Source organism: Plecotus auritus (assembly GCF_963455305.1).
Source record: "Plecotus auritus genome assembly, chromosome: 9".
Lineage (NCBI taxonomy): Eukaryota > Metazoa > Chordata > Mammalia > Chiroptera > Vespertilionidae > Plecotus > Plecotus auritus.
In genome coordinates, this window is record NC_137783.1 from 81,053,604 (window position 1) to 81,197,782 (window position 144,179).

At 40.3% G+C, this 144,179-nt stretch overlaps 2 protein-coding genes across 3 annotated transcripts; one reads left to right on the top strand and one right to left on the bottom strand.

Annotated features, from left to right (window-relative positions):
- The first annotated feature begins 6,350 nt into the window (after positions 1-6,350).
- Positions 6,351-82,212, top strand: ELMOD1 (ELMO domain containing 1). 2 transcript variants are annotated; one of them, XM_080641306.1, is made up of 12 exons: positions 6,371-6,671; positions 35,956-36,057; positions 50,318-50,463; positions 50,595-50,623; positions 51,861-51,958; positions 56,273-56,402; positions 61,911-62,044; positions 64,613-64,681; positions 65,422-65,445; positions 68,728-68,778; positions 70,103-70,236; positions 80,842-82,212. In XM_080641306.1, exons 2-12 carry the CDS (start codon positions 36,041-36,043, stop codon positions 81,012-81,014), a joined length of 1,005 nt encoding a protein of 334 aa, XP_080497432.1. In that variant the 5' UTR covers positions 6,371-6,671; positions 35,956-36,040; the 3' UTR covers positions 81,015-82,212. The 2 variants fall into 2 exon arrangements, with proteins under 2 accessions (XP_080497433.1, XP_080497432.1); XM_080641307.1 differs by lacking the exon at positions 65,422-65,445 and having other exon boundaries at positions 6,351-6,671.
- Positions 82,213-105,867: 23,655 nt separating this feature from the next.
- Positions 105,868-105,963, bottom strand: SLN (sarcolipin; the record flags this gene model as incomplete). Its single annotated transcript, XM_080641268.1, has 1 exon — positions 105,868-105,963. One exon carries the CDS (start codon positions 105,961-105,963, stop codon positions 105,868-105,870), a length of 96 nt encoding a protein of 31 aa, XP_080497394.1.
- Between the last annotated feature and the right edge of the window lie 38,216 nt (positions 105,964-144,179).

Here is a 144,179-nt window from a genome sequence, read left to right on the forward strand (position 1 = left end):
AGGACATTCCACCTAAAACAATGTTGAGGGTGGTTTCAACCTTAGGATCACCCACAATTTAAACATTGAATACACCTGAGCTTCCCATATACAATTACCAAGGTCAAAAATGTTGGGTGGGTTGAGGGAACTTGACATGGAGTCATGTCTAACCCGGCACCATTCACAAAGCAAGTGGCATTCCCATTTAGTTTATGTATTTGAAGTCATATATGGTGACTTCATTTTCAATAGAGGCATTTTTTTTATTTATTGTCCATGGCAGATATGTATTTTTATAGGCATCTTGAGTTGTCCTCAAATGTATCAAAACAGATAACTTGTCCTTCCAAAGTTTCACCAAAGTACTTCACTTCAACCTAAGTAACATAAATTTCCAGGAAGAAATGATATAGCCTCTTAGTTTGGTTCACAGCCTGATTTTTATAGATTCATAGAAGCCTGGATTTTCTCTCATCTACTAAACTTGACTGTTTTTCAAAACAGCCTTCAAAAATGTAAAATTTGCTTCTTAAAAATGTGTTTTCTGGTATAGTAGCTGGCACCCATTAAATGTCAATGCCCCCACCCGTGAAACTGCTCATCAGAAAAGGCCATTGCAGTATGGGCCTGTATACATTCATTCACTCATTCTCCAAGTAGGAGGATCATACACAGTGTCAGCCACAAAATATTTAACTCTTACCTTGTTGTCTGACACTATTTTCTTGCTCTGGGATTGTAGCAGAATCACACTTGTTTTAGAGATTACGATGACACCTCAGGCTTAGCTGGTGGGAGTGGGACCCTGAGCACCAGAACTCACAGATGATTTTGGCCTGCATTGTCATGGGGGAATGATCTTCAAAACCAGGCACAGAGAAATCAGACTGGGTGACTGACATGGGAGGAGGAGGAGGCGTAATACAGATTTACTTCTATGTTGGAAACAAACCTGAAGAAAAAGCCCACAATGTTTGTGACTGTGTGTATGTTTGCACCGCCACCTAGAGATGAGTTCCTCAGGATTATGGACAGTGTTTCACCTGTCTTTGTATCCCCAGTATCTAGCATAGTGCAGTATCTATACTAGTTGCTCAATAAATGATTATTAAAGGAATTGCGTTTTAGACCAGTCTAAGTTACTGCAAAGCCCTCTCTAGTTCACATTTTGAGATCCTGCCACAGCTGCATGTCTGAGTCTTAGTTTATTTGGTTTGGTTCTCTAGCATGATGATTAACTCTTGTGTAATCCAGTCATAATTATATCAACATAGGTATTAATAGGCATATTGGATCAACCACCACTTGTTTTGTACACAGAACTCGAAAAGCCATAAAATTCATTCTGTTGGAAACAGGGTGGCCTTGTGTATTACTTTTTAAGCTTTATGCAACAATTAAGCAAAATGAGACAAGGCCTAGTACTCTTTAGGCCTAGTTTCATTATCAAGTCAATTCCTATAATACATACATGTCCTACTACCAATTCTTCAAGCCACAACACCTAAGATCAGATTAAAAATAAATGAGTGGGCCATGACTTCTACCCCACCCACAGAATGACCTAGGCAGAAAATTCCTACCTGCTCATTGCTCAATTTAACCTTGCTAAAGAAAGAAACCTCTGGGCGGGGAAGTTTTTATTCAAATAAATTCCTAAGGATGACGTTCAGTGAGGGATGTCTTGAGCAAGGCAGCATACCCACCCATGTGTCTGGAAAAGACCCAAACCCTGTGTCACTTGTAATGGGCAATGAGGAGTCCAGGTAGATGATAGAGAACAGCATCTGCTAGGTCTGTCCTTCCTCCGCAGCTCCACTGCTGTAATTGGGGCAGGATTTGGAGGCACAACTTCCTCCTCTGCTCAGTACTTCTAAATGCTACATCAGGTGATCTCCGTTTCTTAACTACTCCATCTGTTAATCTCATGGTATTCTGTTCAATAGGCTTCTTATCCAGAAATATACAGCTGGATTCACGACTAACATGGCATAGTATGCAAACACTATGCCAAGTATTTTACAAATCATTATTAATTTAATCCTGCCAGCTACCCTATAAGGTAAATGTTCCTATTATCATCTTTGCTTTAGAGATAAAATGGAAAGAGGGTAAGCCCAGATCCCTTAATTTCCCTGTTGGTGCTTTAACATCATGTAACATTGCTCTAGCACATGTCACAAAACACTTTATTTCCCTCCTTCAAACAACTAATTGCTTCCAAACTATTAGTTTCAAACTAGATCCCTGCCAGTTTGGAAGCCTGTAAGCGACTTCTTGGATTAATCCAAAATTACACTAGTCTCCCACAAGTCTATTACCTGAAATTCTGAAAACCTTTCTATGTGTCATCCTACTAGATTGTCTATTAGTTGTATTGTTTCAACAGTGTTTATTAACTGATGAGAAATGCTTATTTGTTTGCTGGCGTCGAAGGTGCATATCAGAGTAGCTTTCTTGGACGGTACCTAGTACTCTAAAAGATAAAAGGTGTTTGATCATGGGTATATTTAGGAAGTGCACTTCAGGTTAGTACAGCATGAGGTCACACATCTGTGTGTACATATAAGATCAGCAGATGTAACTATAGCCATGATGAAGCACAAAAGAGATGCCTGGTGACAGGAGAGGGCCAAGAGTTTTCTTTAAGGGGACTCCTGAGAACTCTACACTAGGTAGTTTATTTTTAGACATCTTAAAACAGCATAAGGGTCAAGTCAGCTTTCCTAACAAACTCTGAATATGTTTATTAGAAAATGGAAGGTGGTTGAGAGAAATGAAAGAAAACTTGGTGATAGCCAAAAGACAGGGACTAAAGATAGGCAAGAATAGTCTATTGGTATAGATTAGCATTCAAGAATAAACACAATTATCTATTCTACTGAAATTAATAAAGAAGAAGAAAGAAAGGCTGTGGAGGACATATTGAACTAATTCCTTGGGTGGTAATACTTGATGGTCTCTCTTCTCTGGTGCAATGGTGAAAGGCAGATGTACATTGTTAAGAGCATGGTGGGTGGGAGAGGTGGAAAAGAAGGATAAAAATGAAGATAGCTGCTGTGGATTTGGGGGAAGATAATTGCTGTGGATTGGGACACTGGCTTGTAGATGATACAGTATGGCTTCAGCTGACACACACAAATTTGTAATGAATGATGGCTAAGATTTTCTTCCACAATGCTCTGTGGACCCTGATGTGTAGAAATCTGTGGATTTGTGGCTGGAGGGAAATTAGTAGAGTAGGAAGGGACAAAACTGAGCGAAAACCTAGAGTTATTAAGAAGATCAATTAGGAAATAACTATGGTCTGAGAAAGCAAGAAGGCGTGAGAACCTGTATACATTCATTCACTCATTTCACAATCTTTTATTGATAATCTATTGCTTACTGGTTGTCTGTTAAGTTATGTCATATAAGGATGAATGAGACTCTGCTCTGGAATTAAACATTAAATCATGGCAAGGTTGTCACTAATTGCTATGGAACACATGTGTACAAATATGCTTTGGAAAAGTAGGTTTTAAGTGGTGCCAAGTCTGTCTCACACTTGGGCAATAAGAGAAATGGAGAGAAAAGCTTAAGTTATTCAGACAGTAGGTGGATCCAAACAATCAAATGATATACACTGAGTGGCCAGATCATTATGATCTCTGAATGCATAATAATCAGTGTATATCCTATATAATAGAAGGTTAATGTGTAAATTGTCCCCTTGACCAGGAGTTTGACCAGCAGGCAGGCCAGCCAACCTCCCATGTCCCCTCCCCCTGCCCAGGCTGGCTGGACCCCACCCATGCACGAATTCATGCACCAGGCCTCTAATATATATCTATTCCGAGATCATAATAATCTGGCCACTCATTGTACAACAGAGAATAACTATTGACATAAATAGTGGCCAAAGGTGGTAAGTGGGTGAGGGTTTGGGAGTAGTACATGATTCTGGAAGAGATATTTGGGATGCAGGAGATCTGGGAGTCCAGGTTGAATCTGGCCATTGGAGAAATGCTATTCCTTGAGGTTAGAGAAAGGTTATAATTTGGTGTGGGGATTAAACTCCCCCAGCAGCTTCCATTCATTATATAGATTGCAGCTACCTATCTAGAGCAGTTAAATGAGAGAGTCAGGTAAAAGGATTAAAAATCATTAGTTCAGCAATAAACTGGAAGGGACCCAAGTCCATGCAGTTTGGTTGGCCTAGGACCAATATTAATATTTTATTGATGTGTTTGAAAGGCTAAATCATGACCATCTAGATTAACTTGGTGAATAACACAAAGACCTAAAAGAAATACCTGGCTTGTGTCCTTGGTGATTATTTATTGTTTAAGTGTTTATTGTCTATCTTCTTCAAACTAGATTCTAAGTTCCATAAGGGTAATGACCTTGTCTGTCTTGTTCCTTGTTTTTCCAACACCTAGAACAGCACTTGCACATAGTAGTTGCTCAGTAAATTGTTTTATATTGATTATAATAAGTAGGTTGTAATAAGTGCTGACAGCAGTGTGCACTAGTGCTATGGCAGCAGAGCATTAACTCAGTTTGGGGTTGGGGAGGCCTTCAGAAACAAGGTGGCATTTTAGTTTGGAGAGTGGGTAGGACTTTGTGAGGTAGCCTAGAAAGAGAAGAGTATTCCAGAAAGGGTATAATACCATAAATAAAGGCATTGTATTATGAAGAGCATGATATGTTTGGCAGATGGTGAAAAGTTTATTTTTTGAGCATCGATACTTTAAAACAGGGGTGGGGAATGTCCAGCCCACGGGCCGTATATAGCCTGAGAAATCATTTGCTCTGGTCTGCCAAGACCTTAGGGATGAATTAATTAAATGTTTGGCCAAACATAGCCAGCTAATTTTTAAGTTGATAATTTTGTATGGCCATGAATGATGTTATAAATATCCAAATGGCCCTTAGCAGAAAAAAGGTTCCCCACCCCTGTGGACAGTATTAGTGGAAAGTGTTTCCTTGCATATAAGCATGTCTTCTTTATGTAACAGTTGTGAAACAAGGACCACAGGGGAATACAACACATTAAAATGCTTTTAAAAGACTATGAAGTGAAATTCTTTTGTCATGTGAATAAAACAGCCCATAGAGACTCTCTCTTGAAAAGCTTTTTCCTCCAAAGAGGACCGATATATAGCCTTAGCCTAGCTTTTCCCAAGAGATTTATTCAAGGAAGTGTGAAGAAACTGGTCAGTTGAGAGAAAAGGTATTAGTGGCCAATGCTTTTAACAATGATAAAAAACTAGATCAAGGATTTAAGGTTGTTTAATGTGAGGAGGGAAAACGATAAATTTTCACCATTTAAGGATGGATTATCACTAACCCAATCTTTCATAAAAACAGAATAGTGGAGGTGGCACCTGCAGGGACTTTTATTTCGTGAACATGTGCTATGCAACAGGTGCTTTGCAGAGATTGCCCCAATCCTTACAACCTCCCAGAGAGACGGAGGGGAAACAGGTGCAGAATAGCGAGGAAGCCTACTGCGGTGGTAAATGACACTGAAATCAAGACTGACCTCTGAGCTCATCCTCTTTCCCTGACCCTATGCTGCCCTAACATAAGAAGCTTTTTTAGTAGATATAGAGAAAACGTTCTTCATCAATAGCAGAGAAAGGCAGAAGTCACCGTGTGTGTGTGTGTGTGTGTGTGTGTGTGTGTGTGTGTGTATTAGTAAATGAGTTTTGGCCCAGGCCTACTGCACTGTAAAACAATGTTTCCAAAATAGCCCACGTCACGCTGTCTATAATTCATGCATTATAATTAACCCCGGGGTCAAGGTATTGTTTCTGAAGCCCTAGTTGAAATGCAGATATGTGACCTGGGAAGACTGACAGGATCTCTCAATTACACCTAATTAAAGTGCTGGCTCTTTGAGAACTTGACCCGACTGGTCCAGGACTCCAGCAAGGCGAGGGCTCCTGGGCAGCCTGCGCGGGAGGCTCCGGGCACAGGAAAGCAGGTGGCGAGTGGGCATCTGGGTTGGGGGAATCACTCGGTGAGTCTGCAGAGGTTGGGACTAAGCTAAAAACAAACTTTGACTCTCGTACAAGTCTCTGGGGAGGGAGCGAGGAATACACCTTGCCCTTTCATTTCAGGTCTCTTCTGGAATCCCATTGACAAGTCTGAGATTCACCATCTTCTGTCCCCCTCGCCTCGCCTCTGGGGTCGACCCAGGAGCAAATAAACTGGGCCTCGGCGACCAACACCCCCCGCTCCCTGTCCACGGCAGCTCGAGCCGCAGATTTAACCCTTACCCCCCCCCCCCTTCCCAGCCCCCCCTCCCCAGACTCGGGCGCGGGGCATCACGACCCCTTCTGCTGCGCCGCGCCCGCCCGGCTCGGGGACTGGGCATGCTCAGTCGCCGCCCGTGGCGCGCTCCCACGGAAACCTCTGCGCGCCCTCCCGCGGCTGCCCGTTGTCGCCGCCTCACCGCCAGCAGCCCCGAGTGCATCCCGGCTTGCTTCGCTCCACGCGACCCAGATTCCTGCCCCGTCCCCGCCCTCCCGCACCCGCAGCCAGTGCGGCAGCCGCGGCCACCCCTGTCCAGCTCCGCGCCGGGGACGGACGGTGTCGACCGCCTCTGCGGAGCGCGCAGCCCGAGCCTGGGAGAGGCAGAGATGGAGAGCCGAGTGCCTCGTGCAAGGACCTGCTGAGCGCTCTGCCGCCGCCGCAGCCAGGTGAGCAGCGGAGCCTGGGGCCGAGGGGCCAGGGGCGAATGCCCTTGGGGAGGAGAGAGGTGGCAGCGAGGATGCGTGGCACCGCGCGAGCTGCGCTGCGTCTGGGGCGCAGCAGAAATGTAGGGTTGTGGACAGAGAGGGGACTTGAATGAAAGTGCACACTCTCAGAGCTGGACAGCAATGCCCCATCCTGTCCCTAAAATTAACACCCGCGGAGCTGCAGGTTGGCACGTGAGGATGTTTGCGCCTCGGTGCCGGGAGCGGGTCACCTAGCAACTGAACGCCCAGGGCTCTGGAGGAGGCATTCCCGGCACAGGCCAAAATGGGAAGCGAGGACGAAGGACGGCCTGGCCGGGTCCTCGGGCCCCCTGCCCCGCGGCCCTCGGCCCTCGGCCCTCGGCGTGAAGCGGGGGCTGCGGGTGGGCGAGCTGCGGGGCTGCGGTCGTCAGCGCTGCGGGCCCGGAGAAGCTGTGTGCCGGGCGGACCGCGGTTCCTCCTCCAACTGCTGGAAACTCCTCACTAATTCGAGCCCCTCTCTTTCCTGGGGCGGGGGGGGGGGGAGGGGGGGAATGGAATTGAACAGGCTGATGGGGAGCGACTGCCATGAGAGCTATTAAAAGGGGAATAGTGGAGTGAGGTGGTGGGTGTGCTGTTTTGAGTGCCTTTTTTTCCAAGTGTGGGTGCGGGCTGCTACGACTCACAGTGTTCCTGTTCAACCCCAAGTGGCGAGTCCGGTAACACGCCTTATGAATATTTCAGGAAAGACCTCGCAGGCTCGCTAGCTTCAGATCAAGTTTAATGAATATGTTTGTCAGCCTTTCTGCTCTACACGGACAGGTGGAAGCCCCGCGCTTAGAGCTTTCCAAATTTCATCCCTATTCCACACCAACTAGGCAAAGACGCTACTACCCCCCAGCGAGCTTTGGATTGGAAACATAAATTGAGTCTCTCATTTGGAGAGACCAGTTTTGGGCAGGCATCCAGGCATTGTTCTGCATCTCTGCAGTGTGTGTGTGTGTGTGTGTGTGCGCGGGAGCTTGACAACCGTCCTCACTGGAGCTGCCAATATGGTGGAAAGAAGGTGTGCTTGTGTTGGGACAAACATCTTAATTCCTTCTCATCTTAGGACACCGGGTAGTTAGAGCGGACTTCGTCATTGTCTCCCTAGAAGTCATCTCTGAGACTAGTCTAGTTGAAATTTGAGGAAGGCACACTCTTGTCTCCCTCTGCATTTGGGAGGTATCTATTTCTAATTAATTCTTTCGTGGAAATGAGAAATGAATGTCTTTGCTGTAATCACTGTCAAAATCACTGAAAGAATGTATTAATATAGGGAACTTTCAGGACTGGAGCAAGCTGCAGGGCATGTTTCCTTCCACTTTGGGTTATAACTTCTATTGCACCATCAGCATTAATCAGTAAACCAACCGGCAGGCACAGCAGTTTTTACTCTGAAATTGTACTCCTTTGCAGGAGAAACCTGCTTTTTCCTCCATTAATGAGACAGGTATGTCTCTGAACAACCTGTGAGGAATTCCTGAATGACCAAGATTTCAAGCCTCCAGAATGTACAAGATTCTAAAAGAGGCAACTGTTCCTCTTGCCCCCCCCACCCCCACCCCCCGCACAGTAACGCTGAAGCGCTCGGATTTACAGATGCTTCATATTCAGGAAGGCTTTGCCAACAAAGACCCATGGCGGTTACATCACAGGCTCCACCTTTGCCTGCCAGGCTGCCTCTCCCCAACCTGTTAGCGAGGACTGTATGCCTCCCTGTGCTCTTTTAATGAAGAAGGAAAGACTTGTTTATTTCCCTTATTGTGTTTTGCTGGTTTAATTAAAAATATGAACATGTCAAAAACGGTTTATTATTAGTACATGTAACCAGGACTTAACTGAGGCATGGTAATAGCTCTATAAATATCAGCTTTCCAAGAGATATTGAATGACATTACAGTATTCTTTTTGCTAAAATTATTGATAGATGGTATTGAAGGGAATTCTATGAGATAGCAAAATAAGTGAAAATTTTACATAATAAATAGCTTTTCCTAAAAGACGTGACTGGGATGCTCAGGAGATACTCAGCGGCATTCACAGACATAACATCTGGCCAGTTGTGCAGAGTTTTGATGTATACTACCAGGAGCTCTAAAGCAGTATTCCTTGAGCCCTCTGAGAATTTTTAGAGTCACTGGCAGAGTTGTGAAATTTAGCAAATGAAAATACAGGTTGCCAGTTAAATTTTATTTCTGATAAACAATAAGTAATTGTGTTTACTATAAGTATGTCCCATGCGCTATTCGGGGCTTGCTTATACTAAAAATAATTATTTGTTGTTTATCTAAAATTCAATTTTGAATGGATAGCCTGTATTTTACCTGGCAACTCTAGTCACCAGAAATGTCTTATTCCACTTTTATGGGGTCACTTAAGGGTTAAAAAATAAAGTGGAGCAGAAATCATATGCTGGTCTGTAATCTGGGACAAGCTCAATTCTGGTTCAAGCTATTGAAAATAGCTCATGCTTAAAAGTAAGTAGTTTCAGTGTAACATATTTCTTGAATATCTTTGCTTGCTAGGCTTAGTGGGAGGTGCCAAAGATACAAAGATGAGTAGGGAAGGGAGAGGGTTTGCATTATAAGACGTGCCAAGTATCTGTGGGGTCCTCAGGAGCTTGGGAGGGACACTGAATTCTGCTGGGCAGCTTTTGACAGGTCTGGCCTTGAAGAAGAAAGTGAGGTCTTATCCTGGGAGGAAAGGAGGGGGAAAACTCAGGGATTTATACTTCATGGAGTGGAACTGGAAGTTAAAGGATTTTACTGGATGGCCTCAGTCAGAGGACAGAGAATGAGAGAAGTGAGAAAAGGATTCTAAAGAAAGGTTTTAAATAGTTGCTGGTGGGAATAGAAGAGGGAGCTGAAAAGGGACAAGTGCAAGGATTGGTAAATGGTACTTGAGTGAATGCATCTCATTGCATTTTGAAAAGTAGCTGTTCTGCCCTTGGACTAATACCCAAAGTTTTCCTTTACCATTCTGTTGCCATCCTGGTTTCTTTAGGTAAATGGTCAAACAATACTGGAATACAGTATTTGAAAGTCTTAACTATCCTAATATATAAAAACCAGGATCCGTAATGACCAAAGGCTTGACCAAATACCGGTAGTCAGTCCTGCAGTCAGTGCTGGGTTGCCGTGGTGACTCAGCACTGACTGCCGCGGGGGCTGGGGATCAGGCCCGGAGAGAGGTCTGGAGAGAGAGACAGGGTCTGATCCGCAGCCTCCGTGGCAGCAGTTGATCATCCCTTGCCTCTCTCTCTTCAGGCCTCTGTGGGGGCTGCTGATCAGCCCCACCACTCTAATCAGGCCCAGAGATAGGCCCGGAGACACTGACTGGTATAGAAACTGACCAATCAGAACCAAATCTGGGTGAACTGTGAGGAGCCAATGGCTGCCTAGGAGGCGGAGCTTCTGATGCTGACTAGCATAGAAACCAACCAGTCAGAACCTAATCTGGGTGAACTGCGAAGGCAGAACCTAAGGTGGGGACTGAGGAGGGGTTTTAAGGGCAATAGCTATTTGGTGTAAGGTGTAAGAAAGCAGTTCAATTTTTTAATGACTGGTTTGGCAGTGTAGTGCATATGGCTATCAGTCCAGATATAGGGATTACGTATTTTTGTCTGCCAAGAGCATCTCCTCCTGCTGAAAAAGGTGTCCCCTCCCCCCATTTAAGCAATCCTATCCTATATAATCTATCTATACTTAATAAAAGAGTAACATGCTAATTAGACCGGGTCGACAGGCCATCTTCCAGACGTCTGACTTCCTTCCGGACAAAGCCATGGTGGTGGAGGCCAAGGCAGAGGCAGTTAGGGGTGATCAGGCAAGCAGGGGAGGGCAGTTGGGGGCAAGATCAGGCCAGCAGGGGAGGGCAGTTGGGGGCAATCAGGCAGGCAGGCAGAGAAGTTAGGGGCCATCAGGCAGGCAGGCAGAGGGGTTAGGGCAGCCGTGGGCAAACTACGGCCCGCGGGCCGGATCCGGCTGTTCTATCCGGTTCTCTTGCTCTCCCCTCCACTCCTTTACTTTGAATTTATATTAGTTCACACAAACACTCCCTCCATGCTTTTGTTCCGGCCCTCCGGTCCAGTTTAAGAACCCATTGTGGCCCTCGAGTCAAAAAGTTTGCCCACCCCTGGGTTAGGGGCAATCAGGCAGGCAGGCAGGTGAGTGGTTAGGAGCTAGTGGTCCCAGATTGCAAGAGGGCTGTCCAACTGCCAGTTTAGGCTCGATCCCTCAAGGAGTCCCCAATTGGAGAGGGTGCAGGCTGGGCTGAGGGAAATCACCCCTCCTCCATGCATGGATTTTGTGCACTGGGCCACTAGTTTTTATATAAAAGTAGATGGTTAAGTGTAATGTTTTAGGTGCTGATCAATATATAGTTGCTTCTGGCACAAATTTCTGAAATAAGATAAGCAGATGTTTTGGTTTTAGCAAACCTATTTCCTCAAGTAGAAAAAGATGCTAAATTGCAATCACCTTCTGAATTGGTCCAGCTATCCTTAAGGAAGCAGATTCTGAAGATGGAAAGAATGTAGATTTTACAGAAATAGCACTGTGTGAAAATGACCATAAGCTTGTAGTACCATAGAGTACTTACTCAGAATGCTCCAAATGCAATTAATTCCAAAAAATTGCACACCACTTACATTTGTGTCTTTGAAGACCCAGCAGATCCTTTCACTGCTGGTCAGCATAGGAAGTTTCCAGGGGAGTTGAGGATCAAACCAGTGCAGTCCTTGTAGAGAACGGTTCCTCGTTTCTTGAAGATTCCAGTGTCCCAATCTCAAGCAAATGAAAACAGAATGCCATTCTAGATTGCGCTTCTGTCCACAAACCTTGTTATCTTAGGGATCATCTTCAGAAGAACCTCATATAGTTGGGTGTCTATATGTACGGTTAAATTTCTGCTTCATATTTTATAATAAGTGCTTAAAACCATGAAAATTACTCTGCTAAAATGTATAATGAAGTAGTTAATTAGGGTTTCTCTTATCAAGTTATTATCCTTCAAAATAGAGAAGGAAACTGTTCTACTTCAGGTAGTTATACTGTCTTTATAGTGTCTGCCAAACATGTTCTGCCTTGTAATTCTGGTAGTATATATCATTCTGGTAGTATATGAGAGAAAAAAATGTACTAACATGTTGAAGTTACTAAAAATTCAAGGCAATTACACTGTAGGTTTTAGTTTTAGTGAGATTTCACCTGGATATGGCTTATTAAAGAAAGGCTTACTACAGTGATCTTTAACAACAGCTTATGGACTATCACCCAGAGAGAGCTTTAACTGAAATGGTGTGCTCAATTCACATTCTAAGTCCTCAGTAAATACCCTGAATTTAAAGAATCTAAACACAGCATGTTCTCCCATCCCATGAGCTTTTAACCCTTTAGCTCACATATGCTAACCATGAGCAAGTTTTATTAAACCTCAGTTTCTGTGTTATAAAAATGGAAGATAGGCACATTTGTGGAAAGAATATTGTGCCAACTCCAATCCTCTATGTCTATAAAATTAATTGGTACTACTGTTCTAAGGGATAAATAACTTCATTCTCAATGTAATTAGGCAATTTGTATATTGTCTGTGTACTCTCCATTATGTTTCAGATGCCATAGAAATAATTCACAAGTTACTATATTAGCTTTTTTTTTTTTTTGCCTTTTTAGTACAAAGCCAGATGATTGTTGTAAATGCTTAAGGAGAGCTCAGTAACTCTTTTAAATATCAGTCTCAAGCAAGCTAGTGCCTGCAGATTCAAAGGTCTTTACATAGCTTTTAAATATAGTTTCCATTGTAATTATTGGGATTAGGACTTGGTTAATTAGAATGTTGGTATAAGAGCTTATTTCAGCTGCTGTAACTCTCCTTCCTCTTTCCCTTGTACAAATACATGGTTAAAAGCTGCCGTATGCTTTGAAGTCATCATTCATGGTGAAACCAATAATTTATTCTCCCACAGCTGTTTTTTGGTTTAGCAAATATCATCAATGACATCATAAACTGTGTTCCCTAATTTTTATATCTCCAAATTGGCATGATGAATATTTTAAGTGTGAAACAATCTCTGGAATGTATTTACCGTGCAAGTACATTTCTTCCTTTCCACTTTAGAAGTAGAATAAGAACGTTCTACCCTGCAGAACATGGAACTCAGGTTTTCTGAAGATTCTATAATCCAATAGAACATTTAGATTTTAATTTCAGATTTCCTTTGGTCTTAGAATCCATTGAAATTAGGAAGAAACTTAAGGCAAATGTTTTTAATCAAAAAGTTTAATCATACATTTCACTTAAATGAATTAAAGGGATATCAAGTTTAATCAAAGCTGTTTTAATTAAAATATATATTATGTACATCATTAGTAATAATTTTAAAAGCCTATATTAAAATACCTAGCATAGAATTTTTATTTTCATATTATATCTCATGTATATTGTGTTTGTAGCCAATATGTGAAACCAGTATATGAAAGTCAAGACTTACAAAATGGAAGAATTGGGTTATGGTATTTACTTTACTAAAGAGTTCTGTATTGTAACAAAAATTTCTCTGTTAAAGTGTAATGACCTAGGGTATTTAAAATAGAGTCAGACTCATCAAATTTTTACATCTACAAAATCCTGGGGACACATCTATCAAGTTGGCTCCTGAGTAAGTTGCAAAAAGGAGGTCTGGGACATTCTGTAATACCTGGATTGATCAGCTGTACCTACAGAATGTTCAAAGGTGTGGGAGCCAACATGGAAGGTGGTTTCTGTTGGCCTGCTTTATAGCTCTTCCCTCCACCCTCACATTTCTACAATTTTATTAATGACACAGATACATTTAGATCATACATATATCAGATTTATTGATAATGCAAAGCTCAAAGCAGTAGTAAATTTGGATGACAATCAGGATTAAACTTGATATCCCTTAGCCCAAAGCAAGGGCCAAAACTAAGATTATATTAAAAAAGAATAGATGTTGACTTTGTTTAGAATCTAAAATCAGTTGCCCAATGACAGGGAGTGGCAGCCTAGCTTAACAACAGTTTAGACTGTAAATAATGATTTTAGTTTGCTTGAGTACTAACCAACTGTACAGAAGAAATCAATAATAGCTTAGATTGGATTCATAGATGAATACACTGAGTGGACAGATTATTATGATCTATGAATGCATAATAATCTGGCCACTCAGTGTATATCCTATATAATAAAAGGCTAATATGCAAATTGTTCCCTCGACCAGGAGTTCGACCAGCAGGCAGGCCAGCCAACCGCCCATGTCCCCTCCCCCTGGCCAGGCTGGCTGGACCCCACCCATGCACGAATTCATGCACTGGGCCTCTATACACACACACACACACACACACACACACACACACACACACACACACACAGAGTGGCCAGATTATTATGCATTCAGAGATCATAATAATCTGGCCACTCAGTGTAGAGTCCATATCAAAAGCTCAGAAACAAACCGCATAACACACTGCACTGACAGTAGTGCATTTTGGGCCACCTATCCTATATAATAAAAGTCTAATATGCAAATCGACCGAATGGCGGAACAACTGGTTGCTATGATGCGCACTGACCACCAGGGGGCAGATGCTCAATGCAGGAGCTGCCACCAGCCCTCAGGCCACCAGGCCGGCCAAGGCAGGTGCCAGCGGGGGCCCACCAGTCACTCCACATATTGGCCCTGATTGCCAGCCAGGCCTAAGGACCCGACCCATGCACAAATTTCGTGCACTGGGCCTCTAGTAAAGAGTATAATAAGAAGGAATACTGTTATTGGGTAGGAATTTGGTGCACATGATCTTAAAAATACTCCTAGCCCTAGCTGGTGTTGCTCAGTGGTTAGAGCACTGTCCCACGCACTGAAGGGTGGCGGGTTCAATTCCTGATCAACGACACATACCTGGGTTGTGGGTTCAATCACCGGCTTCAGGAGGCAACCAATCAATGTATCTCTCTCTCTTCCTCTCTCCCGCTCTCCCTTTTCTTCTTCCTCCCTTCCATTCTCTCTAAAAAATCAATGGGGAAAATGTCCTCTTGTGAGGACTTAAAAAAAAAAAAGCCTCCTAAATCTGATTATGCATTTTCAATTGAGCTCCTGGGCACTTATACACGTATCTGCCAATGTGCAATTCACCTTAGTAACATTTATGTAACAAATAACTATTTACATCCTTTCTTTTATTTATAATAAATATCCTTTTTTCTATTTAATACTTATTCCCTAGAAAATCAATCAATCATTAATTAAAATAAGTGCATCTAGCCCTAGCCAGTTTGGCTCAGTGGATAGAGCAGCAGCCTGTGGACCAAAGTGTCCTGGGTTCGATTCCGGTCAAGGACATGTACCTCAGTTGCAGGCTCCTCCCTGGTCTGGGCCCTGGTCAGGGCTGTGCAGGAGGCAACTAATTGATGTGTTTCTCTCACATCAATATTTCTCTCTGTTTTTCCCTCTCTCTTCCACTCTCTCTAAAAATCAATGGAAAAATATCCTCGGGTGAGGATTAAAATAATAATAATAATAATTAATAAAATAACTTCATCTACTCTGTGACCACCCTTGGGTTGAATTAAATAGCCTATTTCCAGGTATTTCTTTTTTTAAGTTTACCTTTATTGTTGAAAGTATTACAGATGTCCTCTTTTTCCCCAATTGACTCTCTCTAACCCACTCCCACTCCCTCCCCAGTCCTTCACTGCACTATTGTCTGTGTCCATGGGTTATGCATATCTATAATAATAAACACATAATATGCTAATTAGACCAGACGTCCTTCTGGATGACCTTCTGGATGAAGCTGGGGCTGCGACGGAAGCCCGGGTCCCGGGTGCCAGAGGGAAGCCGGTGCCGGCAGCTGCCGGGGGAAGGAAGGCCTACTCTTGTATGAATTTTGTGCATCAGGCCTCTAGTTTGCATATAAATTCTTTGGTTAATCTCTTGCTGGCTCCCCCGCCCCCCCACTTCCCTCTGAAATATGTCAGTCTGTTCCATGCTTCAATGTCTCTGGGTCTCTTTTGTTCATCAGTTTATTTTGTTCATTGGATTCCACATATGAGTGAGATCATGTAATACTTGTCTTTCTCTGACTGGCTTATATTCTTTAACTACCTAAGATTATGCTTGAAATTCTTAGTTCAAAACTATAAGTATTTTGAATAGCAATAAAATAGGCATGTGTCCAGGTTCTAAAATAAAATTGCATAGTACACCTAATCAAATTAGACAAAGCTGAAAGGCAAAAATGTTCACTCTGTGCACACTCTGTGTACTCTATTACTCTGAACTTTGCTTTCAAATGTATTTATTTATAGTATTAGAGGCCCGGTGCATGAAATTCATGCACAGGGGCAGGGGTGTCCCTCAGCCCAGCCTGTACCCTCTCCAATCTGGGACCCCTCAAAGGACGTCTGACTGCCCGTTTAGGCCCGATCTGGTGGGATCGGGCCTAAACGGGCAGTCGGACATCCCTTTCACAATCCAGGACTGCTGGCTCCCAACTGCTCGCCTGCTTGCCTGCCTGATTGCCCCTAACCGCTTCTGCCTGCCAGCCTGATCACCCCCTAACCACTCCCCTGCCAGCCTGGTCGCCTCTAACTATCCTCCCTTGCAGGCCTGGTCGTCCCCAACTGCCTTCCCCTACTGGCCCAGTAACCCCTAACTGCCCCTTGCTGGCCTGGTCACTCCTAACTTCCCTCCCTGCAGGCCTGGTTGCCCCTAACTGTCCTTCCCTGCAGGCCTGGTCACCACCAACTGCCCACCCCCGCCGGCCTGGTCGCCTCTAACTTCCCTCCCCTGCAGGCCTGGTCCTCCCCAAGTGCCCTCCCTGCAGGCCTGGTTGCCCCCAAGTGCCCTCCCCTGCAGGCCTGGTCCTTCCCAACTGCCCTCCCCTGCCAACCCGGTCACCCCTAACTGCCCTCCCCTGCAGACCTGGTTGCCCCTAACTGCTCTCCCTGCTGGCCTGGTTGCCCCCAACTGCCCTCCCCTGCAGGCCTGGGTCCCCCCCCCCCAACTGCCCTCCCCTGCAGGCCTAGTCCCCCACAACTGTCCTCCCCTGCAGGCCTGGTCCCCCCTAACTGTCCCTGTACTCCCAACTGCCCTCCCCTGCAGGCTTGGTCCCCCCCAACTGCCCTCCCCTGCTGGCCTTGTCCCCCCCCCCCAACTGCCCTCCCTTGAAGACCTGGTCCCTCCCAACTGCCCTCTCCTGCTGTCCTGATCACCCACAACTACCCTTCCCTGCTGGCCATCTTGTGGCGGCCATCTTGTGTCCACATGGGGGCGGCCATCTTGTGTGTTGGAGTGACGGTCAATTTGCATATTACTCTTTTATTAGATAGGATTAAGTGGACACCTGGCATTCCTTTTGAGCACTGCCATCTGAACCCCTTGCCCATGTTGGAGGGTCTCCCACATTATGAGGCAGAGCCCACTCCCCACTATAAAATTGCCAGGTGCTTTCATTCCCAGACATCCTTATATCATAGGCATGGGCCCATGCCCCAGACTCTGCCCCAGATATTCCAGTCAGCAACACCCCTTTGACCAGTGCTGGTCCAGCTCCAGAGTCTGGACCTGGTGGCGGCAGGAGAAGTGTCGATACTGGATCAGCTCTCTGTCATTCCAAGAGTTATTTTTTGGGCTACATAAGCTCTAAACCCCGTTTTCCAGCCCTCCTGGAGATTCTGTGGGTAACATTTACAACAAAGTTTGTTTCTGCTTAAATAGGCAGAGGTAGTTTCTGGGGGGTTTTGGTTTTTGTTTTTGTTTTCCAATAATAAACCCTGACTGGTACAGGGTGGAAATCCATGCTCCCATTGGCATGTTAGTCACTAGGAACCATCAAGAACAAAGCACTTAGAAAGGCACAAAAGGACATGTTTATCCATCCTCTGAGTGTTTCTGGAACAAGTCCCTCTGCGTGGCACTGGACAGGACAGGCACACAGAGCTGGTATTTTCAAATTAGTGCTTACGGGGACGAGGAGGAGGAGATGGGAATACCACTGGCCAACAGGCATAGGCAGATATCCTTATGTGGATTTCCTGATTCTAAAGATTGATTTTGTGTAGGGATGAAGAGTTGGAATAAGAAAGGATACTTTTGGAGAAAATGCTGTCTTTCATCAATTTCAAGAGACAAGTTTTTTTCACTTTAACATTTATGAAATTAGAACACACTGTTAGAATGTGTCATGTTTTAATTAACACCTTTTTCTCCTCAACCTATCTAACATCTTTCACCAAATCTAAGATTTCACTGATATACACCATTACATTTTTTTTTTTACCAGTTAGAAAAAATCTTGGCAAGTAATTACTAAAAAATGACAGTGCCTAATATTATACTGGAGGCTCTAGAGTAGAGACTTTAAAAAGATCCTAAGAGAACTAAGGCAATCATGGAAATAGTGTGGATTAAATGCCAAATACCTGTTCATTGTTGTTGTTAACAACAAAGCTGTTGAACAGCAATAGATTTACCTCTATCTTCTGTTATGAACAAATTCAAATGTTTATCATCATGGCCTTGCTTGTCTATAAAAATGCCTATTATGCTTACTGTGATTATCAAATTTGTGGATGGCACAATTTTTTTGGTAACTTTTTTATTTGAAAAATTTCAAATATATACAAAAGTAGATAGAGTGAGTATAATGGATCCCAATATTCAATAATTATCAACTCATGACCAGTGCTGTTTGATTACTAATCTGATTTCTATCCAACCCATTTTATTGTGGAGCAAATCCTAGACATATATCCTATCATTTGTAAATACTTCAGTATGTATCACTAAAATATAATGACTTTTCAAAGACACATAATCACAATATCATTATTACTTTCCTAAAAAATATGTCTTTAATTTGTGGCACTTTTTAAATAAGCAAATTTTGGCCCTAGCTGGTTTGGCTCAGTGGATAGAGCATCGACCTGTGGACTGAAGGGTCCTGGGATGATTCCAGTCAAGGGCATATGCCCAGGTTGCAGGTTTGATCTCCAGTGGGGGTGTGTGTAAGAAGTAGCCGATCATTGATTCTCTCTCATCATGGATGTTTCTATCTCTCTCTCCCTCTCCCTTCCTCTCTCTGAAATCAATAAAAATATACGTTAAAAAAATCAGTGGACACCAAAGTGGACATAAATTGCTTTTCTTTTTAAAAACCCCCAAAGACCTAATTAAATGAATACAACATTTGTGGTTTTTTTGTTTATATTATATATATATAATTTATCTCAGAGAGGGAGGGAGAGATAGAAACATCCATGATGAGAGAGAATCAACGGTCAACTACCTCTTACACACATCCTCACTGGGGATCGAGCCTGCAACCCGGGCATATGCCCTGACCAGGAATCGAACACTGACCTCCTGGTTTATGGGTCAATGCCCAACCACTGAGCAAAACCAGACAGACCACTGATTTTTTTTAAAAGAAATTTATATGATGATGGTAAGCCATATTGCAGCTCTTGATGTTCCATTCTACAGCTTTCTTTAGAATATGTTCTCTAGTTGAAGATTTGCATAAAGAATATACTGCTGTTCTTGCTATTTCCAAAGCAATCTTTAGAAAAGTCATATCTATCCCTTTATTACTTTTGTTCATAAAGGGAGGATTCATAATTGCTATATCAAATTATTTGGACATTGTTAGATAATGAGTACACATCACATTGAACCATGTCAACATTTGTTAACTCAAATTGTTCCACTTTCCTATTAATAATATTTCCAGTGCATCTTCATCTACGTCAAATTCACACACAACCTGCAATGCATGGCCTGGTTCCTCGCTATTCTTGAAGTAGTGTGGGCTCTTTGAATCCATTCACTTGTTGCAGGCATGACTCTCTGGTTCTTTGAGCCTTAGTTTTTCTTTTCCTTTTTATTTTTAAAATGTGGGTTCACAGTGTTTAAGGGCACTGGACCTCAGGCAGCTGGAAGTACCACCCTTTCCATGTCATCTTTTTTAAATTTAAGTTTTTGTTTTTAGCAGAGTTATACTTACACATCGTTTAAGACAACATACAGTTTAAAATATTACAATGAAAAATAGCAGCCCACTTGCTCTTATCCGTCCCCATTCCAGATTTGTTTCTAAGAAACATGCACTTTGATTCTTTTACCTGCTTCTTCTGGTGTGTCCTACCTTCCTTCTAAATATTCTGCTTACACTGCTGTTTTTCAATATATTTAAGTATCAGATCCATTGATTTTGCTACTATAGAAGTGAAAATTTAACTTTCATACTTATTCTCTCTCCCTTATACACATATACTTCTCTTTCCTTAATTCTCCCAATATAATTATATTTGGTTAAATAAATATTTGATGTTTAATTTGACAATATAAATTCCATTAATAGATATATTTTATTTTTGTACAATTTTTCTTCCCAATAATTAGTAATTGACATGTGTTTATTTGCTCATTTTTCTATTATCTATATCACAGAATTATCCCCAAATGAATAGAACTTTAAATATTTTCTCCATATAACAAATAATCTATCAGAACCAGTTTTTTTTATGGAGACATTTTTTTAACCCTCATTCACCATCATTCTGAGAATCCCTTTCACCTTTCTCCAACATGGAATCTTCTGGTTCCTGGGCCAAATGTCTTTCTCGCTTTCTACCTTCATTTTGGTAAAATGCTTCCTTCAGAGACACCTGGGAAGGTGTGCTTGGAAGGTATATGGAAGGCTTTGTATGTTGACATATTTTCTTTATTCTCCCCTTATACTTAATATTTTGGCTGGGTGAAGAAATCTAAGTTGGAAAGGTTTTTTTTCTCTCAGAGTTTTTATTCTTGCTTCCATGTTCCTATGGACACATTGGATGCTTCTGATTCTTAGCCTTCTGAATGTAATCTGTTTGTTTCCTTTCCTGCTCTGGAAACTTTTGTTGTAAAATTTCATCATGACATGCTTTGATGAGGATCTTTTGTTATTCAAGGAGCTGGTTATCTGTGGGCCCTTTAGATCTGGAGATTTGTGTTCTTTAGTTCTTGGAGTGTTTCTTGTATAACCTAATTATATGACCTTTTGAGCAAACTATTTCACTTGACACATACTACTATAAATAACATGTATCCCCAGTTGTAAAAAAAAGAGAGTTTCATACAACCAGTAATCAAAATGTTGTAACATATCTGTGAAGAGGCCATAAATCTGTGACATTTTAGGTAGGAAACCTTGCCTTTTACAGTATGGTTCAGTGTGACATGGCTGAAATGTGTTTTCATTTGAGACAGCTCAGATCGTCTACACTGGATTCAGAATGGCACTAGATTCCATGTATTAGATCTTCAAGATCCCCCATTCCTTGAGAGCAGAGACTATGTCTTACTTATTGTGTGTCTCCAGTGCCTAGAAACATAATAAGTGCACAGTGCATGTTTATTGACTAGCTGAGGTCTTTTCCTACCAACTGGATGTCTAACCATGGACAAGTCATTTGTTAGAAACGGTTGAGCTAGAGTGACCCAAGAGAGAAATTCACTTAAGAGAGGTGTAGAGAAAGAAAAGGATCGGCAGTGGAACATTGTGGCACAACTACACTTAAAAGGCAGGCATGGGAAGAGTGGGAGATAGATGGAAAAACAGAACATGAGATCATGGAAGCCAAAAATGGGCCTTTCCAAAAGCAGTATCACATGAAATCACATTAAATAAGGACAGGAAAATACAGCTTGGATTAGACCCTGTTCTGCCTTCAACCAAGCATTTTCATAGGCACTCTTGGGTAGATAAGGAGGACTTACCACGCCCGAGATGTTTATGGTTAGAGCTGTCTTTGTAGTATAAGGAAGTTGTCTTGAGTCCTGTGATGTGTTAGAATGTGCGTGTGTGTGAATTCTGTATGTTGTGTGTATAATGGAGACATTGTGACAAGGGAAGGGAACCAGAGTCCAGAGACTATGCAGTAAGCAGTTGGGAGGATCTCCAGTGAGGCTAAGAAGGACATGAATTGCTCATATTAAATCAACCTTTAACATATCATGGAATTACTTGATTAACTTGGCTTAACTTGAATGTTGAGTCGGAAAAAGAATCTCTTTGTCACCAACCACTGGATTCTTCTACAGAAACAGCATAGCCTAGAATTTGAAAATAAGTAGGCTTCATTCTTACTATATTTCACTGATTCTAAGATCCTTTTTTTACATTCCTGAAACAGGATGCATCATAGTTTAATTAGCAGCATTTTATTCTACTTTAAGGGCACATGACATATGGTGCATTTTAGCATTGATGGCACTGATGAAATACCATTGGAAAGAATAAAATAATATTCACTCAGGTTAAAAATATTTTTATTTGCTTAGCATGAGTTGTTGCAGAAGCCTGACCTAACAGGTCTACTGCTCATAAGTGAATGCTGTAATCTCATCTGTAAGGTCAGGGGCAGCAGTTACCTTAGGAACAGGGTCCCCTGTTTGCGTCCAGGCCCCTGGAAATGCACCAATTTTCTTGGACATTCCTGGCAAATGTGTTTAGATAGATGACCTCACGGTGTTCTGATTCCATGAAAGTGAAAATTTTGCAGAAAGTGTCAGTTTACATTGGCAAAACCATGTCCATTTAATGTTTATGCAAATATAAGTGTACCATTCTTTTAAACTAAATTTCATCATAGAGAATGTACAAAATCTAGATTGAGGATTTTTGTGGAAAATGTATTAATATTTAGATTTTGAAATTTCCTTATTCTTTTACAAAGACAAATTTCAACAGTCTTATTCTCCCCACCTTTGCTCCCTTCATGAAAACAGTACACATATGCAGGCAAACACAGTGGAAGGCAGAAAACCATGGTACCTTTAAAGCACATCATAAATAGATTTGCAGGCAGCCCTGAATTCTGTGGCTGGCATGGACCTCCATTGCTATAAATCACAAAAATAAACGCTGGATGAATGTTTTATTCCTGAAGAAGGGGGGGGGGGCTCCTTAGTTGTCATTATAGTGACTATCAACAGAGCATTGTTCAAACTAATCACCAGAGAAAGAAGAAAGGAAAGTTCTAGAATGTGGCCTCAGGGAGATGGTTATACATGAGCATTATACCTCTGCTATGACATGCTGGATAGCATGTGTGAAATGCAAATGCATAATTTGAAAGATTTTTCATTTCTCTGGAATGGTAAATTTATATATTGTTTGTTCTCTCCCCTCATGTGCATACTCGTATGACAGCAATTTTTAACCTGTTTCATCTTATGGCATGCCTAAACTATTACTAAAAATTCTGCAGTGCACTAAAAAAATAGGTGTAATTTTTATTCATTCACACTGGGTGGCTATTGTTGTGTTGGCTGTTGTCATTTTTTTATTTGACAATCTAAGATGAAAAAGGTCAATGCCCCTGACTAAATAATCACGTATTGCATGTTTTAAAAATTCTTGCGGCACACTGGTTGAAAATCACTGCTTTGTAAAGTCAAACATTACATTTTATACATGATTCAAATGTTCATAAAAAGTCTTAGATTAATCTCTCCCCCTTACCCTCACCCTCCCTTACCTTCCCTCTGAGGCTTGACAGTCTGATCAATGCTTCTCTGTCTCTGGATCTGTTTTTGTTCATCAGTTTATGTTGTTCCCTATATTCCACTGATGAGTGAGATCATGTGATATTTTTCTTTCTCTGACTGGCTTATTTTGCTTAGCATAATGCTCTCCAGTTCCATTCAGGCTGTTGCAAATGGTAAGAATTTCTTTTTTACCGCAGTGTAGTATTCCATTGTGTAGATGTACCACAGTTTTTTAATTCACTCATCTGCTGATGGGTGCTTAGGCTATTTCCAAATCTTATCTATGGTAAATTGTGCCACTATGAACATAGGGGTGCATATATCCTTTCTGATTGGTGCTTCTAGTTTCTTGGGATGGGGTAAGGGGGAGAGATCAACCAAAGGACTTGTATGCATGCATATACGCCTAACCAATGGACACAGACAACAGGGGGGTGAGGGCATGAGTGGGGGGGTGGGAAATGGGGCTATAAGGACACATATGTAATAACTTAATCAATAAAGAAAAATACAATGTTAAAAAAGGAAAAAAAAGGTATTTGCAGAGAGAAAAATAAAAATAAAAGTCTTAGAAATTTTTCATTCCTTTTATTTTCTCCCCTCCCATTCATCCCTGTCATGTCTTGTGGTGAGTTTTATTGTATATGTCCTTTGAAGACTGAGTCCCTAATCTGTTTAGGTTTCCCTTGCACTGACACTGTGGTCCCTAGGACCTGACAAAATATGAAGCACATGCATAGTTAACCATTATCTGAATTTGCTCTTTCAGATTTATTGATATGCCTATTTTGAATCTGCTACTTGGCCCAGCTGATATGAGAAGACTGACCTCCTTGTGTTATTTTGTGAGCCAACACAGCCAGCACTCAGTCCCTGGCAGGTGGTTACTAGCTACTCCTTATCCACAAGCCACCTGTGCCCTTGCTTGGTGTTCCCACAGAGACATGCATCCTGATGAGAGGTCAGGCTTCTTTTAGAGAACTTTCTCTAATTTCTTAAAACCATCCGCAGGCAGAGAATTAATGGGAGCTGTAAACTAAATTAATCTCATCTTAAATCACCTTGGCTTCAGTTAACTGTGAGTTTTGGTGTTTATCAGAATAGCTGCCTTTCTCCTCCATTTTACCTTCTCCACCTAATATAGCCACAGCTGAAAAAAAGAGACGTGTGTATCTGTTTCTCCAACAGTCCCAGATTTCTACCTGCCTGACTGAGGGATGTCACCATCATGATTTCATTGGACTCTAGCAGGCCACAAGGGCATACCGTGAGACCATTCAAAAGGCAAACTGAAATTTCCACATAGGTTGAGATAATTAATTTGGAGCTTATTGTCATCAGGAATTTTTCTCAATTGCCTTTAGAAAGTACTTAAAGTGATGTAGTATAATAAAGACACAGAATAAATGGAATTGAACCAATTTCTTCTGATACCCAAAGCAGCTTTGGATCAATCTGATTTTTAGGAGAAAACTATAAAAATTACTATTTATGGATCTTATGGTTCCACATATCATTGTTTTCTTTCTTCTTTCACCTGTAAGAAGAAAGAAAATAGCCCAACCTGAGGAAATGAAATCAATGGCAAATAATTTTGATATTGCTGATCATGAATTTATCATCTGCAGAGAATAGCTCTGTGTGTGCTCCCCTCTTGGAACTGCTAAATAAAACCTTTTATTTTTCATTACTGATAAAAAAAAATGTTGCCCAAACTTTTACTTCTTAATCTAGATTCAGGGGAAGGAGAGTGGGAAGTGTTTTCATCTTCTGATTATCATTAATTACATTAAGTTGTATTTTGAGGTTGACCCATTTGATTGCTTTTTTTTTTTCTCCTTGTGGTGTTATAGCATGAAAAGAAAACAATAACAACAAGAAGCAATTAGGATCTCTGTTCATAACTAGCAGGCTATATGATCCACTTTTCTTCCTATGTGTCTGACATATGAGAGCCATGAATGCACCAACAACAGTATTGGTCCAAAATACAAATAATGTCAGGCAAGTGGAAGAGATAACTTATATCCAGATCTATTTTCCCAAGATGAATGCTGTTTGTATCTTAGATAAGAAAAAGTCACAAGGAGAATTTCCTGGTATTGATTGTGCCATTAGAATAACAATTCATTTTGAGATTGATTACTACAACATTCACTTTTTACACCTATACTTGTGTTTGCTAAGATGTGACTATAATTTTGATGCTAAAATAAATGATATCTCTCTTCAAAAGAAAAGGGTAAAAAATAAACATTTAGGGAAATCTAAGAGAAAGTGGAGTTTATTTTGCTTTTCAATTAATTCAAGAAAACTCATTCAAGTTAGTATATGTCTTCTAGGTAGATTTGAAATATTCTACCAACCATTAGATATATTTTATGTTTCCTTAATAAAAGTAAGCGAATATTTTTATCTACAAAGGAAAGGTGTAATGTATTATGAAAGCTAAAATATGGAGGTAAAATGAAAAAAACAACAACAAAAAACACTAGGGAAACTGCTGATTCGAAGGCCCTGTCACACTGACTAATGCATTGGAGTAATGTGGGGAGAATGGCATCACCACACAAATAGCAGAGTGGACCAGGAGCTTGAGTGTCATTAGATTTTCTAAACCCAAGGGAGCACTACACTGAGTGGCCAGATTATTATGATCTCTGAACACATAATAATCTGGCCAATCGGTATAAATATATAGATTAGAGGCCCGGTGCATGAATTCATGCATGGGTGGGGTCCAGCCAGCCTGGCCAGGGGGAGGGTTCATGAGTGGTTGGCCGGCCTGCCTGCTGGTTGAACTCCTGGTCGAGGGGACAATTTGCATATTAGCCTTTTATTATATAGGATATACACTGAGTGGCCAGATTATTATGCGTTCAGAGATCATAATAATCTGGCCACTCAGTGTAGATTTACGTGTAATATTTTAACATTAATTATTTCAGACTTATATAGCCAAGGATTCTTATCTCCTTTGAAATGTGACCTCAATAAGAATATTTAAAACCCACACTTTTGGGCTCTGCTATATACATTCTTCCCATAACATTTTCTTGTTTAGAAAATTTCAGATTTCTAGTACATTTGCTTTGGGAAAGGAAAGAGGTTAATTTTCAGTGACATAGTAACCCTATTAGACAAGAGCCCTCCAGCTAGCTCCCAGAACACTCCTAAATTTGGAGGGGCAGGTGTACATCCAGGCCTCAGTTATTCCCAACTCTGTAATTTAGTTTGACTTGAATATGTTATTTATGCTCTTCAAGCTTAGGTCAACTCAGAATCTTACCTCTGTGTCTTCCAGAGGCAGCACAGCAGAGAAATAATGGCACTGCCTGGGAAGCCAGGCTTTGAGGGGTTGGGTCCCAGCTCTGCCGGTACTAGCTGTGTGACCTTGGAAGCGTGCTCAGTTTTCTCAGCTATAAAATGGAGATAAATTTTTATTCCCTTCATGGGATGCCTGTTAAGTGAGTTTTAAATAAAGGCCATAGAACACTGCCTGGCACAAAATAAGCATTGTGTAAATATTAGCTATTATTTGTAAGATCTTAAGCTGAGACTAAATTTTTAAATTAAATTTTATTTTAAAAATTATCTAGAAGACATTTTTATATAAAATATTTTTTTTTTATTTCATACAGGAAGGGGGAGGGAGAGAGAGATAGAAACATCAATGATGAGAGAGAGAATCATTGATCAGCTGCCTCCTGCATGCCCCCCACTGGGGATCAAGCCTGCAACCGGAGCCCGCAACCAAGGCATGTGCCCCTGATCGGAATTGAACCTGGGACCCTTCAGGCCACAGGCCGACGCTCTCTCCACTGAGCCAAACCTGCTAGGGCTAGAAGACATTTTTTAGAAAAAAATGGGATAATCCCAAATTAGACACATTTTAAGAGTAGACTAGAATTTACTTCATGGGTTGTCTTTTATTTATCATATTAACATTATGAGTGCACAAGCATTTTGCTTATTACAGTTAGAATTTGAAGGGGGCTACATAGAAAATAGCTTTTCTCATCTTGTGTAGGGATTAAGATTTTAAAGAAAGGAGTTCTATCCCCTCTAGTTAAGTCTCTATTTCATTCCAGGGGGTGCTCAATAGATAGGTCAGCTTCTAAGACTTAGGGTCATCATGTGGTACTTGACAAAAGAGCTGTAGGCGCCTCTTGCTCAAAGGAGGCAGTGCAAGTTCATTGGCTCCAGGCAGAAAGAGTTTTCACAAGTAGCAGCCCACTCCCCCTTGCCCCTTTCCTCCCAGCTGGAAAAAAAGTATAAGGGGCACACAACCCCACACACAGCACGGAAGTGTCCATTGATCTCGGGAGGTGTTTGATCCATCAAGCACAGCCATTTGATCCTTACCTTGGGAACAGGTCAGGGCAGTGTCCCATACACATGGAGATAAATTAGTGCAGATAGGCTGAAAGTGTCAGGAAACCCAGGATTACCATCATATTCTTTATTTTGCTTAAAAAGGAGAGCCACGTGGTGTTTTTTTTTTCTTCCAGTAGGGAGATTTTTAGTTGGTTTTATTAGTGTTGTTAAAAAGGTGCATTTCTCAAAAACTGTGCAGAGTTCATGTCAGCAAATCTGAAATGAGCCCTCAATTTGCCAGGCATTGTATCAGGCCCTGGGTTTCCCTGGTGCCCCGAGGAGCATGTGTGCAGAGGGGAAGCATGACACGGGTCATTTCAGAACAGCAGCAGAGATTTAAAATAGAGCAGGTAATTCTGATGTCCACACAGTACAGGCCCCTCTAGAGAAGCAGTTGCAGGGAAGGGACAGCACACAGTGTTCATGTTCTCCTTGCCTGCTGTGAAGCGGAGGCGGGGGGCACTGAAGTTATTGTCTGACCAAAAGTAAAAAGCTAAACTTTATGTAAAAATACCTCAATAAATCTGAATTTAACCCAAAATAAGTATCTGCATTTTTCAATTAGTGAGACATAAAAACAAGGCCTTTGATCCAGTTAGCGTCGACAGGCTGTGGGTAAAAACTTGAGCAGTCTATCAGGGCTACTCTTTTGTTAGAGCGTGGTGCAGACAAGAAGCAAACTCAAGTTTTCCCGACCTTAGGCCCTGCCCAGCTGCTTTGCCTACAAAGGAGGCCTAACACAGAGAGATTACCCCAGCACCACTCATTAAAAAACAAACTCATAGGGCATTTCTTATCAATAGTGAGTGGCTCACAGTATCACACGTTTCACACCAATTCTGATTTGTTTCAGGTTACTATCTTTCACACCAATTATCTAGTTTGCAGTAAGTAGGACATTAACAAGTATGCCTCTTTTAAAACAAAGCTAGATTTTAAAAATAAAGTGAGCAGTATTTAGTTTTATTTTTCTATAAAAAAACATTTAGAGAAGTTACTTAGTACCCAGTGAGCAATGATCGTATTAAATAGTATTTGCAAAGTCTTTCTTCTACCACCCAAAGTCAATTTTGGTGTGTGCTCTTTGGGGGACAGATAATTAGAACTAATTGTTGTCTTTGTTTCCTGTTTGGGAGACAGATAATTGAAACTAATTGTTATTTTCTTTCCCTTCACTTTTTCCACCCAATCAGTAAGTCCAAGTGATTCTACTTTCCACCTCTGTTCACTTCTCTCCATCACCACTATCATTGTTCCAGTTTAAGTCACAATTTGTCAGAATTTATTTTAATAGTCTCAAAACTGATTCTTCACTTACCCAAATAATCTTTTACTTTAGAGGAGTATATAATAAGAATGACAAAATAATACTAATAATGAGTACCATTCATTGACTGCATATTACATACTGTAATTCTTAGAACAATCCTACAAACTTCTCCATTTAACTGGGAGAAAACAGAACCCTAGAAAGGTTAAGCAGTTTGTCTAAAGCCACTAGGCTAGTGGTAGATCCCAGATATGAACTCTCTGTCTCCAAAGCTTGTGCTCTTAACCACCATGCATGCTTTCTGCCATATTTGCCAAATTTTTCCTTAAACTGTAATGCTCCCCTGCAGTATTAAACTAGGTTGTGTTACCCAGCATAATGCTGGGCACATAAGCATTCAAGAAGGTGTTTTTTAATGGGTAGACTCAGGAACCTCTATGTAGAGGGCAGGAAGCTGCAGTATTATATTACTTTATTTGTCCCACATCATTATGAAATGAGATTTTTTTTAAGGTAAACTGGTTTTCTATTTAATTAAAATGAAACCGCCAAAACCGGTTTGGCTCAGTGGATAGAGCATCGGCCTGTGGACTGAAAGGTCCCGGGTTCGATTCCGGTCAAGGGCATGTAACTTGGTTGCGGGCACATCCCCAGTAGGAGGTGTGCAGGAGGCAGCTGATCGATGTTTCTCTCTCATCGATGTTTCTGACTATCTATCCTTCTTCCTTCCTCTCTGTAAAAAAATCAATAAAATATATTAAAAAAATAATAATAATAATAATTAAAATGAAACCATTTAAAGATTCCTTTAAATATTGGTAAAATCTTTCTGAAATGCATTCCATTCTTTATTGCCTTCTAGTATGACAATTCTAATTTAATATTATCCCAATGACAAAGAACTAGTGTTATGTACAACAAATGTTGTATATGCTACTTCTTTAGTATTTCCTTCTGGGCTATGGTTTTAATTACCATCTATATGCCAATGAAGCTTAAATCTTTGTCTCCATTGGGAATTTCTCTCCTGACCTTCAGATCCAGGTATATCCATACTACCACTTGACCCAGCAAGCTCAAAATCCCCCTCAAAGACCTCCAAACACACCAAGACCCCCAAATCTCCTCCAGAATTCTGTTTCTTAATGAAAGAATCTACTGTCTCCCCCATCTATACCAGCCATAAACATGGGCATAATGTTTGACTCCTCCTTTTCCTTCACCAACCTATTCCCTAATCAATTAACAAAATTTCTATTCGTTTTACTTTCTGAATATCTCTCAAACCCATCATAGTTCTGTTTCTGTCAATTACCTTCTCCTGGCATTATTATTTTTGCCTGGACTATTGTAATAACCTTCTAAATGATGTCCCCTCCAACAATTTCACCACAATCCAATTTATTCTCCATACTACAAGCAGAGAGCGTTTTTAAAACTAGAAATTGAATCTCTCACATCTCAGTTGGAAGACTTTTTTTTTAATTTTTTTTAATATATTTTATTGATTTTTTACAGAGAGGAAGGGAGAGGGATAGAAAGTCAGAAACATCGATGAGAGAGAAACATCGATCAGCTGCCTCCTGCACACTCCTTACTGGGGATGTGCCCGCAACCAAGGTACATGCCCTTGACTGGAATCGAACCTGGGACCCTTCAGTCTGCAGGCCGATGCTCTATCCACTGAGCCAAACCGGTTAGGGCTCAGTTGGAAGACTTTTAATGGTTCCTCATTGTTCAAACGTCTTTAATGTTGCTTACAAAGTCTTAGACGATCTGACCATCTCTTGGTTTTCCAGATCTTACCATCCCTGTTTTCACCTGTCCGTCTTACCAAGCACCAGGTTACTAGGTCATGTTGAACATTTTTCCCTCTACACGTTGTGTATTCTCTTGCTCCTAGGACTTTGTATGTACTAAGGAACCCCCTGACCCCTACTTCATAAGATAAGCATCACTATCACAGCACCCATTTCCACTTGTAAAACTGTGTTTAAGTACCTATTTGTTTCTCTGTATCATCTCTACAATCCTCCCTCAAGACTTCAGGGTCTGGAGAATGGAACCCATGCCTCTCGTGTTCATCCTGTATTCCTAATGCCTAACTTTGTATCTAGAACATGTTAGGCATCAATATATTGGAATACATTTTAAATTTTAGAATAGTTTAGATTTACAGAAAAGTTACAAAGTTAATACAGAGTGTTCCTTTATTGGCATCCAGTTTCTTATGTTAATATGAACATTTGTCACAACCAATGGGCCAATATTGATGCCTCATAATTAACTAAAATCCACGCTTATTCAGATTTGCTTAGTTTTTACCTAACATTCTCTTTCTGTTCCAGGATACCATATTATAATTAACTATCATATCTCCTTAGCCACCTCTTGGCTGTGATAGCTTCTGAGACTTTTCCTGTTTTTGATGATTTGGAGATGTTAAGGAGCACTGGTTAGGTATTTTGTGCAATATCCATTAATAGGAGTTGGTCTGATTTTTTAAAATATATTTCTTTATTGATTTCAGAGAGGAAGGGAGAAGAAGAGAGAGAGAGAAACATCAATGATGAGAGGGAATCATTGATTGGCTGCCTCCTGCACACCCCCTACTGGGGATTGAGCCTGCAACCCAGGCATGTGCCCTTGGCCAGAATCGAGCCTGGGACCCTTCAGTCTGCATGCTGACGCTCTATCCACTGAGTCAAGCCGGCTAGGGCTGGTCTGATGTTTTTGTGTGTGTTTTTTTTTTAATAAATCTTTATTCAGATTATTACAATTGTTTCTCCTTTTTCCCCCCATGGCTCCCCTCTACCCAGTTCCCACCCCACCTTCTGCCCTTACCTCCCCCACCACTGTCCTCATCCATGGGCGTATGATTTTTGTCCAGTCTCTTCCTGAACCCCCCCCCATACCCCTTACCCCCTGAGAATTATCAGTCCACTTCCTTTCTATGCCCCTGATTCTATTATATTCACCAGATTATTCTGTTCCTCAGGTTTTTAATTCACTTGATTTTTAGGTTCACTTGTTGATAGATATGTATTTGTTGTTCATAATTTTTATCTTTACTTTTTTCTTCTTCCTCTTCTTTAAGAATACCTTTCAGCATTTCATATAATACTGGTTTGGTGGTGATGAACTCCTTCAGCTTTTTCTTATCTGTGAAGCTCTTTATCTGCCCTTCAATTCTGAATGATAGCTTTGCTGGGTAGAGTAATCTTGGTTATAGGTTCTTGCTATTCATCACTTTGAAAATTTCTTGCCACTCCCGTCTGGCCTGCATAGTTTCTGTTGAGAAATCAGCTGACAATCGTATGGGTGCTCCCTTGTAGGTAATTAACTGTTTTTCTCTTGCTGCTTTTAATATTCTCTCTTTGTCTTTTGCTCTTGGCATTTTAATTATGATGTGTCTTGGTGTGTTCCTCTTTGGATTCCTTTTGTTTGGGGTTCTGTGCGCTTCCTGGACTTGTAAGTCTATTTCTTTCGCCAGGTGGGGGAAGTTTTCGGTCATTATTTCTTCAAATAGGTTTTCAGTATCTTGCTCTCTCTCTTCTTCTGGCACCCCCATAATTCTGATGTTGGTACGCTTGAAGTTGTCCCAGAGTCTTCTTACACTATCTTCAACTTTTTGGATTTTTTTTTCTTTTTGCTTTTTCGGTTGAGTGTTTTTTGCTTCTTTGTATTTCAATTCTTTGTCTTGATTCTTGTGTTCCTCTAGTCTGTTGTTAGGTCTCTGTATAATATTTTTTATTTCAGTCAGTGTATGTTTAATTTCTAGTTGGTCCTTTTTCATATCTTTGAGGGTCTCGTTATATTTATCAGCCTTTTCTAGGATATTCTTGAAAAGCCTTATAACCGTGGTTTTGAATTCTATATCCAGTCATTTGTTTTCCTCCATTTCTTTCGTTTGTGATCTGTTTCTTTGACGCCGCATTCTCACTGCTTGCCTGAGTTGGTAGGGTAGATTTGTGTGCTAGGTTTCCTATATGGCCCAGTGGGTCGGCCTCCCCAGTTAACCTGAGGTGGACACTCTTGGTGCACCCCTTTGAGGACTGTGTGTACAGCCTTGTTGTAGTTAAGTCTTGATTGTTGTTGGTATCACTGGGAGGAATTGACCTCCAGGCCAGTTGGCTGTAAGGATCAGCTGTGTCTACGCTGGGAGAAGTTGGGTGCTTGAGACAGCCTTATAGGATTAGACTTGCCAAATTGCAATAGCCTCTGTGCTCAGCTTGGCTGGGGTGGAGTCTCAGGGCGGAGCAGACAGTCTTGGCTTCCAGTAAGCCTTGCCCTTGCACGTGCGTGCCTGCAGACCTCTGCCTTCCCCAGCTCCCGAGTCTCTGCCCGAGAGTCCAGATTCCCACCCCCGGAAGATCGTGGGTCCCCAGGGGCTCGCCTGGAACTGGAGTTCAGTGCAGTCAGAATTGGGGTTCAGTGCAGTCAGGAGCTTCGGACTCCCTTCTGCTAGGGAAAGCCTGTGGCAACCTCCGCAGCCTTTGTGCACACTGGCGCGCGCGGCTCCAGAACCCTGCCTGCCGGGGCTCCCCCGTGTCTCTCCCAGGTCTCTGAGTCTCCGGGTGCCTTTCTCTCTACCTGACAGTCCAGACTCCCCCTGTATGAGCCTGGGTCCACGGGGTTTCTCCCGGGACTGGGGTTCAGTGCAGTCAGAACTGGGGTTCAGTGTGGTCAGGGGCTTCCTTCCCCCTTCCGCCAGAGAAAGTCAGCCAGGCTCTCAGCCCCCCTTCCTCTCTGTGTGCACAAAGACCCTTTGCCATACCTCCAATTCTCTGTGAGCTTTTCTCTTTCCTTCTAGTTGTAGAATTTTCACTCAGCCAGCTTTCCTGTGGTTCTGGATGGTGTCCATTCTGTCTTTTAGTTGTAGTTTTGAGATTGTTGTGCGAGGCAGCAGTTTAGGTGCTTACCTATGCCGCCATCTTGGTTTCTCCTCCAAAGAACTCTGGTCTGATGTTTTTATCATGATAAGACAGGGGTAAAGGTTTGGAGGAGGAAGACCATGGAGGTAAAGTGCCATTTTCATCCCAGCATATCAAGAATGTACTCTGGCCGAAACCAGTTTGGCTCAGTGGATAGAGCGTCAGCCTGCGGACTGAAGGGTCCTGGGTTCAATTCCGGTCAAGGGCATGTACCTTGGTTGCGGGCACATCCCTAGTGGGGGGTGTGCAGGAGGCAGCTGATAGATGTTTCTCTCTCATCGATGTTTCTAACTCTCTATCCCTCTCCTTTCTTCTCTGTGAAATATCAATAAAATATATTTAAAAAAAAAAAAAGAATGTACTCTGTCAGCATGACTTATCACTATGATGTTAGTCTTGATCACCTAACTGAGATAGTATTTGTCAGGTTTCTCTACTGTAAAGTTACTTGTTCCCCTCTTCCACACTATACTCAGGAAGTCACTATGTCCAGACAACATTGAAGGGATTAAGAATTCTGCTCCAGCTCCTTGAGGGCAGAGTATCTACATAAATTATTTGGAAATCGTCTGTACAGGAGGTTGATATAGTATTCTCTGTTTATTTATTTATTCAGTCATTTATTTATATCAGTATGGAATCATAGATACTTTATATTTTATGGTATAATCCAATGCTACATTTATTACGTTACACACATCGTCCCAGTGTTGGCCATCAGGAGCCCTTGCAGTTGGCTCCTGTGTTTATTGGGCATCGCCTTCACTGTCTGTTCTTTGAGCACATTCTTACTTTTTGGCACAACAAGACATGTCAGGTTCACCTTGTGTGTTCCCTGCCCTATCCCTAGACTCAACCACACCTCCAAGGAGCCTTGGTTCCTTATCTTTGAGAATATTTTACAAACCATAATCTGGGCTTTGGGTCGACACTAATGCTTTTTAGTTAAAATTTGGATTCATTTTCAAATCCACAAAAGTACAAAGAATAACATATATTCCCACCATGTAAAAATAATATATATTCCCACCATATAAAAAGGACGCAAGTTGTTTTTCCCCCTTTATTTTGCTTGGGATATGTTTTAAGAAATAGAATGCTTATCAAGTTGAAGATCAGTTTTTCTTCCCCAATCCTAAACCTCTCCCTGTCCCGCCAGAAGCAACCACAATCTTAAATTGATGTATACACTTTTCCCCCCAAGCATTCATGGAGTATTTATAGGAAAAAAAAAATGTGTTAAAGAAAAGACTGGCTTTGGGGTTGAGTTGCCCACATTTCTGAGCTGTTCTAGTAGGTAGTTTTGTCTCTTCCCTCAGCCACTTGTCCATCCACTCAGTTCCTTGTGTTGCCATTGCAGCTGGTGTTCCATTTATCACTCCTCCTCTTCGGCAACGTCTCTCCACTATTGTCTCCAGCCTCTCCCTTCTCTAGGCTGTTTCATCCCCACTTTGTAGGCAGCTTCTGCTGTCCTCCTTATAAGAAGGAAGAAGACCAATAACCTGGTATTATAGACTTTGTTAAAGCAAATTGTAAGCTGAAAAGTGCTAGACAAATATAAAACCTCACTGTTCTAGTCAGAGTGCAAGAAAAAAAAAATGGGGGATATGGAGCATATTGTTCACTTGTTTGGAGTAATTGGCTCTTTAACACCTATATTTTAAAGGCATTACCAGCTGCTTCTAGTTATTTTTTAGTTGTACTTCTGAGAGGTTGGGGCTGCCAGATTTCAGACCATTGGCTATCTGGAAATCAGGATAATTTTATGGTTCTTAGTTTAAAAAAAATAAATACTCTTCTTCCAAATGTAGAAATGCCCAAAATAGAGAAAAAGCTTACTATTGCAAAGATTGCTGATGAAACTAATAATTTCTCCAGCAAGTGACTTAAAATGAAAGGCTAATTGTTAATGATAAAATGAAAGGTTTTAGCTATAATCTCCATCCATAGAATTGAGTTGTTTCGTGGGCAGTTGGGTTGACAATGCTCCGGGTGCCATATAATATTGTCTGCTTACTAAGGTAAGCAGAACTCTGGGGGTTGGGGTTTCTAGCACCCTTAATAGTAAATACATCTATTTTCTTCCCACAGCTGGCACTTATTTTGACAAAGGCCAACTGGAAAGCAGTTACTTGAGGACAGTTTGGATAACATCTGGATAAGCAGAACAGGCACGATGAAGCACTTCCTGAGGTAAGCATTTCTAGTTTCCCGGATGAGCCCTCTAAAATGAGAAACTTCCTCTCCAATTAGGATAATATTCTTTTTTCACCATTTGTGATACGGTAACCATGTCTCACATTGTACTTCAGCTAAGAATAATTTGGTCACAAGATTCCTCTGCCAGCTCTATGTGCACATTGATGCTAAAAGAGAACATTTACACGTGGTAGATTACAAGCAATGACAAGAAAGCACGGGTGCAAAAGCGCGGGGCAGGGAGAACTTTGGACAACCTTGATGCTTGTATCTGTAAAGAGTGGTATGTATGCTGCTGGCCTTCAAGTTGAGGTCTGGGGATTGGTAGTCAAAGAATCAATATAATTTGTGTACAATCATTTTCCTGAAATGAGTAATTTTAAATATCCCTTCATTTAGATTTTGGTTGGCTGGTCAATTCATACAGGTATTTTCAAATATTCCTTTTTGGTAAAAAATATATATCCCAAGCTTCTGCTCTTCCTGCCTCAGTGATGTCCCCGAAATCTGCATTAACTGTTGATTCCCTGAAGACTGCTGTATAGAGCACTGTGTATGTTGGTAGGTTTGGGGGTGATCTTGTTTTGTTTTGAAAGCCATTAGGCTTGACCTGTAATTATTTTCAAGAGTATTGACTGTCATTTACAATACAGTAATGGAATTCTTGAAGAAATTTTGCATCATATTAAAACATGACAAAAGTAATGTCAGTCTAGCTCTGAAAATTAGAAAATAAAGCACACTTTCCCTCGAGACGGTGGCTTACCTCTGTACACATGCTTGTCCCTTGCTCTGGCTTCTTGTCTCTGAAAAATTAGTGGGCTGCTTCCTTTAGGAAATTTAATTCTTTCAGTGGCTGCCATTTACGATTTTCCTTTCCCCGCTGGTGTTGTTCGCACCTTTGTTTCTGGAGCACGGAGGTCAATTTGTGCGGGAGTCACTATGTTCTGCTGCAGCTACTGATGTTTAGTGGATCTTACAACTGTGAAGACCTCCCTGGAGGTCACTATTTAACTGTTCACAGGCATTAGCATTTATAGGCATACTGCTCTCCCGTTTATCTCGGCCAAGTAAAAGGATAGTATTTGAAAAATGACTAGGAGATTTGCCAGCAAAGTATTTGATCTGATACATGTTTTGGGTTGCCATGGTAATAAACCCATCTGTTTCCACATTATGAGAAATTGGTACTTATGAATCCCTCCTGAATATCTCTTAGTGGTGGAATCATGTTAACAGAAAGCTGTAGTGTGAGATGAAGCTCAGACATCAGGAGCTCCTTTTGGGAAAGGGGAGGCAGAAGTGGTCAGGTTTGTGCCAAAATTGATGCCACTGGATTTCTTCTTCACTCTCTTGCTGGTTTTAGAAAAACTTGAGTCGCCTCAAAACCAGCCATTTTAGGAGAAATAGGAGCATTTGTGTTTGTCAGGTTTTTTGTTCAATTGAGTAGGTGTAACATTGTGTTTGGTGCAGATGATAACATTTTAAAACTAAGTTGTATGTGATGATTTAGAACTGGTATGGGTAAACTCTACCACTGTAATTTCACACAGACGAGCTCCGAGGATAATGGAACCAGCACATCCCTGTCAGTTTGTGTTCTGATGCAAATTTTTCTCTTTTAAGTTGGCATATATATTTTATAAATATTACTTGACATTGATTATTTATGTGAAACTGAGTCTAGGATAATAGATAACACACACCAAGAAAGATATTTGAGCATTTTTATTGACCATAGGTTTTGATAATGAAAGCAAATTCAATCATTGCTCCTCCTTAGTTGATTTTTGCTTTTGGCTTTAGTTTTTGTTTTGGATGCTTTTATTAAGTTATAATGAGTATGTATTCATTATATGTTAATGTTTATGGAATTTGAAAGGCTAAGAGGGCAGAGTAATAATCTTGCATTACAACTCTATCAGATCATTTAAACTGCCTTTTACTCCCTGTAGTCTGTGCCCACAGATGTTGGACAATTTGGAAATCTTTTGATTTGAACCAAAGAGAAGGTTATGTACACATTGCCTGAATAAATCAGGTGTTAATTCCTGAGCTCAACAAATATGTAGAATAAGGAGTTGATTTTCATTGAGAAAAATTCAGCATTATTTAAAAGCCCTCAGAGTGATTGATTTGTCAGCTTCTGAGTTGCTGTAGAATGAAATGTCTCCATGTACAGTCTCAGAAGAAATGAGGTTAACCATAAAGAATCCAGGTTGAGGGAAAGAATGGATTTTAATCCACATTTAAGATACATGGGACTCACACTCTGCTCTCTCCAGCTCACTGTTACCATCAACTATATTAATGGTGTAACTACTCAGAGTGTAAAGGAGTGAGGAAATATTTGATGTTTGTTTTTAAGAAATTACATGAGAAGTTAGATATAAATGCTATAGATTAGTACACTCAACTGAAGGATATGTTTCAAATTGAGATTAGATATGAGATATTATATAAGTACATCATTGTCACTAAATATGACTTTTTCCAAGGTCTGCATTAAAAGAAAACCAGGGATTAAATGGAGAAGAAAGTGTGTCTATGTTTTATCAGAGAAAGAGAGGGCACTTTCTGAGCCCCAAATAGAACTGAGGCTTAGGGTTTAGTTTATACAGTGAGTGGCCAGATTATTATGATCTCTGAACACATAATAATTTGGCCACTCAGTGTATATACATATATATGTGTGTGTGTGTGTGTGTGTGTGTGTGTGTCTGTGTGTGTGTGTGTGTGTATATATATATATATATATATTAGAGGCTTGGTGCATGAATTTGTGCATGGGTGGGGTCCAGCCAGCCTGGCCAGGGGGAGGGGACATGGGCAGTTGGCCAGCCTACCTGCTGGTCGAAGTCCTGGTTGAGGGGACTATTTGCATATTAGCCTTTTATTATATAGATCGGGATATACACTGAGTGGCTAGATTATTATACGTTCAGAGATCATAATAATCTGGCCACTCAGTGTATATTATACAAGTATTTCATTAACTTTAATTCAGTTGATGTGTATAATAAAGAAGGCCTAAGACTTGGACTGAACATCTGTTGCCTTGCTAGGATTTACTTGTTGAGATGATATTTTTAAAGTTATCAGGCATTATTAATTCTGAAATTTTCTAATACAGGGAATCTTTTAAGGCACCCCATGTAAATAATTGCTTCCAACATTCCCGGCCTCAGGATCTCAGTGTCTTGGCCATGGACATCATTCATATTTTTCTTCCTGAGACAGGAGAGAGGAAAGGAAAGTGTCTGCCAAACTCAAACCTCCACGGGAGACACTTTGAGCAGCACAGTAGAATTGCACCCAAGTTCTGGCTGTGAAGCAATTGAAAGGGAAAAAGTATTTAACACTATAATTAGGTAAATAAAGGCTTCCAATGAGCAAAAATATCTATAAATTGGGTTTTATATATAGGTCATTCACACCTGATTAACATGTTGGTCCACTAACTCATTTAGTAAACATCTACTGCTAACAATTGTAGTACTATGCCACATTTTAAATTACTTTCTATAAATAACAATTGCGATTAAACAGAATTAATATCCCATTTTACAGTGCAGAGCATGAAGGCTTGACAAAGTTAAGTTACTCACACAAGGGCACACTGATATTTGGGTATGTGTCGTCCTGACTGGGAATCGAACTCACCACCTTTGGGTGTACAGGATGTACAGGATGACACTCCAACCAACTGAGCCACACCAGCCAGGGACACACGAATATTTGAATGCAGGCCTGTGACTTTCAAGCTCTTTCTCATAGTTTCTGCATTGTGTTACTCCTTCGGTGTGTGTCTACTGTGAGCTATTGTGGGTGATACAAAAGTGAATATGAGGTGGTCTCCGCTCCAAAGTAATATACCATCTGGTGAGGAGCTGAGGCACACGTGGGCAAAACTAAGATAAAAAAAGGAATGTGGTCAGTGACATGCTACAGGCATTTTGGGACGAATGCTCAGGGATGGCTTCACTGGGGTGAGATTGAGGGGAAAGGAGGACGAGGATGATCCTATCCTATATAATAAAAGGGTAATATGCAAATTGACCCTAATGGCGGAATGGCCGGTCACTATGATGCGCACTGACCACCAGGGGGCAGACACTCAGCACAGGAGCTTCCCGCTGGTGGTCAGTGCGCTCCCACAAGGGGAGCTCTGCTCAGCCACAAGCCTGGCTGACGGCTGCAAATGCAGCAGAGGTGGCGGGAGCCTCTCCCACCTCCTCAGCAGCGCTAAGGATGTCCGACTGCGGCTTAGGCTTGATACCCTGGGAATGGGCCTAAGCTAGCAGGTGGACATCCCCTGAGGGGTCCCAGACTGCGAGAGGGTGCAGGCTGGGCTGAAGGACCCCCCGAGTGCACGAATTTTCGTGCACTGGGCCTCTAGTTTTTAAATAAGGATAGAGGTTCGGGGAGGTGGAGAAGATGCTGTGAACAAAGTCCAGAAAGTGTGACCAGCTGCCACAAGCAGCAGGTTGTCCAGATGGTTGACTGTTGACCCTGTGTAGGGTGGGCAGAAGATAAGCTGCCAAGGTAAAGTTAGGGACAGTTCTTGGGCACCTTTGCAAGCATGGTGTAAAGCAGCCCAGAAGCATAGTAACATTTTCACTCAAACCTAAAGTAGACCTCAAAGAGAAGGGAGAGTCAGACGAAAAATCTCCTTCCCTTGTGACACATATCTAGCCTTCCCTTAGAGCTAGAAAACTAGGCCATTCCCTTCACCTTACAGATGGGAAGGCAGAGGCCCAGAGGGGCAGAGTGGCTTGTCCAACGTCAAACAGCTCATGGTAGCAAATGGACACCAAACTTGAAGTCAGACTTCCAGACACGTCCCTTTAGAGCTAGGCAGTATTTCCATTCAGCACCCACCAATTTGCAGTGCTCTGGAGGGGCCAAAGGTGCAGGGTCATGTAGTTGTCCCAGAATTTTATTACCATTGCTTGAGGTATTGACTGAGCTTGTCAGAAGTAGAAGCTAAATCCTGAAAAGGGGTTTACAGCTTGAACATCCAAATACCACTGTCACTGTAGTCTGATGTGTTTAGCCATAGTTTTTTCCTTTTTTAAGATACACATGTATATATCATGTATATAAATGTATACATAAATATACATGTATATACACATATCTATATATATAAAAGCCTAAGTGACCATTGGACTGTTCGACTGGTAACTATGATGCGCACTGACCACCAGGGGGCAGACGCTCAGTGCACAGGCATGGAAACATGGAACAGATTGATGAATCTCAGAGGGAAGCGGGGAGGGAGGAGGTTGGGAAGAGATTAACCAAAGATCTTATATGCATACTAGAAGCCCAGTGCACAGATTCTTGCACTGGTGGGGTCCCTTGGCCTGGCCTGTGGGCTCCAGGCTGGAACTGGCAGTCCGACATCCCCCAATGGGTCCCAGACTGCGAGAGGGTGCAGGCCAGGCTGGGGGACCCCACTGGTGCACAAATCCGTGCACCAGGTCTCTAGTGTGTATATATATATATACATATATGTATATACAGTAGCTCCTTGGGTTACATCAGAGATCTGTTCCTACAGCGTGACGTAACGCGATTTTTGCCGTAAGTCGGAACCCACCTACATAAGCACCTACATCACTCACATGGAGCACATACACAGCAGTAATAAAGTGAAACAGTAAAAAAAATTTAAAAGAAAGATAACAATTTCTGACCTTTACTTGTGGTAAATAAATAATAAAAAACATAAAGCACATGTACATATGTTGAAATGATGGAACTTTTTTTTATATAAATAAATGGGAGATGGTGACATAACCACGAAATGACATACATTGAGTCTGACGTAACCATGTATATATATGCAGTATACACACAAATACACATATATTTAAACATACGTGTATTTTAACTTTGTTCCCTGCATTAAAAAACTACTTGCCACACCTTTGTTGAAATAGGTTAACCTTAATGCATAGTTTTCTAGGCAATATTCTGTGACACCACCTGGGCCTGCCCATTGCCATTAAGCTGCCATCGGAGATGCATTTAAGGCTTGATCATCAGCACCCAGCTCTTCTGCCCCTTGGTTTTCCCTCAGCTTTTCAGGGGCAACCTTCTGACACCTCACTGTTCATTCAGCTCCTCCTATAGAGCATGTGATAAATGAAAGCCCTGGACATTCAGTAAATGTTGGGTTTGCGTTTCATTCACTTAACTTTTGTATTTTTCACTTTTGCTCTGAAGTGAGTAAGGCATGCTGATTTCCCTGTTGTGCTTGCCTCCTTGTCAGGACAATCAAGAGTTGGCTTTACTGTCCCATCTCAGAGGAAGGTACTTTCTCTCTGCCTCTCTAACACTCTAAGCAATTTCTTTTATAGAATTATCACACTATTTTTTTTTTTTACTTTTTGTTTTTATTGTCATTTTCCTTACTAGATTATAAGTTCCTTGTGGACAGGGATGGCATGTGGTTGCAGTGAAATTAAGTTCTTGACCCATTTTTGCTTTTTCCCTTACATAATACCCACACGTTTTCCTACTGTACTATACACGAGTCTTCTCATTTTTATTTGTTCACTTTAGTGAAGGAATAAGTAAAGTACCTTTCAATGATCACTTTTAATTTTTCTACAGTGTATTTAAAAACTCTCTCTTTCAACTCTTCTAGGTTTTTAACTCAATAGAAATTAATTTTTTATTCATAATACTGAGAATATCCTCTAACCTGGTCCTGATATATATATATATATATATATATATATATATATATATATACACATATATATATATATATATAAAATTATGTAGTGTATCTATAATACTAAAATGCCTACTGCTCATCCTCTACAGAAGATCTGGGGCTTATGATGGATAATGACTTTCCCTGATTTTATTTATTTATTTATTTATTTATTTATTTATTTATTTATTTACTAGAGGCTCAGTGCACAAAATTCATGCACTCGGGGGGGGGGGGTGCCTCAGCTTGGCCTATGCCCTCTCGCAGTCTGGGAGCCCTTTGGGGAAGCCTTACTGACAGGGATGTCCCCCCGGGGAGAGGGCCTAAGCTGGCAGTGGGACATCCTGGAGGCGGGAGAGCCAGCTTCTGGCTAAGCGGCGTTGAGCGTCTGCCCCCTGGTGGTCAGTGCGTGTCATAGCGACCAGTCGTTCCACTGTTTGGTCAATTTGCATATTAGCCTTTTATTATATAGGATTTATTTGTTTATTTAAATCTTTATTGTTGAGAGTATTACAGTTGTTCCCCTCTATTTCCCTATTGCCCTCTCCACCTGGTTCTGGCCCCACCTCAGGCCTTCACCACCCTGTCATCTGTGTCCATAGGAATGCATATATGCATATAAAATCTTTGGTTAATCTCTTCCTGCCCTCCCCTCCCCCTTTCCCTCTGAGATTCATCAGTCTGTTCCATGTTTCCATGCCTCTGGTTCTATTTTATTTATCAGTTTATTTTGTTCATTATATTTCTTATTTGTTTATTTTGATTTTTAGATTCAATTTTTGATAGATATGTATTTATTGCTATTTTATTATTCATATTCTCCCTCTCCCTCTCCCTCTCCCTCTCCCTCTCCCTTTCCCTCTCCCTCTTCCTTTTCCTCTCCCTCTCCTTCTTTTTAAAGAATACCTTTAGCATTTCATGTAATACTGGTTTGGTGGTGATGGACGCTTTTAGCTTTTTCTTGTCTGTGAAACTCTTTATCTGACCTTCAATTCTAAATGATGGCTTTTCTGGGTAGAATAATCTTGGTTGTAGGTCCTTGCTATTCATCACTTTGAGTATTTCTTGCCACTTCCTTGGCCTTCAAAGTTTCTGTTGAGAAATCAACTGACAGTCGTATGTGTGCTCCCTTGTAGGTAACGAACTGCTTTTCTCTTGCTGCTTTTAAGATTCTCTCTTTGTATTTAATCCTTGGCATTTAAATTATGATGTGTCTTGGTGTAGTCTTCTTTGGGTTCCTCTTGTTTGGGACTCTCTGAGCTTCCTGGACTTATAAGTCTATTTCTTTCAGCAGGTAGGGGAAGTTTTCTGCCATTATTTCTTCAAGTAGGTTTTGAATATCTTGCTCTCTCTCTTCTCCTTCTGGCACCCCCATAATATGAACATTGGTATTTATATATTTATTTAATATTTTGGTTCTTTTAAAAATATTTTTATTTACAACAAAAGTTTATACTTTAGATTACAATTACATACTTTTTATTTTTTTAAAATATATTTTATTGATATTTTACAGAGAGGAAGGGAGAGGGATAGAGAGCTAGAAACATAAATGAGAGAGAAACATCAATCAGCTGCCTCCTGCACACCTCCCACTGGGGATGTGCCCGCAACCAAGGTACATGCCCTTGACCGGAATTGAACCCAGGACCCTTCAGTCCGCAGGCCGACGCTCTATCCACTGAGCCAAACTGGTTTTGGTGCAATTACATACTTTTTAATGTCAGTGTAATGTGTTTGCTGCTTCCTTTATAAATATTATCCAAGTACACCAAAATATCTGATTTTTTAAAAATAAATCTTGTAAAATGTATATATTTAAGCATCAAATTTTTAATTGAATTGTGATGTCATTAATAAATTAAGAAAAACCTGTGCCTCCTTTTCTTTGAAAGAAAAAAAAAATAAGCCAATAATTAGATTTTGTTGTCCCACAGTCAGCCAGTGCTCCCTAATTCCTCAGATAAAATTTGCCTGGAATGTAAAAATAGTGCCCTTTGCTATAGCAATAGAATTTGGAATAGTATCAACCCATGAGGGGTTTACCCCCACCACTTTCAAAGGCAGTGTGATCTCTTCAGATAAAGAATGACCACAGGCCCCACACTGCCTAGGCACTGGGCACTGGGCACTGCCTCTCAGCTGCGCATTAAAGAAAATATACTCTTGTTTTTCTAGAGGCACACAAATGGTTTCTTTGTGCGATTTCACAGTTCCAGTTCATGTATCAAGTCCTCTGCCGCCTCTCTTTCTAGTAGGAAGCTCATTATACAGAGAATCCCACTTACTAGGCCAATTGGCAAGTTAATTTCCAATTGATGGCCAGTACCCCTGATCAGAAACTTCAATAGAGCAACTGAAAATTTTCTAAAGTAAAATATTGATACAGTTGACTAAAAAACAAAATTAGGCTTTCATTAAAAGCAACTGAAAATTTTTTAATGTCATTTTAAAAAGTTGATGGAAAAAATAAAAATTTTAAAGTAAATAAATAAAATAGTAAATATTTTTAAAGTGCCTGAAATGCTAGAAATGTTGAGCAATTTGCTGTTTTTCTTTATGCCCATTTAGATGAAAAGTGTTTCGTTCAGGAAACTGTAGTTTGAACAAAGAACTGTGATTATTTTGTACCTTTCCTTCCTCACCAATAGTGTACTTCTTATTTATTACAGGATTTCTTCAAGCAAGAATTAACTTTCATTAACAAATTCATTGAAACTTTTCAAAATAAACCAGTTTTCTCTTATTATTCCAAAAGAAGACGTCAGAGTCACAAATTTAAGATGATGGAGTAGTGTTGCATTACAGGTACCCACACCCCTCACCCCACAGGCAGGAGGCCGCTTGGTGCTAGGTGCATCTCCTGTTTCAGAGGCCCCACTCCTGCTGAGTGGGTTCTTCTAACAAGGCACAAGACAGGGACTTGCTTTTACTTGATAGCAGGGATATGATCCATTTTGAATAATTTACATTGGGTGGCTATTCTAGTTCAAGCTAGAGAATGAATGTTCAGTAATAAACGTGATCATAATTGTCTTTAAGAAGCATACTGCTGTGAACTCAGCCATAAACCCCACTCGGTAGCATACTAATAAACGACAGTAAGATAAAATACTGGAAACAGGAAATGTTTAAATAAGTCTTATTATTAAATCAGATTCTCCCTGAGCTTAAGCAAGTCATTTAACTTGTTGTCATTTTCCTTATTAGACTATCAGTTCTTCCTGCCGTAACTCCTTTTGGAACACCAGTGAAAAGGTTGTGATAAAAAATAGAAACAAATACCAAAAAATGCTGTGCATAGAGTTCTTAAAAACAGGAGATGGTGATCAGGTTTTTCTCCTCATAGTCTTGAAAATTTGGCTGTTATTCCGATAAAATGTAGCATATCTTTTTAATAGTGAGTTGAGAATCCTCCCTTAGAACTGAGAAAACTAAGTCTAGTGTTATGAAGAAAAAGAGCAAAATATTCCCCTAATTAAAACTAAGTTGTTTAGTTTGATGATTCAGGACAGGAGTTAAAAACAAGCAGAGCTACGAATCCCTGAGCAAGGGTTTCAGATGGTAGAGAGGGTGTGGCTGTAATTCTTTTTTTAAAAAAAATACTTATTGTTGAAAGTATTACATATGTCCCCCTTCCTCCCCCCCATTGTAATTCTTATTCTAAGAGTAAGAACAGAAGGATAGGATTAAAGAAAGCAAATGGGATCTGCCTCATAGATACACTTGAGATGTCTCCACTCAAAGCATGCCAAAATAAGGAAATGAAGGAAATTAAGAGGAGGAAAGGTACTATGAATCCATCCTTAAACTCAGATGAGAATCAGACCCTTCCTTCTTTCCTTCCTTCCTTCCTTCCTTCCTTCCTTCCTTCCTTCCTTCCTTCCTTCTTTCCTGCCTTTCTTCTTTCCTGCCTTCCTTCATTCCTTTTTTTCCTAAACCAACCACTGATGAACTTAAGAGCATTTAAAGATCCATTTCTTTAATTTCTTCCTTTTGAGGGTAGACATGTGAAACCAGTTTAACATTCTCACAAAATATTTAATTATGTTTACTGTTCTCCTCTGGACCTTCAGCAGTTTTTCCATAAACTTTACAATGTAGGGACTTAAATACATCCAGGAATTTAAAAAGTGAGCTCCTTGTTGACCAGGAGGTCATGGTTCCATTACTGGTCAAGGCACATGCCTGGGTTGTGGGCTCGATCCCCAGTAGAGGGAGTGCAGGAGGCAGCCAATCAATGATTCTCATCACTGATGTTTCCATCTCTCTCTCTCCTTCTCCCTTCCTCTCTGAAATCAATAAAAGTATATTTTTCAAAAAGAAGTGAGCTCCTGGCAGCACTTGATGGTGAAGAACAGCCAATCTGAGATGCTCTTAAGGAGGTTTTGCTCCTCTGTTCCTTTCATGAGGAAGCAAGCTGTTACCAAAATAAGTCTTCCAAAGAAGGGGTAGCCTTGGCGTTTCCATCTCTGACCAGGCTTTAGGTTTATTATCTAAATGCAAAATAAATTATATTTGTCAAAACATTGTTTGATCGATTGTCTGGCTTGAAAAATATAGTTTTTAGCATACCAGGAAAATACAGTGCCTGGCATAGCAATCTGGCCTTTTAATGAAGTATTTGTGGGTATGTTGGCCCATTAGGAAAAAAACAAGGAAAAAAATAAAAACTATATCCTTGATAATAAATAGCATTATCAGAACTACTGGCCCAGGAATTATGAAAGGGTAAGGAAGCAGTGTATAAATCATTTCATCATTGAAATGGGCATTTCTCGTTCATGATTTGTGGTATTGTTTATGTGATTATGTGAGAGACACGCGATACACCTCACATAGTGCTGAGTCCTAACAAATGATGCAGCTTCTCTAACCCCTCCCTGAACTTTCCCACTCGGTTTTCCTGACTGACAGCTTCAGCATCCTCAGAGGAGTTGGAAAAAAAAAAAGATAAAAGTAAATAGAACACCATGTCTTTTCTCTTCTTTTATGTAAGGCTATCTTCATGCAGAACAGTTCCCCAGGCATATTCTTCTCATATACAAAGAGGCCAGGGGGTTATAAGTCACTCCATATCTGGATACTTTCTGCCACCTGGGATGACACTTCGAGGTCTTAAGCCACATCTTTGTATAGATCTGGTGGAGAAGTTGTACCGGGAAAGCTTTCTGCAGTTTAATGTGAGCCATAGTAGGGTCTGGTGGCTTGTACCCTAAGTAGAGTGAGTACAGGGATTCACCTTAAATAGTAATCAGAACTCTCTTCTCTAGGAAGACTTAGTACCCCAAGAACCTGATTATCATGGAGTCCTGACACGGACTTAAAAGGCTTCATTTGAGGAGTTGGCGCACATTCTAGGCAAACTGCACTGAAAACTGCATACGACACCATAAAGATAGATATCATGGGAAGCTTTTTGTCTTTGACTTAATAATAGAATGATGCCAATCAGCAATTAATATCACAGCCATTTGGCTGGTGACCAGTTCACAGAGATAGTGCTTAATCTTTTTCTCAGACATAGCTATCCAATAGGTGGAAAAAATGGAAAACTTTTCCAAGAGAGTAAATGGAGGTTTATTAAATTTCTAATTAAAATGTCCCACTAAATCTATTTTTAGGATTATTTTTTTTTGGAAGCCGATAACCTAAATCCTAATAGATCTTGGAACATATTTAGCTAAAACAGTTGAATTTCAGACTTCACAACATAGTAAATTTATTTTTTGTCTTTTAGCAGAATCTAACTGACTCTCCATATAAATTTTATATAAACTTTTATAATGGTTTTGGTGATAATTTTATACACTTTGTTTTTGTAACTTTATAAAAATTAAAATGACATATACTCCCTATAGAAAAAATGAAAATATACTTAACCAAAAAAGAAAATAAAAATTACTCACAATTTTATTATCCAGAAATACCACTGTTAACAATTTTGTTGTGTATCCTGCCATTCTTTTTCTTCTTATTTATACATTACCATTAAACATTTTTGTTTACTTTTTAAGTAAAATATAGATCATCCCATACCAATTCCTTTCTAACTTCTTTTTATTTGATAAGCATATTATGAACATTTTCTTATATTATTAGACATTCTAGAACATACTTTTATTGCCTACAAAGGATTCCATTTTGTTATTTTAGTGTAGCAGTTTGGTTTCTTCTACTGTTTCCTCCATCTCCTTTGCATTTATGTGAAACTAGAGGCCCAGTGCACGAAATTCATGCAAGGGGCTCGGCCCTCGCAGCCCTGGCTTCATCCGGAAGGTCATTCCACAGTTCAGCCATCCAGTCTAATTAGCATATTACGCTTTTATTATTATGGATAGATCTTATGCTTTTGTTCAAGTTAGCCTTTGGAAATTTTTATTTTTAACACAGGCTGTTCAAGATATTGGGGCCAGAGCAATTTGAACAAAGGGAAACTTGATCAAGATGTTGGTTCATATTCAGGGATGAATCACATCTTTGAGGCTATTGGTTAACAACTCTAATTTATCTGAATGATCCTAGATCACCTTATGTTAGAACTGGAGGGAATTAGTGAATATTGCAGAAGAAACATCTTTTAGACACTAATAGGAAGTAATAAAAATATTCCTGCCTACTAGGAGCACATAATATTAAGAGAAGATGATTGATTATCACTTTCTGGCTGTGAGTCCTCCTTATTTCTATAGCTTGAGTCATTTTGAGACTTTGAACAGTACCGTGAAGTAGTGGGCACTGACATATTAAAAATAAAAATCAGCATAAAACACAAATTCACCTGCCAGAGACATTGTAAGTTACTTCACAGTCTGTTGAGGTATTATTGGAGATAGGGTGTGCAATTAAAGAAACTTTATTTAGCAGGGGTCAAGAACAAACTTGTCCTAAGGTGGAGTTTGAGGATGTTGGAGAACCAAAAGTCAGCACGCTTGTTCAGTGAACTGATGAGGCACCTTCTGGCAAGTTCAAAAAGTGTTGGGATTGGTCAGCAGAGAGGACAGATAGCCACACAACCAGGTCCTCAAGGAGGACAGCAGTACCTAAAGGAAAGCTGAGGGAAGGAGAAAAGAATGTAAACAGGAAAAAAATAAAATAGTGGCCAAAAAGGGCACAGCTGTCTACAGACGCAGGAGAGGGGAGTTGCCAGGACGTGTCCCTCAGGGGGAGGGACCGTGGGAGAGACCATCTCTAGGTACTGGTTATTTTAAAATGTGCTGATTTATTTAAAAATGTTTTTAAGTGCCTTGTGCTCAGGTAGTTGGAATATCAAATTTGCTAGAATAGGGCTTTCTTGGAGTTGCTTTAAGTCATAGTGTGTCCTCACAGACTGGGCTTGCCTCCCAATGATGGGTTTGTAGCTACCTCAAAGACCATAATGTGGGATTAGAAAAATGAAGTAAACTTGTAAACCCAGACGTCTAATGGCTGATTTTCCTCTGGGCTTCTTTTCTTGCTGGTGGTGGCTGCTTCCTATTCTCTTCCAGAGTCCTAGCGGAAGGTGCTATCTTTTGTCTTTGACAGAATGTTGATCCAGGTGTGCCTGTATTTTTACTGCACGTTTTTGTGGCGCTGCCTGAAATTTGTCATGAGGAAGCTGACCGGAAGATGTGAACTGCAACGGATCTGTTACAATACCAAGCCTGGAGCTTCTAGAACCATGAAGATCGGTAAGCATGAGACAAAGAAGTAAGCAAAATGTAGGCTTGGTGTGACTGAGAATGTTATAGTTCAGAACAGTAATTTTAAACCACTTGTAAAGGATAATTTTTAATCACTTTTAAAATTATCTCTTTTATAGAAACATCATTGAGAAGTTCAAAAAGTAAGGTAAGTAAAATTGTTTCTATATTTTTCAGCAACTTTTCACTTGGAAGCTCAGATCCATCATCAAAAAGTAAAAATTTGAAGAAACAAAATATACCATTATAAAAACTAATGAAAACTGAGAAGAGAGAATTGCCTTTACTTTTAACATGAAAGTAGCCACTGTATGTGAATTTTTAGGTAGATGTAAGGTGCACTTTTTATTCACTGTCAAATTCATCTTTTTTTATATCTCTTCCAAATATCATAAAATAAAAATAACTTGAAAATAGGAGCAGCATTAACTCTCTGGTGTTAATATCCAAATTATTTAACTTTATGCTCAAGATTTTCCAAGAAAATCAGTCACTATTCCAGTGTTTATAGCACATAGTTAAGTATCCACATAAGAGAGAAAATTGGTTTGTTTTTTCAAGATTCTTGAATATTATTTAACTAGAGGCCCGGTGCACGAATTCGTGCATGGGGGGTGGGGGAGTCCCTTGGCCTGGATGGCTATCGGGGCTGCAGGAGTTTGGCCAGCAGGGGGTCGGGGAGAGGGGTCACAGGAGGTTGGCCGGCCAGCCAGCCCTATAGGGGCCAATCAGGGCTGGCTGGCTGGAAGGACCACGGGAGGTTGGCCAGCTGTGGGAGGTTGGCTGTGGGAGTGCACTGATCACCAGGGGGCAGCTCCTTCATTGAGCGTCTGCCCTCTGGTGGTCAGTGCGCATCATAGCGACTGGTTGTTTGGTCATTCGGTTGTTCAGTTGTTCGGTCGTTCTGTTGCTTAGGTATATATATATATATATATATATATATATATATATATATATATATATATATATATATATATATATATATTGGTATCCTTAAGACTATATCCCCCTTGTACTTCTCTCAGTTGTAGACATAGTGCCTAATAACAATAGAAACCAGGTATGTTGAGAGAGAAAATGAAAATATGATATTTTAATAAGTTATGTAAAACAGTTAAAAATGGCAAAAAAAACCCCACAGAACTTACTATTTCTGTTTCATGTTATTACCTTAATCAGGAAAAGTATACTACTCCCATTGTGAAAATGTCAAATTCACTAGAATTCAGGTACGAAATCAGTATTTTCTTTACGTTTAGTTTAGGTTAGTATCTTCATGGAGAAGCTTTAAACAAATACTTGAAGCCCCTAAGTAGACCCTAAATAAATCCTGCTTAAGCCACTGGTGTTCATGACAAGGGAAATGATTGAAACATGTTTTCTAGCTGTTGCAGACTTCAGTGAGTGTTCACCTTGATGCTATTGAAAAAACTATAGAAGACATCATGGAACTGAAAAAAATTAACCCTGATATAAATCCACAGTAAGAATTGTGTTTATTATTTTGTAAATATAGAACACAAGTCATGGCTACATATTCATTATTTCTATAGCATGCTTGCTCACTCTGTCTATCTACTTACCTATATATCTCTTCACCTCCCCAACCCCCAATCATTTCTAATGTTTTGAATTTCAGATGAAGAATAAAGAAAAAGGTGCCATTTCCATATTTTTAAATAATAGCAACCTTGTACTTTGTTGTGATTTATGCTTATGCTTTGAGATGCAATGAATGTAAGAAATATGATGGATGCCTTGGGTATCAGCTGAAATAAAGGGAGCCCATTCATCAAGTCACTCCATGCAATGCCCGTGTTTTACGGTACAGTCCAAGTTCGAATTGTAAATGTGCCTGAGCCGATTCTGCTCCATCAGTTCATGACAGGCTGAAAATCCAGGAGACAGTCCCTACCTGCTTGTCAATAGGACAGGCATGAATATCTTGATTTTAGTCCAGTGAGGCCTATAGAAGACTTCTGACCTTATTCAAAACCGAGAGAAAGAGAGAGAGAGGGAGAGGGAGGCGCATGTGTAGGAGGAAGAGATAGTTTTTATAAGAAGACTTTAGAACTTTTTAATTTATTCATCTCATCTTGGAAGTATTAAAATGCATTTGGCAATGTACATGACATTTAAAAATAGCTTTATATATTCCACTGGGAACAGAAATTTTTCAGTGAAAAAAATGAGCTAAGGATATTGGGTAGAATAAATTCTGCATGCAGATATATTTAGAGACAGTTTAGGCAGGTAACAATCAAGCTGTCTTTTAGATATGCATGAGAACTTCAGATGTTGTCCCTGAGAAAGGCCTTTCATTGCCAGCGACAGGGAGCTGTAGTCAAGGGAATTTCAGAGTTCACTTTGCATATGTCTGTCTCTTGGAGGGATTCTAAGTACCAGCTAATTGGGGCTCATCACAAAACTCCATTTCCACGTGGTCTCCATACCTTTCTTCTGCAGACACCAGCTAATTAGCTGCCTTTTTCTTATTCAGCCGTTAAAGGTGATTTAATTATGCAGTAAATGTCTTTTTGAAACCTTTTGACATATATTTTATATCTCTGGGAAGGTGATAATAAGACAATTTATTTTAAATTAAGTTGAACAAAAAATGTAAGACTACTATTAGGCATGAGAGATATATTAGACCTATAATCACATTTAGAGGTTGGATTAGATTTAATTAGCAAATCTTTTCTGTCTCTTCTATGAAAGATATATGTTTCACTCAGAAGCATCTTTTTGCCATCTATTCTTTTGATTTCCTCTAGGGAAAAAAAACCCTTATAGGTAGGAGATTGTGTTTTTACATCTCAATATGGATTTTGCTACTTTTTTCCATAGATAGACACTGACAAAATGCGATTTTTAAAATTTAAATAATTTTCTTGGAAAAAATCAAGAAATAGAGAAGGCTAGGGGAAATATTTTATAATTTATCAAGTCATTACTACTACTAATCTCACTTTGGTTTTTGTTTTATTTTGTTTTGTTTTTGTTAATCCTCACTTTTTTTCATTGATTTTTAGAAAGAGTGGAGGGGAGGGAGGGAAGAAGAGAGAGAAAGAGAGAAACACTGATGTGAGAGAGACACATAGATTGGTTGCCTCCTGCACACTGCATGACTAGGGCCAAGGATCAAACCTCCAACTCAGGTACCTACGCGAATCGAACCCATGACCTTTCAGCGCACAGGCCTATACTCTCACCATTTGGCCACTCTGGCCAGGACCACCTCACTTTAATTCCTTGTTTTAATTACATTTTTCAAGTGCTGCTAACGCTGCTGATAAGAATCACTGCAGTAAAAACTGAATTGGCTTCTCTGGTGGCCTCTTCTTTCATTTCTCCCACTCTCTTCTTTCCCTCAAAATTAACTCTTTCAGCCCCGTGTTGGTTTCCTGGGTGCCCAGTGCCACTGTTCACTTTCCCTATGTTAAAATATCTGATTTGGTTTTTTGGTGCTGTGGTAACAAGGGCATTTCACTGAACATTCAGTTTTATTTAAGTTTAGCATTCTGGGTTATCTTACATGGTCCTCTACATTTGGAGTAAGTATATAATCCTAAGACATAATTATCTATTGCCCCTAACTTTAGTCTTAACTTTCTATACATCTTATTCTCCTCCCCCCCAAGAAAGGTGATGGTAACTGTCATCATGATTATAATGACCACCACGAGAACAAAATTGTTCAAATTTAGTGAGTGAATTAGGAGTAGGAGTATACCAAAGAGTAACTCTTGGGTTAAATCATAGGAAGTTGCCAACGTTCAACTATTTTGACCCCAAAAGCTAATGACTGTAAAGAATTTAACAGGAATAAGTCAACGTGAAATACCACCTTTAGAATTAAAATGCCATCAAGTGATTGTAGGAGAATAATTTATGTGACAGTAGTTTATATGAATCAAGAATCTTGGTAATTAGTTAGCCATCTGTTTACTAAGCTTGCAGTGTTTTGTGACTGCTTAAAGAGACCCCATTTTACTTCTTATTGTAGGAGAGAAAAACAGCATCAGATCACAGGAAGTAATGATTGTGTATCACTCTTGCCAGACTGTTTTCTGTTCCGGTGATACGTTGTAATGGGCTGTTAAACAGTGTACATTCAGAGAAGAATGAGCAAGATAGTAACAATGGAAAACCGTGTCACATGACAAGGAATTGAAGGAACAGGGAATGTTTTTAAACACTGCAGATGCGACTAGAAGAAAGAATCACTATCTCAAAATAAATAGGCATGGTGAGGAAAAGGTGGAAATACATTTGCTCAGAGAACAGAATTTGAACCACTTAGTAACAAGGAAAACAGATTTTGTTTCAGCCTAAAGGAAAGTGTTTCGGCAACTAGAGAAGTCAGAATGAAATGGCAAATTTTGTAATATAGTGAGTTCTTACTCTTGGCATTGCCTGTCTGTTAAGAATGCTCCCAAGCAGAGATGTTTTGTTGTTGTTTTGAAATTTTTATTTTTTTTTACTCCTAAGCCCCTGAGGGCTATTTCTTCCTCTGAGTCTACACACACACACACACACACACACACACACACACACACACACACTCACCCTTCTGAAGTGTTCTTATATATCCACCTAGTGGAGACTAAAGGATACCTAGGAACCCATTATCACCTATATTTTCTGCATTTCACTTACAAATCACCTGCTTAAAGAACTCCCTTGCCCTAGTGACAGAGCATCAGGCAGACTGAAGGGTTGTGGTCAAGGGCATTGTAGGCTCAATCCGCAGTAGAGGCAAGTACAGGAGACAACCAATTCATGGGTCTCTCTCACATTGATGTTTCTCTCTCTCTGTCTCTCCACCTCCCTTCCACTCTCTCTAAAAATCAATGGTAAAATATTCTTGGGTGAGGATTAAGAACAAAAAAATCTCTTGTTTCTTAAGCTACATTGTTGCAACATCCTCCTATCTAATAAAAGAGTAATATGCAAATTGACCATCACTCCAACACACAAGATGGCCACCCCATGTGGTCAAAGATGGCCACCCCCATGTGGACACAAGATGGCTGGCAGGGGAGGGCAGTTGGGGGGGACCAGGTTGGCAGGGGAGGGCAGTTAGGGGTGACCAGGCTGGCAGGGGAGGGCAGTTAGGGGCAATCGGGCCAGCAGGAGAGGGCAGTTGGGGGCGACCAGGCTGTCAAGGGAGGGCAGTTAGGGGTGACTGGGCCAGCAGGGAAGGGCAGTTGGGGGCAACCAGGCTGGCAAGGGAGTGCAGTTAGGGGTGACCGGGCCAGCAGGGGAGGGCAGTTGGGGGCGACCAAGCCTGCAGGAGAGGGCAGTTAGGGGCAATCGGGCCTGCAGGGGAGGACAGTTAGGGGCAATCGGGCCAGCAGGGGAGTGGTTAGGGGGTGATCAGGCTGGTAGGCAGAAGCGGTTAGGGGCAATCAGGTAGGCAGGCAGGCAAGTGGTTGGGAGCCAGCAGTGCTGGATTGTGAGAGGGGCAGTCGGACATCCCTTGAAGGGTCCCAGATTGGAGAAGGTGCAGGCTAGGCTGAGGGACACCCCCGCCCCTGTGCACGAATTTCGTGCACCGGGCCTCTAGTAGCTTAAGAAAAGGCCAGAATGAGAGGTAAGTTTTCGCCAAGTTCTACAACTGTCCATGCAGATGCAGTGAGAAACTGTGCTTCTATTAGATAGATGCTATTTTGGCAATCCCCTAAATATTAGAGAAATAGGACAAGTCCTGCTGTGATTACATCAAGTGAACAACTGCCAAAGTATGTTATGCTTTTCTTCATGTGTGTTTCTTCCTTTCTGAACACCACAGGTTGGGAATCTCTCTCCAGGCTTGCCTTCTGCAGATCGTCGGATACAGAAACCTTATTGCAGATGTGGAAAAGCTGCGCAGAGAGCCCTATGATTCTGATAACCCCCAACATGAGGAAATGCTTCTGAAGGTCAGTCCTCAAACACATTGCAGACCCTCACTTAGGCCAGCTAATGTGTGCTAAGCACCTGCCGTATGATAGGCACTTTATCCTAAAAGGCATCTATATTCAGAAGTGAATTTAGAAAACATTTCAGATGAGTAGCTCTGAAGGTTGATTTACAAATTCTTATCTTGATTTCTTAAAATTCAGTGCTTTGGAGTAGCATCTTATTATGTTCCATAGTACACCATCAGATCATGTGAGATTCTTAAGGTTTTGGTTTGACAGCCAGAAGTAACATTTATAATTGCATATTAGTCTCCCAGCTATTTTAACACAGCAGATATAAACCTTCACCTCCTCTTCTAATAGTCTCCAAGTTACATGAATAAATAATCATCATGAAGGTCTTGGGTAATTTCCCAAGAGGGCTATTGCTGAAGCAGAAACCAACCTCATCTTCTTTGATGTCTACTAAAAGTCATAAATGGCAATCCCAGGACACTCTTTGATGATTGCTATTTCTCCTCTTGGCTTTCAGCAGTTAATCTAAACTTGAGCTCAATGTGAAAACCCACAGAAACCACATCTGATGCTTTCTCAGATTACAGGAGAAAATTGGCTTTATACCTAAATTCTCACATGAATTTTCCAATGAAAAATTTACCTCCAACATCTGAACCAGCAAGAAGAGTAGCTTTACCAACGAGTTCAGTGCCCAGGTCTTATTCATCTTTGCGCCCCTATGTCCAGAGCAGTGCCTTTTTTCAAAAGGGCAGTAACAAAATTGGAAAAAATATTTGTGTAGCTGTCCTAACTACTTTATTTTATTTAAAAATGTCAATAAAAGATGTAATTTTAAAAGTGTATCCTGTTGTGGTTTTGTGTGAAAGGAGTAAGTACTTAAACAGATGACTCATTGGTCTCTACTAATTAGTGCCAGATCTGATGTGAATCATTAAAAATTAAAGAAGCCTCATTCTTAGCAATAGTTTTTCTCCTTTCCTTTCTTTTCTGTCTAATTGTAGCTAAGCCACTGACTGAGCTTCATCTCCTTTTATTGCCTTCTTTTTTCCATTTCTGATAAAGGAAGTTGAGTTCAATAAAATGATTTCAAGGTGGGAAATAAGAGGTGAATATAAGAGAAATGAGGTGATATAATGAACATATTGGCCACAAGCACCTGAACAATTCATTCGCATGGCTGAGATGCCCACTGAATCAATGGCATTTGAGTACTTGCTATGTACCATCTTAGTTGATCTGTTGTCTGTGTGCTGGCACATAATAGTCAGTATGGGTGAATGTATGAATTATTGTAGTTCATTAGATACATGTCAAGAACTTTTGTGATATGACTTATCTGTGGTCAGGATTTCAGTATGAATGCGTTATTTTTTATTGCCACCATTATAAGATGTAAGGAAAGTGATGGTTGTTACCTTTGCTTTAGAGGTAAGCAAGCTACCATTGTTTTAGGGTTCACATAGGGAATCACACAGCCAGGACTGTCCACTATTGTGTTTGGCAATTTGAGGAGAGGCATCCTTTCTACTCTTAAGTGGCTTTCAATCTAATTAGAGAAATACTATGCATTTACAAAGATCACTAAATCTTACTGTAGAGCTCCCCGCAAATACCTCTGGAGTGTTTTCCATGCCCACTGCCTTATTTTAGCCATTATCTCCAATTGGGCCAGTAACACTTCCTCCCTCCTGCTCCTTAAATATTGTTGGAGGGATTACCTAGTCATGTCATTCTCTAGGTTAAAAACTTCAGGTTCCCTAGGTCTAACTGTGGAAAGCCCATGCACCTTAGCATGCATTTGGGACCCTTTCTGATTTATTTCTTTAAGCTCTCTTTCCTGTATCCTGTCATATACAGCACATTTCCACCATGCTCTGCCACTCACCCTGACCCAGATGGCTGTGCCATCCCCTGTGCCCACTCATGCTGTTACCTCTGTTACCCATTATTTTTACAGTAGAAGTTGCTTAATTTTTTAAGACCTTATTTATTGAATTTAGACATTTTTTCTGTCTTCCCCAAGCAAACTTAGGAGTGGAGTCTCTATTTCCCTCTTCAGTTCATTCAAATTGCAAGTATGATAGTAACAAAATCAGTAATAATAAAACATTCATTGAGTGCCAGTCATGTAGGGTAAGTGTCACAATAACCTTTTGGTGAGATATAGGTATTATCCCCATTTTTCAGGTGAGGACACTGAGGCTGGGCAGTTAGGTGACTGCCCAGCTCACACAGTTAGAAAAGGCTCTGCACTACTGTACTGCACTACCTCTCAAGGGGGACACCATGTCTTGCTCCCATTTGTATTTCCAGAGACTGGCCCATGGTTTGTGTTTAACTGACTGAGCGTAGGGTTCTTTGTCTTTAAAAATGGGTAATAATACCCTTCCTACCTACTTTATAAAATTGTTTGGAGCAAGGGTCAGTAAATCTGGCCAGCCACCCATTTTTGTAAATAAAGTTCTGTTGGAACACATCCATTCATTCACTTATGTATTGTCTGTGGCCACTTTTGTACTGCAGTGGCAAAATTAAGTAGTTGTAGCAGTGACCGTGTGGCCACCAAAGCCTACAGAATCTACTGTCTGGCCCTTTACAGACAAACTTTGCTGACTTCTGGTTTAGGAGTTTTAATATATTGCTATTTTGTGTAAGTGCTTTGATTTGTAAACATAGGAGACCATTATCACTGTTTCTACTTAAAGAATAAAAAGAAAAATCTGGATTTTATGATCATTTAAACATAGGCTGAAATGGAACTGAATAATATCACTTTATATTCATGTAGTACTGTCCACATGAATTATTCACATGGACATTTTTATTAAACATTTTAAACCAAATTAATAATAAAGGCAAAGTTTTAGGGGGACTCATGACTTAGTAGAAAAAATATAACCCAGAATGAAAAGATGCTGTCCTAACAGGAAGCGGGAGTCTCACGGTGGCCTCTGTGAAGCGCTGCTTTTGAATGAATGGCCTTGCCCTGCATCAGACCTGAGATGAGGCAGACGTCTTTAAATACGCTTGCAGTAAAGGCTCCGTGCAGAGAACAGACTTAAACGGAGCATGGACCTTGATGGATAATAGTCTGATGCAGCATGCAGTTTCCTCATTGTAGCTTGTCATCTGCCACTGGAATCACCCTTTTTAGCTCTGGTCTCCTTCACTTGGCAAGTGGCTTTTTAATAACTCCACTCCCTGGAGCACAGTCCTAGGTCCCGACCAGAGGCCCCGACCACGCCACCTCAGTTCAGATTTCCATTCGGCTTCCAATGTGAAAGAAATGACCTCATTCCCTCAGGGGCACCCTGCCTCATACCCTCACTTTTTTCGGGGACGAACCTATCTATCGGAGGAGAATGCAGTAATTCAAGCATTCTTACAGGAAATATACACATGGTGGCACTCATATAAGTATTTTAGCATAATCAACTTTCATTTAACAAAAAAGTGAGCCTGATTAAAACAGACAGGATTAAGGACTTAATTTAGAACACTTTTTAGCCATTAGTCTTATCTATCTTGATACATGAAATTATCAAAATGGAATTCCTTTTTAAAGCATTTTATTATTTAAACTTTTACTCCTCCAAACTAAGCATTCCGCCAATGAATGAAGTTTATGACTTAAAATGCTTGTTTTTGTTCTTTTATTTCACTCACTTGATGAAACCAGGTACATTTAAACAGTGTAGGGCCCCAAGATCACTTCAAATTATTGTCCACATGAATGTGATGAGCTTTACAGTCTGTTTCCTTTTGTTCGTATTTATGTTTCATTGTGGCATAATGGTTCCTAAAGGCATTTTTTAAAAGAGAACTTCTCTCTCATTTTTCGGTACTCTTCTGGTGAACACAGAAACATTTTCTGTTTTGATGAATGCAGAGCACTGGCAAGTTCTTATATGGATAAAATAAAAAGAGATTCTTATACCCGTGTTTCATATTTTGCTTTCAAGGATGACATATTTACTTTCTTTCCTCTGAAATTTTTCTCTCACTCTTTAGAGTAAAATTACCTGTGGTGCCACTAAGATAAAATATTGTATCATTTGAATTACACATAATTATTGATTAGTGCCTAAAATAACTTTGATGGATTACAACTCTTTTGTTGGTATTTCCTATGATTGAGCATTGTTTTATACTGTGTCAGATATGTGACAGGCCCTAGACGGTTTGGCTCAGTGGATACAGCGTTGGCCTGCGGACTTAAGCTCCCAGGTTCGATTCTGGCCAAGGGCGCATACCCATGTTGTGGGCTCGATCCCCAGTGTGGGGCCTGCAGGAGGCAGCCAATCAATGATTCTCTCTCATCATTGATGTTTCAATTTCTTTCTTCCTCTCCCTTCCTCTCTGAAATCAATATAAATATTTTTTTTAAAAAGATATGTGACAGTTTACTATAAAGCAAGGAGTTTGTGTATTTCTGTTGTGCTAAAACTTTAAAATCTATATAACATAGAATAAGCAATTTAGAAGTTGAATCATGTTGAAATAATAATAAGGAAATTTAATATTAGTATCTGTCTCTATAGTGAAAATATAAAATATTATTAATATTGTTACAAGTAAATTTGCTTACATGCCTCTGTCTGTTTATTAGAAAGAACTAATAAAGCATTATATATTTATATAGAGGCGGGTGTCTCATGTTCTCAAGTAATGATGTGTTAAAGGTATCTTTCTTCAGGAAGCTTAGAAAAATAGAACTGGCTTCTTAAACAGTGACAAGCATAGTGTTTAGAATCTATATTTGTCCATTAATACAAAATTGATTATTGTTGAAACATTTTTAGGTAACTCTTAAACATAATAATATGTTTTTAGGGTTATTCGTGAACATTATTGATCTTCCTTTACTTAGCTATATGTATTTACTGTCACATCATTATAAGTGAACTGTAAGAAATAAAACTCAAGTCCACCCATTTTTCTTTTTGTTAATAATGCTGCTAAAAGTTTTATGATAAAGTAGGTTAAGCATTTTCTGAGGGAATGCATGCCCTCAAAATTTTCCCAGTTCTCTCCTCCCCTTTATTATCTTGTATATTTTGGAGGACTCCAAACAACTTGTGTGAGAGATAATATCTGATTAGAAATTAAAACAGAAATACTTAAAGCATTAAAATATAAAAGTACACATTCCACTGCTTTCAGAGGGATGACATCATTACAGATCATGCAGCCTCTGGAAAATTCCACTGCATGCTCATGAGATAAGAGAGAAAAGGCAAATAACCTACAGTATTTGTATTTTTTATGAAATAGTTTTTACCTCCCAGACTCTCTGAAAAGGTCATGGGGACCCTCCAGAAGTGTTCAGACAATACTTTGAGAACTGCTGTCATAGGTAACTGAAAGATGATCAAATCTTTGTATATATTTGCATGTATTTGACTTTTGCAAAGCTCCTCCTAGTGTTGTAGTTTAAAAGATCTGAGCCAATCAGAAAGAATATTTATGTGCATATGTCAAAAGGCTATTTTTCTTTTTTGTCTTCAGTTATGGAAATTCTTGAAGCCCGATACTCCATTAGCATCTCGGATTTCTAAGCAATGGTGTGAAATTGGTTTCCAAGGTGATGATCCTAAAACCGATTTTCGAGGAATGGGACTTCTGGGACTGTACAATTTGCAGTAAGTAAATGAAGAATGGGTAAGTATTAGAGTGAGGCTCTGGTCTCCTCAGACTGAAATGACAAAATTGAGTTATTAGTTCCAAAAGCTACTTCCAAGAAGATTCCAAGAAAACATTCCAGTCTTCTGAGAGATAACTCAGGCTCATCAAATTTAAGAAGCTACCCTCTTGCCTTAGCCAGTTTGGCTCAGTGGATAGAGCATCAGCCTGCGGACTGAAGGTTCCCAGGTTCAATTCTGGTCAAGGGCACATGCCCCAGTTGCAGATTTGATTCCCCAGTAGGGGGTGTGCAGGAAGCAGCCAATCAATGATTCTCTCTCATCATTGATGTTTCTATCTCTCTCTCTCCCTCTCCCTTGCTCTCTGAAATCTATAAAAATGTATTTTTTAAAGAAAAGCTACCATCTTACTTTTATCTGGCAAACCAGATGGATTCTTTTAAGCAAATCTCAAATTTATTTATTTAAATTTTTTATTATGAAATATGTTAAGTATATATAACAACAGAGAGAAGATTATAAAGAACACCCCTTATACTAATCACCCAGATTTAGTAATTATCAAGGTTTTGAAATCTTGTCATATTTGTTTTGAAGATAGACACATGTTAATGAAAATCTTACACTGTTTTTAATTTCACTGTTAAGTTTTTAAAAAACATGAGTATTACCTTCCATTGACCCAAATGCTATTATCACATTTATCAAAATTAACAATAATTCCTTAGTGTCCTCTATATTCAGTCCATATTCAAATTTCCCAGTTCTCTCAAAAATCTCTTTTTATAGCTGGTTTGTTCTAATTAATTTTATACAAGATCTCTACATTGTACTTGGTTTTTATGTGTCTCTGGTCTTTTTCAGTTGGAGCAGTTTCTCTCCCACTGCCCTCTCTCTCCCTTTGACCCCTCTGCTCTGCTAGTTCCCCAGCTGATTGTCCTGTAAAATGTCCCATGGTCTAGATTTGTCTGTTTGCATTAATACCCATCCCCTGTATGTCCTGAAAGTCACAGGTATTCAGAAAGGCTTCAGGAGGTTCATGTTGATGTCATGGTGGGAGGCCTGCAGTGTCCCCACTCTGGTTCCCAGGCTGAGGTGGATCAGAGGCATCACAGTTTGACGGCTGCATCGTAAAGTCCCCCATCGGCCCTTTATCTAACCATTTCCTTCTTCACTGAACCAATTAATTAATTGTGCAAAAAATGGTTTTCTAATTCTGTTATTCTTCCCACAGTTGTTGGCTGGAATTCTGTAGAGATTCAGTTTCCTTTATCCACTATCATTATTTGGTTTCTCTAAAATATGGGCAGGACAGATGCTCACTAAATAAGTTGCCAATTTTTAGCATGATGGCTTGGTGCCCTAGTTCCCATGTTAGTGATCAAAAAACTTTTTTTGGGAGTATCTCTTTACATTTTAAATATTATTCTTAATCCTGGTTTTTATATGTTTAATGTGATTCAATTTTGCTCATTATTTTTTCAAGCTTAAATTGAGTCATTTGTGGTCATTCTTTTTCAAGCCAAAAGCAGTCTTTTTAGGCTAGTTCTTGTATCCTTTGACACACCCTAAAAGTGAGAATAGTGATATATATTTTTATTTTTTTTAATATATTTTATTGATTTTTTACAGAGAGGAAGGGAGAGGGACAGAGAGTCAGGAACATCAACGAGAGAGAAACATCGAGCAGCTGACTCCTGCACACCTCCCACTGGGAATGTGCCCGCAACCAAGGCACATGCCCTTGAACGGAATCAAACCCGGGACCCTTCAGTCCACAGGCCGACGCTCTATCCACTGAGCCAAACCGGTTAGGGCGTGATATATTTTTTTAAATCCTCATTGAAGATATGTTTTTATTGATTTGAGAGAAAAAGAGAGAGAAAGAACACCAATGTGAGAGAGAAACATCCATTGGCTGTCTCCCCTACATGAAATTTTCTGAAACAAAATTCAAGAGCATGTTTTATTCTTTAGAATTACGCAGGAAATATATTCACATCAAATTAAATAGCATGCTCTAGTTTCATTTTCTAGGAAACTTCATTTCCCCCTTTTCCCCAGAACTAAGTTTTGTTTTTAACATCTCTAAGCTCTATATTTTCCAATTATTCAGAATTCAAATACTCCATGAATATTCGCCAAGAAAAATGCATTTGAAATGCATCCTGTATCCTCTAGTTTCCTCCTTTCTGTGCCCTTTGTCGAAGTCCCTCATTATGTCCCTTCTTCCAGACTTTTCTGCCTTATGAGGAGCCTCTTTCTGCCCCCCTCACCTATAACCCCCTTAATGAGGGTATCTTGGGCTCTCTAGGGAATGGCAAAGTTTATAAATAAATTTGCAAACCTACTGTAATCATTCCCAAGTCTATATGAGTATTACAACTACCCTATTATACTGTCACTGTATTTGGAAAATTCTAATAGGGAAAGCTGTCATCTGGAGGAGCTGAAACAAGTGACAATCTTATGCTAGTGTACATCTCTGAATTCAAATGGCCTCAAATCGTGTTAAAGTGAATGTATTCAACAAGTATGGAGTTACGGTTTTCTTCCCTCCAACTGCAGGTATTTTGCGGAAAGGGACGCCACAGCAGCTCAGCAGGTCCTCTCTGACTCTCTTCATCCAAAATGCAGGTAATTTTTGAAAAGGTGGATTAGGCTTTATGGATGAGGCAGAGTTAACTTCATCTCCTACATGGGTCTGTTGATGAGCTTCTCAGGAGTCAAACCACTGAAAGTGAGGCTTGAAGCTCTTTCAAACAAACCTTTCTGACAAATTCTGACAGTTAACACTTCATGTATTGATTTGCATTGGCTCTACATGCAAACTATTATTAAATTAGCTGGCATGAGGTAGAGTCCTTAATTATTATAAAGTTCTGCCTTGCAAATACTATGGAATGACTTGTGTTTTAAAGTATATTTGCACATTTACATATTACTCTAAATGGTTGCCTTAGGGTTTTCTGTGCATATTGTTTTTGTTGATGTTAAATGGAAATCATAAGCCTGAAACATGCTGTTCTTTGTGAATTAAATGGATATAACCTACAAAAAATCTTCAGGCACTTATGGGATTGGGGATGTAAAGTGGAACCATTAGAGTGAGATATGTATTTAAAGGGACTGATGTAATCACTGGTGTCCAGGAAGATGGAAGAGGTAGGCATAGGAGAAAGTAGAGTCTGGAAGAAAAAGTTCAAAGACAAGGTGTATGATGGGGATTGGAGGGGAGGATGAAAGCCATGAAGTCAGGGACTAACTAAAATGTCTGGAATTGCTGAGGCTTTTTTTTTTAAATAAAATTCTAGGTTCTAAATTATTTGTACTTTTGTTTACCTTTCTAATTTTTTTCTTTACCTGATGACATGAAGGGATATCACTAAAGAGGAAATAAGGTATTTTTTCTTTGCTTTGTGTTTTGTTGCTTTTATTTTCTTTTAGGATAAATATAGGCAAAAAATTTTTAAAGAAATATAAGTTCATGAAAATCTTTCAAAAAGCTAGCATTTTCTATCTTTTAATTTAATATAGTGTATTATATTTTGGCTCTGTTTTAAGGAGAGAAAAACCAGGTTAAGCCAACCTGATAGGTAATGTCAAAAACCCTTTCTACCACCATGGCTCTCCCTGCATGGAGCAACATTTTGAATGCTTCACCTAAAGGCTGACCACCTCTCCACACATGCTCTGACCCATCCACTCCCAGAGGTGGACGTTTAATGTGGGAATTCTGTTGCACAGAGCAAATTTTCTCTTCTATTAATGCATTTCTCATTTCATTATTATATATAGTAGTTACGTATGCTTTAGTCATTCTTATAATAAGGAGTTCTGCTATTTTGCAATTATGGTTTTGTATCACTTTTTCTCCTCAGCATGGCAAGTTCCTTATTAGTGTTCATGTTTTCTAACTAAATCCTACGTTTTATCACATCATTCTCAAAATTCAGAAGCAGATTGACTTTGGGGTTCCCCTTCCCAAAGTACTATTATACTCATTCTAGCTTCTGTTATATAAGGCTCCTTTAATTATACTTATACTTCTCAAATTTATATTTGTAATCTTTCATAGGATTAAATTATTTTTTTCTTTTTATCTTTTCTTTACTTTGGGAAACCATTAAAGTCACTCAGATCCTTCTTGATATATTACATGGCTAACATCGAGCTATGTTGATTGTTTAACTACACTGTGTGAATTGCCTGTTTCTGAGATGCAGGGGCTCTGAACTCCCTCGAATTAAAATTGACTGCAGTCTGTGTGCAGTGTCAGGTGGCATTCCCAGAGGAGCATCTCCAGAGGACATGAACCCTCCAGGGTCCTTGGGAAGAGACAATAAGCTTAAAATACCTTTTGGTTAACCATTGCAGGGGGATTAATTTTGTCTGTCAGCCACTCTCAGAGAAAGGCTTTATAGTTTTACCTCCCAGGTCAGCATCAGAGAGGAAGTATTTGAGGGTTTGTGTGATTAAGAAGACATTAGCATGTGCCCGTGTGTGTGCGCACACAGGGCATGTAGATAAAACTACAATGCTTTGTCCCTCAAGCTACAATAAAATTGTTCAAATATGGATCACTTCAAATTGGTGGTAAATAGTCAGAATGTTTTGAAAATGTTACTGTCCTTCACTGATGTTTGAAAAAAAAAAGTATATAGGGTGTCTCCCAAAAATGTATACACATACTTTGAATAATTATAAAGGCAGTGTTTATTAAAATACATTTTATTTTCAAAATTGAGCTATCAACTGTTAAAGTGTGCATACATTTTTTGAGACACCCTGTATATTGACCAATGTGATAGCAACATGGGTTCTGTCAGGCCCTAAATATTTCAGGTGTTCAGCAGGGAGAAGCCTATAGATACTCAGAAAAACTCTCCTGTTTCTCCTTCAGCAAGCATTATACACCACTGCTTGTGGGAACATCCATCCATCAAATCCTGAAGTAACTTGAGGAATAAAAGTAGATTCAAGTTTAAAGGAGAATTTTGACTGTTAGGTTTTGTTTGTTTGTTTGTTTGTTTGTTTGTGGGGGAGGACGTGTGGGTGTGCCAGTGTTTGTGTGTGTGTGTGTGTGTGTGTGTGTGTGTGTGTGTTTCCTGAAGAGAAGGATTCATTCTTTAGGGGTCCTACAGGTAATCAAATGAGTGAAGGTTGTTTGGGCTTCTCTTTTATATTTTCAATGCAGATATAGATTTAACAAATATGGAAAGACTGTTTTTACAAAGATTTGTAGAAGAGAAAATAGGTGCTTATAAATTCACTTATATAAAGTTTCTTAAATTTCACCCATGCCCTAGCTGGTTTGGCTCAGTGAATAGAGCGTTGGCCTGCAGACTGAAAAGTCCCAGGTTTGATTCGGTCAAGGGCACATGTCTGGGTTGTGGGCTCAATCCCCAGTAGGGGGCGTGCAGGAGGCAGCCAATCAATGCTTCTCTTGCATCATTGAAGTATCTATCTCTCTCTCCCTTCCTCTCCGAACTCAATAAAAATATATTTTAAGAAAATTTCACACACGACTCATTTTAATTTGATTATGAGTCTTTTAAGGTAAAAGTATCCTTAATGCCTCTTTGGCTTATTGGTTGCTTTGTTGGTGGGCAGTTACACTTTAAAAAGAGGTGACATTTATTTTCACATGAATTAAAGATAGTTACTTTTGATTATAGGTAGTCATTTACAAGGTAGAAAGTACATATAGATAAATATAAACTTTGCATTGTGTTCTTGTGCTGTGTGTATTACATGTGTGTCTTTTAATGTAGTGTTTGCCGTGTACTATATAAAACTCTCTCCTACTTGGAAGCTAAATGTTTATAACTCTAGTTTTAAAATTGTATTTAGTTCCAATGCTAACCATGTTTTAGTGTAAAACACTGAATGAAGGTACCATTAAAAATGAAGAGTGGATGTGGTTCCTGCCTACAAGACGTTAGCAATACGAAGGGGGTGAGGATGGAGGATGCACAATTACACACAGTAATGGAATGCAAGGCGGTATTTTCAGAATGCTTCTATGATAGGACCCTTTCTTCAAACAGCCTTGCTCAGAAGCTCAAATTATAAAATGGATTAAAAGTGGAATTGTTATGGCTTAATTGTCCTCGCTTAACCAGAGGAAATGCCATAGCACTTGTTGAGACAGATTTTTTAAAACCTATGTAGTATTCCTCCCTCCTTCTCTTCCTTCCTTCCTTCCTTCCTTTTTTTTTCTCCTTCCTTCCTTCCTCCCTTCCTTCCTTCCTCCCTCTTCTTCACTAAATCTATTTATCAACAAATATTTATTCTGCATCTGCTGTGTGCCAGGCATCACAAACAAGGCTGAGCAGGGTAAATGCCATGAGATAAAACCAAACATGAGGAGTCATGAGAGTGGGTTCATGGAAGAAATGTTGTTTGCTGATTAATGATAGTACAAGAGTATCATAAAGTTTGGCCTTTAGGACTATCTCCTAAAGCTGAATGAAAGTGAACAGGGGAGAAGTAGCATGGCTTTAAATAATTCCATTTCTGAGCTCCATATCAATTGTATTGTGGCTTTTTAATTGACAACATTTTCCTGGGTTTGTGTTTGATAACTGAGTTACAGACATCTGTGTAACAGTTTAAACACGAATATAAAGGGAACAAGTACCGATTAGAGATTAATTCTTAATTATTATTCATTCATTCAGCAAATTCAGCAAAGCAGAATGGGAGCAGAAAAGGATGGACAAAGCAATCGGGTGAGTGTTGGATTTCTGAACCAGAACAGAAATGTCCGAGGAGCACTGTCAAAGATGACAAGGATGAAAAGCTACTTGTCCTGATGGAAATATATAATCCAGTTGAATTTTTAAAAGGACGGTTTATGTTTTTGGATATATTTGTATTTGTATGATTATATAATACTACCTTCCCTGTCACCAACTACAAGATTTAGAAACTATATGAAAATCATTTCAGAAATCATTCATAATCGTATTTGATAGTTTTCTTTTAAGGATTTCTATCAAGTATAGGTATTTAGATAAAAATTTACTTTAGAAGTTTTTTTTTATAATGCCCATTTATATAAAAATATTTTGAACAGCAACCTTCTTTTTTTAAATGTACTGGATATACACTGAGTGGCCAGATTATTATGATCTCTGAATGCAGTGTACTTCTCTTGAGTACCTCCTTTATTTGATTTCAAAGATACTATAAATCGTGCACCTGATCAGTTTTCCCCTTTGCACTGGCTGATAGAAAGCTCAGGGCAAATAGGTGGTTGATCTCCAGCAAAACTCTAGACTACTTTTGGTACCCATTTGAGATACAAATACACTGAGTGGCTAGATTATTATGCATTCAGAGATCATAATAATCTGGCCACTCAGTGTATATTGCCAGATAGGATTTAATAACTGTTTCATTTAATTTTTTATAGACAGGTAGAAAGGGGATTAGAAAATATACCCTGAGTATTAAAATATTTATATTTTTTCTTATTTTAAAAGTAATATAGATTTATTATAGATAATTTAGAAAATATAGGAAAGTAAACAAAAAAATCACCCCAATATTATTACTCTAACATACCCATATTAATATTTTGTGACATTTCACCCTAGCCTGCTTTCTGTACACATTTGTGCATGTATGTATAATAAAACTGGGCTTGTTCAATACATAATGTTTTATATTCTGCTTAGTCTTTTATTGTCTGAATATGTTATATGAGATTACCATAATTTACTTCACCAATTACCTTTTTAGGATATTTGCATAGTTTCTATGTCTTTGCCATTATACTAGTAAATAATACTATAATGAATATCCTTGCATATGAAGCTTTGTCAATTTCCGATTTTTTTCTCTTATATATTTGGAATTGGAGTTACCAGACAAAGTATTCTCTCAGTCTACATTATTGAAATTTTCTGATTAATCACAAAATTCAAGGTTTTGATAAGGTGAAGAGGGAAGGGAAGCCTGCCACTCTGATAATTTAATAATCAGATTATCATATTTTTAGATCTTATTCCCATATGTGACACACATTGCTTTGTGGTTTGCACTTTACAGCTACTCCTTTGCAATCGTGGGCATCAATATAACTGACCTGGCATATAATCTACTGGTGAGCGGAGCTCTAAAGACCCATTTCTATAACATCGCACCAGAAGCTCCAACATTGTCTCACTTCCAACAAACATTCTGTAAGTGTCTGTTGCTTCATTATCATTGTAGGTTTCTATACAACGCTCTAGACAAGGGTCAAAGCTGAGCTGTCTTTGTGATTTAGCTGCTTTGGGGACTTTGGATTTTTTTGTCCTTTTTCCCAAGCCCGTGCATAATACCCAATGTATCTGTTTTTGGTCAGACTTAAAGACATCATGGAGGTCTCTCTCTCTTCCTTTGGTCCAGCATGACATAGCACTTAAGAGCTCAGGCTCTGATGATAACCTGAGTTGACTCCCAAATCAATGTTTACTAACCTCTCTAAGCCTTAGTTATCTCATCTATAAAAATAAGTCGTTTCCTTACAGAGCTGCTATGAAGGTAAACTTATTAACTAGCTCCATAGTGCTCAGTGAACATTAGAAAGAGGAAGTGTTGGTTTACATGGGTTTACCTACTGATCTAGATCTCCCCAGTGAAATAGCCCAGCCATATCACTCTACAGTCATGCTCACAGTCACCAAGCCCTACCTATGTGCTCAGAGCTTCCAATCAGCTTTTAGTCCAACTAGCTTTTTATTTAGTCAAAAATATTCACAGACAGCCAAGGGTTGTCAAATGTCTGTGTGTGGTGGTTAAACACATATCCTCAAATTTTTGACACTCCTCCCACTAAGAAGTAAGGGGGGGAGGGGATTGTCCCTCTAGTCCCTTGAAACTGATCTGACTGATTGGATGAATTGAGTATAGCAGAATTCTACCGAGACTAGATCAGAAAAGGCTTTTGCCTGGTTCTCTGGGACTGAGCTGCCTTTGGAGAGATGACCCAAAGTAAGGGATCCGATTCCTCCTGTTGTGAGGAAATCCAGGACACCTGGAGCAGCTGTATATAGATGATCTGACTGACAGCTACATATGAGGTCCTAGCTGATATCCAGCATCTACCACCAAACATGTGAGTAAAGATGTCTCAAAATTATTCCTGCCACCAGTAGTTAAGTCACCCCAACCTTCAGGTCTTCCAGTTGAGACTTCAAGCATTGTAGAACCATCCCTCTTATGCCCTTTATGAATTCCTAACCCATTGAGTTTATGAGTATATTTAAATGGTTGTTTTAAGCCACTGGATTTTGAATTAGTTTCTTAAGCAGCACTTGATAACAAGAACAGTAAGTAAGCCTTAAGCATGAAAGAGAGTGAAAAACAAGCAGAAATAAAGCCACTAGAAGGAAATAGAAACTATACATGGGAAGAAAACTTCAAAAATCTGTATCATAAAATCCCCAAAGAGATAAGAGAAGAAATTGCAACTATGAAACAACAACAAGGTGGTATAGAGAGAACATTTTGAGAACAAAAGAATGCTCTTAGGAATTAAAAATAACATAGCAGAAATGAAATAGCCAGGGAAGATTAGAAAATAAAGCTGAAAACTCTCACAGAAAATAGAACAGTACAGGTGAAAAATAAACAAAATAGAGGTTGAGAAATAGAGGATCATTCTAGGAAGTCTTATAACTGAATAATAAGAGTGCCAGAAATAGAACAATGACACTAGAGGAAGGGAATCAAAGAAATAAATCAAGAAAAAATTTCAGAGCTAAAGGATGAGTTTTCATATTTAAACTAATAAACACTAGCATAATAGATTAATTAAAATAGATTCACACCAAGATCCCTGTCATTGTGAAATCATTTTACAAATGGAAAGAGATGATTCTAAATCTCCAAAGCTATTATATAAAAAATTAGGAATCAAGATGCAATTGGACTTCTCAACAGCAACATGTATTCTAGAAGACAGTGGAATAAATAATGTCTTTAAAATTTAAGAGACTATTTTTAAATTCTTCATTGATTAAAGTATTACATATGTCTCCCTTCCCCCCCCTTAACTTCTCCCCAGTCATTCCCACCTTCCCCAGCACATCCTCTCACCCCTTTAGTGTCTGTGTCCATGGGTTATGCTTATATGCATGAATATAAGTCCTTTGGTTGATGTCTCACACCACCCCCCACCACCTTCCTTCTGAGGTTGGATGGTCTGTTCAATGCTTCTATGTCTCTGGATCTATTTTAGTTCATCAGTTTATGTTGTTCATTATATTCCGCAAATGAGTGAGATCATGTGATATTTATCTTTCTCTGACTGGCTTATTTCCCTTAGCATAATGCTCTCCAGGTCTATCCATGCTGTTGCAAATGGTTCCTTCTTTTTTATAGCAGTGTAGTATTCCACTGGGTAGATGTACCATAGTTTTCTGATCCACTCATCTGCTGATGGGCACCGAGGCTGTTTCCAAATCTTAGTTATTGTAAATTGTGCTGCTATGAACATAGGGATACATATATTCTTTCTGATTGGTGTTTCTGGTTTCTTGAGATATATTCCTAGAAGTGGTATTACTGTGTCAAATGTCAGTTCCATTTTTTATTTTTTTGAAGAAACTCCATACTGTTTTCCACAGTTGCTACACCAGTCTGTATTCCCAACAGCAGTGCATGGGGGTTCCTTTTTCTCCATGTCCTTGCCAGCATTTATCATTTGTTGATTGGTTGATGATAGCCATTCTGACAGGTGTGAGATAGTATCTCATTGTCATTTTGATTTGCATCTCAGATGATTAGTGACTTTGAGCATGTTTTCATATGTCTCTTGGCCTTCTGTATGTCCTCTTTCGAAATGGGTCTATTTAGGTCCTTTGTCCATTTTTTGATTGGGTTGTTTATCTTCCTTTTGTGAAGTTGTATGTAGTGGGCTCTCTTGTTGTTTTGTTGATGGTTTCTTTTGCTGTGCAGAATCTTTTTATTTTGATGTAGTCCTATTTGTTTATTTTCTCCTTAGTTTCCATTGTCCTAGGAGCTGTATCAGTAAAGCTACGACATCCTATCTAATAAAGAGGGAATATGCTAATTGACCATCACACCCTCACAAAGATGGTGGCACCCACAGCCAATAAGGAGGGAATATGCTAATTGACTGCCATGTCCTCAAAGATGGCGGTGCCCAGTCCTCTCAGCCCCGCTGGGGCAGCAGCCACATGCCTGCCTCTGGAGTCCCCCAGTCCCCTCAGCCCCCCAGCCGCCCAGGGCCAGCCTGAGGTGCAACCAAGCCTCAGATGGTGGCTACCCAGCCACCCAGGGCTGCCCAAGGCTCAGGTAACCAGGGCCGGCTGAGGCTTGCGCTGCCGACAGTGGCAGCAGCAGAGGTGTGATGGGGGCATCATCTTCCCCTGATCACTGGGTCGCCTCCCACCCCTGAGGGCTCCCGGACTGTAAGAGGGGGCAGGCAGGGCTGAGGGACCCCTCCCTCCCCCCCTCCCCGCTCCAGTGCATGAATTTTCATGCACTGGGCCTCTAGTATGTCTGATATTTTGCTGCCTATGGATTCTAAGATTTTTTATGGTTCCCAACTTACATTTCAGTCCTTTATCCATTTTGAGTTTATTTTTGTGAATGGTGTAAGTTGGTGGTCTAGTTTCATTTTTTTGCATGTATCCGTCCAATTATTTTTAAAACCTAAGGGAATATGATTTCCAAGTTAGAATTCTATGTCCAGTCGAACTTACCAATTAAGTATGAGAGTATAATAAAGACATATTTTTAATGCAAGGTCTTAAACATTGTACCTCTTGTAACTTTATCAGGAAGCTCCTAAAAAGATATGCTTCCACAAAATAACAGTGTAATTAATGAATTCCACAAAATAACAGTGTAAAAATGAATTAGGTCCAGAAAGCATGAAGTCTAGCATAGAAGAAAAGTGAAGAGAATCTTTAGGATGAAGGTGAAGGGAAAGCCCAACATGATATCTATGCAATAGTCTGTGAATAATAAATCCAGATTTTAGCAGGTCAGAAGTCTCTGGGAGAAACTTTGAAGAATATGAAATTGATGGAATATCTACCAATTTTGAACACATTAAAAAAACACTGACATATTTAGGAAATAGGTTAGGGTTAAGTAAATTGAAACTAAGCAAATAAACAAAGAGGAAACTTATTAATACCAGGTAAGAAATGTGATAATGTGTGGTTGGAATGGGTGAAAAGGAGCTAATACTTCATCATATATATATATGGGGTCCTCAAACTTTTTAAACAGGGGGCCAGTTCACTGTCCCTCAGACCGTTGGAGGGCCGCACTATAGTTAAAAAAAAAAAAAAAAAAAACTATGAACAAATTCCTATGCGCACTGCGGGCCCGGGATGAGTCAGCTGCTAAGCAGGACAGGCAGCGGCACCCAGCGGGCCGGATAAATGTCCTCGGCGGGCCGCATGTGTCCCGCGGGCCGTAGTTTGAGGACCCCTGAAAGTCAAGCAACAAGTATGTTATTTAGAGCTATGGAGGTCAAAAATCAAAAGAATCAGCTGAAAGAGTTGAAATTTTTGCTTTAGGAATTAGCGCATGAAGTGTTGCAGGTTTTTTTTATAACAAGACTTATTAAACTGTGTTCAGTGTAATTTAGATAAAAAGTACACAACAAATTTGTAAATGCATACACTCTGTGACATTTTAATGGAAAATGGAAGTCTTCAAATATGTGATTACAGGTCCTATTTTGACAACTAGATGGTTATACACCTGTAACAGCTCTGACCATTTCCAACAAATATTATTGAGGTTTTACTACTGATCAGGTTCTGACAGAGGAATACAGATATCTAAATAAATAATTAAAGCATGGTTGGAAGAATTTTGTGATTGAAGAAGTAAATTTGCTGTTTGAAAAAATTTAAAGGCTGGCTGACAGCTCACTCAGTTTGGGAGTCAGGGAAAGCTTCCCAAAGCAAATGCCACTTTCCATGAGACTGAAGGATGAGTGGCAGGAGGTAAAGCAATGGTGGCTGAGTGGTCCAGCCAGAGGGAGTGGCACAGGCAAAGGCTATAAGGCAAGCGAGTATGTTAGATTCAAGGAATAGAGACCAGTGTTTGAGAGGGGTGTGACCCAACATGACATTGGTAAGAGCAGGGATGGAGGGCCCACATATTAAAGAGCTTTTAAGCCATTTAAAATAGCATAAAATGTCCGTAAGTAATGCCCCTTGCTAAGTTTCTTTACCCCTTGTATTTACCCTGTTCTATGTTTACCATGCTCTTTAGGGAAGCAGCTTTCAGAGGAAGTCAAATGAGTTTGGTTTTAGGCATGCCACGGATGAGTTCTTTTGGGAAATCCACATGGAGCTACATAGCGGGCATTCTAGTGCAAAGCTCTGGAGCTCTGAAGAATTACAAGGGTGGGTTTAAGATTCATCGGCACTGAGGAGAAAATCAGAGCCACACAGTGGGGGAACTCTTACAGGAGAGAATCAGAATTAGAATCAGAGCAATTGACATTGAAGGACAGAAGTGTTTGTTTTCATCACTGCCTGTTTCCTCAGCACAGAGCCTGCTGCAGAGTAGGTACTCAGTAAAATGTGTTGGATTGGTGGGTGGATGGACGGATGGATGGATGGATGGATGGATGGATGGATGGATGGATGGGAGGCTAAAATGTTGGATGATGCCCTTTGTGGGAGAAAGGGATTCTAATTTCCCTAGAAAAATTTATCCTTGGCCTGAATTGGTATGCTTCCAAGGGAACCCTAGCCCAGGTGAGTAAGCATGCACTAGGACTACTTTCCCAAGGCCATCACCAGGCTTTAGAAAGAGCAGCAGTGCCCCTGTAGATTGGGGTGTAAGCAGAGGGACTCAGGCCTTTCTAGAGGAAGAAAGCAGTGCTCTGAATTTGTTCCTCCATCAGACATGACCAGTTCTGCCCATTTCCTCTGTGATATTCTTGCAATTACCTGTGTCCTTGCATATGTCTCTGCTGTCTACTAACTACTTGCAGTAAAACAAAAACCAAGACACGTTCAAGCACCAACAGATAGGCTGCAGGCTTGGACTGGAAGGCCAAATTAGTATTCAAAATGGGTTTCATCTAGGTGAAAGAATGTGAGAATATGACAGCTCTATCGTTCTGCCTGTACCATATTATTCAGTGGGCACTGCACTGCCAATGTACATTCTACAAACACTGCATTCAGTCTAAAGCCCCACTGAACACACAGCTCCACTGAGATGAAGTAAGGTTCCTGTAATGAGCAGAAGGAAAGCATAATGACCAAAAGAGGAGAAAGAATTATATTTTCTTTGACCTTCAAAAGAAGTAAGTATTCAGTAGGAATAAGAACCAGAAGAAGAGAATACCCTGGAAAAGACAGCTGGCACAGCAATGGAAAGCCAGCTTACTTCAGGTCCTGGCTTCTGGCCTCCAGCTGTAATTGTGTAATTGTACCTCATCCAAGTATTTTTTCTAAGCCCAGCATCCTCATCTATAAAATGAAGATACATCAGCATGATCTACCCCACAAAACTGTTGGAAGAATTAAATAAGAGACTATAAACAATAGCTTGGCCTGTTTTCTCTCTCTGCTTTCCACACTATTTTGTTAGCTTCCTTTGGCTAATCAATCATCAGCTGAAATTGTCTACCTGGGTCCCTCTCTCCAAAAGACCGAGAATTGGGGAGCATAAGAATTCTGTCTTGTTCTTGTATCTTTAGATACTTGTTAATTGGAAGAAGGGCCAATGACCAGTGGGAAAAACAGATTAATGAATACTCTGTAATGTTATATAAATGGAGTGTTATAGAAGTGAATGGAAGCCACACCACCATTTCTGCATTCTGATTAAAATCTTGTTATAAGTCTCTAATTATTTTCCTGATGTGGTAGAGAGAGTCCCAGGAAATCAATCTATAAGCTTTATAGCTTGACTTTTGTAGCCTTAAGAGGAATGATCCTGAGAATGGTGTCAGATTATTAAACACCCTTATTTCGACTCTTATCCTAGCCAGTCTTTTAAACTTTTCAAAATGTTTTTTGTGTGTATGTTTTTGTATGTAAAGTAGAAAAATGGGGAAACCCAATGGATCTGCATCCTTCTAACACTGTGCTACCCTAAATCAACTTTGGACTGAGTTGCCAATTACCTGCACACTGTGCACAAAGGGAACATTTTTATGTGCATTGTGGGAAAGTGAATCCTTCCGTTAAAGCTAATTTTTCACAGTGCTTGTTTATTATTGTCAATTGGAGTAGAGAACTCATGAGATACCAATGAAATGTCTTTAATTCCTCATGGATTATCTTAATGCATAATGCTGGAAATCTGACTCTATATACAAAACAGCTCAGGTGTCTTTATTTGAGCTCAAAGGCCAAGTCAGGAAAATTAAGTGTGTACTTTATATAGCAAGGAATGGAGAAATTATATATTATCAGAGATTTCACTTAGTACCATAAAAATTTTAATATTTAGCAAGAAGCCAACGGAACTTAAGAAGAGGGTGTTTTCTATTCCAGTGGTTCTCAAACATTAGTGGCATGAATGAGACTCCTCTTACTGAACTGTGATGAGTGGTTGAATCTGGGAGGGTCTGCATTTTTAAGAGGGACCCCCCCTACTCTTCTTGGGATACTTTAGGAGTTTTCCCAGTCCCTGAGATGGATGAATTATTGAATTGTTTTGGTTAAATAAGATACTGAGATTAGAGGAAACAAGTGTCGGTGGGTGTGCACTGAAACAACCAGCATGACGAGTAGCCTCCACGTCGTGCATGTGAGAAATGGTGAGGAAAACTGGATGCTGAGCCTGGCAGAGAGGTAAGCTCCGGGCATAAAGGGCACTTCAAATACTTGAAATGGAAAAGTATTGAATTTGTTCCAAGAAACACAGGGCAACATAGTTTGGCTTGGTGAAAGGAAGAACCATTTAAGAATCAGGTTCTTAGAATACTACTTGGCCATAAAAAATAAGGAAATGTTACCTTTTGTGACATGATGGATGGACCTGGAGAGCTTTAGGCTAAGTGAAATAAGCCAGTCAGAGAAAGACAAGTACCATATGCTTTCATTCATATGTGGAACTAAATAAACTAACAAACAAAACAGAAACAGACTCATAGATACAGAGAACAGACTGACAGCTTTCAGGAGTGGAGGGTTAGGGAGCTGAATGGAAAAAGTAAAGGGATTAAGAAAAAAAAAAACCCTCATAGCCCTGACTGGTTTGGCTCAGTGGATAGAGCGTCGGCCTGTGGACTGAAGGGTCCCAGGTTCGATTCCGGTCAAGAGCATGTACCTTGGTTGCGGGCACATACCCAGTAGGGGGTGTGCAGGAGGCAGCTGATCGATGTTTCTCTCTCATTGATGTTTCTAACTCTCTATCCCTCTCCCTTCCTCTCTGTAAAAAATCAATAAAATATATTTTTTTAAAAAAAGAAAAAAACTCATAGATGCAGACAACAGTATGGTGATTACCAGAGGGAAAGCGGAGTGGAGGAAGTGGCGGCAGATATAGGGGGGATAAATGGTGGTGGAAGGAGACTTGACTTGGGGTGGTGAACACACAATAAAATATACAGATAATGTTTTATAGAATTGTACACCTGAAACCTATATAATTTTATTAACCAATAATAAAATGTCCTCCAATAAAATCAATAATAAATAAATAAATAAATAAGGAAAAATGGTTCTATCCTCGAGGTCTCTGGGACCCACAGAGAGGGATAATATACTTAAATGGAACTGGTAGCTTTCAAATCACTCCATTCTCATTTGAACTTTTTTTTCTGAAAATAAATTCCTTGTATCCATTGGGGGAGGGGTTTGGCGGCGGGAGGGAGAGAGAAACGAATCTGGCTCTTCATCCGTGGAACAGGCTCATGTCAGTGTGGCCACCAGAAGAGTTCAAGACCAGATGATGCCTCCAGGAATCCAGGCATCAAGGAGCAGAAATGGTTGGGATGGCTCCTAGGGTCACTGATACCTCTGATCTGGGGCTTCTTATTTGGATGAGGGTTGGTGTGTGTCCCCATCAGAGATGTTCATGTTAACTTGTGTTAACACAAGTTAACATAACATGTTAATGTGTGAGGACAGCCCAAAGACAGTCCAATTCCAAAAGTCAACCCCCCAAAAAGGCAATGTAAATTCTCTTTCTCCTTAGGATCTTTCCTCCTATAGTTGTAGAGAGACCGTCTACTTAAAGACATACAAGCACACCTAGCAATGTAGGGAATGAATAATGAGGTGAGTTTGTGGACATGGACCAACATCTGGCAGTGTATGTTGGGGGTGAGTGAGAGCAAAGGTCACTTGTAATTTTGTATTATAGTGAGATAGGAATTTTCAAAATTCTGTCTATGAAGCTATGTTAAAAGTTTTCTCTTAAGTAGCTAGTTGCCAGAAAAACAAAAGGTATTGTGTGGTTTTTTTACAACTAGCATTGAGTATGTTTATTCCAAAATTCTCTTCCCATGCTCCCTATCATCTCTGATGCTCACTCCTTTCCCAAGGAGGTGAAGAAGCTGGGATTCAAACTAGGTTTCTGCTCTAGAATCCTTGCTCCTAGTACCTACTGCCTTCTCATGAAAACACAAAGAAGAGCTTGTGTAATGATTGGTTACTGGGATTTTTAACTAGGATTATTTTCTCAACTGATTTTTTCTAATATATAGAGACACTTGTGCTTGCAGTAGGTTTACTACATGTAAATATCTACTATTATCTACTTTTTTCTTTATTGATTAAGGTGCTACATATGTGTCCTTATTCCCCCATTGCCCTCCAGCCCCCCACTCATGCCCTCACCCCCCTGGTGTCTGTGTCCATTGGTTAGGCTCATATGCATGCATACAAGTCCTTTGGTTCATCTCTCCCTCTTACCCCCACCCTCCCCTACCTTCCCTCTGAGGTTTGATGGTCTGATCGATGCTTCTCTGTCTCTGGATCTGTTTTTGTTCATCAGTTTATGCTGTTCATTACATTCCACAAATGAGTGAGATCATGTGATATTTATCTTTCTCTGACTGGCTTATTTTGCTTAGCATAATGCTCTCATCTTTTTAGAAAGCTGTCCATATATCCATTCTGAATGTGGTGGAGGGAGAGGGCACAGTGGGGAAACAGGACTCAATGAATAGATTGTCGTATCAAATACCTAATATTTTTTCCAAAAATGTTCCCAATCCAGGTCATTCATAGATAACATTTGTGAGACATAAAAGTATTTGAATATGAAATTATGCTTCGAGCAAGGAAGTTTTATTAATAGTTTCATGTAATTTAATGACCAATCTGTGTTGTTTAGAATTGATTTACAATTTTTATTGTCTCATAATAGTCAGGGTGCATTTGTTTGATTTGTCAGGGTGTTTAAAACTTTATTCTAATCAGATATCAAGAGAGAAAATGGTTGAGTGGAGTGATTTTAGAAAATTAGACCATTATGTTAATTTAAGCAGGAGGGGAAGGATGAAGCAGTTACTGTTGGCCTTTCAGAAGGTTCCTGATGTGATTCAGATTCAAGAGAAGGCAGGATTAATTTTTATTTCTTCTTGAGAGGAGTGAGGATCATTCCAGAACTAATTGCAAAAATCATGCAGATTAGTAGCTCCTATTGGATCTTTAAGAATAATTTTTAACAGTGGTATTTGTTGCGAAATACTTTTATTTAAATGCTCATCTCTTCTTCGAGCTCCACGTTGCTGTTATTTGGTCTGACATCTCTTTGAGCCATTCAGGGTGATTTTGAATGTGATTAAGGGTTTTTTTTCCCCTCCTGCGTTCGTATCACTGTCTTATCTCTAACAGGCTATTTGATGCACGAGTTTCATAAGTTTTGGATTGAAGAGGATCCCATGGACATAATGGAATTCAATCGCGTGAGGGAGAAATTCCGCAAGAGGATCATAAAACAGCTGCAGAACCCCAACATGGCGCTGTGCCCACACTTTGCTGCTTCGGAAGGTTTAATCAACATATAGGCGCCTACGCTGATTTTCACGGATTCCCCAGAACACTGCCTCATTGTTGTGTTAGATCTCTGCTTCGTCCTAGCTCATACGCTGAATACACACAGTGATTGTATGCATGCCTTTTATACAGTATTTTCATTTCTTGGTCATAATTACCAGATCCCCAGGTACCGCTGTCTCTGGAGCACTGGCTCATCTTGTGGCAGTAAGCAGTGTTGCATCCGCCTTGGCCCCACGTATGGAGAGATTTTTCTATTTTTTTTAGATTGTTTTCTTCCCTCTCATAATTCAGCATTGAAGAACTGTATTTCTCTAGCTGTATTTTGTATGTAAGAGAGTTAACTGAATCTTGTTCTGTGGAAACCTTTTAATTTATTGATGTTTCATGACTACTGCTGCTAGTTTTTCAAGCCAGGTTCATGCTTGGGACTCATTCCAATAAAGTATAACACTTTAAAATAATACAGACAGACACATGATAAGCCAAACTACTCCTGCAAACATAGCTGCGCTTCCCAAAAATGTAACGAGGCTTGCAAAGAAGCGAATTTAGATAGCTGTTGTTTTTGTTTTAAGTACTGCACAATTATATTGCAACTTACCCCCAAGTCTGTCATAGTCATTTGGATATTCAATTACTTTATTCCCATAATTTCATGAGCTTAGATGCCTATGTACGTTTATGATGCTTAGAGCCTCAGAAAAGAAGTCTGCATATATACTTGGAAAGCTGCAAAAGGTTTCTCACTGCCTGCCTCTTGCTGAATTCAGAGTTACACCTGGCACTGTTCTGATCCAAACATCTCTGCTTGGGGAACTGAGTGCTGCCTGGTTTCTCTGTCAAGAGGCAATATTAAAAAACAATTTGCAAGAAAATGTGTTGCAAGAGAGGAACCTAAGCTATGTCATCCTGCAATATGTCTTGAAAATAATGACCTTATAAGAATAGAAGTAAATTGCTTAGAAGCGGGAAGTGATCAAATCATTCCAAAACTGCTAAAAATCATTTAAAAAGCCATGATTTTGTTTGGAATTATGATTGTAGTCTGTTGAATAGTATTGACCATGGCATTTCATACCCATGGTATTTTATACCTTCTACCGATTTTAGTATTGTTAGACATTTGTGTAATCACTTGCTTATTTAAATGAATTTTGAGTACTGCCTGTCGGTTATCTGAATAAATGACATGTCATTCTACTGTAATGTGTAGTGGATTCCATTTTAATATCTTTGTGCTCACACAGCTTTTGAATATGCAAATATGTGGGTAGAATTTCAAAGACAGACAACCCAGGCTGAATACAAATCATGCCATCATTCCAAGTAACCAGGAATAAATTAGAATGTCATGTCTGAGAAACTTCTTTTATTTAACTGATCTTGAGGCCTGATAGTGCTTTAATGAAAGAATAAGGTCCACCTTTTTCTTTGTGGCTTCCTATTGAGCCTGGTTTGTCTGCTGATAAAGGAAATATTAAGCTGCCTGTTGGTTCTTTGTCCACTCTAGTTCCCCTGGCATGTTGCTCTCCCTTCCCTCTCAGCTGTGTACCAGGTGGCAGCATTTTGTATCGAGTCTATTGCAGCCCGGTGCCCTTTCTTAGCGTGGGGAAGGGAAGGTGTTGGTTAAGGCGTGATGTGCACCATGATTGATGACAAGACTAAGTATTCCCCTCTACCGTGGGTGAGGACTTGTGAACCAGGTAAGTGGCCTGCCTTGGGAGCCCCGATTCCTGCTGCAGCTGCAGCTGCTGTAGGTGAAAGCACTGGTCCTGCGTCACTGGCAGGGCTTGATGGTGTGTGGCATTTACAGCAGCTCACATCTCTTTCGTTCAGGTAGAGATAGTTGATGGTAACAAGGTTGGGAGTTTTCCCTTCTGGCTCCTCCAATGATTTCTCCCTGTTGAATCTGAGCATGGTTGCACACTTTTAGGGTGAAAAGACTCGGCCAGTCCCACCTCGTCCAGGGTATTATTAGATTCTTATTCACACCTCTTGGTGAAGATGCATTCTACCCAGTAAGAGGACGTGAGATGAGAAAACAAAAAGCAGGTTTAAAGCACATTACAGCCTTAGCTGGTTTGGCTCAGTGGATAGAGCATCAACCTGTGGACTGAAGGGTCCCAGGTTCAATTCTGGTCAAGGGCACATGCCCAGGTTGCAGGCTCGGCCCCCAGTACGGGGTGTGCAGGAGGCAGCCAATCAATGATTCTCTCTCATCATTGATGTTTCTATCTCTCCCTTCCTCTCTCTGAAATAAAAATATATTTTTTTAAAAAACCATTCCAGCTCACACTACTGAAAAACCCCTCTTTGAAGCACCATTTCTGAAAATTACAACTTCAATCTGACTTCCCTTCTCACAATTCTTGTTATTGTGCTGGAAAAAATATCATTTGCCTGGTAACCCACCATCTTTTTTATTTGAAAAGAAGCTTAAATACAGGGTGGGCAAAAGTAGATTGACGGTTGTAATACAAATAATACAATAATTAGTAAGTAATAATACAAGAATAAACTCTGTGTTTTGTGTATTCACAACCATAAACCTACTTTGCCCACCCCTCTCTATGGCAATCCCAAATAATAGGATGACCTTACAATGTATCCTCCAAACCAGGACATTTCTGAGAGAGAAAGAGGATGCTATTAAAATTCCTTTAGGACAATAGGGTAAACTAGGACAGTTGGCGGAAGCTGAGATATTAGATAATTAAGAGAGACCAAGAGATAGGCATTAGTAGGCATTATCTATCCACAACTCAATTAGACAAACACAACCCAACTTCTTCACTTTTTCTAACCTCTGCAGGAGAAGTACATCATGGGGACTTAGACATTGCGATATCCAGAATACTACCCAAAATCTTAAAGACCCATCAGACAATGGGCTTGGTCTGAGCTGGGAGGTCAGCTGAATTGCCTGGGCTTATAGCAAGTTGGCAATGGGGAAATAAAACCTAGTAATCATATTTCATGGCTGCAGATTATCTCTGTAAACATATGGGGCCATATCCAAATTAAATGGGAATGAGGAGAGGACCAGAGTTGGTGGAGTGTGAGACAGGGGAAGGGAGGTAGAAAGAAGAAAAAAGGAACAAAGAGGAAAGTATCATGCCATAGCCACATCCAGGAAACTTTGAGCCATGTGCTCATCAAAGCAATACCTGTAACTCTTCAGAGAGCTTATCAGAAGTAACTGTTCTAATCTAGAAACTAATGGCTGAAAAGCAGAGCAAGTATAACATCAAGTCCTAGGAGATGAGATTCTGCAATGGGTTGCATTTTAAGAGCTAACATTCAGCAAGTTTTGATGTATGTACCAGGGATGTGCTTAGTCCTTCATTTCTTCTCTTCAACAATATACAGAGTGAGATTGTTAGCTTACTTATAATTCTAATCTAGACAAACAGGATTAGAGAATTTAAACACCTTACTAAAGCTGTCAAGAGACAGAAAATCACTAACCACAATGAGATATCACCTTATACCTGTTAGGATGGCTATTACCAAAAAGACAAGAGATAACAAGTGCAGATGAGGGTGTGGAACAAAGGGAACCCTTGTGCACTCTTGGTGGGAATGTAAGTTGGTGCAGCCACTATGGAAAACAGTATGGAGGGTCCTCAAACAACAAAAAATAGAGCTGCTATATGATCCAACAATTCCACTTCTGGGTATTCAAAGAAAAGTGAAAACCCTAACTCAAAAAGGTATCTGCACCCCCATGTTCATTATGGCAATATTATTTACAACTAGAGGCCTGGTGCATGAAATTCATGCATGGGAGGGTCCCTCAGCCCGGCCTGCTCCCTCTCCAATCCGGGACCCCTTGAGGGGATCTCCGACTGCTGGTTTAAACCGGCAGTCGGACATCCCTCTCACAATCCAGGACCACTGGCTCCTAACCACTCACCTGCCTGCTGGCCTGATCCCCCTAACTGCTCTCCCCTGCCAGTCTAATTAGCATATTACCCTTTTATTAGTATAGATAGCCAAGACATGGAAGCAACCTACGTGCCCATCATTGGATGAATAAATATAATGTTATATATATAATGGAATATTTTTCATCCATAAAAAAAAAAGAAATCCTGCCATTTGCAACAACATGAATAGACCTTAGGGGCATTTAGATTTCATATTAAGAGCTCACTTGTACATGGAATCTTAAAAAAATAAAAATAAAAAATAAAAACACGAAAAAACCTAATCCATAGATACAGAGAACAGATTGGTAGTTGCCAGAGTTGGAGGAGGGGTGATATGGGTTAAGATGGTCAAAAGGTACCCCCTAAAAATGAATGGCATAGCTAGACCTTGAACCCAGGGCCTTATGCCCAGACTTTTAATCAGTATGCTGCCCTCCCTAATTGGAATTATTCTCTACCATCCAGGGAACTGGTGGGTTATAAACACACACACACACACACACACACACCCAAGCCCCAAGTGAGAATATGTGTGCAAGTAACATTTCTGCTCAGCTTTCTGTAGAGTGAAATGGTACCTGTGGATCACAAGCACCCACACGGTCCCTCAGGACTTCCCATATTGTTGGTCACATTTCTTCTTTGAAACAGAGAGAACAATTCTGACAGGATTGTGAGCTCTTTCTCCTGACCCTTGTCCCCCCAAGAGACTCAGCCTCCAGAATGCTCCTACTCACAGGACACTAACCGGTCTGATGTCGTCTGTTAACAACCCTGAAAGCTCCACAGAGACCCCAGATAGGTGATCAGGAGCAGGGTGAGGACAGGGATACAAAAAAAAATACTGACTCAGCACCTTCCTGTGAGTTTATCTCCTGCAACTTATCTCTTGTGTGGTCTGCTTTAGGAAAGAGGCTGCAGCAGAAAGGTTTATGGCAACTAGCAAAGTGTTACAGAAAGAGAACACTGAAATTCAACTAGAAAGCCACAGTTAAACACCACCCCTGCTCTGTCCTACATGGTGTGTTAAGGTGGATGTCTTCAGCATTGCCACCTGCCATCCAAGGCCCGGGGTGAATTCCACAGTATCACAAGGCATGGGTTTTGGAACAGACTTTATTAGGGAAATCTCTAAAGCCAGGATCAGCAAGAGAAAAGAAGGCATGCTGCTAGAGCCAGGGGTGGGCAAACGTTTTGACTCAAGGGCCACAATGGGTTCTTAAACTGGACCGGAGGGCCGGAACAAAAGCATGGATGGAGTGTTTGTGTGAACTAATATAAATTCAAAGTAAAGGAGCGGAGGGGAGAGCAAGAGAACCCTCCGCTTTTTCGGCTCCGCGGGCCGGATAGAACAGCTGAACGGGCCGGATCCGGCCCGCAGGCCGTAGTTTGCCCACGGCTGTTAGACACACGGTAAGTCCGAGTTCAGGTGGAGAGCCCAGCCCGCTGTTGTTCTCGTTCTTTTCGGGCAAGCCTGAGAGAAAGTCTAGCAGGAGGTGCTGAGCTGACAGGGCCGCTCTGTAGCCTGGCAGCCTGCGGGGGGAGCCACGTGGGAGCGCCCACGGCCCTGTCCCCACAGACCTTGGGGTCTGAGGGATGTTGCCTTCGGGGAGGAAATCTCTGGTCCTCAGGGAAGCTGAGCTTGGATGTGACCCCTTCTGCCTGGACAGAGACGAACCTTCAGGCGCGGCTGGTTCGTCTCAGCAGCCCAGAGAAGGCTCGTGAGTTATTTTTTGGTAAGTCTCCTCTCACACTGGTACACTCACATTTTAGATGTATTCGCTGTTTTAGGCCAAATGTGGAGCAGTTACAGAGGAATTGGGACATCAACAGCCTCAAGATATATGGTACTGAGAGTTACATAATCCATTTTTGGTCAAGTTATTACTTTTTCTTTAGAGCAATGGAAAAAACTAGCAGAAGACGTGTGTTCCAGCGTGCATGCAGCTAGCATTCCTTAGGCGATGCCTTACCTTCTCCAACTTTGCTCTTACCGTCCATAACAGAAAAATAAAGAAAGCTTCTCTTCTGAGAATTAGCATATTAGTAAAATTCAAATAAGTGATCATTAGTTAAAGCACTTAGCAAACTCCAGAGTACTAGATGCACACGTTTGATTATGGTTGCTTTTTATCCAATTGGCATTTGGCTATGATCTTACTCTAACAGGAAACACAGCTACAAAATGTGTCCTTGTAGCCAGTGTCCCCCATTAGGTCAATGCAGCAAATATTCATGGAGAACTTATTTTTGCGCCAGGCATCATGCCAAGTCTGAGGATGACAGGGGGAAGCAGACCGTGTCCTTTGTCATGGACCTCAGAGCCCACGCCTGCCTTGCTTCTCAAAGCCTGGTGTTGGACACCGACATGGTTAGACATGAACCATCACAGCCCTTTCCCAGACCTTCTGAAGGAGAATCTTCATTCTGACACTCACCTAGATGACTTGTGTGCACATGAAAGCTTGAGAAGCACTATCTAGAGGGGATTGATCTAGTCACCACTGAAACCGGATAATGTTTACTCTCAAACATTCCCTTTGTTTTCCCTCTACTTTGTCAGTAGAACATGACCCTGTAACCATTTCTAGCATGTTCTGTTGTCATCCATCCAGAGGTGAAACAGGAGTGAGAGGGCTGTTATGGACTGGATGTTTGTGTCTTCCCAAAATTCATACGTTGAAATCCTAACCCCCAGTCTGATTGTCGTTCCTCAATTACAGTACTTCTCACACCAGCCATAATAACAGTATGTAACTTGAAGAAATCTTATGAAGAAAGATGAGATTATCAAGGCAAAAACCTTTAGCATTGTGCATGAAACACAGTAAGTTGGAAATAAATGTTAGCAGTTGTTAGCATATACTCTTGCTCCTTTACTTGACTGCATATAAGTTTCTTGAGAGCAGAAACTGAGCCAAATTCATCATTATGTCTGAAGTGCTTAATGCATATATGTGCCTAGCACATAGTAAACACTCACCAGGTGTGTGTTGTAAGAACTAAGCACAAATCCAGTCATCTCAGGGGGGGTTCGGGCCCCTGGCTCTTGTGTTAAACTGGAACGTCCCCTGCTGTGTACGAGCCTGTTCACACATCTGGGTGAAACTTCTAAGGGAGCCCAAATAAAGCCAGAAAGTTTCCCCAAAGGCTCATTCCAGGCAAAAGGTTCACCTCCTTAACCAAGGGGTACTGATCCCTTCCCCATTGCTATACATGGGGCCATTCATTTTATACATGCCACCATCGTGTTATTTGTTTACTGGAGAACCAAAATACTTTGGTTCAAATTTTATACCTTGCTTAGATAATAAATATGTTTATAACAAAATTAAGAGGAATATCCATGACAATTATTCGTGCTGTCTCTCATCCAAACCCCCAGCCCCCAGCACATACATGCACGGATCAGTGTGTGAGACCTGGTGGGACATTAAACTCTCCAAAGCTTACCTTGTAGAGAGAGATGGCTCTCCATTCTGGTAATTAGACTCAACCTAAACATCATAATTGCAAATTATAATTTCTCTAGAACCTAGTGTGCTTGGATACTTTATATGCACTGTTTCTACTGTTCCCACTGCCTTCTGAGATAGATCACATTATCCCCAATTTTAGATGAGAAAACTGTGACTCCAAGAATTTACTTGTCATAGGTCAAACAGTTAATAAATGGCTGAGTCAGGATTAAGTGTAATTGTTGCCAAAGCCAGTGCTTTTTCCACTACGCCCTGTTGCCTCTCTTCTGAGGAAGATGCGGTGGAAAGAATTCCTTTGGCACCTCTCAGGGAATAAGACACCATGTCACTAGGAAGATTTTCTAGCCAAGATCCTGGTGCCTAGGATGATTCATATTTAGATCATGTTCCTTGAGAGTAGGGGAAGATATCTGTAAGCAGCTGGTTTTAGCATGTGAGGGCTGTAAAGCAAGTTCTCAGGGAAACCATCCAGTGATATTGTAGGAAATCTCAGAGGTCATAGGTGCTATTAATTCCTCCCCACAGCTAAAATGTCAACCCTTGCTGAAATCTGCTTTCCACTTTCAGCCATAATGAAGGCAAAGGTGATTATCCTTATCATTAAATAACCATAAGGCAGATTCAGAGAGATTCTGATTCTCGGGCATGCTGATTCTTCTGATTCCAGCGCCCCTGAGCCCACCCTTTTCAGATAACTGCATCGTTAGAAAGCTGCATCGTAACTAGAGGGGCCTGGACATCTATCCAAAATGAAGTGCCAACACATTTTCCAGTCCACAGCAAGAGAAACGTGGACATGAGGAGCCACACAATCACACACGTTCAGTTGTATACATGTAGAATCCGATAAACTTTTTGGGCCATAGTTTAAAAGAATTAGATTTTGCCATTTTTCCCCCATCTAAGAGCTATGCAGAGAGATTCCAGTAAAGGAATCCACTTATTCTGAGTTGCCAGTTGAAAAATATTGGTCTAAATATCAGGGGATCTGGCCTCTCACCCCACCATTACCATCATGAATAGTGGCTTAACTTTTCTGAGCCTGCCTTCTCTCTCTAAAATTTCACTGCTGAATCAAGTACCTTTAAAGTCTCCTCTATCTAAAACATCCAGAAACCATGGTCTGGTAGTGAAGATACAATTACATCCTTTGAAGTCAGCTCCAAAATTATTGTGGGGCTATCTCCCCTGCCTCTCTATTGAACGTTGGGTGTAAATCATGTGGTCAAGTTTAAGTACCATCACTGGGTGCCATCCAATGTCAAGTCTTCATTTGAAAGGATTCTACCTTTTCTATAACTCAAAGGTTTTCACCACTCTAAAACATGTACACCACACCCCTTCCCCCCTCTTCCCTTATATTACTTCATCGACTTTAATCACAGATATGGCTACAGAAGCCTTCATTTCAAACATTTGAAGTCATACAATATTAAGTTATGAAATGTCTGTATTAGTCATTTTTCTCCAGAGTAACAGAACCAATCATTTATTCTTTACCTTCCAAAAGAGAAGGTAAAGTCCTTGAGTGATGTTTAGTCTTCTTAATATCCAGTAACTTAAATACTAACAATGTATTAAGAATGTTTAAATACTATAATGTAAAGCCAATATATCTGATGTTACATGATGAGGGAATAAGAGAAGGAAGAAAACAAAGATGATTTTAAACATATATGAAAACATATTTTATATATACAAAGGTGTATATATTTGTGCATATATATGTAATCTTTTTTGTCTTCTGTCTTTTATTTCCTTATCATGTAACATAAAATATATTAACTTTATATATCTCATACAGGCAGGATGGAGCAAAAGTAGGTTTACTGTTGTTTGTATAGAAAATAATATCATAATTAATAAATAATAATACAAGAATAAACTGTTTCCTGTACTCATAACTATAAGCCTACTTTTGCCCCACCCCTTATATAGAGCTATAGAGGCCTTGTGTGTGTGTGTGCATGTGTGTGTGTAAACAAACATTTTCATAACAAAATAAAGAAGATCCAAGCTGGTGTTGCTCAGTGGTTGAGCATCGACCTATGAACCAGGTTCGATTCCAGGTGAGGATACATGCCAGGTTGTGGGCTCAATCATCAGTGTAGGACATACAGGAGGCAGCCAATCAATGCTTCTTTCTCATCATCCATTTTTCTTTTTTTAATATATTTTATTGATTTTTTTACAGAGAGGAAGGGAGAGGGCTCGATGAGATAGAAACATCTATCAGCTGCCTCCTGCACACCTTTTACCGGGCATGTGCCCACAACCAAGGTACATGCCCTTGACCGGAATCGAACCTGGGACCCTTGAGTCCGCAGGCTGACACTCTATCCACTGAGCCAAACAGGTCAGGGCTCATCATCCATTTTTCTATCTCTCTCTTCCTCTCCCTTCCTCTCTGAAATCAATAAAATATATTTTTTTAAAAACACAAAATAAAGAGGAATACTCACAGCAATTACAGTCCACATTTCTGTAACTGGCCATGTGGTCATAGCTGGTATTTGTAACTACCTTCTTCAACTACCCATTCTATATATTTTTTGTCGATTAAAGAGATAAGAGCCGAAACCGGTTTGGCTCAGTGGATAGAGCGTCAGCCTGCGGACTGAAAGGTCCCAGGTTCGATTCCAGTCAAGGGCATGTACCTTGGTTGCGGGCACATCCCCAGAAGGAGGTGTGCAGGAGGCAGCTGATCGATGTTTCTCTCTCATCGATGTTTCTAATTGTCTAGCCCTCTCCCTTCCTCTCTGTAAAATATCAATAAAATATATTTTTTTTAAAAAAGAGATAAGAAAAATAATTATTTTATTAACATGGCTACAACCTAATTTCACTTTACCCAAGGGTGCTAAGAGCCTTAGGGAAACTCCAGCCAAACAAAATGTGAATAAATTTGTCTCTTCACAGAAAACATAAGACATTATAATAAGGGGTTATAACCATAATAATTAAAGTGGTATAATGACATAAAAATTCATATTTCAGGGCTGAGTTCTTTTTTGATTGGTGCCGAGATAGAAAAAAACTTCTGGTATCTTTTCAAGTCATCATACCTAATATTCAGAACACTTGTCAGTTTTTTGTTTGTTTGTTTGTTTGTTTTTTAATATATTTCTTTACTGATTTCAGAGAGGAAGGAAGAGGGTGAGAGAGAAACATCAATGATGAGAGAGAATCATTGATTGGCTGCCTTCTGCACGCCCCCTACTGGTGACCAAGGCCGCAACCTGGGCATGTGCCCTTGGCCAGAATCAAACCTGGAACCCTTCAGTCCGCGCATACGGACGCTCTATCCACTGAGCCAAATCGGCTAGGGCAACATAGGAGGAGGACCTATGTAATACTTTCAACAATAAAGATTAAAAGGGAAAAATATATGTCCTGTAGTTAGGTACTACTACATAATTTTTTCCCATCAGAGATACCCTTTCATTTTTTAATTTTTTTTAAATTTATCTATTTAAGAGAGAGAAAGGGAAGCGAAGAGGAAAAGAGAGGTCAATTTGTTGTTCCAGCCTGGCCAGTGTGGCTCAGTTGGTTGAGCATCATCGCATGCACCAAGAGGTTGCCCGGTTAGATTCCCAATCAGGGCACATGACCAGGTTACAGGCTCCATCCCCGGAGGGTGACATGCAGGAGGCAGCCAATCGATGTCTCTCTCTCATCGATGTTTCTCTCTCTCTATCTGTCTCTCTTTCTCCTTTTTCTCCTTCTTCTTCTTCTTCTTCTTTTTTTTCTTCTTCTTCTTCTTCTTCTTCTTCTTCTTCTTCTTCTTCTTCTTCTTCTTCTTCTTCTTCTTCTCCTTCTCCTTCTTCTTCTTCTCCTTCTTTCTATAAAATCAATAAAAACATATTTTTTAAAAATATATTGCTCCATGTATTGATTCATTCATTGGTTGATTCTTGTATGTGCCCTGACAGGGGATCACACCCACAACCTTGACATATTGGAATGATGTTCTAGCCAGCTCAGCTACTCCTTTATTCTCATCTCCATAGGTGAGCGGGCATGAGGTTTTTACAGCTAAGTCTGAAGCACTGGGCTTGCTTTACCTTTTCACTGTAGATAGAAACAATGTCCTTTTATGTTGGGGGATTAATTTTCAGATTAAATACAGCCTCAACTAAAATTTTATATTAATCATTATGGTATTGGAATAAACATATTTGGGACACTAAAAAATACCAGAAAAAAAAGAGAACATGGAACCAAATACAGAGATCTTTAAGAAAAATATATTTCTCTATACACATTTTTTTTCAGGAAGAGAATGTCTTATGGCTCAGAGATAAATCATCAATAATATTAAATGTCAAAGATATGATTTTTTGAAAGTGACATTCAAAACGAGCTGGTCCAAAGCCATCATTAAAGTCAATGACATATGGGACAATGCATATGCAGCTCAGGTTGGCAGTCTCTTAAATTGCACATGGCTCTCTCACTTTCAAAATCAAGGTTTGGTGGTATTATCACATGTGGCAAAATCAGATCTTACAAGCTTAGCTTACTCTGTTAGTCTGCAATATGAATGTGCTCCCAGTCATTCTGACGGTGGTGGTGGGAGTGGCAACTTACAAAAAGAACTGTGTGTCCTGGCCAGGTAGCTCAGCTGGTTAGAGCATCATCCCCATACACGAAGATTGCAGGTTTGATCTCCAGTCCGAACACATACAGTAATCAACCAATGAATGCATAAATTAGTGGAACAACAAATCAATGTTTCTCTTTCTAAAAAAAGAAAAGTTTCCTTTAAAAAAACAAGGCTTGCAATATCACATGAAACCACTAAAGAGTTGAAAAGTTTGCCATTGTGAAGACAAATTAACTTGGGACTTGGCAGGATGTGAGTGTGTGGGTGATGGGTATCACTATGCATGTCACCATTGTAGACACATCATGTGTTGAAACTAGACATATTTTTTTCCTTCCATGGCCTTTCTGAGGCAATGTAAGAGGAATATAAAGTGTCCAAGTAGCTGGAAGAGAAGCAATTCAAAGTTGGATCTGGGTCAGACCATGTGGGTTGGAGCTTGTGAGCAGTGCTGCCAGAAGATATCATGCCATGCAGACCCTAGACTGAATGGCTGCTGCCAAGAACATGCATTCTCACCTCATCTAACAGGGAGAGAGTTACAAAGCTCCGAATTCTTAAAATCTGTGGTCTCATTTACATTCAGCTTGATGCTGATTTTCAATCTTGAGACGTAGTCTGACTGCTAGGAAAAAGGTGAGAGTCAAACGGGAATAGAATTTGGAAAGATCTAGAAATATTTAATGTTTTTAAAGCTATTAAAATTTGAATGACTTCCAACATTTCCTTTGAAAATATATCAAAATAGAAATCTTGGATACAAACTAATATGCTATATAACTTCAGGTTATGAAAATTAACTTTAATTAAGTGTAGCTATAAATAAGGCTGAATCTGCAAGTACAAAGAAGCAAACCTGTTTGGGAGAGAATCTATAGATCCAGTGTGGAAACCTATGAACCAGGAGGTCCTGGGTTCAATTCCTGGTCAGGGCACATGCCTGGGTTGCAGGCTCAATCCCTAGTGTGGGGTGTACAGGAGGCAGCCAATCAATGATTCTGTCTCATCATTGATATTTCTCTCTCTCCCTCTCCCTTCTTCTTTGAAATCAATAAAAATAATAATCCTACATAATAAAAGCCCAGCAACCTAAATGGCAGAATGTCCAGAACGACCAGAGACCAGAAAGACCGCCATCCCTCACCCTGGCTGGCCCCACCACCCAGCGGGGACCACCCCCCCCCCCCCAAATCAGGGTTGGGGCCAGCCAGCAAACCACCCCTGGCCCCTCACCCTTGCCAGCCCTGCCCCCAGGAGGGACCCCCGCCCCAATTGGGGCTTGGCCAGCCTGCAAACTGCCCACGACTCCTCGCCCTGGCCAGCCCTGCCCCCGGCGGGGATCCCCACCCCAATCTGGGGCCCCCATCAGGGCAGGCCGGCCAGCCCCCACCCATGCACCGGGCCTCTATCCTATATAATAAAAGGGTAATGTGCAAATTGATCCTAGTGGCAGAACAACCAGAATGACCGCTTAACCAGTCACTATGAGGGGCACTGACCACCTCTTGGTCCCTTTCCCCAGCTGGCAGGCTCCGATCGCCCAGTAGCAAACGGGGAGCCGGGAGTGGGTGGTGGGAGATGCAGGTGGTGCCAGGCCAAGGCCCCCGCCCCACCAGTTGCCCCGCACACAGAGGGCAACCCACGGTGGGGATGGGGCTGGCAAGCAGGCAGAACTGTCAACCTCTCAGTTCCTCGCCCCGGCCGGCAGACTCCAATCACCTGATGGCGAACAGGGAACTGGGGGTGGGGGGCGGCGGCGGGTGGGGCCAGCTTCAGGCAGCCGGAGAAGATGACCCTGATTGCAGGCCAGGCCTAGGGACCGTACCTCTAGCAATAAAAAAAGAAACAAAGAGAGAGGACCCAAATAAATTAAATCAGAATTGAAAGTGGTGAAGTAACCATTGACATCACAGAAATACAAAGGATTATAAGAAAATACTATGAGTAACTACATACCAACAAGCTAGACAATCTGGAGGACATGGACAAATTCCTAGAAAACTACAATCTCCCAAAACGGAATCAGTTGTTAACAAACCAAAAATAGAATAACTAATTATTTTGAAAGAAAAATAGTGTTGCCCTAACCGGTTTGGCTCAGTGGATAGAGCGTCGGTCTGCGGACTGAAGGGTCCCAGGTTCGATTCCGGTCAAGGGCATGTACCTTGGTTGCGGGCACATCCCCAGTAGGGGGTGTGCAGGAGGCAGCTGATCGATGTCTCTCATCGATGTTTCTGACTCTCTATCCCTCTCCCTTCCTCTCTGTAAAAAAGTCAATAAAATATATTTTAAAAAAAAGAAAAAAAAAAAAAGAAAAATAGTGTTAAGAATAACATAAAATAGCCCTGGCTGGGTGGCCAGGTAGCTCAGTTGGTTAGAGCATTGTCCTGATATGCCAAGGTTTTGGGTTCACTCTCTGGTCAGGGTACATACGAGAATCAACCAATAAATGCATAAATAAGTGGAACAACAAATCAAAGTTTTGCCTTCTCCCTCTCTCTCATATCAATAAACATTTTTTTTAAAAGAATAACAAAAGAGAAATAAACTTATCCCTCATTGATACTCTCTTCATAAGATATGGGAATCTTACAGAAAACAATGTAGTTTCTACATTGTAAGAGGTATATATTCAGCTTCCATTTATTATTGCAAAGAATTTCATTGCTTTGTTGGCTTAAAGTAACTTTAACAAAATAAATTATAGTATTTTGAGGTGTGATATTCAGCCGTAATCACAGCTAAGGTACAGAATATTTAGGGAGAACATTGTGTTCTCAATTTTGGATGTGGTCTCAGGATAAAATATTCTTTCACTGTCATTCATTTATCTTATGTTATCTCAGGATTTTTTGTAATTATATATTTAAAAGTAGGGTAAATTGTGTGTGTTGTCTATGAAATTTGTTTCGGGTTTAGTACTTCGTGTCAAAAACAGTTTGCTGTGAAGAAAATATATCAAAGGGACTGAAATTCCATTCTTGATTTTTATTAACTGTTTAAAAATGTTGTACTCTTCCATTTGCTTCCATGGTATGTTCTATTTGACACCTATTTCTTTCTATCAATTACTTTTTAAATGCCCAATAAAAATAATTGGTAAGATTAAAAAAAAAAGAAGAATCAGGAAGAATGAGGAAATCTGAATAGGCCAGTAACAACTGAGGAAATACAAGCAGTAGTCAAAAAGCTCCCAGCAAACGAAAGCCCTGAACCAGACGGCTTCACAGGGGAGTTTTACCAAACTTTCAAAGAAGGACTAACACCTGTCCTCCTCAAACTATTCCAAAAAATCCAAGAGGAAGGAACACTTTTCAAGCTCTTTTTTATGAGGCCAGCATTATCCTAATTCCAAAATCAGATAAAGACACTACAAAGAAAGAGAATTACAGGCCAATATTCCTGATGAACATAGATGCTAAAATCCTCAACAAAATATTACTAAATTAGATCCAGCAATATATTAAAAAGATCATACACCATGACCAAGTGGGATTCATTCCAGGGATGCAAGGCTGGTACAATATTCGCAAATCAATAAATGTGATACAGCACATAAACAAATTGAAAGACAAAAATCACATGATTGTATCAATAGATGCAGAAAAAGCATTTAACAAAATCCAACAACCATTTTATATAAAAATCTTAGCAAAGTGGGAATAGAGAGAGCATATCTCAACATGATAAAGGCCATATATGACAAACCTACAGCAAACATCATACTCAACGGGCAAAAACTAAAACCATTTCCCCTAAGAACAGGAACAAGATAGGGATGTCCGCTTTCACTACTCTTACTCAACCTAGTACTGGAAGTCCTAGTCACAGCAATCAGAAAGAAGAAGAAATAAAAGGCATCCAAATTGGAAAGGAGGAAATAAAAGTCTCATTATTCACAGATGACATGATATTGTACATAGAAAACTCTAATGACTCCATCAAAAAATTACTACATTTAATAAATGAATTCAGCTATGTAGCAGGATACAAAATCAACACCCAAAAATCAATGGCTTTTTGTAGATCAATAATGAATTCTCAGAAAGAGAAACTAAACAAATAATCCCATTTACCATTGCAACAACAACAACAAAATAAGATAATTAGGAATAAACTTAACCAAGGAGATAAAAGACCTGTACTCAGAAAACTACAGGACGTTAAAAAAAAAAAAGATAGAGGAAGATATAAACAAGTGGAAGGATATACCGTGTTCATGGCTGGTAGAATTAACATCAGTAAAATGTCCATACTATACAAGGCAATCTATGGATTCAATGCAAACCCCATTAAAATACCAACAGCATATTTCACAGACCTAGAACAAATACTCCAAAAATTTATGTGAAACTAAAAAAGACTCCAAATAGCTGCAGCAATCTTGAGAAAGAACAAACTTGGAGGGATCAAAATACCAGATATCAAGTTATACTACAAAGCCACCATAATAAAAACAGCCTGGTACTGGTACAAGAACAGGCATATAGGTTAATGGGACAGAACAGAGACCCCAGAAATCAACCCAAGCCATTGTGTTCAATTAATATTTGACAAAGGAGGCAAGAGTATTCAATGGAGTCAAGATAGTCTCTTCAATAAATGGTGTTGGGGAAAATAGGACAGATAGATGCAAAAAAATGAAACTAGACCACCAACTTACACAATACACAGAATAAATTCAAAATGGATAAAAGACTTAAATGTAAATCGTGAAACCATAAAAATCCTAGAAGAAACCATAGGCAGCAAAATCTCAGACATCTCTCATAGCAATATGTTTACAGATACATCTCCTAGAGCAAAGGAAACTAAGGAGAACATAAACAAATGGGACTACATGAAAATAAAAAGCTTCTGCACAGCAAAAGAAACCATCAACAACAAAAAAAGGGAGGCCACTATATGGGAGCACATATTTGGCAATGATACATCTGATAAGGGGTTAATCTCCAAAATATATAAGAAACTCATACAACTTAACAAAAGGAAAATAAACAATACAATTAAAAATTGGTAAAGGATCTAAATAGATACTTCTCCAAAGTGAACATACATACTGCCAAGAGACATATTAAAAAATGTTCAAAGTCACTAATCATCTGAGAGATGGAAATTAAAATGACAATGAGGTATTACCTCAGACCTGTCAGAATGGCAATCATCAACAAATCAACCAAAGACAAGTGGTGGCAAGGATGTGGAGAAAAGGGAACTCTCATGCACTACTGGTGGGAATGCAGACTGGTGCACTCACTATGGAAAATAGTATGGAGTTTCCTCAAAAAATTAAAAATGGAACTGACATTTGACCCAGTGATCCCACTCCTAGGAATATATCCCAAGAAACCCGAAATAACAATCAAAACAACTGTATGTACCCCTATGTTCATAGCAGCATAATTTACAATAGTTAAGATTTAGAAACAGCCCAAGTACCCATCAGCAGATGAATGGGTAAAAAAGAAGCTATGGTACATTTATACCATGGAAAACTATGCAGGTGTAAAAAAGAAGGATCTCTTACTCTTTGAGACAGCATGGAGGGACCTGGAGAGTGTTATGCTAAGCAAAATAAGCCAGTCAGAGATAAGTATCACATGATCTCATTCATGTGTGGAATCTAAGGACCATAATAAACTGGTGAACAAAATAGATCCAGAGACATAAATGCATAGAACAGAATGTCTAATCCCAGAGGGAAAGCAGGGGAGGGAAGTGGGGAGAGATTAACCAGAGAACTTGTATGCATATATGCATAGTCCATGGACACAGACAATAGTGTGGTGAAGGCTTGAGAGGAGTGGGTGCAGGGTGGAGGGGGTCAAGGGAAAAAGGGGAGGGACATCTGTAATAATTTCAACACTAAAGATAAATTTATTTTAAAAAGAGAAAAAAGGCAAAGTACCTAAATAGACTCTTCTCCAAAGTGAACACATAGATAGCCAAGAGACATACGAAAAAATGCTCAAAGTCACTGATCATCAGAGAGATGCAAATTAAACAATGAAGTATGACCTCACACCGGTCAGAATGGCTACCATCAACAAATCAACAAATGACAAGTGCTGGTGAGGATGTGGCAAAAAGAAAACCCTAGTACACTGCTGGTAGGAATGCAGACTAACTATTTATGGAAAATAGTATGGAATTTCCTCAAAAATAGTTACCATTTGACCCTGTGATCCCACTTCTAGGAATATATCCTAAGAAACCCAAAACACCAGTCAGAAAGAATGTATGCATCCCTATGTTCATAGCAGCTCAGTTTATAATAGCTAAGATCTGGAAACAGCCCAAGTGCCCATCAGCAGATGAGTGGATATAAAAGCTGTGGTATAGCCATAGCTGGTTTGGCTCAGTGGGTAGAGTGTTGACCTGTGGATCAAAGGGTTCCAGGTTCAATTCTGGTCAAGGGCACATTCCTGGGTTGTGGGCTCAGTACAATGTTCAGGAGGCAGTCAATCAATAATTCCCTCTCATCATTGATGTTTCTATCTCTCTCTTCCTCTTCCTTCCTCTCTGAAATCAATAAAAATATATTTTAAAAAGCTGTGGTACATTTATACCCAGGAATACTATGCACCAGTAAAAAAGAAGAGTCTCAAAATAATAAAAATAAAAAAAAAATAAAAAAGAAGGGTCTCTTACCCTTTTAGGCAGCAGCAGGGAACCTGGAGAGTATTATGCTAAGTGAAATAAGCCAGTCAGAGAAAGACAATATCACATGATCTCACTCATATGTGGAATCTAATGAACAAAATAAACTGATGAAGAAAACAAAACCAGAGACATAGAAGCATAGAACGGACTGTTGAATCTCAGAGGGAAGACAGGGAAGGATGGGTGGGTGGGACGTGATCAACCAAAGAATATATATATATATATATACATATATATATATATATGCACACACACACACACACACACACACACACACTAGAGGCCCATTGCACGAAGATTCGTGCAATAGGCCTTCCCCTGGCTGCTGGCACCCAGGACCCAGGCCTTCACTCTGGCTGCAGCAGAGAAGCCAAGCCTCTTCAGTCTTCAGTCTTTTTTTTTTTTTAATTAAATGTCTGAGATTTTTTTTCATATATTTTATTGATTTTTTACAGAGAAGAAGAGAGAGGGATAGAGAGTTAGAAACATCGGTGAGAGAGAAACATTGATCAGCTGCCTCCTGCACACCCTCTACTGGGGATGTGCCCACAACCAAGGTACATGCCCTTGACCAGAATCGAACCTGGGACCCTTCACTCCACAGGCCGACGCTCTATCCACTGAGCCAAGCTGGTTAGGACCATCTTCAGTCTTCGCTCTGCACCTGCGTATGCAAATTAACCCACCATCTTTGTTGAGTTGATTTGCATACTCATTCCTGATTGGCTGGTGGGTGTTGTGGAGGAACCGTCAATTTGCATCTTTCTCTTTTATTAGTGTAGATATGCATAAGCCATGGACACAGACAATAGGATAGTGAAGGCCTGTAGCAGGGAACAGGGGTGGGCTAGAAGGACTTAATGGGGGGAAAGGGGGACTTGTAATACTTTCAACAATAAAGTTTAAAAAATTAAAAATAAAAACCTCTGCCTGCACTGAAATGTTGAGATGGGCTCTGACAGAATCCCCCATTTTCTAGAGATGCTGGCACTTGAATAAACCTCTTTCCTTTTCCACCAGCATCTGTCTCAGAAGTTTGGCTTTCATGGTGGCAGGCAGCCGAATCTTGGGAGTTTTCAGATACAGCATTACCTACCAACAATCCTTTTTTAATACTTTTTTAGGGCCTATTATGTTTCAAGCATTGCAAACACTTTATCTATGTTTTAATAATATTAACTACAATTTAGTGAGTATTTACTAATTGCTAGGCACTGTTATATAATTAAACAGGATATCTAAATAATATCGATCTAACTTCCTTCCTACAAAGGAAGTATCAGTATCTATTTTTATAGCGAAGGAAATTGTGGCTCACGAATGTTCACTAACTTATCTGAGGTAACATCTTAGTAAGTATGCAAAATACAGTCTGTGAATTCAAAGACTGTGTTTTTTCCAATGCTGTATTTTAATGATCTAATGAGCATAAGATGAAAATATCTCCATGTGACAAAATTCAAAAAACTAGCCAGTGCTATAGACGGAGTTGTCATTTCCACTTACTCTCTCCCCCTAAATAATACTGACACTTTGGAAAGCATAATCACCCATCAATATTCTTGTCCCTTCTTATCACTGTTCAGTTGCCTAACATAGGAAAGATGATTCCAGCGCTTTGTTTCAAACTCCAGGGAAATAGAATTGTGTAAGTTGCACACGGCATTTAATTGAGCTGTAGACAGATTTTTATTTATTTATTTATTTATTTATTTATTTATTTATTTATTTATTTATTATGCCGGAAGGCCTCTGACATAGGCCATATCTCTGGCACTTTCTGCCCAGAATAAGGGAACATGTCTTCTGCCATAGAATCACTTAGCTAACAGCATAGAGCAGCCTCAGTGATTGGAAAGAGCTCTACCCAATCTCAATTGGAAAGACTAGAACTTGCCTCTCATTAGCTCTGTGTTTTGGGGTTGGTCATTGGTCTTTTCTGAGCCTTAGTCTTCTCACTTTTAAGGTATGAATAAAAATTAATACTTCAAAAGATTTAAAAAAAAATAACTTCCTAACACACAGTAAAAATGCAATAACATTTGTTTAAACATTCTTTTTTTAAATGAAATTTAACCCTAACATTATGCAGCTCGAAAAATGGAAATTTCTCCAGTATCACCCTGTTTATAAATGAACTCAAAAATATGCTCAACACATTGGGCTTTGGTGAGTCATTCATAAACACTGTCAAACTGATCAGGGTGGTGACAGAGATAGAGCAAAAGAAGTCAGCACCATGCATATTTTATAAAGAAGCAAACTGTATTCAGGAAAGCTGTTTCTACTGCCTAAAGTTTATAAGAAGCTTGGTTTGCTTATTAATGTAATAGAACTTTATAAATTACAGATCTCTTGGCCCCTCTTTATTACCATGTGGTAAGCACAGGTCATGTACCTAATCATAGAAATGTCTATATGTCTATTCCAAACATAATCTAGCCAAGCATCTATTGATAGGTTTAATAGAAACTTTTCCAATGATGATGATGGACCAGCTAGGAACTAAAATTTAGCATTGAAGAGAGTCCCAGTAGATAAGAAATAGACCTGGGAGAGACACAGAAACAAACCATACACAGTGACAAGTGCTATGAACATGTTAGGCATGAGGCTCAGAGAGGTGAATTATCTGGGGATAACTTCTAAGAGGTAATAACACCTAATGAAAATCTTAATAAATGAATTAGCCAGGAAAAGAAAAAGTTCCGGCAAAGGGCACAGCACATTGTACTTGAAAACTACAAATAGTGGGAAACGATTGAAAAGGAGGAGTTGATGTGGGGCATGTGGGACAAGTAAACAGAAGAAATGCGCAGGTAGACATGTATCAGTTAAGAAGGGTCTCTGTGCTAAAATTATTTTAAAAGACATTCTGAAAGCAGAAAAATAATAAAATATGTCTAGAAAAATGAGAGGTAAATTCTTCAGAGCAAAAGGGAACAGAACCAATTAGTTTACTTTAGTATATTATGCATTCAGGACAAGATTCTGTGTAGTAGGAATTCAGTAACAGACACACCCTGCCTGCTGAGGCAGTGAGATCCCATTTAAAGATGGCATGGATCATATGCCCAAATGGATGTGGAGGCAGGTGAGAATGGCAGAAGGACCTCTCATCTCAGAGGAGCAAGAGGGACAGCTAAGCAATAAGAAATCAATAGAAGTGAAAAGAGGAATATGCCCTTGAGATGCCTTCTAGATTAATGGACAGTCCCTAATTAAAAGAGAACAGTGGAAGCACTACCATTTTGTGACAATTTTCACACATCCTTGTCTGGGTCAATGGAGCAAAAAGAGAATTGTGGTTATAGTACCTGAGGAGGTTCAAGTACTTTGGGGCTTTCCTAGAGCTATGGCTTGGGCCCGAATTATCTGGGTAATTTCTTATGCCTATAAGACCAGCTATACAGCAGTCCTTGGGAAAGGAGTTGGTGACCAGATATGGTGTTCAGATTGCCAGAAACTCATAAAACCTTGTGTGTTTTCTCAGTGTAGGAAAATCCTATATAATAAAAGGGTAATATGCAAATTGACCCTAATGGTGAAACCACCGAGAATGACTGCTCACTATGATGCGCACTGACCACCAGGGGGCAGACGCTCAATGCAGGAGCTGCCCCCTGGTGGTTAGTTTGCTCTCACAGGGGGAGCTCCGCTCAGCCACAAGCCGGGCTGATGGCTGCGAGCACAGCGGTGGTGGCAGGAGCCTCTCCCACCTCCTCGGCAGCGCTAAGGATGTCCAACTGCATATGCCTTAACTGGGAATCCACAACCTTCTTGGTGCATGGGATGGCGCCCAACCAACTGAGTCACACCAGCCAGGCCCATACATACATACATACATACATACATACATACATATTTATATATTTTTATATTTATACTAGAGGCCCGGTGCATGAAATTGTGCATGGTAGAATCCCTAGGCCTGGCCGGTGATCAGGGCCAATCTGTGGGGCGACTGGTGGGGTGATCAGGGGGCCCCCACTGGCACCCACTGGGGCTGGCCTGGGGCCTGTGGGCTGAGGGCAGCTCCTGCATTGAACATCTGCCCCGTGGTGGTCAGTGCACATCATAGCGACCAGTTGTTCCCCCGGTCATTCTGCCATTCAGTCGATTTGCATATTAGGCTTTTATTAAAGAGGATATTTATATATTTATATTTTTATGTATTTATGTATATACTAGAAGCCTGATGCACAAAATTCATGCAAGAGTAGGCCTTCACAGCCGTGGTGGCTGCCTGGATCCCTCCCTCATAGCTGGCGGCTGCCTGGATCCCTCCTTCATAGCCACAGCGGCTTCCTTGATCCCACAGCTACAGCCCCAGCTTCATCCGGAAGGATGTCTGGTTAGCATATTACGCTCTTATTATTATAGATGTTTATATAAAACATATCAATATACATATATATTGATTGATTGATTGATTGATTGATTTTAGAGCAAGGGGGAAAGGGAGAGAGAAACATTGACTGGCTACCTCCCACTCATGCCCCTACTGAGATTCGAAACTGCAGCCCAGGTTTGTGCCCTGACCAGGAACTGAACCAGTAGCCTTTCTGCTATACAGGGTGATGCTCAACCAACTGAGCCACCCACTGTCAACTCTGGCTACATAATACAATCATCTAGAGGACTTTTTAAAAATGCAGATGCTTGGACTCTACCCCCTTAGTTTTTATTTAATTAGTCTGAGTGAGACCCAGCATAAATATTTTGAAAAATCACTCAAGTGCAGGGTGAAAAATCACCAAACTGCAGGAATGAGAACCACAATGCCAGGTAGGCTATGCCACAGTTATAGTCCAACTCTCAGCAAGGAATACCTTCTTGAGGGATGTGATGACAGATGAGGTTTAACAACATTCCCTTTCTCCATGGTTACCTCAGAATTGGCACAAAGAACAAACTCGGTCTGTCTATGTGGGGTGTTCTAGCAGTATGTTGAAGAAATACCTATTTCTCCCAGCCAGCATGGCTTAGTGGTTGATCATCAATTCCCAGTCAGGACACATGCCTGGGTTGTAGGCTCAATCCCCAGTGTGGGGCATGCAGGAGACACCGGTCAATTATTTTCTCTCATCATTGATATTTCTATCTCTCTCTCCCTCTCCATTCCTCTCTGAAACCAATAAAAACATATTTTTTAAAATAAATGTCTATTTCATATGTCTCTTTTATAAGCATTTTCATAAATTTGTATTTTTTTGTTTTTCTCCTTGTTGTAACTGTAGTTTATTAATGACAATAATCAAACTAGAATCACCATACATGGAAAGTGACTCATATTCTATTTGTACTCAGTGATAAATAATTTGAAACATTTATATTGAAACAAACAGGGAGATATTATAGGATGAAATATAGATATCTTGTGAATTGTAAAAATATCACATAAGACTTCAAAGAAACTGTGTACTTGAAACTGTGTGCTTTTATTGGACACTTCAGGCGATGCCCCTAGTCTCCTAGTGCAATGGATTTATTCTCCAACTGCCCTTGGGACTAGTTTAGAAGGAACGTTTGAGGAGCACTGAGCCAGTGGAATTATTTGAAATGTGACACTCTTAATTGACTTGGTTTCAAGTCCTCCACAGTTGGAGCATCTTGGCTTAGCTCAAATGCTAGAAATACTGTAACATTTGTCACTTCAATCCCAGCCAAGGGTCAAATGCAGTATCACAAATAGAAGCCAAAATAAATTCTGAAAGTCATTTTTGTGGTTGACTTAACTTTATTCACACGATAGCTGTGACAGGGGCTGACAAAGACTTCCTCTAACATTTCTTTCTTCTGGCGGGATGATTTAAAGTTTGGTTGCAGACAGTGTGGGTTGGAGGGATGTGTGGTGAGACAGGTTGGGGGCTTTTTATAATTCTATATCATCATGAATCCAGTTTCCTTTTAACCTTGTGACTTATCTAACACATTTGCCATAAGAGTTTGGGAATAGATCTAATGTTGACTGGCAAACGCTTGGCAGCCCTTGAGAGCAGCATCTTTATAGAGAACACACAATTGATCCTAACACGGGAGGCGCCTCAGATATGGTGAGTGCAGGTCAGAAGTGCCTTAGGGTGCCAAGAAAGGCATCCCATTACAGCAGTGGGATCTCAGGACATACAGCAGGCAGCTCTGAGCATTGCAGTCAATCCCGGGAGAGTGGCATGCCGTCTCAGGACTGATAAGACCTCACAAGGAGCCACATAAGGAGAACCGTGATCAGGACCACAGTGAAGTTGAGACACAGCTCCCGGGCAGATAGATCCATTCTTAGAGTGGCTCAGTGAGAACCGAAGGCAGACTTCTTCAGACACACCAAAGACCTCCTGCTGGTCCTCGCCTCCTAACAGAAAGTAACAAAGAAAGCATGGGACTATCAATGAGCATTCCTTCCTCAAAGGAAACAGAAGCACTGTGAAAGAGGACAGTGCTATGGCCTGAACTGTGTCTCCCCAAAGTTCATATGTTCAAACCCTAACCCCCAATATCTCAGAATATAGCTGTATTTGGAGATCAGGTCTTTCAAGGAGTAATTAACTTAAAATTAAATCACTAAGATGAGTCCTAACCCAATATGACCAATGTCCTTATAAGAAGAGGAGATTAGGACACAGACATGCATAGAGGGAAGACCATGTGAAGGAGGGAGAAGCTGGCTATCTGCAAGCCCAGGAGAGAGGCCTCAGAAGAAATCAATTCTTCAACACCTTGATCTCAGATTTCTAACCTCCAGCCTCTGTCTTTGGACTCTAGTGGTAACTCTGCCTTGGGTGCCCAGCCTGATCACCTGCCCTGCAGATTTTGGACTTACCAGCCTCCACACTCACATGAGCCATATATATGACATCCTATTGGTTCTGTTTCTCTAAGACTCCTGACTAATACGGACTGCCTTTGCTGCCTGATGTCAAAAAGACCAATATAGTTCTGATTTTTTTCCCTGTAATGATTGTATTGATATTTTTTTATAAAATAAAAATATCACATTGTTCTCTCTCCAATTTCTGTGTATGTGTGTGCTTGCCTTGCTAACTTAGAGTACCAGCCAGCAAAGCCACCAAAACTGGAAAAAAAGGTTATGTTTTAGTATTTTTCTTACTTTGAATTACGTATAGAAGTAGAATACCATAATTTTGCAGATTTCAGGCTTCATCTAATCCTGTTGAAAGTATGGGGTAGTTTCAACATCTGCTTTGCCTTTTATAAGCACTGCTTTGGGCACAGAACCTACCAGAGTCAACCCGAAGTCCCACACATAACAGGCACTCAATCCAAAGAGCAAGTGTTAACCTCATGGCTACTTCTGTTTCAACAAGGGCTTGTGCCAGCTATTTTTAGTCAGGTCTAGGATGTACCTAGATTGTAAACACTTCAAAAAGCAGGAATGGTATCTTTATAGTTTGCACATATAGTGCACTTAGGAAATCATACTTTGAGGACATATGCAATGCAGTCCATCAAAATGTTACCTTCAGTGGTGTGGCATGATTGATAATTTGTGTATGCAAACCAAATAAAATTAAAGATGAAAGATAATTTTGCAGATACTTAGGACAAAAGTTTTCCGTAGAGTGAAAATGTTTAAAGGGAAAGGGTGTTTTTTTATTTGCTAAAGGTGGAAGTTCAGGGGGGCAGAAAGGATTGTTAGCAACTTTTTGGCCTGACCATCTAATCTGACTAAATTATTAATTGTAATTACTATATTTGTTGTATTATTCGTGGATCAAATGATTAATGGTATAAACCAGCTGAATGATCATTTTTCAAATCATTTCATTGTTAGTATAAAACACAAGTTCAAATCAGATGGTACCAACTAGTAGGTTGTTGAATCTTGGTTTAAAATATGGTCAGTGATGATTGATTTATGTTTCATTTTCTTCTTAATTATTACCCATCTTTTGGCCCTCCACATGAAGCACATAGTAAATTGTCAATGAAAATTTTTATATAAATACTTTAGAAAGTAAACAGAAGATAATAAATGGATGAGAAAATAGAGAGGATGTGTAAAAACATACACAAAAGCAGAAGGGAACAGGAAAGTGATGAATGCAAGCAGGGAGCCTGGAGGCAAAGGCATGAGAATAAAAGACAGACTTTTCCTTATGAATTTATTAATAAAATAGAATCCTAGCCCAAATGCCCACACATGTGGGTAAGTTCTGAAGAAATACAGAGATATGCAAAAATATGAGACTGTTTCTAATGATCAAAACAATTCAGGGAGAGCAAAATAACTGTCCCACCAAATCTGCCTTAGATTAAGCTCTTAAAGAGGATCATGGAGCATGGCCCAACAAGAACATTCTCGGGGGGAAAAAGTATATGATTGTCTAACCACTGTGCTGTACACCTGAAACTAATGCAAAATAATATTGAATGTAAACTGTAATTGAAACATAAAATTTTAAAAATAAAAAAGAAATACGTATACTTTTAAGGATTCCAATATTTATTGCCAAATTTCCTCTTACATTTTTTTCTAGTTTATATTTTACCACTAGTGTATGAAAGAGCTAGTTTTCCTAAATCAAAATGGACATTAGTGATTTATTTTATTTTAACTTAAACAATTTAGTAAATTAAAAAATATAGTATACCCAGGAAATTTTTATTACTGTGCCAATTAAATATTTTCCATGTGTTAAAAAAAAAAAAACATTCTGGGAAATTGTTATTGGTCATTTGACAGCTTTTGGTCATGTGACCTTCACAACAACTCTGTGACCTTCTCAGAACTCAGGCAAGTGTTATTGTCATTATTCTCTCTTATATTGCAGCTAAGAAATTGGCTTTTTGAGAGAGGCTGAGTTGTGTAGTAACATATAGTAAGTTAGAGGCAGAGGTAGAGCTGGCAGATTGGAAGTAGTTGGTAGAACTGTGATTATTTCTATAGGAGTGATAACAAGAATGAGTTACTACTGCAATTAACTGCCCTCGCTAAACCAAGTTAGTGTAAATTTTCAACCACTTTGAGAAAATAATGTGATATTTTTAAATTAAAGTTGTACATCCTCATTCCCTATTATCCCGTGATTTCACTTTTACTCTAGAAACTCACGCACATATGAGCCAGGATGCTTATACAAGGATGTTCACAGCAACATTTCACAATATCCCCACCCTGGAAACAACTCAAATGTTTATCAACAGTAGAATGGATGATGAACTGTGGTCTATTCATATACCTCAATGCTACAGAGTTAAGAAAATATATGAATTATAACAATACTCAACAAAATGGGTAGATCTCATAAATATAATTGTTGTGCAAAAGAAGAATTTACAAAAGAAACATAGAATATGATTCCATTTATCCAAAGTCAAAAACAGGGAACTTCATCATATTGTTTAGGAATGCACACATTGATGATAAAAATATAGAGAAGCATGGACAAGATTATCTCAACCATCAAGATTGTGATTACACATGGTGGGGCAAAGAGGGGGAGGTGACCAGGAATAGATTTTTGGGGTGCTGGCAATGATCTGTTTCTTAATCTGAGTGATAGTTGTATAAGTGTTGCCTTAAAATTATTGTCAAACTGTATGTTTTATGCACTCTTCACGTTTTTCTCAGTAGTCTCTGAATTGAAAGGCTACCCATCATACGTCTTGAATTCCTGTGAATTACCTCTTACTCTTTCTTGCACTTTGATGGTGGTCTTAAATATTTGGGTTTTTTAAAATAGATTTTAAATGAACAAAACACAGAGTTAAGGTGAGAATTTCTAATGAATCAACTCAATCAACACATGCTCATTGTAAGGGGTGGACTTGATTTAATTTTCACACACATTAATACCAAGGTCAGGCAGAAATTCAGACCAGCAACCTTCATTTTTCTGCTGTTAAGCAGCAAAGACTATTTTGGCTTTTTTATTATTATTATTATTCTTTTTTAAGTTGATTTTAGAGAGAAAGGAAGGGGGGGGAGAGAAAGAGAGAGAAACATCAACCAGTTGCCTCCTGCACCAGCCTTGACTGGGGATTGAACCCACAGCCTAGATCTGTGTCCTCACAGGAATCGAACCTGCAGCCTCTCGGGGTACAGGCCAGTGCTCCAACCGAGTCCCCCTGGCTGGAGCTTGGCTTTATTTTAAAATTTCCCTGGAGTCAAGATCACACCATATGATCCAAAATGATAGCTATATGGATGAAATGAAAACCGAAAATGCATACCATCAGGTGAAAAAAGGAAAACAAGAATCAATACTATTCACTTTTTAGCTAAGAAATACCATGTACAATAAGCATTGCCTATTTCATTAAGAAATGTAAATATTCCTCTGCTTTCTCATTTACAACTTGTAACACACGCATACAAGCGTACACACACACACACATAGACACACACCCCGTAAGCTAAGCATAAGAATCCTGCTATTCCCTGAAGAGGGTCAAGAACATACCTGCTGGGGTAGGCTTCTCCTCTCTCCCCCTCTCTCCTTCTCTTTGACTCAGGCTCCAACCTGCTCGTCTTCTGGGCGGTCTGGACTTCTGGGCTCTGGGCAGGGCCTAAAGTAATCCCAGGGAGGTGGCAATTACTGTGATGTCACTGATGAAACATCTCAAAGGAACAACCTCCAAAGGTTTGAGGCTATTTGTGTTTAGGGGGACATGGAAATATGTTCACTAAGACTCCCTGTTCCCTTGGCTACCAACTTGTATTAACACCCCCGAGACTTAAAATCTTTTCTTTTTAGTTGATGTTTGTTGCAATTGATGCAGGTTTTTAATTTATCTTTTCCATCTTCATGAATATCTTTAACACATTTTTAAAACATCATAAACCATGATGATAGACTAATGTCAACAAACCAGCACTGCATTTGGCTCCTCCCATAGTCAGCATGTGAGGGTGTAAAATGGGACTTCATTTTACTACCCTTTTCTTTAGCTATTTGAAATGTGAAGAGTTCTTGCCTTGCACATGCACACCCCAAACCACACACACACACACACGCACACACACACACACACACACACACACCAAAATTCAACAGACATCTTTAGCTCCTTCAAAACTGACTTTAGTCCAAGCAGCGAAAGTTATCTCCTCAGTCACCTGCTCCACATACCTTTCCCGCTAAGCTGTATGTTGCAAGTTTACACATTAATATACAGTTTCATCTAAAACAGCTGTGGAAGCCATCCATGGTCTATATATCACTGTCAGTAAACCAATACAGCAGCAAATTCATACAGCAAAACTCAGTCACTTAGATAGATCAGAGGTAGAAGGAGAGCTGGCCAAAACTAGTGAAAAACGAAAGTTACAGAATATAGGTTGGAAATAAATAGAGTTGTGTAACTTTCAAATATAAACACCGACTAAAACTAGACTGTTAACATCAGTTTGTAACCAACATTCCAGATGTCCGGAGGTGATTGGAGTCTCTGAAGTGTTTAACTCAACTCAAAAGCACATCAATCCAGCACTTTAAACATGACCCCCCAAATTGTGTTTGTTCCGCAAATCCTTCCTTCATAGATAATAGAGCAAATCTCCACTTTGAATTTCCAATTAGGGTCAATCAAAACAATGCATTCCCAAAAGGCATAAACAAACACAATTCTCATTCCCCAGAGACATTACTGAAGGACTTTCCATTCCATTTCTTCATTTCAACATAATAAGCTCAATGATGAGTAATCTTAAAACAACATTGCCACATGCCTTGTAAAAAGATAGCTTGCTGAAGTGACAAATAGTGTGTAACAATCATAGCCAAATCGAGCGGGGGCAGTTATCTGTTGCCATCTGGCAAACTCCTTGAATGTAGTCAGATTTCTGTCTTTTTGCCTCCAAACCTTTGCCAGGTTGTTTCAAATGCTAGGAATGTTTTCCTAGTCACCAAACCACACCTGTCCCTTTTTTAACCACTCAAAATTAATTTTTGTCCAATTAAAAAGATGTATTTACTGAAAACATTTTTTGAAAATATATAGTGTAAAGAAAATTTAAATTACCTTTAAATTCACCTCCCAAAGGGGAAAAGAACCCTTATGCTACATTTTTATTAATGTTGGAGATTGCATAGATATAATCTCAAATTCCCAAGATATTTTGGAAAAAGAATTTCATACCTTAAAACACCCTTTTTTTCATTCATGTATAGAATCAAGTTATTCATGTTATGCCATGTGTTGGTATTGGGTTTATGAGACAAGCATTTATTTTATACATGTCAGAATAGGAATTAGCTCTACAATATTGAGACTTAACTACAATGGGGAAATACTAACATATCACAAAACAGCTTACCAAACTGTCAATTTAGTTGAATTGGTCAACTTCAGTGTAACTCGGAGGAAAAATCCCTTTGCTTATTTATGAGTCAGTTCAATTTGTCTATTTGGTTGCCCTGTTTAAGTTTATCCAATGTTATACCAGGGACTATTGTGCCCAGTATATTGACAAATTCCAGATGAAGACTTCACAAGCGTCTGCATATTAGTGGTTTATCCAGAGATGTCACAAGAGAGTGGAATTACACTAGGAATTTAGCTTGTCATTCATTTGATGGAACCCTCTTCAGAAAAGCATGCAAGGCACCCAAAGTCACCTGACAACTGTTCAGAGGCTTAAGGAAGAATTTAACCCTAAGGACCTACCAGTCCATTAAAAAACAACAACATTATTGTCTCTCATTTAAGACACTGAGAATAACAAGATTTCAAACCACAGTGCCAAAGCAAAATAACCTTCCTTAATTGTGCTGATACTTTCCTTTCTGTGAGCAATCCCATGACTTAACAGCATTTATTTCATATCCACTTTCTTTCCAGATGCAGTTCTTCCCATCATTAAGAGAACATAATCATCATTGACATTATTTCTATGCCTATTAATCTAGAATTTAGCCAAGGGCCAAAAATGTCAAAAAACAACAACATTCACAGTAACATTGGTATTGAAGATCTAATTGGCATTTATCTTCCCCATCCCCATCACCACCATCCATTTTCTTAGATGTAAAAATTCATACCCTTTGAGAATCAATGCTGAGCTTTTGTGCCTGATTAGGAGCTATTTTTAAATTTATTCCCCATTTCCACCTACGTTTTTACTTTGGGAAGCAAAAGGGAAGACCTCATGTCAGTCCATGAATTCTACAACTGCGGGACACAATGGGGGAATTCAACAAGGCTTCAGGAGAGGCGATGAGCTCTTCGCACATCACAGTAATGAGTGTGATGATCATGGTGCCTTTCTCACCTTCACAACTTCACATCCAGCTGGTCAGGCAGCTCTCTGCTATTCTCTTTTATCATTTCAAACACAAGAGTACAAGCTCAGAGAAAGAGGAAACCCAATTTCTTGGCGTTGTTTTCGTGTCTTTGAAAGTTAATGATTGTTATCTACAGCCTTACCTACTTGCAGCACATGTGTGATTTTTGTCTCACTAAGTGGATTTTAATTTCAAAGGCAGGGGCAGTTTCTTGCATTTCTTTTTTTTTCTTTAGCTGTGCATCAAACTGGCAAAGAGTCATAATAGATGCTCTACAATGTATAGCCAGGGGCTCAGCTTGAGCCTCCTCCCCATCACATCCCCTATTGAGACCCTCGCCTGTCTGAGTATGCCTGGCAAACAAGAGTGGTGGAAGTTGAGGTCAACATCAAATCACTAATTTAAATAAATTAATTAAATAAATAAATTTTATAAAGGACCTAGAAGCCAGCTGGGAGAGAAAATTCTGAAGGGACGTGATCAATAAGATGCAAGTGGTTCAGCAACAGGAAGAATAGATCGTCGTTCCATTACACATAACACTAATTCACTGTGTCAGTCCCATTCCTGTGAGAAGCAGATGCCACAATGGGTCTAAATGTGCAAAAGGAAACTGTGTTAGGGGAAATGCCTGTGAGGAAAAAATATGGAAAGAGGGGGCAAACATAGAGAGTTATCAAATAGCAAGAGAAAGAGAGAGAGAGAGAAAAGGAAGGTTGGGGTGAAACATCTTAGACTGCAGTTCAGTTCTAAGGAAAATTGGAGAAGTCTGTTGGGAAACCTCAAGTCAGAGTCACCTGTGTCTCCAGGGATAAGTCCACCTTCCTATTCCTCCCACATTCAATCATTCACTGAGAGAAGCCGGTGGGAGGCAGGGCCCTTGTGCAAATGTGATTTCAGAGCACAGCTGCTGGGGTCCACCTCAACTACTATGCAGTCAGATCCAAGAAACACATTCTTGTGGCCACCATTCCCACATACAACCCTCCTACTTCTCTACCACTTGGAGTCTGGGTTCTAGGAGGAGAGAGAGCTATAAATAAAAACTCCATAACTCTCTTAGCAATTAACCTCAATCAACAGTATGTAATGCTGACCGGGAGGCAGGATCTGCCTCTGCCTGTGCCATCTCACGGACATCAGCACATCTGTGGAACCAGCAATGCAATGGCCTTCTGTCAAAGTGTCACAGAGCCTGGCAGAAGCAGCAATACTGATTAAGGTTTATTTGAATTTTATATTAAGCTATGTAGGCCTTACGTAGCAGCAGAGTGGAGCTTGAACTAAAGAGCAAGAAAATGGCAGACATGGCAGATGTGGTCTCCAACAGTGTCCTTGTACGTGAGCACATGTGGGCCGCCCTCTGAAGTCTCTGAAAATAATCAGGAGGAACATGACAAGGGCACGCAGTCTTGCATAATAGATGCAGCAAGAGCCAGAAAGTGTTGTATTAGCCCTGTTTATAACAAACCATTTTAGTCCTGGATTTGTGAGGTGACACCTGTTAATATCATTTGACTTGGAGCCAGTTTACTTTCTCTCCTCTGGAACAAGTATATTTCTGCTCTATAATAAAATTCTGCAAGCAAACAGCTTTCTCTCAGCACATTAAACATAGCTACTGTGGTGGGGGTGGGGGAAGGGAGAGAAGAGACTCAGTCAAAAATATGTTTACTACTAGGCTAATACCATCTGCCCTCAAAACACTCCCAGATTTCAGACTGGCTTTATTTTCCTAATGGGGAAAAAATAATTCAGCCATCTTTTGATGTGCCATTACCAAACCATTCAGGGAGATTCTAGCCAGACACACCCACTTGAACCATTCTGTTCCTTAGTGAATTTGATCAAGTGCATTTTCAACGAATCTCTTCTGAGAATCTGTCCATCAGAATAACACCATTGCCATTTCAGCAAGAATAATAAGAACCAGACAAAATTGCTTACTGTTCTCTGTGAACCAGTTCATTTGGCTTTAGCCTCCGGCTCTCAAAGCAGAGAGGCTAAATCTATCTCTGAAGAATCATGAAATCTATCTCTGCTGCCTGTGAAAGTAACGCGAGAACGGAAGTGCCCAGATGCAGCAATGTGGAAGATTAGCTGCATGCAAGCTACAGGCTAGGTTTCCTTTTTGATGAGAGATGTACTATCTCTGAGGGCAACTGGACACTTGTTCGACAGCCTGGTAGTAACCTAACCTTTTACACTTCTACAGTAAGTGAATGGGAAGTTGCCAGGAGCTAGTATTCCGTGGATTTGGGCAGCGTATCTGGGAGAGGTGGTTCAGGCCTACTCTCTCCAGCTTGCATTGAGCCAGTTCTTGCGCTCATTTGCTGGTGTAGAACTCCCATACCTCAGGCCAATTATATCTGTGTCATTTTTACAGGTACACCTTTTGTGCTAACAAAAGTCCAACAAGCTAACATTTTCTTCCTCTCCTTGTATTCTATTCCTCATTTGTTGTATGTTGCAGGACTCACCAGGCACGTACATGTCAATCATTCCCTCCGAGGACCAACACAAGCACAAGACATCCCTTCCTCTGCAGCCATGTCTGCTGGGTACCACAGCTTTGACCATTGGAGGGCCAAAGTTACACTTACTTCTGGAGCAAAATGAGGACTGGAGGTGAGGAAGTGTGCACCTTTCTGCATGTCACACCCTGTTGAGGGGTACCCAAGAAATACGTCTTTGCTGTCACTCCAGTGTCTTCCCAGATATGAGTCCATAGGGATGTTTAGCTGGGGAATCTTATCTAATAAAAGAGTAATATGCAAATTAACCATCACTCTGCTACACCCACCAGCCACGCCCACCAGCCAATCAGGAGCGGATATGCAAATAAACCCAACCAAGATGGCTACCACCACAGAGAGCAGGAGGGAGGCTTGGGTTTCCATGGCAATGGAGGAAGCCAAGCTTTCCGCCTGCCCTTGCCCGCTTAGGCCTCCACTCAAGGCTACAAAGTTTCAATGATAGAAGATACATAAACCCAAACAGAAATGGCGGCAGCCACGGAGCTGGAAAGAGCAGGAGGCTAGGGTTGCCCCCGGCGATGGAGGAAGCCAAGCTTTCCGCATATCCTGGCCAGCCCAGGCCTCCACTTAAGGCTACAAAATTTCAATTATAGAAGATACATAAATCCCAATAGAAATGGCTGCCTCCATGGAGCAAGCAGAAGGCTTGGCTCCGCTCCAGGCTACAAAGTTTCAATTGTAGAAGATAAATAAACCCCAGATACCAGGGCCTCCACTTGGGTGGCCAGGGGGCATGGCCAGCCTGCAAACCACCACAGGCCCCTCGCCCAGGCCACCCCATGCCCCAAGGGAACCCCCACCCTGATCTGGGACACCCTTTAGGGCACACCAGCTGGCCGCCACCCGTGCATCAGGCCTCTATCCTATCTAATAAAAGAGTAATATGCAGATTGACCATCACTCCAACACACAAGATGGCTGCCCCCATGTGGTCAAAGATCCTGCCCCCATGTGGACACAAGATACCCACCACAAGATGGCCAGCAGGGGAGGGCAGTTGGGAGAGACCAGGCCTGCAAGGGAGGGCAGTTGTGGGCAATCAGGCCAGCAGAGGAGGGCAGTTGGGGGCAATCAAGCCTGCAGGGGAGGGCAGTTAGGGGTGACCAAACCAGCAGAGGAGGGCAGTTGGGGGCGATCAAGCCTGCAGGGGAGGGCAGTTAGGGGTGACCAATCCAGCAGAGGAGGGCAGTTGGGGGCAATCAAGCCTGCAGGGGAGGGCAGTGAGGGGTGTCCAAGCCGGCAGAGGAGGGCAGTTGGAGGCGACAAGGCCTGCAGGGAACGGCAGTTGGGAGGGACCCAGGCCTGCAGGGGAGGGCAGTTAGGGGTGACCAGGCCTGCAGGGGAGGGCAGTTGGGGGGGGACCCAGGCCTGTAGGGGAGAGCAGTTGGGGGGACCAGGCCTGAAGGGGAGGGCAGTTAGGGGTGACCAGGTCTGCAGGGGAGCAGGTAGGCATCAATCAGGCTGGCAGGGGAGTGGTTAGGGGGTGATCAGGCTGGCAGGCAGAAGAGATTAGGGGCAATCAGGAAGGCAGGCAGGCGAGCAGTTGGGAGCCAGCAGTCCTGGATTGTGAGAGGGATGTCCGACTGCCCGTTTAGGCCCGATCCCGGTGGGATCGGGCCTAAACGGGCAGTCGGACATCCCTTGAGGGGTCCCAGATTGGAGAGGGTGCAGGCTGGGCTGAGGGACACCCACGCCCCCGTGCACGAATTTCGTGCACTGGGCCTCTAGTGCATAGAAATAATAGAAAACATGCTTCTCCTCTTTCACCTCTAAGATTTGATCCTATATCAAACTTTCCTTCTCTTGGGATGAATTGTCCCTCAGGAGGTGTGTTGGTTCCCAGAGCAAATCGATTTCTATCTGGCCTGCTCCATCCTATATAATAAAGAGGTAATGTGCAAATTGACCATCACACCCTTGCACAAGATGGCCGCCCCCATGTGGTCACAAGATGGCCAGCAGGGGAGGGCAGTTGGAGGCAACCAGGCCTGCCGGGGAGGGCAGTTGGGGGTGACCAAGCTGGCAGGGGAGGGCAGTTAGAGGTGACCAGGCCAGCATGGGAGGGCAGTTGGGAGCAACCAGGCTGGCAAGGGAGGGCAGTTGGGGCCGACCGGGCCAGCAGGGGAGGGCAGTTGGGGGCTATTAGGCTGGCAGGGTAGGGCAGTTGGGGGCAATTGGGCAGGCAGGGGAGCAGTTAGGTGTCAATCAGGTTGGCAGTGGAGTGGTTAGGGGTGATCAGGCCAGCAGGCAGAAGCGGTTAGGGGCAATCAGGCAGGCAGGCAGGCAGGCAAGCGGTTGGAGCCAGCAGTCCTGGATTGTGAGAGGGATGTCAGACTGCCAGTTTAGGCCCGATCCCTGTGAGACATCCCCCGAGGGGTCCCAGATTGGAGAGGGTGCAGGCTGGGCTGAGGGACACTCCCCCCGCCCTCAGTGCACAAATTTCATGCACTGGGCCTCTATTTGGTACATAATATATGTGCTGACATGTCTTGAAATGCAGCACTAGATTCTGCTGAGGTTCCAAGAAAGGCCCTCCCCATCAGTGTCCTTGGACAGATAGTGCAACGTGCATGCTTTCTACCAATTATCTTCCCACTGGAGCCAGGTGGCAATTGGCTTCTCTGCACTCTACATATGATTCCTAATTTCAATGGTTTGCTGTAGCTCCCAATTCAAGTTCAATCTTCAGCTGCAGAGACAAGGCCCTTTCATGATCTCACTTCCAACTCCACTGCCCTCCTCTCTAGCAATCCCCAGCTTGCACTTTCTCAGATGTTCTCTCCTTGTGTGCATATGCCACTCCCTTTGCTTTTAAGTTTCTTCTACCTGCCCTCAACACCTCCCCACTTTGTTTGATGATTAACAATAATATTTGATTCAAGTATCACATTCCCTGATCCTTAGGGCTGGGATGGATGGACCACTGTGATCTATGTAGCCCAATACACCACTGATTTCACTTGATTGCATTGACCTGATTGTCCATCCCCCGACCCCCCTTAAGCACAGGATTTATCTCTCACCCCTGTAGACCCAGTTCCTAGTCATGTAGTGCACAGAATATACTGGGCACCTTATAAAAACTCATTGAATAAAAATATGTCTGAATGTAAAATGATTGATAAATTAATATGTTTTAAAAGGATGATTTTTCTCTACTGTTGAAGTTGAACAGCAAACGATGTAATTTGTTGTAGGTTATTTTTTAGAAAATTAAAAAAACTTTTAATGTAAAACATAATTCAAAATCTTCCTTCCACAGATTAACAATTCTTAATATCTTTGTAATATTGTTTTATGTCTTTTTAAAATAAGAGAATTAAAATACAAATAAAGCTGAGGGCTCAACGAACCAAAATTTCCAGTTCTGTGCTCCTTCCCACTTTCCCAGATAAAGCAGCTGCTCTAAGTTTGGTGTATAATCCAAGTTCCATAATCAACCCTTTTATATTTAGCCTCCAGATTATGCTAGCCTGATAGGTAAGTTTTACTCTTTCTTTCTCTCTCAGAAACAATTTAAAAAATTATTATTGAGGTAAACAACAAAAGCTAAATTTGTGTAAAATAGATTTTTTAAAAATATGTTTTTATTGATTTTAGAGAGAGGAAGGGAGGAGAGAGAGAAACATCGATGTGAGAAACATCAATGGGCTGCCTCCTGGGTTCACTTTTCTTCTTATTGAGATTTATCTTTCAATATTTTTCCTGTAAAAGTCTGTGGGTAGTAAGTTTTTTAATTCTCATATAGCTTTTTTAAAAATTTTCTTTATTGATTAAGGTATTAAATATGTGTCCTTATTTCTCCCTTGCCTCCCACCCCCCACACACACACTCATGCCCTCACCCCCCTGATGTCTGTGACCATTGGTTAGGCTTATACGCATGCATACAAGTCCTTTGGTTGGTCTCTCCCACTTACCCCCCGCCCTTCTCTACCTTCCCTCTGAGGTTTGACGGTCTGATTGATGCTGCTCTGTCTCTGGATCTGTTTTGCTCATCAGTTTATGTTGTTTATTATATTCCACAAGTGAGTGAGATCATGTGATATTTATCTTTCTCTGACTTGCTTATTTTGCTTAGCATAATGCTCTCCAGGTCCATCTATGCTGTTGCAAATGGTGGGAGTTCCTTCCTTTTTACAGCAGCGTAGTATTCCATTGTGTAGATGTACCACCGGTTTTTAATCCATTCATCTGCTGATGGGCACTGAGGCTGTTTCCAAATCTTAGCTATTGTAAATTGTGCTGCTATGAACATAGGGGTGCATATATCCTTTCTGACTGGTGTTTCTAGTTTCTTTCTTTTTTTTTTTTTAATATATTTTATTGATTTTCTACAGAGAGGAAGGTAGAGGGATAGAGAGTTAGAAACATCGATGAGAGAGAAACATCGATCAGCCGCCTCCTGCACACCTCCCACTGGGGATGTGCCCGCAACCAAGTTACGTGCCCTTGACCGGAATCGAACCTGGGACCTTTCAGTCCGCAGGCTGACGCTCTATCCACTGAGCCAAACCGGTCTTGGCGGTGTTTCTTGGGATATATTCCTAGAAGTGGGATCACTGGGTCAAATGGGAGTTCCATTTTTAGTTTTTTGAGGAAACTCCATACTGTTCTCCACAGTGGCTGCACCAGTCTGCATTCCCACCAGCAGTGCACCAGGGTTCCTTTTTCTCCACATCCTCACCATTATATTTTTTAATTTTGTGACTATATTTTATTTCCAAAGTTTCTAATGGGTTTCTTTTCATGTCTGATTCTTTGTCTGCTTTCATAAAAACCTCAGCCTGTTTTATGGATGATAATTTTGCCTTTTGGGAATAGGTTATTTTTTGCTTTGTTTGTTTGAAAGTTTTAAACTCTCAAGTTCTTCCAAATTTTTCTGTTAGTTCTCTTTCCATGGTTATGAATTTTCTCATTTATAGATTCTATAGACAGTCTTTCCTGACACTGTGCTCATTTTCTTCTTGTCTGAAAGATCATTTTCAGTCCAGATTTCTCCTATATCTGGCCTACATGTAGGACATTTAGTTCCTCTCCCTGGCCTCACCAGTTGTTTCGCACAAAAACCTGTTTCAGCTACCAGCTGGACCGAAGTACGTTTCAGATGGATAGATGAATTTATTTCCCTGTCTTTAACCACAGGGCACACAGGATATATGAATGCAAAGAAAATAGCTCTTGTACCCCATGTGGGGGAAAAGACTTGCTCTCCACCCCATCATCACTGGAGAATGGTTAACCTCTGCCCTTAGGAAGACATGTCCTGTTTCCAATCCCAGATTCCTGAGAACCATGTGTCTCAGGCCCTGGTTTCCTCTGTAGTTTCCCTTTCTGCATTTGTTCATCCTGGTTATTTCAGTTGTTTTTTTAATGTGATTGCATATACTATTTAATATTTTATCTCTCATTCCTACGCATTTAGAACAGAAGATAGAGATTTCTGCATGTACTCATTCTCTTGCTGACCCAGAAATTTTGCTTCTATTTTTTAAATAAATTATTACTGAGGTAAACAACAAAAGCTAAACTTTTATGAACTTAAAAAAAAATCAAAGAACTTGTACCCAATTCTCTCACCCTGAGGCAGAAGGATAGGTAAATCTTTTTTTTTTTTTTCAAATCTCTCATTATGCTTCATCTTATAGGAACAATTGAGATAATAACTTATCATAATGATGTCTGATTTTTTCAAAGTATGTGGCTTCTTCAAAGCCCTTGAGACTCACAAAATTCCTGGAGGAATAAATATAGTTTGAATTATTATTACATTTTTCAAATGAGTAAAATTAAATAAGCCACACAACTAGTTCAATGGTCAACCCAGGATGCAATTTACCTTTGTTGACAAAATGCATACTGATAAAATGTCTCAGTAGCTTTCAATGACTTTATATTATATTAAATTCTATAGCATCAACAAATGTTGAAAATAGTAATAAAGGTTATGTATTCAATTCATAGGCTATGCTTGGTGTAAATAAGAATTCACACACCTTGATGGTAATTCCATAGCATCCAGGCATTGATTCAATTTACATCATTCATGGAACATCCTCAGTCCCCTAAAGTTTCATCAGCAATATTACATAATGAAACTCTACCTGAATTTCTCAAATAATTAGAAGAGTCCTAATATAATTTGATTATGGTGGAATCCAGAATGAATCATTCACTGGGAATACAGCTATATGCATGTGTGCATGTATATAGAGAGATAGCCATAGATAAGAATAATAATACAAATACATCTGAGAATACAGAAATATATAAGAAGGTCTGTAGCATGGAAATATAGTATACATTTTCTTATAATTCCTAAAAAGCAATAAAACTAAAAGAAAAAGAAAAATATTAGACAAGAAGGGAGATAAGAAAGAATATTAAATCTACCACCCCTTTTCTAAGGCTGATAAGTCTTCAACTCTACTAATTATTCGAAGACATTAGAGCCCTGGCTAGGTGTCTCAGTTGGTTGGAGCATCGTCCTGTATACCAAGAAGTTGTGGTTCAATTTCCAGTCAGGGCACATACATACGTTGTGGGTTTGATACCGGGTCAGGGTATGTGTGACAAGCAACCAATCAATGTTTCTCTCACCCTCTCTCTTTTTTTCTCTCTCTCTCTAAAAATCAATAAAAACATATCCTTGAGGGAGGATTTTTTAAATGTATAAATTGTTTAAAAGATATTAGCGAAATTTTTCTTCTCAATACAACCTGCCCCTGAACTCATTACAAAAAGGAAGAACTTGCTGATAAGGGCCAATACTTTCTTTTGTGACTATATTACTTGTTTACCAGAGATTGAAATATGGTCTGGCTGTCATATTTTGAAAACTATATAGAATAAATCTTGGCAAGCGATTTGGTTGCGGCAAAATATAATTACTAGTTAGAACTATCTCCACACAAACTTTTTACTCAAATATATAACTCTCTTCTCTCCTCCAGAATACAATAAAGTGGTTTTATCATGACAGCTAGTATTATTTTAATTAATAAAATTAATTTTACTGGTTATGAAAGTAATACATGCAAAGTGTGTAAAAAATGAGAAATATTAGGAGAAAAAAATAATAGAAAATAGCAACATCAACCACTATTAACATTTTGTCACTTATCATTTAGTCTTCCATACATTTATGTTTTTCATATCTGAGAGCATAATTTCATATATTCAGAACAAGTGGACAAAGGCAAGCTATCGGAAAAGACCTGAACTAACAATGGTCAGCCCCGTGGAGACGACGTGAGTAGAGGAGGAAAGATTTTTCATGTCTTGATGTAATCACTTCTAAACAATTTTTATTTCTTACTAAGAAAAAATGAAATTCAGTAATAAAACAATATAATGGGGAATGAACAAGGAAAAGTCTGTTCTCTTTATACTTAACCCTGTTAATAATATTCTTATAGTCCTAAATTTGCACAGAATTGCAGAAGTTGAGAGATTGTTTTGTCCAGTCTCTATATTACAGATGAGGAAATTAAAGCCAAGAGAAGTTAAATGACTTGACAGCAAAATCACATATCTAATACGTCTGACCCATATGCTACAGGTTAATTTTAATTCATTTTGAATAGAGACAAGGCATGTGCATTTTATTGATCTACTTTGACATTAGTCTGGAGTTGGCATAAACAATATTCTCAGTCATTCAGAGCTTTTCCCAACAGACTAATTCAAAGTAATTGTTCTTTGTTATTCTCTTTCATAATGTTCTGTGCTTTCCCTTGATAGCACTTACCACAAATTTTAATTACATATTTACTTGTGCTTATTTATTGTTTTCTCCCTCATCAGACTCTAATTCCTCATGTGTTCTTACATGTGTTCTGTTCTCTATTACATACTTAGTGCCTCGCACAGTGCCTGGTGTATAATAAGTGCCCAATAACATACAGTCAGAAGAGCATGAAGTTGTTTACTGTGTTCTCTTTGTTGACTGTCCTTTCATGGGCACTCAAATTACCTCAACTTATTGAGCACTTACTATGTTTTAGAATTTAGACAATATCGGAAGCATATCATATATGTATATGTACTTTAATCTCATAAGTTAGCTATATTATTATCTCCTTTGTACAGATAAAAAAGACTGAGCCTGAGAAAGGTTAGTTAAATGTCAAAAACCCAGCAAGTGGCAGACATAGGGTTTATTCCCAGGTTTAATTACAGTGTTTAAATTCTAGACCCTTATGCTATCTGGCTTCTAATATCCTGGCTTCAATTGATGTTCAAGATTCAGTAATAAGATTAGCATTACTTTACCCTCAATATAAAGTTTTCTGGGTTAAGATACCAGATTGAACATACACATCTAATTTTGTTCCCTCTCCAACCCTACTAAAATGACAGTAGAGAGAGCTTTTAAGGCATAAAGCCATAAGGATGAGGAGAATTAAGAGGAGAAAGCAAAAGATACATTTGGAAGCTGTAAAGCAAAAGGATGAGTACAACTGATTTAGCAATGTTAAGAAAGCTGAGTCCTAAACTGGCAGTAGGAAAAGCCAAGAGCTAATGTGATTTATACTGTACAGATTGTTGGCAGTAGGGATGCAGAGTGGAGTAGCTTAAATAAGGAGAATTGGTTGAGAGCTTTTAAAGAAATTGTTAGGTCCCAAGATCTCACCATCTCCCCCAACTATGGTATAGCCAACAACTGACCTTCCCCCTCCTAAACAGCATACTGGCGTTTATTCCCTGGAGAGTCTCTGGTCTGGGAAACACAGGCACAGTTAAAGGCAGAAGTAGCCTATCAAAAGGGGGATTTGAATGAATGTACATCTGGATGATGAGCCCATCTCCCATCCAATCCCTCTTCCCCCACTCAGGTTCCAGAAGAGTGGAAGCTAGACCTTTACTTGAAGCTCCGGGAAGAAGATTGGAAGAGCCTTCTTGAGGACTCAAGAAGGGACAAGGGAAAAGGATACTGACATTGGAATTCCCCCAATGAAAAGGTTTCAATAGCTCATCTTACAGAGAAGTGCACAATCAGCAAGCCTCACTCCTGTTCTCAGAGAGTCTTAGCAGTTTTCAGTCCTACCTACTTAAGTATTAGCAGAAAATGTGAAAGTTAGAGTCCAAAATAAATAGAAGAAAAGCACTCGAAGGAACCAAATTATACAAGGAGAAGGAAACATACAAAGAAGAAATTAGATGTTTTCCAACTTATCAGCAACATTAGAAGCTAGAAGGGAATAGAGAAAATACCTCAGAATTCTTAAGAAAAACTATATCCAACTGAGAATTATACCCCTGGTCAACTATCAATCAGGTGAAAAGATTAAGATATTTTTGGACATGGTCTGTTTCAAACAAATCACCTCCCGTAATTCAGCCCCAGATGATGTGCTTCACCAAAATGAGCGGGTTACCCATGAAAGAAGACATGGGGTCCAGGAAACAGGAGAGCCCAAGGGAATATCAAGATAATAGTGAATGGGTTATCATCAAAAAGTCACATCTGTGAACCTGGAATAAAGGGCAATCAGTCCACACTGGAGTAAGTCAGACGGCCATAAAAGATGGCTGCAGAAAAACACAAACCACTAGGAAACCTGATAACTCAGTTTTAAAGAATCAGCAAAGTTTGGGGTTGAATGAGTGATAAGTATTAGAAAAACAGGCAAACAAACAAAAAGATGACATTTTTTCCTCTGTGGAAAAAAATTAAATTTGGGACAGAAAATCAAAAGTAGTCACCGTTTATAACATGACTCAACTAGACGTAGCATTTTCATAACCCTAATGTAAACCATGAATATTGGGCTGTTAAAATATAAATCAATTGGGATACCGAGGAAAGACAAGTAAAAAATAAGATCTGCCGCTGCTGGGTGGCTCAGTTGGTTGCAGTGTTGTCCCCGTACACCAAAAGGTTTCGGGTTAGATTCTCAGTCAGGGTACAAACGCAGGTTGTAGGTTCAATCTCCTGTCCAGACATGCATGGAAGGCAACGGATCTATGATTCTATCTCACATCAATGTTTTTGTCTCTCTCACTCCCTCTCTAAAAATCAATAAATATATATCCTTTGGGTGAGGATAGAAAGAGGGAGAGAGAAATAAGTTCTTTCTACCATAGTGAGAGGTCAATATAGTGCTTAAAACTGAAAATTCAAGTAGTAATACAAACACATTATTTAAAAACATGTAAGTAAACATGAAATGAATCAGCAAAAAGGTGAAGATGTTGACTTCCAAGGGGAGGAGAATTGGAGTAAGTCCAGGACTGTTGTGTCTTGCACAACTATTTACACTATTGCATATATAAATTTAAAAATTGAAACCAACAAAAAGACTTTTAATATAAATAAATGTTTTTAAGTGGTAAAACACCTCCCCCCACCCTCTCTCTTTCTCTCTCTCCCTTTTCATTATAATCCTTATGCCAGCCCCTCCAGCCAGTCACCTGGAGAAAAGGGACTGTTTTAAAGACAAAGTTGACTTACTCTGATAAATCAGTAGAATTCAATTAGACAGCAAAGAATATGATTTTCTTTCTAGCACTCTAAATAAATGGGTCCAAAACTCGCTGAAAATGGAAATTATAGTTTTATCCTGAAATGATCTCTTTTTCACCCCTGTGCAACCCTGTATTTCTTTCTGCTGATCTTCTCCATAAAATCTCTGCATAGTGCTATTTGTTGATTTATGAAACGTCTTCCAGCCTTTATTTCATTTATATTTTTTATCTTGTTATTTCCCTCGGCAGATCCCTGTGTTAATATTTGACCCTGCAAAAGGTGTTCGGCCAAAGAAAGTCCTCAGTGTTCAGTCAGTGGCCTGAGACAGAGGGTGAGGCCCGGTCGGTGCCTTGGGGAACTCAGATTACATTTCCAAGGCGTTCTCATGTAACAGCTGTGTGCCTTTGATCAAAATACTGAGAAACACAAGCCCTCATGTCCTCCTCTGCACAGAGACAGCCAGGACCCTGTTCTCTTGGATCAAGGAAAGGCATGCCAACTGCTCCAAAGGATGCAGTAAATGCCCACATTCCCAGAGGATCTGCAGAGACACAGGATGACATGGGTCAGACAGAAGGAGGACCGCTGCAGGGGGTGTGGAGGGGCTCCAGGGGGGCTGTTTCCCTTTGCATTGCTACACCCTCAGCACCTGCAACAGTGCTTGGCACATAGTAGGAGTTCCATAAATATTTGTTGAGTAAATTATTCAATAAATACACCTCAGCTCTATCTGGCATTACTTTACTTTTCTCAGATTAACACATTCCTGCCCATCCTTCAAGATCCAGTTCACCTATTTCTTGTACGGCTTCCTTTGACAATTCAAATTCTTTCCTGTCTGTATAGCTGTACTCTGAACAAATTTCTGTTGCTTGTTCTTATAACACAGCGTTGCAGTTACTTGATTACATGTCTGTCCTCCCTACAAGACTTTTAATTTCTTGAGATCTAAGGCTTTGCTTTATTTAACTCTGCATCCTTGCTACTTCACATAGTACCTGTGTCTTTATTTATTCATTTGTTCAGCAGGATTTGAGTATCTGCTGTGTTCCAGGCACTAGGATGTCTCTGAGAATACAGCAGTGAACAAGACATGAGCCTTCTATGCCTTCAACTTTACATTCTATTCAGGATTTCAGACAATTAAAATAAGTGTGGTAAGTGCCAGAAGTTGTTAGTGCATTATGGTGCATTATGGGAGCAGAGGGGAAATTTTGATCACACTCAAAATTTGAGGAATCAGAAAAACAAAAACTATCTGGGGAATATATAGAAGCTAGCTAGCTAGGGGGATTGAGAAAGATGGCAGCATAGGTAAATGCCTGTATTCACTGCCTCCCACAACCACATCAAAATTACAACTAAAATACAGAATAACCATCATCCAGAACTGCTGGAAAGCTGACTGAATGGAAGTCCTGCAACTAGAAAAGTGAAGAAGAAAGCACACTGAGATTGGAAGGAGGTGTGGAGGCGCAGAACGGGCTGGTCTGGCACCCACGTGTGCTGTTTTTTTAATCGGGAGGGAGATCATCTCTGTGGAGGCTGCCTGGAGGAGCAAGGGGTCCCAGCTCCACACCAGACCCCCAGCTCAGGGTCCCAGAGCTGGGGGGAAAAAGTCCCTATGGGTAGTAAGAAATACAGGCTGTAAAAACCAGTGTGGATTGGGGCTCGGTGACACAGAGGCTGCTGGAGACCCAGCTGTTCCTCTTACAAGGCCAGCACCACCAACTAAACTTACAAGGTCCTGCTTCCTCTGAGCTCCAGCACCAGGGCGAGGATCTGGGGAACACAGGCATATACGAGGAGGAACTGGATTGTCTGGCATCAGGGAAGGAACTCAGGGGTGGCTTTCTCCCAGATGGAGGTGCTCACAAGGATCATTGTTCTTATGCTGGGACCTCCCCAGTCTCAGGGCTGACTGGCAGCCATTTCTGTTTACTCCACCCTGGTGATTCCCTAAGACCCTGCCTCATCCAATTTACAACCCCACCCAAGCTTTTGAATATGAATGGCCTGTTCTTGCTCAGGCCAAAAATCTCAAGCAAGCTGCAACTGGGTCTGGGAGCCCCAAGCCTATCAATAAAAGGCCCAAGACCTGGCACCAGCACCAGCCTGCCTTGCTTCACAGCTGGGCCTCCTCTGGGCACTTCCAAACCCAATACAAAGAGGAGGAATCTGCAGATCTCTCTGTAACTCCTACCAGGTGGCCCCAAGCAGTGGCTGCCTTGCACCTCCCTGGAGACCCAAGAGCCGTGTACCAGTAGTCAGTGTCAGACCATACCAGATTACAACTCTACACATCCATAAGCGACACACTCAAGGGGCAGACTCAGTGAGCACCAAAACCCCACTGAAGCAAGACCTGCTCCATAGGGGTGTCTCCTGCACAGCAGCTCTCCCACTGTAGTCGTAGCTGTTCCTCAGGGCCAACTGGGCTGGAGGTCAATTCCTCCCAGTGACACCAATAGCAGTCAAGTCTCAACTACAAGACTGTGCTCACAGGTCACAAAGGGATGCACCTAGAGCTCCCAGCTCAGGTGACAGGAGAGGCTGAGCCACTGGGCCCTATAGAACACCTACTACACAAGGCCACTCTACTAACCCAAGGAGACATAACAGCTCTACCCAATACATAGACAAAACACAGGGAAGTAGCCAAAATGTGGAGACAAATAAACTTGTCACAAATAAAAGAAATAGAAGAAAGCAAATTATTGGATATAGAGTTCAAAACCACAGTTATAAGGTTACTCAAGAATTGTCTAAAAATCTTCAAAAAGATGGAAAAGGACCAGTCAGAAATTAAGCATACACAGACTGAAATAAAGAATAATATACATGGCCGAAACCGGTTTGGCTCAGTGGATAGAGTGTCGGCCTGCGGACTGAAGGGTCCCGGGTTCGATTCCAGTCAAGGGCATGTACCTTGGTTGCGGGCGCATCCCCAGTGGGGGGTGTGCAGGAGGCAGCTGATCGATGTTTCTCTCTCATCGATGTTTCTAGCTCTCTATCCCTCTCCCTTCCTCTCTGTAAAATATCAATAAAATATATTAAAAAAAGAAAAGAAAAGAAAAGAATAATATACATGGATTCAACAGTAGAGTAGAGGATTCTGAGAATTAAATCAATGATTTGAAATATGAGGAAACAAAAAACACCCAATCAGAACAGCAAAAAGAAAAAAGAATCCAAATATATGAAGATAGTGTAAAAAGCTTCTGGGACAACTTTAAGTGTACCAACATTCACATTATGGGGGTGCCAGAAGAAGAGAGAGAGAAAGATATTGAAAACCTATTTGAAGAAATAATGACAGAAAACTTCCCCTACCTGGTGAAAGAAATAAACCTACAAGTCCAGGAAGCACAGAGAGTCCCAGACAAGAGGAACCCAAAGAGGACCACACCAAGATACATCATAATTAAAATGCCAAGAGCTAAAGACAAAGAGAGAATCTTAAAAGCAGCAAGAGAAAACAGTTAGTTGCCTACAAGGGATCTCCCATATGATTGTCAGCTGATTTCTCAACAGAAACTATGCAAGCCAGAAGGGAGTGCCAAGAAATATTCAAAGTGATGAATAGCAAGAACCTACAACCAAGATTACTCTACCCAGCAAAGCTATCATTTAAAATTGGAAGTCAAATAAAGAGCTTCATAGACAAGAAAAAGCTGAAGGAGTTCATCACCACCAAGCCAGTATTATATGAACTGTTGAAGGGTATTCTTTAAGAAGAGGAAGGAGAAGAAAAAGAAAAAGATAAAAAATATGAACAACAAAATGGCAACAAATACATACATATCAACAATTGAATCTAAAAATCAAAATAAGTGAATAAGAAATCTAAAGAACAGAATAAATTGGTGAATAAAATAGAATCAGAGGCATAGAAATGGAACAGACTGATGATTCTTAGAGGGAAGGGCGGTGGAGGTGGGAAGAGATTAAACAAAGATCTTATATGCATATATGCCTTACCTATGGACACAGACAATAGGGTGGCAAAGGCTGGGGTGGGGCAAAAACTGGGTGGAGGGAGACAGTGGAGGGGGTGGAGAGGGACATCTGTAATAATCTCAACAATAAAGGTTAAAAATAATAATAAAAATAAATAAACAAATAAATAAAAGAAGTTAGCTAGGAAGGATGAGAATGAGTGCTCCAGTATAACTAATTTGGGGAATGGGAGAAAGGAAAAAGAAATATAGAAAAATAAGAAAGAATAGAGGAAGGAAGAAAAGCATGAAAGGGAGGAAGGAAGAGATGGAGGAAGTGATAAAGGGAGGGAGGAGGGAATACCACATTGCCTTGCAGTACTTCTTATTCAGAAGGTGACCTTACTGAGAGTCTTAAAATTGCCAGCTACTCCCTTTCATTTGGAGTATTATCACAAAAGCCACAAAAGCACAGGCTACTGTAGAACTGAAAAGGGCGATCAATACCTAGGTCCATCCCTCTTATTCTACAAATATAAAAACTGAGCCCCACAGGAGATAGTGATGACAATATTTTGCCTTTGTCACTCATCTTACAAAGGATTTTCACCCCTCTTCAGTTCAAGCCAAATAGCCCTACGAAGCAGCAGCATTATTTTTACGTATCAGGAAACTGAGGCTCAAATGGAATCAGTGGTAGAGCTGGAAGCAAGATTTTCTGATGCCATATCCAATGTTCAGTCTGCCACACTTCAGCATTAGGAACAGAGCCAACAGGAGACAACTCCTTCCAGAAGGCAAGAGCTTCCTGACACCTGATACAGACTGAGCCCTGCTAATTATCACACTGTGTCCCAATTACAAGAACACTTGTGCCGAATGACTTGGCCAATAGCCTGGGGGACACTGGAATGATTGGGGTTTACTTGGTCTTGCCTTCACTTGGTGTCAGGTTATGAGTCAGCCTTGTTACAAATTAGAAGATTGTTAATTATGGCTATATAAAAATGTAAAATGTCTGTAAAAGCAGGGCTCCATAAACAAAATGAAAAGATAAGCCATAGAGTAGGGGAAAATATTAAAATTGGCAAAGGATATGAATAAGCAATTTACAAAAATTAGGAAGCCCTAATAGCCAACAAACACATGAAAAATGCTCATTGTAAATCAAAAGCTGATTAGGAAAACAATAAGATAATCTTTCATCCCAATCTGATTTATAAAAATTTGTAAGTATAATAATAGGACGTGTTGGTGAAGATCGGACAACAAAGAATTCCACTTTGAGAGGGAATCAGACTATGTACAGTCAAGCTGAAAATACTCTATGGCCCAGCAATTAGTTCAATTTCTATATAGAGAGATGATAGATAGATAGATAGATAGATAGATAGATAGATAGATAGATGATAGATAGATAGATAGATAGATAGATAGATGATAGATAGATAGATAGATAGAATAATCACACATGCACAGAATTATGTAGGAGGTTCACTAAAGCATTGTTTGTCTCCAAAATTTTAAAAAGCAAATTTCAGAATGCTACATACTATGTTACCATTTCTATGAATAAAAATGATTACATAGTATTTAATACATATGAATGCGCAAAAGTGTAAAAGCAAGGACTGAATACATACCAAATCTACAATAATGGTTTCCTCTAGGACAAAATAGGAGTAAGATGAAGAGAGGGCAACATAAGAACTTTAACTTTGTTGCACCCTTTTGATTCTTAAAAAAAAAAAAGAAGTTTTAATCTGAATCTAAAACTTAAAATATATGGTGATTCTTTGTTTATTTCTGCACGAAAAGTACTTTTCAAAACACTTAAATAAGCCTGATATTTTACATATAAGTTTCAAACACTTTCTCTTCCACCCCAGACTTAACATTCGCAGTTTCCCCATCTGTTAAAGGGAGGAAAAGTAGATTAGATCTCTTCTAAGATTCTTTCAGCCCTCCAATGAAACCTGGAGGACTTTGAAGAGGTTATAGAGTGACCTTTTGTTTGAATACGGTCTGGAAAGGGGCTAGGAATATACTGTCAGCTGTTACAAGGGAAGGAAGCCCTGGAACATTTTTGTAAACTATAAAAGCTTCTTTTCGCAGAGGCATTCCTATTTATATTCTGAGAACCCTATCTAAATTAAGCTTTCACACAAGGTTTATACAGTAATTGGTTCTGGACATTCTGGCCCATCTCTCACCCCTCGCTCCAAGCCATAAGCCTTGACATGAAACTTCATTATCACTAATTCTTGTATAAAACACTAGGCTTAGAAGTTGGGCTGCCATATACCCCATTGAAACCAAAAGTAGAACTTGTGATATGACAGGTCTGACAATTCTCAGCAAATCTTCAGTCTTGTGAGAAACTGAAGGAACCAGTTAAGTTCCATGGAAAAACTGGCAGAACCAAGGACTTTATAAATAGTCCAGCTGTCTCTTCAAGTGCATACAAACCCTTCCAGAGAAATCGACTAGGGATAAGTTTCATGCAAAGAGAGAACTAAGAAAACTTCAGCAAAAGTACTATGATGAGCATTTAATATATTTCATTGTAAAATAAAATTAAAACAAGGATTGAGAAATAGATAGAAGAATAGTATGTAAACAAAATAGAGCCCTGGCCGGTTTGGCTCATTCGATAGAGTGTCAGCCTATGGACTGAAGGGTCCCAGGTTTGATTCCGGTCAAGGGCATGTACCTTGGTTGTGGGCATATCCCCAGTAGGGGGTGTGCAGGAGGCAGCTGATTGATGTTTCTCTCTCATCAATGTTTCTAACTCTCTATCCCTCTCCCTTCCTCTCTGTATAAAAGTTAATAAAATATATTTAAAAAATAGAAACAACTAAAATAATGGGATGAGAAGAGATGAAGAAGAAAACTGGGGGAAAAAAGTTGATTGATTCTGAGAAAAGTACCATTTTAAACTTAAAGTATATAAGTAGTTTAAAAGAGAGAAACTAGGAGAACTAGAAAATATTTAAGACAAAGAAAATTATTATATGCACCGCCATGTTTATTGCAGCATATTTACAATAACCAAGGCATGAAAGCAAACTGTTTTCATCAATAGATGAATGAATAAAGAAAATGTAATAGATAGATAGATAGATAGATAGATAGATATTATACACACACAATGAAATATATTCAGCCATTAAAAAGAAGAAACTCTTGCTATTTGTGACAATATGGATGGACCATGAGGGCATTATGTTAAGTGAAATAAGTCAGAGAAAGACAAATACTACATGACCTCATTTATATGTGGAAGCTAAAACAAACAAACAAAAAAACACAAGCTCATAGATACAGAGAACAGACTAGTAGTTCCCAGAGGTGAAGGGTGGGGAGTTGGAGAAATGGGTGAAGAATGTCAAAAGGTACAAAGGATATAATGTACAGCATGATGACTGTAGTTAATGATACTGTATTGTGTATTTGAAAGCTTTGAAAAGAATAGTTCATAAAAGTTCTCATCACATAAAAAAATTATAACTATGTGTGGTGCTGGATGTTAAATAGACTAATTGTGGTGATTAATATATGCAAATGTCAAATTATTATGTTGTACACCTGAAACAAAATATTATATATCAATTATATCTTAATTTAAACAAAATAAAGATATATATTATAACTAATAATACAAACTTTCCTAAATACCAAAAGCAATATTTTAAATAGTAAACAAACATCCTATCTAATAAAAGAGTAATATGCAAATTGACCGTCACTCCAACACACAAGATGGCCGCCCCCATGTGGTCAAAGATGGCCGCCCCCATGTGGACACAAGATGCCTGCCACAAGATGGCTGGCAGGGGAGGGCAATTGTGGGCAATCAGGCCAGCAGGGAAGGGCAGTTGGGAGGGACCAGACCTGCAAGGGAGGGCAGTTGGGGGGGACCCAGGCCTGCAGTGGAGGGCAGTTGAGGGGGACCAGGCCTGCAGGGGAGGGCAGTTGGGGGGACCCAGGCCTTCAGGGAAGGGCAGTTGGGGGCAACCAGGCCTGAAGGGGAGGGCAGTTGGGGGGGGGACCCTGGCCTGCAGGGGAGGGCAGTTGGGGGGGTACCAGGCCTGCAGGGGAGGAGAGTTAGGGGAGACCAGGATGGCAGGGGAGGGCAGTTGGGTGTGACCAGGACAGTAGGGGACGGCAGTTAGGGGTGGCCAGGCCAGCAGGAGAGGGCAGTTGGGGGTGACCAGGTCAGCAGGGGAGGGCAGTTAGGGGCAATTGGGCTGGCAGAGGAGCAGTTAGGTATCAATCAGGCTGGCAGGGGAGTGTTTAGGGGGTGATCAGGCTGGCAGGTAGAAGCTTAGGGGCAATCAGGCAGGCAGGTGAACGGTTGGGAGCCAGTAGTCCTGGATTGTGAGAGGGATCCCAGATTGGAGAGGGTGCAGGCTGAGCTGAGGGACACACACCCCCCACCCCATGCACGAATTTCGTGCACCGGGCCTCTAGTAGTATATATAAGACATATAATAATTATAGCACTACACACATGGAGGAGTTGAAAAGGAGTGATTTCCAGGATATATAAAGTGTAAAAAGCAAGGTATTAAAGAGAATGTGTAGTATGCTATCTTTTTTTGTTAAAAGAGAGAGAAAAGAAACATATGTGTATCTATTGTTGCAAAAAGAAACACAGGAAACATAACAAAAAATGAACTTAATTACACATAAGGAATGGGAAGAAATTACATGAATTGACTAGGGAGAGGAGTGTTGCCTCTCTGAAGGATAGTATTTCCTTTTGGAAGCATATTAGTATTCTACATATTCAAATAATGAAACTAAATCCACAGAACAGAGGAGCCCTAAAACTGACTATAAACAGAAACAAATGAACCCAATTGTATTTCAAATGAGAGAGAGAGAGAGAGAGAGAGAGAGAGAGAGAGAGAATGGCAAACAAATCCTGAACTCATTCTTTTTCATAGTTTGTTTTTCAGAGTGGTATGCATACCACAATTTTGAATCTATTTTATATTCGCTATAGGATTGAGTAAATGTAATTATGTTTGAGGAAGCTAAAGTTCTCACTGTGGAAGAAAAGAGGTACAGCTATGGAATGGGCAAAGAAGGGAAGATCCCTGTGATGTTGAATTGGCACTGGAGGTATAAGCATGAACTCGTGGTGTCTAAAACATGCCAGCAGCAATGAGCATTCCTAGTGCCCAGATCTTGGTTTATAGAAGTGGGAGCACCAAATTAGAGGGGGCAATGGTGTTGAAAAAAACACACCCTTTTTATAACACCATTTTTGGCTTTTTTATGGAAAACAATGTTTACACAATTAATCAAGGTAAATTTCAGATGTATTAAATAATTATATGTGAAAGGTAAATCTATAAAACAAATAAAAAGTGTAAGAAACTATCCTATAACTTATTAAAGGATTTCTTAAACAAGACTAGAAAGCAAAAACTATACAGAGAAAAGTTGATGAGATTTGACTACATCAGAATTAAGGATTTCTGTTCAATTAACCACCCAGTGGTATAGTAACAGATTAGAAATGTTTGCAACATATACATTAGTCCCCACTTTATCTGCAGTTTCATTTTCTGAGGTCTCAATTACATACAGTGTACAAGGTCCAAAAATATTTTAAGTGGAAAAGTGCAGAAATAAACAACTCATAAGTTTTAAATTACACACCGTTCTGAGTAGCATGATTAAATCTCTCACTCTTGGGAACATAATTCATCCCTTTGCCCAGCATATCCACACTGTATCCACTAAACACCCTGCCCCAACCTTGGTCATTTATTAGCCATTTTGGTTATCAGATCGACCAGTCCTATTGCAAGTAACCCTTATTTTACACAGTGGCCCCAGAGCTCCAGAGTAGTGATGCTGGCAGCCCAGGGACACAGACAAGAGTTTAGGAAGGCCTGGGGCAGAGGTGGGATGGAGAGGTCAATGGCGGGGGGCGGGAGGGGGGGGGGGGAAGGACTCTGTAATCCTTTCAACAATAAAGATAAATTTTTTAAAAAGAGTAGTGATGCTGGCAAGTCGGGTATGCCAAAGAGAAGCCATAAAGTGCATATTACCTATTCTCAGAAGGTGAATAGAAGCCCAAGCCTACGGTACAATGTCTGCATCATGTACCTCACTTCGTTCCTCACTTAGGCATTTTATCATCTCACATCATCACAAGAAGGATGAGTACAGTATTGTAAGATATTTTGAGAGAGAGAAAGACTGCATTTACATAACTCTTACCACAATATATTGTTATAATTTTTCTATTTTATTATTAGTTGTTGCTGTCAAAGGTGCACCTCGGAGATATTGCAGTTTTGGTTCCAGATCACCATAATAAAGGGTGAAAAGCAACAAAGTAAGTCATAATCATTTTGCTAGTGGAAAGTCATGCCTTCTATTTGCAAAAATCGCAACACCTGTGAAGCACAGTAATGCAAAGCACAGAAAAGTAAGTATGCCTGTATTTTCTGCTGTGCCTGATTTATACATTAAACTTTATCGTAGACACGTATGTGTAGGAAAAGGCATTGTATGCATAGGGCTCTGTACTATCTGCTGTTTCAGGCGTCCACTTGGAGTCTTGGAACATGTCTCCCTCAGATAAGGGGGAGCTAATGTAAAACCAACAAGAAATTAATTTAAAAGAACACCTGAAAACAAAACAAAGCACATTCAATTTTTAAAAATAATGTGAATAAATAAATTATATGAGTAAATAATAAAATTCACAAAATAGAGAAACCAAATGACTGGCCAAGAAAGATCTTCCTCTTCCTCCAACACGTCAGATTTTCTTGTTCTGGCCGCTGAGTCTCTGCACCATTGCCCCAGGCTGCATGCTTTTTCCCTAAAACTTCCTATGACTGCCTTCTCCTTGCTATTCAGATCTCAGTTTAAATGTTTTCTCTTCAAAGAGGTCTTTCTATCCCACCCCACCTAACACAGTCTACCTGCCCCATCCTTCTTTATTACATCACCCTGTTTTAGTTTATACTTATTATTCAGTGACATATTCTTTTTTAAATATGTTTTTTATTGATTTCAGAGAGGAAGAGAGAGGGAGAGAGAGATAGAAACATCAATGATAAGAGAAAATCATTTATTAGTCGCCTCCTGCATGTCCCCCACTTGGAATAGGGCCCACAACCTGGGCATGTGCCCTGACTGGGAATTGAAACCGTGACTTCATGGTTCATAGGTCGATGCTCAACCACTGAGAAACACAGGCCAGGCGACATATTCTTCTTCTTCTGTATGTGATTCTTCTCTCTAATCTGACAGTAAGACCCAAGGAGTAAGAAATGTGTGTCTTATGCAACCTGTATGTCCTTGGTGTTCAATAAATTTTTTTTTAGTTAATGAACATATCAATGCATGACAAAGGTAATACAATTCTGTTGCTAGCTTGATGAGTGTTCTAGACAACGATGTTGAATCATAAAAATGACTAATTAATGGAATCTTGCTAAGTAGCGTCAGCATCAGATGGAGAGCTGGACAGGATGGCTCTTTCTAAAAATAATACTTATGAGTCAAAGCAACACAGTTCCCTGGGATACCTTTGTTTTGACCACAGTGCCAGCAGCTCCCATTTTAGTCAAATGGATTAAGCCAATTGAAACTCAGCCCTCTATAGGATTATGCTCATTTTAAATACCATCAATCTAGAGGGGCCCTGATGTGAATTCCATCAACAGGGGGTGGTGTTTTGGGAATGTTCCACCAGGCAGAAATATTCTAACCATGAATCTTTGGGACTCAAGGTCACTCACAGTTGCTTCCCACTCTAACTCTTGTGGAGTGACAGTCACCACATGATAGTGGGAAAGCCCCTACATTTTGCTAAGCAGGTCCCCTGGGAGAAAATGCATTGAGTTTCTTATGATCAGACCTCAGGGGAAGCAAGATGGTGTGGTACCATACCTGCCATTTCAGTTAAGGGGCAGAGACCTTGATTTAACAAATTGTTGAATTTCTTTCAACAGAGCACCTACATGCTTGGGAAATCTGCCCTAGAGCTTCTTAGCATGCCATGGGATTTCTAACGATCCATTTATGTAACCTCAGTTTGCCCAGGGTAACCTGAGCCTGGTCCCTGTGGATTTGCAGGGATGTCTGTTTATGAGGTTTGGTTTAGTTTTGTTTTGTTTTACGTTGGATGAAGAATCACATTAAGCACAATCCTAATTCTTTACACATTGTCATCATCAGCCCGTGTAAAATACCTCTTTTGCTTTATCTCTTTATTCTTTCCCTTCATTCCTGACCCCCATAGTCACTAACTATAATATGTTTTATATAATGTTCTGAATGAGGCATATATCCTCATGAAATTTGTGGTGTCATGTGTTTAAGTACTTTTAAAATTTTTCTTTTTATAATTATTTTTTTCCTTTTTATTGAGTTTATTGTGGTGACACTAGCTAACAAAAGTATACAGGTTTCAGGTGCACAATTCCACAACACATCATCTATAAACTGTATTGTATGTTCACTACCCCAAGTCAACTCTCAGCCCATCACCATTTATATTCCCTATACCCTACTCCACCACCCCTCATCCCCCGCCCCCCTGGCAATCACCACACTGTTACTCATTTCCATTAGTTTTTTTCTCTCTTTTTTCTTTTTGGCTCAATCCCTCCACCACCACCACCACTACCAGCCCCGCCACACTGAAACCCCCAACTCACCCCCCCATGTTTATGTACTTCTAATATGATTTCAATCTGTTTCTTACTTCTATCACTTTGACACCATTTTTAAGACACATCTATTCCTACATGAATATCTAGTTAAAAGCTTCCATTTCAATCTGTACCCACTATATTTTAATTACCCATTCCCTTTTGCAAGTGTTACTGCTATTGTCAACATGATCTTAATTTTTATATTATTTTCAAGTTTGTTATTACTGGCCTAGAGAAACAGTGTTGATTTCTTTATAAGTTGACCTTGTATCCAACAATTTTGCCAAATATTTGTACTAATTCCCATATATGTGCATGTTGAATAGATTGGTTTTATTTTCCTTTTCAGTCCTGATATCTCTAGTGTCTTTTTCTTGCTTTAAAACTGGCCAGGAACTCCTTGACCACATTAAAAGTACTAGCGAATAAAACTATTTATTGCAGAGAAAGACTGGAAGGAATCCAAATATCCATCAATAAGGCCCGCCCAGCCAGTGTGTCTCTGTGATTGAGCATCAACCTATGAACCAGGAGGTCATGGTTTAATTCCCAGTCAGGGCACATGCCTGGGTTCTGAGCTTGATCCCCAGTGTGGGGCATGCAGGAGGCAGCCAATCCATGATTCTCTCTAATCATTAATGTCTCTCTCTCTCTCTTTCTCCCTTCTTCTCTGAATCAATAAAATATATATTTTTAAGCAAGGTCAGGCCCTAGCCAGTTTTGCTCAGTGGATAGAATGTTGGCCTGTGAACCAAACAGTTCCAGGTTCAATTTCAGTTAAGGTCACGTACCTTGGCTGCAGGCTCCTCCCTGGCCTGGGCCCTGGTCGGGGCTCATGTAGGAGGCAACTTTTCTGTCTTTCCCTCTCTCTTCCACGCTCTCTAAAAACCAACGGAAAAATATTCTTGGGTGAGGATTAAAAAGAAGAGAAACAATGACAGAGAGAGAGGAAGAGAAAAGAGAGATAGAGAGGATTTCCCTCCTCAAACTGTTAAAAATGATTAAAGACAAGTTAACACTTCACCAAGTGGGCAGTCTCTCTCTGTTCCCAAGGGTCCAGAGAACTGCAACATGGGGCACAAGGCAAAAAGCTTTTGCAGAATAAAGAATACGAAACAAAGAAGTAAGAATACATCCCAGAGTTGGCTTGGTGTTTGGGGATTGACTAACGATATACTAATTTTCTGGTCGAGCAGCGCATTTACAGGGCATGAAAGTTATCTAAATTGCAGTTTGCTGATGCAGCACCCTGGACAGGAGTAGTTCCTTCTTAGGCCTAGACATTTATTTCAACAAAATTCTCCAGGATTTGGTGCGAACTAGAGTGGAGCCAAGGCCTCAACTCTTTATACTCATAAAAGGTGGAAAAGGTGAAGGGATCAAGAGATACAAATTGACCGTTACAAAATAGTCACAGGGATGTAAAGCACAGAATAGGGAAGATGTTCTGACCTGACATTCTTACTCAGTAAGTATTGTCTGTATTTATTCTGCATAGTGACATACCTACTGAATCCAATGTGCAATTATTAAATTTTTATACTCATGATATCTACTTGGTTCTTCTTGGTTGCTTTTTGTCCCTGCTTTACAATCCTAATTCTTTAAGGATATTTATTAAGCTTGTTTTATTTTAAAGTCTTAGTCCACAAGCCCCAAATGGTGTCACTTGTGCTAAAGCCCATGACACCAAACCTAGATTTAATACCTGAACTAATGGCTGTTTCAACCTCTCCAGAATCATAATCTTTTTTTTTCAGTTACAGTTTACATTCAATATTATTTTGTATTAGTTTCAGGTGTACAACATAGTGCTTAGATAATCATATACTTTACAAAGTGTTCCCCCCCCCAATATTTCCAGTACCCACCTGGCACCATATAGTTATTACGATACTAGAGGCTTGGTGCACAAAATTTGTGCATGGGATAGGGGGAGGATCCCTCAGCCCGGCCTGCACCCCCTCCAATCCAGGACTGCTGGCTCCTAACCGCACACCTGCCTGCCTGCCTGATTGCCCCTAACCCCTCTGCCTTTCTGCCTGATTGCCCCTAATCCCTCTGCCTGCCTGCCTGATTGCCCCTAACCCCTCTGCCTGCCTGCCTAATTGCCCCTAACTATTCTGCCTGCCTGCCTGATCACCCCTAACTGCTTCTGTCTGCCTGCCTGATCACCCCTAACTGCTCTCCCCTGCTGGCCTGATAGCCCCTAACCACTCTCCTCTGCTGGCCTGATCGCTCCTAACCACTCTCCCCTGGCGATCTGATCCCCCTAACTGCTCTCCCCTAACTGCCTCTGTCTCAGCCCCCGCCACCATGGCTTTGTCCGGAAGGACATCTGGACGACGTCAGTTCTAATTAGCATATTACCCTTTTATTAGTATAGATTATTGACTATCCTTCCTACTTTACATCCCCGTGACTATATTGCAACTACCAATTTGTATCTCTTTTTTATATAATTTTTTTATTGATTTCAGAGAGAGAGGGAGAGGGAGAGACAGATAGAAACATCAATGGTGAGAGAATCATTGATCAGCTGCTTCCTGCACGCCTCCCACTGGGGTTCGAGCCTGCAACCTTGGCATGTGCCCTTGACCAAAATTGAACCTTCAGTCCACAGGCCAACACTCTGTCCACTAGCCAAACCAGCTAGGGCTCAATTTGTATGTCTTAATCCCTCCACTCTTTTTCACCCAGTTCCCCGATCCCCTCCCCTCTGGCAACCATCAATCTGTTCTCTGTTTCTATGAGTTTGAATTAATTTTGTTTGTTTGTTTTTTTCTTTAGATTTCATATATATGTGAAATCATATGGTATTTGTCTTTCTATGTCTGACATTTCACTTAGCATAATACTCTCTAGGTCCATCCAAATTGTTGCAAATGGTAAGATTTTACTCTTTCATGGCCAAGTAATATTCTATTTTATATAGGTACCACCACTTTTTTATCCACTTGTCTCATGATAGGCACTTGGGTTGCTTCAAAATCTTGGCTATTGTAAATAACGCTGCAATGAACATATGGGGTGCATATATTCTTTTGAGTAGCATTTGGTTTTTTGGGGGGTATATGCTCAGAAATGGAATTGCTGGGACATAAGACAGTTTCATTTTTAATTTTTTTAGGTCCTTCTACACTCTTTTTTATAGTAGCTATACCAATCTGCATTCCCACCAGCAGTGAACAAGGGTTCTCTTTTATCCACATTCTCGCCAACATTTGTTGTTTGTGAACTTGATGATAGCCATTCTGACAAGTGTGAGGTGACATCTCATTGTGGTTATAATTTGCATTTCTCTTATGAGCATCTTTTCATATGTCTATTGGCCACCTGTATGTCCTCCTTAGAGAAGTGTCTATTCAGGTCTCCTGTCCATTTTTTAATTAGATTGTTTGTTTGATTTTTGGGGGTTGAGTTGTCTGAGTACTTTATAAATGTTGGATATTAACCTCTTCTCAGATGTATCATTGGTGAATATCTTCTTCCATGCAGTAGGTTATCTTTTTGTTTTGTTGATGCTTTCCTTCGCTGTGCAAAAACCTTTTAGCTTGATGTAGTCCCATTTGTTTACTTTTTCTTTTGTTTCCCTTGCCTGGAAAAATATATTAGAAAAATATTGCTAAGAGAAATGCCAGAGATTTTACTGCCTATGTTTTCTATATCACCCTCATTCCCCTCATCAAAAATTCTACCCATCCCTCAAAGTTCTGCTCAAATCCTTCCCTCAGCACTCTTCCTTTTTCCTTTTAATTGGCACTGAAACATCACTCTTTATCTCTTTGTTAGTAGTTGTCACGTTCTTCCCAGCCTGGATAATATATATTCATATATAATAATATATAATCATATGTATATTCATCCAAAAACAATAATTAGCTTCTGCTATGTTCAAAGCACAGAATAAAGGGCAATGGGTAAGATATACCAAGTCTCAGGGCTTACTGGGCTACCAGAGAGAAGAGAATTGAGTATATGTTTGTCTCTTCTAGATTATACCTCCTAAAGGCAGGGATGAAGTCACATTCACTTCATATTTTACCTATTCTAGCCACAGTAGGCACACAAAAGCTGTTAATTGAATTGAAATATATTTGAAATCAATAAAATGTTATCAAACTGATAATGCTTCACTTGGGTTACTAGTTCAACTCTCACTTTGGGTGCTCGTGACCAGGAAGAGAGCTAGATTACCTTTAAATCTTCAATAATGGCCTTTCCCAAATCATCTCTTCAAGCTTTTCCTATTCGGGCTCTGAATTAAGACATATTTTCTTCAGTAAAAGCCAGAAAGGTCAGTTTGCAGAGCAAGTGTCTCTTGTGGCTTTCCACAGAGTCTGTGTGAACAAAGTCACTTTTCATAAGACAGAATTTGTGTCCATGACTCAGTGCTATAACAGACCCATGGGGTTACTGCAAGTGAATGTGACATGGCTGAGCTCTGACTCTGAAAACACCCTCATGTCCTGAATCACAGAATATTTTGATGTTTGTAAGCATGTGGGAGCCTCTAACCATAGAGTGGTTTAGGAAATCAGAGCAGTGCAAGATAAAAACAAAGTCATAAGATAAATATAGAGAAACTCATAAAGTTCTGATTTTTCCCAAGACAGCTGTTTTTAAAAAGAGAAATTACTGAGGAGAAAAAAAAATGGCGGTGGAATAGACAGACATGTCCCATGCCTTGTCCCTGAGCAAATAGAAAGAACTGCTGAGGGTCACATGGGGAGTGTCTGTTGGAGAGTTAAGGGACAGCTATACTCCAGGAGAAGGTGGGGGACTGATGGACGGGGGTCCCCTGACCGGGCAGCCCTCACTGCTGCTGGGTTCCCTCCCAGAGCCACCGGCTTGGATGTGGAGACTGTGCCATCTTGAAGGGTAAAGTGGATGTTATCGGAAGCCTGAAAATCTACAACTGTGGCACCCACCTAACAGCTGCGAACCCCAGAGCACCGGTCCCCAATTGGCGCAAACACGCGGATTCAGAGGAGCTCTACACTCCACCACGGAAAGGTCAGATTTCACCTGGGATAAGGTGAGGTCTCTGGTCCCATCAAGACAGAGAAATGCACGCACTGTGGGAGCTGGAGGACTGGGGGAAGTCTGCACCTAGAAAAATCCATGGCTGTTGGGGCTGGCATGATCCATGAATGTGGAAGGGGGTCCTCAGGGCTGCTAACAGAGGGGATCTCTAAAAAGCAACCCATTTTGATCTGATGCAGAAGGACAGCCTAAAAATTTTGGGAGTGTGCCGGATGCTTGGACACAAGTGGGAAAAGGGGATTGCGCAGGCTTGCACGCAGACCTGGAGTTCGCACACTTGCGCTTTTTACTCTTCAAAGCCTTGCTTCTGATTACTGAGCCCAATACATAGTATTACCCAGTTGGGGACACCCTAGGAGACTGCAGGGGAAAGTTGTTTTTCTGGAACCTGGGGATCAGAGCGGGGAGTGACCATCAGAGAACCAGCTCTGAAGCAGCCCACTCCCACAAACCGGTATTAAGTACCACAGGGAAAGCAGGATCTAAGCACAGGCTAGAGAGGACCTATAGACCCGGAGGTCAATCCAGAAACACTGCCACCCAGGGGCTGAATCACAAATTG

Excerpts from the sequence above, each read along its gene's own strand:
- ELMOD1 (XM_080641306.1), top strand. Across the intron at positions 50,464-50,594 it reads TTCTAGAACCATGAAGATCG|AAACATCATTGAGAAGTTCA; the intron begins GTAAGCATGAGA and ends TCTCTTTTATAG. Across the intron at positions 68,779-70,102 it reads AGGATGGACAAAGCAATCGG|CTACTCCTTTGCAATCGTGG; the intron begins GTGAGTGTTGGA and ends TGCACTTTACAG.